The sequence below is a fragment of the Rhododendron vialii genome, chromosome 5a (genome assembly GCF_030253575.1).
Source record: "Rhododendron vialii isolate Sample 1 chromosome 5a, ASM3025357v1".
NCBI lineage: Eukaryota > Viridiplantae > Streptophyta > Magnoliopsida > Ericales > Ericaceae > Rhododendron > Rhododendron vialii.
Genome location: NC_080561.1, coordinates 14811296 through 14955474, shown reverse-complemented (window position 1 = coordinate 14955474; position 144179 = coordinate 14811296). Strand labels below are relative to the sequence as shown.

The window sequence follows — 144179 nt, the reverse complement described above, 5'->3', positions numbered from 1 at the left end:
GAGAGAGAGGAGAGCAGCAAGACAGAGAGAGGTGTAACCAGTGAGTCAGAGAGAGAGAGTGAGAGAGGTGAATGAATCGGTGAGAGAGGTGATTCAAGTGAATGAATCGATATATTGTTCAGAATCCGAACGTTGGGCTCGTCAGAGGACTAGAGGTGAGAGACTGAGAGGACAAAGAGACGTTGATAGAGAGAGAGAGTCTAAGACAGTGAGACTTCGAGAGAGATCGGAGAAATGGAGAATGAGATGACTGCTAGGGCAGCATCTCATTCATTTTATATGATCTGTGTAATCATGTGTATGCGAAACACCATAATCCATATGCACTAACTTATCGAAAATTCTCGTAGAGTCCTATAATGCATCACTCGAGGGCCGCCCGAGCTATTTTTTGAAAATCGGAACCGTCTATCTTTTATATCGGAGAGATTATATCATTCCTGTCAAAAATGAAGTAAATTGGTTATCGTTATATACTTGATTGTTTATAACGTTCATTTTTCTATTAATGAATCTACGTGTCGATGAAAGAGCTTTAAAAACCCGATAGACCCAAAATTGGTGAGAGTCATTAAAACACAGAGAATAACAAAATGAACTGTATGGATCATCATATTTGTTTTGTGATCGTGTGGCTAACGTATATTATACTATAGCAGAATACCTTGGTTCATAACCAACCAAGTTCAATGTATAGATTTGAAAGGTAGCTACAGCCTTTTTTTCCCGAATATTCGATCTAAACCGTTACGATTTAACGTCTTATCAAATTTATCTTTTTCACCTGAATAGGTGATAATCGAATGTCGGAAACCATGCCATCGGAACACATTCGGTGCTTCTAGAGGCATTAAAGTCCGATAATGCATTACTTGAGGGCCGCACAAGCTATTTTTTTAAATCAGAACCATCTAACTTTTATGTGAGAGAGATTAGATCATTCATGCCAAAAATCAAGTAAAATGCTTATCGCTACATACTTGATCGGACGTAAACAAAATTCAATTAAACAATGAATTAGCGTGCTGATGAAAGAACTTTCAAAATCCGACGCACGAAAAAATAGGATCCCATGATTAAAACACTAAGCACAACAAAATGAACTCATTGAATGGTATTGATCATCGTGATTGCGTTGCAATTGTGTGGCTACTGTTTGATGGCCTCGTTTTTATATAATAGAGCTACATATTATATACTAATTTTTCAAATTTAGTACACAAGTTAATTGGTGGCATAGTGGTTTGTTTGTGTATAAAAGAACCTAAGGATTTGGGTTCAAGTCCCAGTCCAGCCAACTTTTTTTTATTTATTTTTTCCCTTTATTTCTACTATGTAATTTTTTCTTTTTTGTTTAACACTTTTTTTTTATTTTTCGTTAGATTTGGGGCAGATAATATATTAATAAATGACTCTTGCACATTTTCTTTCGCATTAAATTACTCTTGCACAAAAAATATTTTGATAAGTTTTTTTTTTAATTTTACTTGTTATCTTTTGTAATGTTAAATTTACAAACCAAAAGTCCAAAGCCTATTTTACTAATAAAAACAAAATAAATATTTTTTAATGAATAAAAATTGATAATTTTTTAAACGTAAAAAAATGATTTTTTAAAAAAATGATTTTTTAAAGAAATTGTTTTTTTAAAATTAAATATCTTAGTTGTTTTATTGTTTACCTTAAAAAAAGGTAAAAAAATACTTTTTACCAAATAGAAATTGCTTAATTTTTTTTAAATTAAAAAAAAAAGCCATTTGGGTTTTTTTTTTTTTGTTTTTCTGTGCCTCGTGCCGTTCCTTTTCGTGCCCATGTCGTGCCGGGTTGTGCCCGTGCCTTGCTAGAATCGTGTCGTGCCGTGCCTTTTCTATCCACTTTCCGTGTCCGTGCCTGTGTCGTGCCCTTCTACGACCGTGCCGTGCCAGGCCAACTTTCGTGCTATGCCCGTGCTGTTTCGTCCACTTCCGTGCTTGTGCCCACTAAAACCGTGTCGTGTCGTGTCGTGCCGTGCCGTGCCTGTGACGTGCCGTGCCACCCCGTACCCGTGCCGGCACAGCCCATTTGACACCTCTACCATGACATTAGAATGTGAGAATAAGAGTTTTTACAAAAATCTGCAGTGGCTACGGGTAGGACCAAAAACGGACTACGGGTAGCGAATGGAAATTTTAGCACGATACACAGATTTCAAGGGCCAACAATACACTTCAAAACAACAATCAGACACGAGATTTAGGTATAAATTCAACTCATCAACGCATAGAACAAGTAAGAAATCCCAACCTCGAGGGTTTTGAGCAAAACCCGACCCTTTGACCAAGTCAACCGAACTCCCACGTGGTCCGATCATGAATTTTCTTGGATATTCGGAAAGCCCTTGCTCCGTAGAACAACTTTAATTCTCGGACTTTGTCCGAAATCTTGCTCTAAGAAGATGAAATTTAGGAGAGAAGTTGATAGAGAGGTGAAAGGCGAGAGAGAGCCGGATGAGAGAGAGAGAGAGAGAGAGAGAGAGAGAGAGAGAGAGAGAGAGAGAGAGAGATGATGATGATGTGTGTGTGTGTGTCGGCTGACATAGAGAAAAGAAAAGAGGACAAATTATTCCCTGCTACTAGGGCTGTAAATGAACTGAGCCATTCGCGAACTGTTCGAGGCTCGGTTCGGTAAGAGCTCGTTCGAGTTTGATTCGTCTGCTAAACGAACTGAATCTGAACCTCAATTCTAGACTCGTTCCGTAAATGCGCCGAACCTGAGCCTAACGGTATTCGGCTCAGTTAGGTTCGCGAACCTATACTTAAATTTAATTAATAATTCAATAGGGGTCTATTTGTAAATCTAAAAAATTTTAAGGTTGTATATATAATTCAATACTTATTTTCCTCCCAAATTCTATACGATCAATGAGAGAGTTTGGATTCGCTTGAGTTTAATGAGCTAAGCCGAATCAAACCAGAGTTTTGACGAGCTCAATTCGAGCTTAGATTCGGCTCGGCTCTATTCATTTGAGTTTAACGAGCCAAACTCGAGCCAAGATGTTCAAGTTCGAATCGAACCCAAGCCGAATCCGAGCCGAATTCGAGCCAAACTAGTATCTTAACGAACCTAATCGAGCCGAACCCGAGCTTTGAAAAATTTTAACGAGCCGAACTCGAGCCAAGTTGTTCAGGCTCGAATCGAACTCGAGCCAAACTCATACCTTAACGATCCCGAGCCGAACTTAACAGGGTTCGGCTCGATTCGGTTCGTTTACAGCCCTACTTGCTACTCACCCACACTTATATACATGCACACACACTAATAACACTTGTTTCCTTTCACAAATAATGATATCACATTAACCCCAATCAAGTAACCATGTCATTATTCGAATTTTCCCAATTTACGCTATTACTCGATAATTTTAATATTTCTAAAAAAAATACGGCGCTAAAATACGGGTCTCTACATTATTAATGCCCAAATAATTTTTTTTAAACTCTTTAAATTCCTAAGATGAAACTTTGTTAATATCAACATATTTTATTTATTAGATTATTTAGTATCTATTTATTTTACTTTTTGCAACTTTCGTTAATATTTTTTTTTAAATAATCCCTCGATCCTCCGAACCCAACTTTCGGCACGCGAACATGTTGTATAGGACCTTTAGGGCTCTTATCAAGTTCATGATAATTATTCTAATATTTTTACCTCATTAATGTATTTAATTAGTTTTTAATCAATCTAATTTCTTAGAAATTATTAATGAGAGCCTAGAAAAAAAAATTAAATTTAAAAAAAAAAAGTTCTTACTTTATTATTGACATCGTGGCCATATAAGACTAAGAGCAACGACCCATTTATAAAAAATTGTGTGATTGCATTGATTGTTATTTGTTTTAATTATTATTGGATTAATTGTATATTGCACCGATACTTGATTTGAATGCTAGATTGGACCCTAGAGATATGGGGTGGTATGCGAATAGAATTCATCTAGACGATGCTAGGTAATGGATGAATTGGAAAGTATTATTTTTAGATTGCCTGCAAGCGAGATTTTGAGATGTGATGAGTTGGATATGATAATTTGGAACTGGCAAAGTAAGCCCAGTGATAATTGATGAATTGAAATTGGCGGGAGTCCAGTGATGAATTGATACTGGCGGGAGTCCAGTGATGATTGTGAAATGGTGAATAAGAGAGGCGAACCCTAATTATGTAACGGCATGATAAGTTTACCCTTTGTTGTAGTTATTGGGATGCACACTCGGTACATAATTTAGGTGTATTTGCGACATCAAAAAGAAGTGATCTCGCGGATGAGATCTTAGATCACACGATAGGATGAATAGTAATAAATCAATTTATGTGTAAAATCTTTGTTTTACTTTTTCATACCATATTTATCCTGCTGCTTACTAGTTGTAAAGTAAGAGGGGTAGTTGGGTTGGATTATTCTACTGGGTGATTTATCACTCATAGATACGTCTGTATCTTGGCAAATCGTTTGCTTCGGCAATCAATTTGCCAAATGGCACAGGATTCAATGGAGGAGATTCAATGATGGTGCAGTTCGATACGGAAAGAAGATCAGGAATGGAGATCAAGTATGCTCAGGATTCGTGTCAAGCCTAGAGTCAGCTCTGAAGTTAATATATTTTGAATCAGTAAATTTATCTTGAGATTGTAATAGCTAAACTTTATTTTGAAATTTTTTATATATTTAGCAAAATTTTCTTAAGAAAGTATTTTTTTTTTGCTCCCAAAAAATCAAGGTTACAGATCCTCACATTTTGAGGGCTTTAGGCAAAGTTAGAAAAATGGATCCTTATTTATTCTTAGACTCATTCGGAGTACCAAGTATTCTTAAGCTTATATTTTGGTACTAAATATAATTTTTTTTTTTTGGAAAATGTACTAAATATAATTGAAACCCCAATTTTTACACTTTTTGGGAGGGCCTAAGGCACTTGTAAAGCTACTGGCTTCTTGGCCCAGGGTCGTCTTTGAGGTGGCTCCAATAGTTGATGCCAACGAGAGTTGAACCTAAATCTTTAAGAGGGAATAAACTTATAAGTCTCGAGTTTTGATCACTAGAAGGCTTTATGTCAGTTTGATATCTTTCATTCTCAATTTTCTTCTGAAACAAAAAAGATAGTAGCTTATTTATCTTACGATAATTTTATTGAAAACAACTTGTTTTCTATAAATTTCTATAGTAGATGTTTTTAGTTTTTTTTTTTCAAAATAATTCTGCTAAAAATATTTCTCAAAAATGCATTTGTTTGTCAAACCAAAGGCATATTTTCAAAAATCAAAACAAAATTTTTTTTTTTGAAACAGCAAAATATTATTAGGGAAACTTAAAAAGTGGGGGAGAGGAAATCAACCAAAAGTTGATAGAACACCAAAGGGACTAAGCCCAAACAACCAGGAAGGCCGAAGGTCAATCTCTAAAAATAGGTCAAGCCCAATCACCTAAGAGCTATAAACACTCAGATCTAAGGGGTTCTTACTGGCCGGCCCAGTTTTGTCTCAACATATACGTTCAGCCCCACCTCGCGTCTCGTCCTTTCCATCCAAGTCCTGTTTCAAGTGATGTACCAAAAATACCCCACCTTTATTACTGGCGTGCATCTCAACAACTCGCTGTGCCCGTCATCGTCGTGGTCCAGCCCTGAGGGACTTCGAAGTTGTCGTAGTTCTTGATCCCAATTTCAGCGGATATGGTGTTTGACTGAGCGATGTCGCGATATTCGCCGATGGCTGCCGCGAGTACGTCACTAGCTTCCGCTTCTACGTCGTTGTTGACAGCGAGCGATCTGGAGCGGTTGCTGGCCGGGACGGTGTTGCCTTCTTCTCAGGACGACTTGATCTCGAGTCCAATCTGGATCTCTATCTCTATCTATATATAGGAACAAAAAACACTAGACGACATCATCTCTCTGCTACCTTCGCTGATTTTGTGAGTTTAGGAATTGCTTTTTTTACCAATCTTCAGATCTTTCTCTCATCTGTTTTCCATCACTGTTTTTTTTTTCTTTTCAGAAAACAAAAACTTCAGAGGGTATATGTGTGTACGCATGTAAAGATTTGTTGGTTTAGAGAAGGTGCGATGATGAGGAATGTTTGTATCTCGTTAATCTGAAATTTGTCGAGCGGAATCTAGTAGAAATTTGTCGAGCGGAAGGTGGGCAGAAGGCGGGGCGGAAGGCCGGTTGGAAGGCGGGCAAAAGGTGTTCGGTGAAAAAGAATTCACACCCATGCTTTTGTTTTTTGTATTTTTTTGGTATAAATTCTTGAATTATTGGGAATGTAAATTTTTGCGGATGTGAATTTTTGAAGGTGTGAATTTTGCAAAACGATGTAAATTCTTAGGGGTGTGAATAATGCAGATGAGATGAGGTGTGAATTTTGCATTTAGGGGTGTTAATTCACACCAAGAATTCACCTCCCAAGGTGTGAATTCTTTATTTTGATGTGAATTTTGTCTTTTCCGAACATGTGAATTCTTTATTTGGGTGCGAATTGTATCTCTTTTCAAATATGTGAATTCTGAGGGTGTGAATAGTGCAGAAGGGTATGAATTCTGCAAAGTGGTGTGAATTCTTGCAAATTGGTGTAAATTCGATGGGTGTGAATTCTGGGGGTGTGAATACTGGAAAGGTGTGAATAGTGCAAAGGGGTGTGAATTCTTGCAAAGAAGTGTCAATTTAGGGGTGTGAATTCTACAAAGGGGAATGAATAGTAAAAAAGAGATGTGAATTCTGGAAGGTGTGAATTTTGTGAGGTGTGAATTTTTTGTGTGTGAATTCTGTGAGGTGTGAATTCTGTGGGGTGTGAATTCTTGAGATGTGAATTTTGTGGGGTGTGAATTCTGTGGATGTGAGGGGTGTGAATTCTTAGAGTGTTGAAAAGTGACAAGGGTAAAATAGCAAAAACACCTTTAAAAAAGGGCTGGATGGGATAGCTCTACAAAAAGGAGTTTGCATGGAACTCTACATAAAAAATGGGACCGGCCAGAAATTTCCCCAAAGCCCCTAACGCTAACCCCAAAATAGCTCGTCGCCTATGCAGTTACCCTACCGCAACCACCTCTACCCAGGTAGCACACCGCCGCCGCCAGAGTGAAACGTCAGTGGCCCGCATTGCCGCTAGCCCTACAAGTGAACACATCCTAGAGTTGACCGCAAAGAAACCGTGGAATTGTTGTGTTTATTTTTTTGGAGAGCATTCACGAGGTCAAACACTAGCGTTTGTGCTCGTTCGAAGCACGGGACTACCGTTACGTGGTATTTCAAATTTATTTTTCACCACACTTATCTTTCGGTGCATAGAGTGAAACCAATGCTAGCTTGCATTGAACACGGGACCGGGAAACTATTAAACTATATTTTTTTATCATCTAGCGTTATGTCTATTCGATGCAGGAGACAAAAAATATTTTGTGCGGGCTCGACACTTTGTAATGAGAACCACACACACGTGTGGTGGAGAGATAAGTTAGCCACCACATAAAAATGTCACTGGAATTATTTTTCCTCAATTCTCCTAAAATCTCTCCCCCTCCCCACATCCACTCTCTCTCTCTCTCTCTCTCTCTCTCTCTCTCTCTCTCAATTTAAACAAATTAAAAAGAAAATCAAAGCTCTAAAAAATTACTCCCTCCGTCCTTTATTTATAGTCAAGTATTCTATTTTGGGCTGTCCTTTAATAAATGTCCATTTTGTAAAATTAATGGGTAAAAGTTGGTGCATTATCTATTTTATCCCTAAAAGTATATTCCATTTTGAAAAGTTAGTAGGTAAAAGTATAATGATGATGAATAAGTAGGAAAAGTAAAGGAAAAAGTTGATATGAAAGGTATAATGATGATGTATTTTTAATAAGTTGGAATTTCAAAACAAGACACTTAAAAAAGAACGAATGAAATAGGAAATTAATGGGTTCAGAAAAAAAAAACATGCGGAGTAATTTAAGGAGAAAATAGATTCTGGTTTGTGGTCTTTCTTTTTAAATAAAAAAAACTGGAAACTGACACCCTTTTTACCAAATACATCTTGGGTTTTTTTTTTCTTGGAAATGATATGTGAATTTCCAAGAAGGCAACCAGTGACCTAATTCTGTCTATGGAGTAGTGACTTAGGGTACGTTTGGTAACCTTTTCAGTTTTTGTTTTTTTGTTTTTAAGAAACTAAAAGTAAAAGGTTTATATTTTTATAAAAACAAGAAACATGTTTGGTCCTCCATCTGTCCTTATTTAAATTTTCACTATGGTTTTACGTGCATTTTCAACAGCTTATATCTCTTGACATATATTACTAAAAATATGCAATATGGATCTTGTTTGATAAATCTCAATTTTTTCTATAAGATAATGATTTCAAAAACATAAAACATAATATACGTCGAGAGATATAAGTCATTAAAAATGCACATAAAACCATAATGAACAATTAAATAGGGATAAAAGGAGTAATATTGTAACGCCCCTAATTTTGGGTACGTTAAATAGATAATTTTATTGGAATTTCAAAATAGAGCATGACTCAATATTACATCATAACTCTCAAAAAGAGTATTTTTAATCAACAAAAGGAGGAAAAATTAGGGTTCATATCTACAACTTTGCCTGCTCCCAGCTCCTCGGCTTCGAAAGCCTCAAAAGTGTAGAGTTCTCCCTGTTTATTTACAAGGTCTGACACATTATACCGGCTTCACCACCAATATAATATATCAGGATCACCAAAGGTAACACCATGAGCTACAAGAGTTCAATAGAATAATCCATACCCACTAACCCATAACTTACAAATGATAGAACATAAATTAACGATTTCCAAATGGAATATGAATCTTTAATAAAACAGATAATAATGACACATTCACATTCACTATTCACTATTGTTGGTGTCCACAATTTCTGAATTTTTTCTACGCGACTTCTCGTAGACCGTGTCACCATTTTTATACCAAATCAACATTTTCAAAATCCGTCTTTAACACACCCAATCTCGGTTCTGCCGTTCCGGTTTTTCGAATATCCTCACAATGGTTCCGTCGCACCGGGTTCCCATTGGCACACAAAAATATTGAATTTGGCATTGGCTCCTCTCCACGGATAACAAATCCACAATTCTAAACCCTCGGTTCTGCCGCTCCGGGTTCCCAAGTATCCTCACAATGGTTCCGCCGCTCTGGGTTCCCATGTGGGTTTTCGAAAATCATTAAACTAATTGCGTTGGCTCCTCTCCACAGATAATCAAACCACAATTCATCCATTGGTTCCGCCGCTCCGGGTTCCCATTGATTTTTTGAAAATACTTTGCACACGCACTCCTCACAATGGGCTACCAAGTCCGGCCACATTGCAGTTTCCAAAATATTTCTCTTTTGTAAATCACATCATTCCATGAACCACACTCTAAGTGTCATATTTCTACTTTCTCAATTTTTGTGTCTCATTTTCATACAACGACTTCGCTATATGACTGTTCACATACTTAATCATAAATCATTCATTGTAATCTTGAAACTAAACTAGCAAGATCATTCCACTCTATATTACTACTCATGCTCAAATCACCACTTAAAGCATAACGCCACATGTACGGATGCCTTTGGAGTGAAGATCACTTATGCTTTACAACAAGACAAGTAATACAAGCAATTCAAGTATACATGCCCATAATCATCTTAAAGATCAAAATACGAATACTTCCAATCAAAAGATAAATTCCTATCCTTCAAAATCCGTTCTTTCCTCCTTTTAGGGAAGTTCAAAACAACATGGGTTTTTCCGAAAAATAAGGTCGAGTTATTCACATACTCCCCTTCCTTTTCAAAACTTTAGTAAAACATCTTTCAAGTTTTTATGCATTACAACATACAAACATCATAATATACCTAGAGTTTAATGGACAAGGTAAATACTACGTATACTTAGAGATAACGAGGACGGAAAAATCTACCGTTCTTCTTGGTGGTAGGTACGGCTATAGAAAAAGTAAGTACGTCGGACGGAGTAACTTCCTACAGTGAGCTTCCGGTAGCTTCGAAAGAGAAAGGTTTCTCTCGAAACTAGATCTTGACTAAACTACTTAAATTTTATGGATCGAAAGGGTGGTCGAGTGGCGGTTTGGTGGCGGTCTAGGATGAGTTTTTTGAAGAACTCAAGAACAAAGAAGAACAAGCAAGAACAAGGCAAGAATACAAGACTTTCTAGAGAGAAAAGTTAAAAGGTTTCAAGGTGTGTGTTGAATGGCAAGTGAGGGGTCCTATTTATAGCAAAACTAACTTCTATTACCCAATGAATAAAATTTTTCCTAGCAATTATTGTCCAATGGTTAAAAGGGCAATTATGATAGGTATAGTCTTGTCTTGTCCTAAGAAAGCTTTCTTGTAAGAAAGGATAAAATGATAGCTAGGCTAGAGAGTAGTCTTCCCATGTCTAGTCAATCTTAGGTCTAGGTTGGAAGCAAATCTAGGATTATTAAGGTTAGGATTGTGTGCTTGAAAAAGACTAGAAATGAGTTGTCACATTGTACTTAGACTTGAGTGTGAAAATGGTAAAAGAGGTAGCTTGCTTGAGTGACCAAATACATGCACACACTTCACTCTTTCTCTCACTCTCTCGGCCTCCCTCTCTCTCTCTCTCCTCACAGCTCTCTCTCTCTCTCTCTCTCTCTCTCTCTCTCTCTCTATGTATAAATACACACACACACACACACACACACAGACACACATATATATATATATATATATATATATATATATATATATATGACCATATATGTGTACTTAGAGAATCTATGAAAGTAACTTTGGTAGGTAATTTTAGGGTTAGGGCTATAAGTCTTAGGTTTGTATGGATGGCAAGGCTAAGGTTACTTATTTTAGAAGCAAAATAATGACTTCTTTTGGTATGACTTGTCTTGTCAAATGTATATACACTTTGGTAAGTCTAGTCTCCATTATCCAAGGGATAGAAATTTCCCTAACATTTGTTATCCAATGGTTAAAGAGGTAAGTAAGGTTGATATGACTAGGTTTACTTCTTTTAGAAGCAAAGTAATGGCTTCCTATGGTCCAAGATTCCTTTATGACTTGTCTTGTCAAATATATATACATAATGGCAAGTCTAGTTGCTATTATCCAAGGGATAATATTTTTTCTAGCATTTATTAACCAATGGATAATGATGATAGGTATGGCTTTGATATGTCTAATCAAATCTAGGTTCTCATTATGGCAAGTCCTTCTCCTATTATTCAAATGACAAAAATTACCCTAACAACTATTGTTCAATGGGCAAAGAGAGAAATGATGGGAAGAAATATATTCTTGGAAGGAATATTCTTTTGAAAGTGACCTTTCAATAGAGAGAATGGACAAAGCACTTTCTAGGAAAGTGATTTGACCAGCACTTTCTAGGAAAGTGATTTGACCAAGTAAGAATGATGATGACCTTCTTAGACCTAGAAGGTTCATAAGGGTTGGAGGGGTTCATAAGGCTCGAAGATGGTAAAAAAGGGTCCATCTAAGGTTAGGAGAATGTAACTAGGTTAAATGGTAACTAGGTTTCTCTAACCAATTGGTTGGAAACTAATTTTACTAGCCAAGTAAGATTTCTAGCCAAGAAATGTAATTTAAAGATTTTATTTAACTTGTTAGGAAAATATACAAGTGCTTTTATAAGCATACAAATGCTTCAGAAAATGACTAAATTGTTCGGTGGGAAAAGATAAAATTTTATAAGTCTCAAATCTCATTATAACGGATTATTAGAAATTAAAAAGGAATTTTAAAGTCAATCAAAGTAATTAAAATAAAATTTAAATATTTAACAAAAATTTATTTATATAAAATCAGGGTCGTTACAAATATTTTTTTGTAAACAGTTAAAAATGAAACTTTTTTTTTTTTTGTTGAAGAGGGAGAATAATCAGGGTAAAGGGAAAAAAGAGAAGGAGAAAGCTGTAAAGATAATATAAAAAATGAGTTATGACATTTATTGATTTGGTAAATGTGTATATTGAGCCATCAGATTCAAACAGAAAAGAATTGAGATGCTTGTTTTGGAAGGCGAAGTTTCAGAATCCTCTACCCATCTATGGGCTGAGTATATACATACAGTCATCTCCCATAACGACCGCCTATCTTCCCAAGCGCATAAAAAATCAGAGGAGAGAGAGAGAGAGAGAGAGAGAGAGAGAGAGAGAGAGAGAGAGGAGGAGGAGGAGGAGGAGGAGGAGGAGGAGGAGGAGCGTATCAGTACTAGAGAAGGAAATGATCGAAATCTCCTTGTTATGTTTGTGTTCCTCCAAAAAAAATTGGAGAAAACTCATTTTTGTTGTTTTCATAATTTACAAAAACTCTAAAAATGTTTATAGAAAACAAAAAAGTAGAAACATGTTACAAAGTTTTCTTTATTAGTTTTTAAAACTGTAAAAACAAAAATCAAAAGGAAATTGATTTTGACATTCCAATTTTAGCCACTGGTACTCCACATTGTGTCTTAAATCTTAATCATGCGAGATTGCAAAACAAAAAACGAAATACCACATTCCAATTTTAGCCACTGGTACTCCACATCACGATTCAAAGCACACAGAAAGTTATGATCAAAACGGTCTTTCTATTTACCAGCCCATACTCTTTTGATCATAACTTTCTGTGTGTTTTGAATTGTGATGCGATTTTGGTGTCATTATAATGCTGACTTCAAGACCTCGAAATTGATATATAATTTGCATGTTTTCAATTTCGGACGAAGAAGTTATGACTGTTTGATTTTCAGTTAGTTAGAGGGGGTTGAGTGCCAAAAAAAAAATTAGAGGGGGCAAAGTGCACGCGAGGCTTAGTTAGAGGGGGTTAACTATAGTTTACCCCTTTATTTATGTGCTTTTCTCAAACCAACTCTCATAATTGGTATGTGTACTACACCTTCCTTCAATTGGGAAGGAAAAGATAACGATTGCACTTTAGTCCGAAAATCACAAGAGATGAAATAGTCATTTTCAAATGTGAGGGAGGTAATGTGCCAAAACCCTAAATCACAGGAAGATAATCTATATTTTTGCCCAAGAAATAGTTTGCCAAAAGACAAAGGAGCCTCGTGGGAGGAGAACCTGAAATCTACAGAATTAACAGAAATCACCGGACCATCAGTGCTAGCGCTAAACATTTGCCAAATCATGAAACGTTTTATATATGTACTAAAAATTGCTAGGCACGGTGTAATACATGAATCACTATGCCAAATTTTAGCATTAGCGGCATGAGAAAACTGTCGTTAATAGTCCCAAAACCGCCGGTAATACTCAAAACCGCCCGTAAAAGTTCAAAAACCGCCAGAAATAAACTGCCAGGAAAACAATTGTCGAAAAAATAAAAGCGGCATTAGAAAACCGCCGGGAATACTAAAAACGGCGGCAAAAAACCGCCGACAATAAAATTGGTGGTTAATTTTTTTTGTTTTCCCAGGACTTGAACTCGGAACCTCCAGATCCTATAGCGCATGTGCTATCAAATGGGCTGACTCACATATTGCAACATGTAGGATAAATAATAATATTTATATTATACGGGTCGGTATTATTATAAGCGGCGGTTTATTACCGCCGGTATTAAAAAAAACCGTATATTCTATTTTTTCCGGCGGTATTTTAAAAAACCGCCGGTAAAAGTTTGTAAAAACGGCATTCCTAAAAAAACCGCCGTTCTAGGTAGTTATTCCCAGCGGTTTTACTAATGCCGGTAAAAATAGCTTTTAACGGCAGTTTTTTTACCGCCGGTAATAATACCGCCGGTTAGGGGTGTGCACGGGTCGGGTTCGGCCCCGACCCCGACCCGACTAGTCGGTTAACACTTTTTTGGCACCCGAACCCGAACCGAAGGAGGGGAGATACCCATCCGTGTAACCGATTTTTTTGGTCGGGTCGGGTCGGGTCCAACCAAAACCGAAGTAAAACTACATGAATTTGTTGCCTTTTTGGTCGGGTTGGGTAAGAAAAAACAGTACCCCGAGCCCCGAACCGAAAACTGATTTTTTTTGGAAAAGTGTACCCGTACCCGACCGAACCATATGTTCGGACCCGCCCGAAACCCCTCGGGTCGGGTTGGGTCCGTCGGGCTTCGGTTTTTTTGCACACCCCTACCGCCGGTAAAAACAATATTTGGCGTAGTGAATGCTCATAAACCACCTAATTTCACGAAAAATTATTGCACAAAAACAACAGACCAAAAAGATACATGAATACTCAAAAATCCATTGTAGAGTACCCACGTCAAGACTGCCATTTATAACTTAGTTGCAATTTCTCTGCCAGAAAAAACACGAAGGAGCAATCGTGATAAGCACGAATAAGAAGCATGGGCTTCAATATATTGATGACCAAAAGAATCAGAAAGTACTATATTTTCATGATACCGAGGGTTGCCTACCCTTTGTATTGATGACCAAATTTTTTCCAAGAAGAAAGAATATGCTATTACCTAGAGAAGATCCCACAATAATGGGCACAAAGGAAAAATCAAAGTGATTTTGCACACCTAAATCACAATATCTATCAGATACAAATAGTTAGAGTAACCAATATCATCCAGCCCTAATTTACGAACTTCTAAACCGTTTAAAAATACAAAATACAAAAAATCAATAACTTCATTTTGTTTCTCACATATCTGTAAAAAAAATCCCAATTAAATAGAATGTCAATGGAACAAATACAGCCAACGGGTAGAGTTACCCGTGTGCACATCGGGAAGTTGTTAAGATAGTTTCAAACTTTCAATTCACAATAGAAGAAAGATAAATAACTAACATGAAACACTTACAAATTTCAATATAGAGAATAACTAAAAATTTTGAAAGAATTTATCTCAATATGTAAAAAAAATAAACCAAGACCCATATGAATCTCACTGGTGAAGAAAGTAGAAGTTTCTTACTGGAGACATTGTCGCACCCTGTCAAAATGTGGGATGAAAGCAACAAATTAGAATTAGCAAGGTGGCCTTATTCATTAGATCAACTATTAGAAGAGAGAACTAACACAAGTATACTACTCAATGCAGCTCAAAGAACTAATTAAAAAGGATAATCAAGGCAGAACATTGCAGATACCACTTGCCAATAATCGCCCAAAGAAAATCCCTCAAAAAACTAAAAAGGATAAACAATTACTATAAGACACCAAATATCCACACTCCATAGTGATGTTACAGCAGTACCAAAGACCAACACTTCATCCAACAAACCAAATGGAATAATAATAAAAAAACTTACTGAGATACAGTTGTAAGTTGAAGCGATCTTTATCATCAAATTAAAGATGGAAGTAATTTAAGTCCTTGCAGAAGTTGTGAAGCCAGAGTATATGAATCAAAAACCCACATTCAACAAAGCTGTTGGATTACATCGTTACTTGTATGCAAGTCTAAATTTGATTCAACTCATATGCAGAAAATGGTATTCTACTGATCGACAAAGCCGCAAAAAACACAAAAAAAAATAAAATTTCAAGCATGCATAATACGACTGTTAACCTTACCCTACCTTTGCCTTGCTGTTGACATTATAGGTTCTAAACCTAGTTTTGTTTTTTCCCTTCACCCCCCTCTACTTAATGTATGAGCTAAATTGATTCTAGATGCAATCTATATGGTAATTGTCCTGCCATCCACCTGATATGTATAGCAAAAGGTAAGAAACGAGTTTGGATCCAACCGTTGAAGCAAAAAAGTCCAAATCACAAATCTTTGAACATTTAAGCCCAAAGATAAACCTTTCAAAGAAATCCAAATGGAAATCGCAATTGATTGAAGCAAAAAAGCCCAAATCCTCACAATAATAACCTAAGCAATATAATAAGATAATCAACATTTCAATTTCTGCAAACAAAGTTGAAGAAAATAAAGCAGAAACTACGCAGTTAGTAACTAAATTCTTCAAACCCTATAAGCAACGAAATTCTTCAAACTAAATTAGCAACTAAATTCTTCACCATGCCGAGTTATGAAAACATAGATTTGCAAGGCGGAAACGATTTCAATTCTGTAAAATTTTTGATCAATATCTCTGTTTCCCGTTTTGTTCACTTGGCCGAGTTATAAATTAATGGCTCAAACAGAATTCACAAAGGTGGCATTTGGACGAGGGCAATTTTGTTCACCTTCCTTAAAAGAGGGTGAACATTACCCTTGTCACACCCCATCCCGGAAAATACCACACTAAATTTATTTTTCCGAATGGGATGAACCCACACCTTGGCCCTGCTCAAACAGTAAATAAAAACACCAGCCAAGCGTCCAACTCATAATAATAATAAAAAAAAAACTTAACTTGCTTTTATACGGAAAACAACTGTCATACAAGACGTGCCCACGGGTATTTACAACATATACAAGTTCCAAAAATAGGCACATAATCAAAAGAGTCAAAAAGTTAGACCACTATATACACAACTCCTGTCTAGACTCTGCAATGGACCCGCGTGCTGTCACGCACCTGAAAAGAAAACACTGTGGGGGTGTGAGCTATCAACTTGCTCAGTGAATGTTCTTATAATAAGAGAAGCAATAAAGACAAGTGCTATCAACAATTTAAACAAGAATATTCAGCTCACAATAACGTTCCATTACGTAATATTCATAACGCCACTAAGGCAATTTCCATATCAACGCCACTAAGGCAATGCTCTTTACGCCACTAAGGCAATAGTCGTCACGCCACTAAGGCAATATTTATTCACGCCACTAAGGCAATTTTCAATAACGCCACTAAGGCCATATTATAACGCCACTAAGGCTACGATCATATTCTCGCTTAGGAGCTCAAGCCAAATATTAACCATTTCAATACGAAAAATAACTTTACACCGTGTCTCATCTTCCGCTATTAAAAATAAGAACACCCACCTCAAGGTTCAGCCAAAAAAAAGTACTGACACGAGCTCACTCCCTACGCGGAGTCACGGTGCTCGTTGCTGCTTCCGAACCTGGCGTGGAACACACAAATCCACACACGTGAATATGGAGTTCAAATCAAAAGGAAATAACAAACAATAACTCAAATACTCCTTCCCACAGTCAAGTGTCGCACATGATTTTCAGCTATAACAACCATAAATGAATATTTCAACACTTATAAGCTGTTTCAGCACTTTTACATTCCATCTCAAAGCTTGACAGTTTAACAAGAAATTCAGCAAGTGTCAATTATCTACAGCAGTTACAGAGGTAATTTCCAGCGTCAAGCACACAATTCCTGCTCCTAAATAGCCGTTTTCAGCATTCTAACACAGTTTCAGCAATCTGAAATTCATTTTTCAGCACAGGACATGAATTTCCAGCAACTAATACAAAATTCCAGCACCCAATTCTCACAGTTTTAGCACCCAAATTTCAATTTCTAGCAGCTATACACAATTTTAACACCAAAAGTACCCAATTTCTGCAGCGAGGTTCACATTGGCAGCATATAGAATCAAATTTCAGCACATAACAAATAATTCTTTTACTTAATATACACTTTTCAACTATAAAACCACAGGTTCGGAACTTGTTCCCTAGTTTCAGCACCTCAGAGATTCATTTTTTTTTCCAGCGAGACAACATTCTAAGCAACTGTAGAAATAGGTGCAAACCTTGTTAATCCACTCCAACCAAATAATCAAGTAACATACTTTAATTTCACCAAATAAATCTCAATTTAAGCATCTAAGAAATCTATTCCTAGCACCAAAAATCTGTGTTTGAGTTCTTAAAAGAATACATGTTTTTTTTTCTTTATTCAAATCCCACACAAACCCTAGAGTTAATTAGAGAGGAATGTAAACAAATCATAACACACCCAAATTAAGAAGAAAATTAAAGCACTTACCACAAACCTAATTCTTTTTTTTTCTTTCTATTCTTCTCTTTCCCCTCTTTCCGTTGCCTCTTCTTCTTCTGCGTTTTTGTTTCTAATCTCCCTTGTTTGTTTTTTTTTGTTTGATTAGTTCTCTCTCCTTACCCATGTATATCACCAAAAAAAACACTAACTCCTCATTGAGGACTCCACGTGCACACCAGCACAAAAAACTCTTTTTTTACAATTACATCCTTGTAGTTTAGGAAAATCAATTTATAAACCCACACACAAATAATAGGACAAAGAAAATACAAAAAAAAAACTCTTCTTTACGTTTTTTTTTTTAAAAGAGAGTTGGGTCTCACAACCCTCCATCATATTTGTTGAAATGATGTAGATCCTAATACAAAATGATGTCATGTTTACCATCCAATACACTTTTTGGTAAGCATGACATCACTTCGTGGTGGGATCCACACAATTTCGACCAATAGGAAGGAGGGTAATGTTCACCCTCTTAATGGAGGGTGAACAAAACACAATTCCATTTGGACTGCTTAAAAAAAAACATGTGAAAAACAAAAGGAATGGAGAATCCCATTGTGAAACACAGAAACTGGATGTGTGATCATCAACCTTACCAATCAAGCACGGCTTCTGCTTGGGCAATTCGTAAGAAAGCTTCAAGATTCAAACTTGAACACTAAGTAAATTCTTTTACACCCCCTTTGGCTACTTAGGTGAGAAAAGAAAAGAAAGGGGTGTGGTCTCCTTTATTAGTGAGAAAGAAAAGAAAAAAGTGTGGTTTTTCACCATCTCACTTGGATGGACAAAATATAGGTGAGAAAAAAAAAGAGAATTTGATATGTATTTTTACCAATGTATCATTTCCTTTTCAGCACTACGTGAAATTGCACCAGATTCGATCGTATTCTCTAACGCCACCACAACCATTATGGATTCTATAAAAATGATTTAAATTATAAGTTATTCTTAAAATAATTTTTATGGGTTCCTGAAAAAAAATTAGCTCAATTTGATATTGATTACGGCTTTTTCAGAATTTGTAGGAAGTTCCAGTATTCGTTAGGCCTCTAAGAATGCTGAAAAAGCTCTTACGGATATCGGATTGAGCTAATTTCTTACATGAACCCATAAAAAATGTATTTTAAGAATAACTTGCAGTTTGAATTATTTTTGCAAAACCCGAAATGGGCCCCACAAAATCATGCTCATTTAAGAATAAATTTTTTTCACATTGAAGGGGCTTTCCGTTAACAAGTTGCTAGTGCCGTTTAAGAGCAAAAATAAGACTGAGACGTGGCATAATAGGGAGCCTTGGATTTCTTGCAGTAAATCATAGCCATTAAATGGACCATAATGAACGGTACAAAACTGGATGAAATATGAACCCAGGTCCTACAACTGGAACCATAAATAGAGCAGATTCGGTAGTTTTCGGGCTCTTTATATATAGTACTTACCTTATGAGTTACCTAGACTTTAGGACAGTACAAAACTGGATGAAATCTGAACCCAGGTCCTACAAATGGAACCATAAATAGAGCAGATTCGGTAGTTTTCGGGGCATTTTATATATAGTACTTACCTTAGAGCATCCGCAATGTAATAATCAAAAGTTGTCACGTCAGCTTTTGATTATTCATTTAGAAAGTTGCTAAAGTTAGCAATGTGAAATTCCACATTGTTAATTTTGATTATTTAAATGCCCAAATTTGATTATTGGTTAAGAGATTGCTAACTTTGATTATTACAATGTGAGCACTTTTTTAAGCACACATTGTTAACTTTAACAATCTTTTGATTTTGATGATTGCATTGTTGATGCTCTTATGAGTTACCTAGACTTTAGGGCCTTTTTTGGGGCCCAATTTTCAGGACGTGATCCCTCAATATCTACACTAGATTCGCTCCTAGTTGTGCTGGGGAGGCGATCTTCGAAAAGGGCTTCCAATGGTGGTGGTGGTTGGCGCTGCCGGTGGTCGTTGGGTCCACCAAAAAAAGAGAGGAGGAACGATCACCGCCCAACGACTACCCCTCTCTGTGTACGTGGACGTGAGTTTTACAGCCCGTTTGACTATCTAGATGAGAAAAGAAAAGAAAAGAATCTGATTTCCTTATTACTAAGAAAAGTCTCATTTGGATGGACAAAATAAAGGAGAGAGAAGAAAAGAAAGGGTTGTATTTTTTTTACCAATATAGCCTTCCCTTTTATTCCAATTTCCAGCCTTCCGTTTATACGTACAAGTCTTCTTGAAAAAAAAAAACCCTCACAGTCCTCTCTCCGTCACCGCCCCACGATCACCACCATCCCTCCCACCGATCGTCTCCCTTAAACAAAAAATACTCACAGCCCTCGTCTTCCTCATAGTTGTCTCCCCCTGGCTCCTCTTCCTCCTCCTCTTCTTTCTTCAAAAAAAAAAAAAAACCTCACAGCCCTAGATCCACTGGATTGCAGCAGTGACGGTGGGCGAAGGACACGAGGTGGTGATGCGGGGGGGGCGGAGGAGGGGTAAAAAGGGGATCTTCTCTCTTTCTCACAGAATCTCGCCAATATTGGTGAGAAACGAAATGGGGGTTTGAAGAGGTTCTGCTCTCTCACCCTCTCCCACCTGTTTCTCAACTTCTTGTCCAGCCAAACGTGCAGAGAAAGCTCTCTCCCTCAATTTGTTTCTTCTCTCTCAAACTCCCTCCATCCAAACGAGCTGTTAGTATTTTTCTTCTTTTTAAAGTGTGCTGACTCAGCACATTTGTGTGGGTTGGTTGTGGCAAATCTTTGTGTAAGAGGGCAATACCGCAATATCGACTTGCACATAAAAAGGAAAACTATACCCTACCAAACAAGCCGGGCCGGGCACGTAGACGGCTGGGCAAATTCATCTGTCTGTTTAGGTATTCAATTCGCCTTTCTACTTTTTTCCACCATTTGTATCACAACTTGTTCACTCTTCTGATCCCATCACGTGCAGCTGACTACTAGCCCACCAACTGTTTGAAAAAATGCCAACTCTGTTTTAAGTGATTACTAGCTGTTGGAAAGCCACCACCAATTCCGTCATCGGGATGTGAGCTCCAAATTTCCCATCTTCTTCCTCAAAATGTTGACAATCATCGTGAAAGAGGCGGCACCAGTGTTTTAGTTTAAACAAAACGTGTAGGGAAAAAAAATTATGATACAAAATTCTACATGACTCTTTTTGGATGGTTAAAGATTTATTGGGCTGATTTTAATTTTGATTTTGCTAGACTCTCACAAATTTTAGCGGTTTTCGCTCGCTTCGGCTTTGTATGAATAATCGAAGACCATGTTGAAAAAGTAAATTTAGTGTATTTTTTGAACCCTTTCAATCCTAGGGCAGCCGGCTGTGTCTTCAGATTTACTGGGTAATTGTTGATTTTGAACAGCATTTCAATAGTGTTGTAGTTAGAATAAGCATATTGAAGGTTCATAAATTGAGAGTGTTTGGTTAAACCGTTGAGGGTACTTCCATGTTCTTATAAGGGTAGAAGTAGAAGGCTCCATTTGGATAGAGTAGATTTGAGATTTGAGATTTGGTGTATACTTTCTACAAGCAAAAGGTGGCTTGTGAAAGTGAATGAAGATAAATTAGGGTAGAACAGATGTGCTTATTGGGATCATTGTGCAAGCGTTGAAATCGCAATGGTTAAATTGTCACATCAAATCCATCATTACAAAGCTCGTACTCTCAATCTTGAAATTCAAACAATAAATGACAATGTCTGAATTTGAGCTATTCTCATTAATATTTATCACCAAATCCGCTCATTCCAAATCCACAAATACAAAGACAACCTAAAAGTCTGGATCTACAAATTATGTTTGAATATGATATTTGACTTTTCGGAAATTCCGTTTTAACTTTCAATTGTGGACTGCTGGTCGTTATTGTTCTTTTGATATTTGTGCAAAACTGCAGAGTTTCAGGTCGTTCTGATGGATGAGTTGTTGAAGAATCAGGTTTTTGCTACCCATGCAATTGCAGCAGCAGGATCAGTTGCATTTGGCACTGCCCTCACATACCCCCTAGATACTATCAAAGTTCTTATACAGGTTTCACTTTGAATCCAACCTTTTCGTCACATTTGTAAGCTTTGCATGGAACTACATTTTCTTTTACATTGATGGTTGAGCAAATGCCAGGTAGGGTCGGGTTCCAATAAGCAATTGACTGCAGCTCAGGTTCTTGATAGAGTTAAAAGTTTGTCAGGAAGTTCAGGTGACTCCATCAAATTATTCAGTCTTAATTTTTTGAGCTTCGATGGGTGCTATGAGTTGAACAAAATCCCTTAAAGTTCGATTATTAGCAATTATTCCTTATTTTGTTTAGCCAATTTTGGTTGACTTGGGAATTTATGGGTTATGAAAATCACTATATCAATATGCTTTATTGAAGAGTGACAAGTAACAAATACTCCCTCCATCCCACTTTAAATGTCCCCTACGGGACTCAGTGCAATTTCAAACCCCCAAAAAAAATATTTTTACATAATATTATTTTTATTTTCTTATGCCAAATTAAAGTACTCAATGAGCACTTTAATTTGGTTAAGAAAAATGAAAAAAAATAATATGTAGAATTTTTTTTTGAAAATGCACGGATTCCGGTAAGAGACATTTAAAGTGGGACGGAGGGAGTATTTTATATCTAAAAGCCATCCTTTTTTTTCTTTTGAAATTAATCTTGAATTCTGAAATAGGATAATGTCCTCAACAATGTGGTTTGTGGTTAATGTTTCGAAGATTTTTATTTGGAACTTTTTCCTTTTTTCTTTTTTGAAATCTTTTTTCGATAAGTGAAATTGTATGTAATTCATATCTTTGTGAAAAATGTGTAATGATATAGTTGACATGGTTAATATCTACAGCACATATGTATGATGTCTGATATTTTGGAATGAGATGGGTTTCATTCTTAAAGACTAGTCATCGCTCTATGGTTTTGGAATTAAAAACCAACTTGTATTTTAGTAAAAAAGTGGAATAATAAATTGTGTCCCCAGTTTATTTGCACAAGAGGGGCTATGCTTTACTCCTTGAATTGGCTTTTATTCATTAGTACTATGAAGAAAAGGTGAAAACCGAAGTATGGTGGTAGGTGAAATTCTCATAATCTATGTTCAACAAGATTGATTGTTTTCATGCATCCGACAATTTGGCATGAGCAGAGATAGAAAAGTGGGTAAAGGAAGGATATAATTTATGCTTATGAGGTGCTATGTTGTATTCTACCAGTTAAATGGACATTCTCATTGATGAAATCTTGTAGGTCTGTACAGTGGTTTTGGGTGGTTGACCTTGGGGAGGATTTTAGGTGTTGGCGGTCGCTTTGGTACTTGTGAAATTTTGACAGCTTTTTATAAAGGTACGTTCTTCATTTCAAGGGCCATTACAAGTTATTATTTTTTATTGATTGATTTCTTTTGTTGAGCAAATTTAGGGAAAGAGTAAAAGAGAACATGCGTGAATGTGATGAGAGACATGCTACATATCTTCATAAATAGTTTGAAAGCCACCGGCTTTTCTGCTTAATTTATAAGACTCTAATGAATGGGAAAGTACCACTTGTTTTGGTTCTCAATAATCAAAGTCACTGCTATAAATGGAGTCGAAACCTTCAGCATAACAATTATTGCTCTAATTCTCCAACCTGCATTCTCCAATTTATATTTCTTAGTGAATAGTGAATACGAATGTCAAAATTAATATATCCTCCAAATCTGACCCATTTTAAACAAATTTATCTTGCATTGTCCTGCGGCATTCCATGGTAAATGTGGCGTTGGTGTTGGTGCAATAATGTGAATTCGAAAGCGCGAAAGCATCACTTCTCAAAATTCATGAGAGTGAGAGCACCTTGAGAGCATGTGTAGTATATATTACTTTTAAAATGTCATACAATTAAATATCTTAGTACATAAAAAGTTTCCATGTTCACATAGTCTCAATTTTGCATTACTAAGTTTAGCTTATATGTTTTAGAATTATGAATTATGGTAGTGTATGATTTTCGTGGCAGTTCTGTATGCTATAGGAGGAAGCCATGGTACACTTAGTTGTACCATCGAAATGTTATGCAATTTTTCAATGTATGTTACGCATATATTAGGTGTATATTTCGCATGTTTTCAGTTAGTTACAGAAGGTTATTCCTTGAAACTTGGAAGTATATGGTAAGAATATTTTTTGGAGGATGGTACACATGTCTCTGGTGCTTAGTGCCTACACATGTTTTTGGTGTATGGTACTCATATTTGCTTATTAGTTATTAGTCAAGAAATTTATTTTTTGGGTGAACTTATGAATAGGGGTGTATGGTAAACCCCAAAGTATTTACGTTTTTTTTTTTTTGGTTAGTTGCGCTTATATTCTGTATTAGTTACTCATTTTTTTCGCTGTTATTTACGTATTTGTTTTCCCACCAAATTCTTTTTATCGGTATGTTTAATATAGGTAACCATATGAGTGTAGTATGTAAGCATATTAGAGCCGAAAAATGTATCCGCGGACTATCAAACACCAGTCCTCAAATTACGGACAGATTCGAGCTTAGTTTGAACACTCTTGCTCCAGTCCGCAGGGTAGCACCTTCACGAGGCGAACTATGTGAGACTAAGGTACAACCTATCTCTAACTTGGAAAAAAGCTAATGTCTAGTGTACCTTCACTGCCCCTGGAAGATCATATTGGGTGAATAAATCAAACATAGTATAGAGGTTTTAGAAAGTAAGGAAAGACTCTAATTGGTGGCAATTGGATTCATGCTCTCTTGCACCTGGTTACAAGTTGTATTTAGTTTTGATCCTTGGGCATAGAATCTAAAGCAGGCCAAGTTTGCACCAAGAACCAACATGTGGAAGCCAAATGCATCAGAATTGTGAGCATCTCCAACCCTATTCTTTACTTTACCTAGCAATAAGTACAAATTAAGGACGATCTCTATTTTACCTATCCACTTTTCTATCAATGTATTCCAACCCCACTCTCTATCTTTGCTATCTATTCAAACTAACTTAACCAATTTTGAGAATAAATTATTAAAATACCTCCAGCTACAAAACTTCGGTATTAATACCTAAGTACTATTCATTCGGAACCCCATTATTTTGATTATTTAATTCTCTCTCTATCTAATATTATAATAACAAAATTTTTTTAGATGGTTTATATATTAAAAAATATGGTTAAAAAAATAGGTGCTCCAATTTTCAATTCGTTTGAATGGGTGCGAAGAACTTATTTTTCTGATCATATTATTTTAAAGGGTCATCATTAATTTTTGGCTCTAGGGCTCTCATAATTATCTGCTCTTTATTTTTGTGACCTGTATAGCTGAAAAATACGATCTTCGCCAGGGATGGTCATCTTGGCCAATCCGTCCATATCCGATCTGTTATCGGTCTTGAACGGATCGGTTATTCGGAGATTTTTTCGGGGATCAGGGTGGATATAGTTTTTTTTGTTAAAAAAATTCGGGAATCGGATCGGATTTGGGGGTGAGTTTGTCCCCGATCCAATCTGCCCTGAATCTGTTCCCCGATCCGCCCCAAATCCCCAGACATAATATATAGGGGTTTTTAGATCCCAATCGTTTTAAAATAGTCCTGACCCATATTAATTCGGACAAAAATACCCTTGGCTATGGGAACTGTCTATGAGAACTGGACTATGTGAACTAAAAATACACAGTTCACACAGCCTCACCACACACTGAAATACACAATTCACATAGCCTCACCACACACTAACACATTTCACATAGCCCCAAAACACACAGTTCACATAGTCTATTACATAGTTCATATAATAAAAAATACATAGTTCATATAGGCTCATGACACACTAAAATACACAGTTCGCATAGCCCCAACGCACACAGTTCACATAGCCCCAACGCACTTCACATAGCCCAAATATACACTAAAATACATAACTCACATAATTTCACCACACACAGTTCACATAGCCTACCATACACAGTTCACATAAATCCAACACACTATTTTCCAACACTAATTCCCCACACTTATAAGAACCACAAATCAGAAATGGACAAAAACCAAATCCTACCTTATTATCGTAAGAATCTCACACCGAGGCTCCACTAATCCTTATCATCACATAATCAACACGTAATACTTAAGCCCCACCAACGATGAAACAATTGTCGTCGTCTAGGCTTCCCTGTGTGATCGAATTCAATAGGCATTCTTTTCTTCTTTTTTGAAAATGGCAAATCAATACTACTGCGCGTTGGGTTCCTTGCTGGCCTTCGTGTTGGCGATGGGTGCTGTACAATTTGCTTGCGAAGCAAAATGGCCGGGAAGAAAGCAATGCCGCCGTTGCCGCAGCACAACGATAGAGACTAGCGGAGAATGTAGATCATAAGGCTCTCTTGAATCATAATCAAGTTTTGCTCTACAGATTCCAAATAAAACATAATAATTAATACATCAAATAAATTGAAGAGAAAAAGAAATTGCAAAAAGTCCAGCTGTACCATTTGTTGAGTTGTACTTGGCTGGCTACAAGTGCCGTGCGGGAGTGGCATGAGGCATTTTGCTGCTTTGGTTGTCGTGTGGGTTGGAAACCCCAAATATGAGAACGGCTTCGTATCGTACTTATGCCAAAGGAAGGCTTTGTTGAGCCAGTTGGTGATACTCTAAGCAACCAAAATTTCCCTTTTTAGAGCATCCACAATAGACTAATCAAAATTGGATAATCAAAAGTTGCCAAATCACCTTTTGATTATCCATTTAAGGGGTTGCTAAGATTAGCAATGTAGATGTCCACAGTGACATAATCAATATTGAATAATCAAAACTTGCCACATTACATTTTCAACGTGTAAAAATTAAAAAATTGTCGCCATATGAAACAATTTTTTTAAAATAGTTTTCAAACTAATAAAAACAGGTTATTAGAAATAGAAAATAATTTTTTGAAAAAACACTTTTCCGAAAAACTTAAAAAAAAAAACTGTTTTTGAAAAAAAAAGACATTTTTTTTAAATAACAGTTTTTGAGAAACAGTTTAATTGTTTTTGCAAAAAAAAAAAAAAAATTCTTTTAAAAATGTTTTTCTTAGAAACATTGAGAGAGAGAGAGCGCGGGGGGGGGGGGGGGGGGGGGGTGGTTTGGTTATTAGCAAAAAGTTGCTAGTTTTGATTATCCAAGTGCCAAAATTTAATGGGGTTGTTTAGAGGTTCTAAAGTTTGGTTATGCCACTGTGAGCATTTTTTTAAGGAACATTACTAACTTTATCAACGTTATGGTTTTGGTTATTCCACTGTGGATGCTCTTATGTAGCTATTTAAGTTTTCCAATTAAACCCACACGAAAATAGATAAGAGTTTTCCGAAATTACTTCCATATATTACAACTAAGCAAGAAAGATGTATATTTATCTGGATGCACAAATTTTAGTAAATACGTACAAATGCTACTGTAGGCCCCCCTAATCTTAAACTAAGGCCCTTAGCTAGCACATGGAGAGGTTGACGCCAAACAAGAAAGAGGGAGAAGAGGAGAGAGACACACACAAGGGTCAAAACCCTAATTTTGATCAAATTCTCATTAATCAAGTCTAACGATTACATCGTTGAACGCCTTATTTATAGACTCATAACCCTAATGAAAATAAAAAGGAAACATTAAAAATAACCTAATTAAATATTTAAATGCCCCCTATTACTAATAATTAAAATAACAAAATTACCAAACACACTTATTGAACCAAAAAAGACTTAATTCTACTTGTCGGGCCCGTGGGCTTTACTTGAGGCTTCCAAAGTGGACAACTATGGTCCAACCAATCAACGGCTACCCCATCAATTCTCCTCCGCTGAAAAAAACTCAACTCCGGCGAGTTAGGCACGGGACCAAGGATATACAATTAGGAGGGACACACCTAATCAACGAAGAGGTCTTCTTCAACTTGACGGTGCGTGAATCGGTGGCACAAGTAAGGGTGTACTTCGTGATATGGTCAACGAAAGAATAAGTATTGGCACGCCCCACATGCTCAACATCGTGATCCCATATCCATGTGCAGCCCAAAAGAATGTGCCAAAGCGTAAGAGGAAGAACATCACACATCACTGTTTCCTTGACTTTGCCAATAGTGAATGTCATGGGACACTGCTTGTCAACCTTAAGCTTCATGTTAGTGATCCATGCTAGATGATAAGGCTCGGGATGCAGATCAACTGTTAAACCCAATTTCTTCACAGCTTCCTCGTATACGGCATTCGTACAACTCCCGGTATCAATCACTAATGAGCACACTTGGTCATTACACTTTACCCTTGTATGAAAAATCTGCCCACGCTGCAGCTTCTCAAGGTTTGGTTTATCTCCCTTAGTGGCAAGTAGAGGACGCATAATTCCAATCACTTCATTATCAGATTCCTCATCGGATTTGGGATCAAGAGGCTCAACAATTTGGTAATTAAACTTTGATTTCTCCAATTTTTGTTCCTCCACATTGTCCTCATTCTCAATCACAGCAACAGACTTAACATGCAAATTAAGTTTAGGAGAAGGCAATCTTTAGCATGATGTCCAAAACCATGACAATTAAAACAATTGGACTTAGTATTACCTCCATATGGATTTGGAGAAGGAAAAGAAGTAGCACGGGGAGGACGAGGAAGGAACTTGTTACGGATTGGATCCACAAAAGTCCTTTCACTCCTTGTAAGGGATTCCACCAAAGGGCGTACGGGAACCTTCTTCTTATCCTCCTTTTCCATCTGAAGGGCTACTTGGACTGCATTTGCCATGTTGTACAATCTACTAGAAGCCAATTCACAAGAGATTTGTGGATCGGGTGTACTCTTCCACAAACCTGCTTCCCTGTGTCAACTGGGTAAACTGCAAGTGAGCACGCTATGCTACTTGTAACTCTGGTGGAACAAAGTAGCGGCAATTTTCATGTCCTCCCATACATGAATAGCAACATAATTTTCCCTTTGAAATTTAGTCCACCAAATTCTAGCTGTACCCTTCAACTTGGCTTCGGCAAAAAGTAATTTTCTTTCCTCTGTCAGTTGATACAAACAAAAGAAACTCTCTATACTATGCACCCAATCAAAAAATACCTCCGGATTGTGGTCCCCATTAAAGTCTGCAACTTCTAGCTTTGCTTCTCTATCAACATCAGTTAACCGCGGATCTTCTACCGTGCGTTGTGGGCCATATCCTGGAATTTGTGGAGGAACATTGCCAGACCCACTAGCTTCAGCTATAGCTTTCAGTTTACTTTCCAAACCCGTGGCTGCTAAATTTTCTAAAAGAGCTTTCATCTGCGCAATGTCTTCACTCAATACTTGTTGTGCCTTGTTAATCTCTTCCACTGATTTCTTGACACCTTATTGTTCTTGATATAGACTATCAAATTTTGAGTTCAACTCAGCATTGGTTACCATGGTCATGACTGGGGATAAAGAGTGTTTTTTTTTGGCTGGCTGAAAAGTAATTTGGGCTGGGTTGAGTAGGGTTTGGCTGTAAGAGGTTTGGGCCTACGGTTTCTGTTTTTTTTTGTAAGGTGGGCTGGATCTGGATTTATAAAGGCTTATAATGGACCTATTTAATGATGGTGTTAATGTTTTAATTGGTGGGTTGAGAATCAGCAGAAATTCCTTAGGGTTAGGCTTAAACAAAGGATGGGCTGGTCAAAGAAGTAAATAGTGGGCTGGTCAAAAGCTTTATGGGTCTTAACCAGTGACCAATAATGCTCACATGAACAGATTCCTGACGACTCCAGTGAAGACAAGGGACAACAGAGTTGAGGACGATGACGGTGGCTTGTCAGATCCGTAAGTTGGACCACAAGTTGCAGACCGGATCTAGCAGAGATGAACGGTACCACGCGTGGGATCAAGAGAAGTCTGATACCACTTGACGCCGGACAAGAAAGAGGGAGAAGAGGAAAGAGAGGAGAGAGACACACACCAGGGTCAAAACCCTAATTCTCAAATTCTCATTAATCAAGTCTAACGATTACATCGTTGAATGTCTTTATTATAGACTCATAACCCTAATGAAAATAAAAAGGAAACATTAAAAATAACCTAATTAAAAATTTAAATGCCTCCTATTACTAATAATTAAAATAACAAAATTACCAAACACACTTATTGGACCAAAAAGACTTAATTCTATGCGTCGGGCCCATGGACTTTACTTGAGGCTTCCAAAGCGGACAACTACGGTCCGACCAATCAATGGCTACCCCATCAGAGGTAAACAATAGTTCCATTATTTTTTATGACAATTAAACAAGGTGCACTTTTTAGAGCAAATAAGGGAATCAATCGTCACTTACCACTACCGAAATAGAATGTCTTGCCCAAAACCTGCCAAAGCCTAGCTATGCTACCATGGTAAAGTATCAGGCTCAAAACCAATTTCTAATGATTGGAGAGTCTGCTAGGGTCATAAACTTATTTTGGAGGTGATTTAACCGATGTAAGACAAGGTCTGATGCTATGTCATTGGTACTCCTGAAATATCTTTTTTGTTTGTTTTGCTACATCCTCAACCACTTAGTGTGTGTGTGTGTGTGTGTGAGGGAGAAAGAGAGGGGAGGGGGGCAAGTGTGTGGAGTGCCACCTAAGATTACTGTTATATCAGAGGACACTAATAGTGAAAACTGAAAACAGAAGTGGCTGCCCTATCAGCTCTGTTTTCTTGGTTAATTCTATCTCTGAGTTTTTGCGTGAACTTGCACCCGTGTGCGTACTAACAGCCAAACTTAAATTATACGCCTATGCTGGTTGTATTTTTCCTTAACATTCTTTCAGAGACTGTATTTAAGAACTGATGTTTTCAACCTTCATACCTGATGCTCGGTTTTCTTTCTCCATTTTCTTGGCAGATGGTCGAGAAGACAATCATGTGCATGTCTCTGAGGCCCTTATGGCAGGAATTGCAGCTGGTGCCTTGGAATCACTCATAACCTCTCCATTTGAACTTATTAAACTTCGTGCGCAAGTGACTTCGGCTTCTCGAATTCCAACTTCCACCACTGTTACGGAAAGAATATCTTTTTCACCTTTGCTTGCAAGGTTACTACCGGGATACTTTCCGGATATGAAGGCTTTGAACCATTCTGTGGGCCTTTTGTCCACCCTGACAACCAAACATCCCAATATGGTTGGTGCCCTAAAAGAGTACCCATGGATGATGACCGGATCTGGGAGGCCACCATCTGTCTGTGATGTTAGAAGGCCATCAGACATAATCTCTTTGGAAGGATGGGGTGCTTTGTGGAGAGGTCTCCGGTCCGGGGTAGTTCGGGACTCCATTTTTGGTGGTATATTCTTTGCAAGTTGGCAATTTTTACATCAAGCGATGCTTGACTGGAAGGCTGTGAATATGGATCCTCCACCCAGGTTTTAGCTTCCACTATTGTAGACTGTTCTAAGAAAGTTTATTGCATGGTACTCGTGATTAGCCTTAGTTGTACTGTTGGTAACATATCATTACAAATTCTTTACCATCGTATTATTCCAATTTTACAAGAGCTTATCAGGGCTTTTATCTTCTTTCCACATAGGCCCTTTTCCTTTAGATTGTCTTTCTTCAACCAACAAAAGAAAAAGAAAAAGTTACTTACCCATGGTATTGGTTACAGGAAGTGAAATATGTGGGTCATTGTTATATCTTTCATTCCTTTATCCATGTGGTTTTATAATAGTGGTGTAGGTTGTGACTTGGAGATTGTCTTCTTGAAATTTACTATGTTTCACCATGCTCTTGCTTGAAAATGTCTTATGGAAACTTTTGATATTGCTATGCACTTGGTACAACTGTTGACCATTAAAATTTTGGGCACCTCTTTATGATAGTCTTTAGTCCCTCAGCCTGCTTTTATGTCGTTGGCTCACTTGGTTTCTCAGTGGGTTTATCCTGAGCAAGCCAATTTCTTATCGTTAGGAAAATAGAACACTAGACCAATGAGAAAAATATTGTTCCTGGTTAAAATCTGTCTATTTTTAAAGATTACTATAATAAGTTCATGCATGTTTCATCACTGTAGACACATGAAGCATTAAACCTCTTCCTACCCTCAAAAGGAAAAAAGAATGTCCAGGGAAAAATCTATGTGCTTCTTGCTTATTCGAATTGTTATCTATTATCTTTTGAATTCAGGTACGATGGGGAAATTGGTCCATTGTCTCCTCTAGCTGTTAGTCTTGCAGCAGGCTTTTCCGGATCAGTTGCTGCAGCTGCATCTCATTGTTTTGACACTGCAAGAAGTAGATCACAATGTATTGTGTTGCCCAAGGTATGTTACGAAAGACATGCATTACAATGTCTTTAAGTATCTAAGAGTTATGCCGTTGTAGCAGGACAGAGTGAAAGTTTGACCTCGGTAACTTTTTAACAGAATGATGTCTGATTCAGTTGTGGTCATTAACGGCTGTGTGGGCTGAGTACAAAACTCCAGTTCTTGCTAAAAAGTAGTAGTATTGGGTGTCTCAATCCTATTTTGGCAGTAGATCTAGCAGTACAAGGTTTTCCCCAACATTTTTCTGCACATGTGGGGAATTATGTGTATGTGCTATACCCTGAATGAAGTCATTTTTTGCGTCATGTACATTTGGATCAATATTCAAGTCTTATAAATCAGATATCTATATTTGGACAAGTCGGTATGTAGCTCAATGGATTGACTATTCTGGGGATCAGTCTCACCATCTATTATTGGGAGCCCAATTAGAGTTAGGGGACAACCCTGTATGGACTAGCCCAACATTGGAAATGATTGCATGCAGGTGGGTGTCGAATCCCCAAACAAAAGGCTAGCTGATGGCCAGATGACTATCACTTCGCCAACCCCTGGGGTTTAAAACTTGGCGCAAGAGAAAGACCTACAAATCATATTTCCTAGCCCAAAATAAAAGATGGATTGAACTTATAAACTGAAACACTGACAAAGGAATAAGTCCTATCAACAATGATATATACTCGTGTCAGGCATGAAAGCCAATTTGTGTAGCCATGTTATTTGCGATAGTGAGCGGATGCCACGACTAGGTCCCATCAACAAGTCCAAAACTGTGTAGGCTTTACAAGTTTATCCTATTTTGAGAGTGGAGTAACTGTGGTCCTTTGTAAAGATTTTTTTCCCCATTTTACTCTGCTTATAAGTAACATTATACTTTTTTTGACTTGAATGTTTCCCTTTGTTGTCCTGAATCATGGAATGAGATAGGTAAGTGATGCTCACAACCATGTATTCACAACCATGTATTTACATGTCTGTGAAGTTGCTTGATTGTTTCCTGCAGTATGTAGCCATGGAGAGGAAGCTTCTCAGATGGAATCGACTGGGGAAGAGGTTTGAGAGACTAACTGGAATCCATCCTGCGGATAGGAATATTTTATTCCGTGGCATTTGGCCGCGGATGGCTCGTAGTGGAATTGGATCATTTGTCATTGTAGGAAGTTACTTCTTGGGTATTGATCATCTGGCATCGAAATGAGTGATTTCATAGTGTACGGACACACACTCTCTCTCCCCCCCCCCCCCCCCCCCAGCTCCGCGGCTCGTAGTGGAATTGGATCATTTGTCATTGTAGGAAGTTACTTCTTGGGTATTGATCATCTGGCATCGAAATTGGTGATTTCATAGTGTACGGACACACTCTCTCTCGCCCCCCCCCCCCACAGCTCTTTTCAATACAAGGTCAAGAGTTCAAATCTTTTTTCCCAGTATGCAGGCTCTCTCTTTGTTTAGAGTGGTACTTGTGATTGTCGGGCTTGTTGAACTTTTTGTAGAAGGCAACACGGAATACGATGAATCCGCTGTCCCAACCAATCTAAGCTTTAAGTCTTAATTAGTTGGGGTTGGCTACATGAATCTATTTTTTCCTTTATGTCCTTATTTGTTGAAATGTCCTGTAATCCTATTTTATATACTCACTCCTGATGTATAAGTTCTCACTTTTTGAGGTTGGGGGGAAAATTGCCCTATTTTGGCCAAGCAGCTGAGGGTGGATTTATCATTTTGCTGTGCCTGCTTACTAAAATTCTCATTCAGACTAGGCAATGACAAAATAATTTACTCAGTAAAAATTTCTCTGCAAAATGAGAGGTCTTTTGTGGTCATTTTATTTGGAAATAATAATCCACCTTTGGCTCATTATACCAAAAATATCAATCACACATTAGTCTTGTAATTAGTTTAATAATTTCTTTTGCAAACAATTTTCTTGAAAATTAAGAATCTATTTTAGTTTTACCCTCGTACGGTCATCAACTTCATCGTAGTAGATTGCACCAAATAACTACTCCCTCCGTCCTTTTTTAAGTGTCATGTTTCGTAACTTCAACTTATTAAAAAAACATCACCATTACACATTTCACATCAATTTTTTCCTTTACTTTCTCTACTTACCCATTATCATTATACTTTCTCACTAATTTTTCAAAATGAAATCTACTTTTAGGGACAAAATAGATAATGTACCAATTTTTACCCCTCTAACTTTACAAAATGGACACTTATTAAGGGACAACTCAAAATAGAATACTGGACACAAAATAAGGGACGGAGGGAGTATCAAAAACCAAGTTGTACAAAATTCTCCCAAACAAATATAGAGAGAAGGGTTCAAAAAATTAACCCCTTGAGGTTCGTCAAATTGTGCCAAAAGTGGCATCTCCATTAGGGCACAAGTTCAATTATTTCTACTAATGAAATGAATACCTCCAATCCATCTTAAATGTCTCCCTTATAGTAACTATATATAGGAGTAATAACTTTTTTAAATCAAAAAACATACAAGTGGTGTTTCGACTCATTATTGGGCTTTTTAGCTTTGACTTTTGATGTTTGTTCATGGACTGGCATAATTAGCTTTGCTCAAAAGCTACATATATGTCGGCCCAACAATCGTTTTCTTTTTGTTAGGAGTAATTTCTCTCTACCAATAATATGTGAAATTAAAAATTATCATGACTTCGATGTTTAGAGGTACTTATATGCCCATTAATTCTAGTTGTCACTTATTAGAGTGTCCACATCAGCTAATTTTGGACCTTCTTAAGTGTTCAGCTTCGTATTCCAATTTATTAAGTAGACATCATCATTACACATTTCACATTAATTTTTACCTTCATTTTCGCTACTTACCTTATATGGAGACATCATTATTACACTTTTATTTACTAACTTTCCAAAATGGAATTTACTTTTAGTAGCAAAATGAAAAATGTTCCAACTTTTACCCACTAACTTTACAAATTAGACACTTATTAAGGGATAACCCAAAATAGAATACTAGAGAGAGAGAGAGAGAGAGAGAGAGAGAGAGAGAGAGAGAGTACTACCCCATTTGTCCTGCTTTGTTGTGCTTGTTTTCTTTTTTGGATGTCTCAAAAAATTATCTATATCTCTTAATTTATAATAGTTGATATATTCAATATGGATCTTATTTGATAGATTTTGAAATCATAAAAAATATTATAAATTATGGGATATAGACAATTTTTTGTGAAATATCAAAAAGGAAATAGGCACAACAAAGTGGAACAAATGGAGTACTTTTTTACTCAAGCAAATCACTTTTTCAAATGTGTAGACTCCTATTCAAACTCAGCTTCATTAAAGTATTATTTTCCTCCAATATTCCTTGTTTTATTTTTTCCGAAGTAGTGGTTGAGAGAATTGAATACTACTGGAGTAATAGATAGAAGTTAGAAGTGAAAAGTGCCTCCTTATTTTTGAGGAGGCAGTGCAGCAAAACTAATTTATTGAAGTGCTTTAAAGAGCACTACAAGAAAAATCACAATAGTTGACGAAAAAAATGGTGACGAAATTTAATTTTTACTATAGGTGACGAAACAACAAGATTTCGTCACCAAAAGTTACTATAGGTGACCAAAAGGGACTTTCCTCAACAACTTATAGGTGATAAGTTATCTCCGAAAGTCACTTTTTTGTCACCTATAATATGTTTTCGTTACCTATAGTAACTTTTGGTGATGATTTTTTTTTTCCTCGTTAGCTATTGTGATTTTTCTTGTAGTGGAGGCTAGTGGAGGGCTAGGTTTATGGTTTTCCTCCTCAATTTAGTTTAGAATTTTGTTTAGGGATTGAGATGTTTGGTGGGATAGGAGTGAAGCTATGACTCAAACCCGTTTCTGCCCTAATATCCGGTGAATGGAGGCTTCCTTTATGGCTTTCTTCCTCAATAATATCATTTTCTCTCCTAATTTTTGCCTAAAAATGGTTTTTTTTTTCTCCGACAGATTCATAATTCATATCAATACCTCTTTCTCTCTCCTTCGGTATATCTCTATCAAAGAAACTAGAGCTTCAGATAAAAAAAAATTTGAGCTTTTTGTATTTTTGAAAAGAAAGTAAATAACTAAAGCTTTGTGAACAAGTTACGAGGGATTGGGCCATGAGGGAGCATGTCTTGTGCAATCATAATGGCTTGCAGTTTGATTTGGCCATTCCAAGCAATGTCCAAAGCAAAACCCACAAAAATTTTACTATGTATGAGATCACTGACCGGAGTTGCCTTTGTTCACAATTAACTTGCTCAAAGTGTGCACTTACAACACAATGCACATGCCTCTCTCTCTCTCTCTCTCTCTCTCTCTCTCTCTCTGCACGTGCTGTTGTTTGTATATGTGCTCTGTATGGGTGAGATGATTAGTCTGCTCTGTGCTTACGAGCTAATCAAGCAATGAATTACTAGTAAATTAGTACCTCTTTTTTTTTTTTTTTTTTTATCGAGGAAAGTACATTTAGTACTAGTAATGTTACAGAATTACATGAAAAGATTCACTTTTTGATTATTTGCGTATCTTTTGTCAGCTGTCCTGATACCTAAACAACTCCCAAAAAGAAAGAGTTAATTTCACTCAAATCTTAGTATCTTACGAAACCACTTTTTCTGAATAATTTTTCTTTTTAATTTTTATTTTGTAATCAATGCGCGCAGTCCGCTTTGTTCGTTTCCAAAAAACACTTTAATTGCCTTTACATTTTCTTTTGTACCAAAAAAAAGAGAGAAAAAACACGACATTGAAAAACCTAGACAAATCCAACCCAGTTGACCAAAACAGGGTTTCACTTTTTACTGCACATAAAGTTATTATTATAGTTAGTGAAAGGAGATAAGATTTTATACACAAATTTTTGCGCCCGCGCACATACATACATATATATATATATATATATATATATATATATGAATATTTCATGGGAAACATGCATCCTTCAGTAGATCTCCCCGTTTCTTCCATTTCTGAATCAAATTTCGATGATTCGAGCCGCTCAATGTGATTAGAACGTGATTTTAAGGGAACAGGCAAGAAATCAGCAAAAAAAATGACCGGAAGGGCTTGATCCGAGTAGTTTTTTATTGAACGGTTCTAAAAAAATTGCTGAAATCAAGTCCTTCCCGGTCATTGTTTTGGCCGATTTCTCATGGGTACCCTTAAAATCACGTTCTGCACACATTGAGCGGCTCAGATCATTGAAATTTGATCAAGAAAGGAGGGTCCGTATTTTAAGAGGTCCTCATTTGAAACTTTCCCACAATATATATCTTTTCTTCTCCACTGTTTGGTCCATTTTTATGGCAACTTCTTAATCATTTCTTTTGTCAACATGTATACTTCATAACAAATTAGAGCAGTTTCGTTCCAATTTCATCAAAAATTGAACTGGAAAAAAAAACTATGTGATATCAACAGCTCTGTACTATAGGTTAAGAATAGATATTGAGTGAAATGGTGATACTATGGCATTGGGAGACAACTTGCTCAGTTAAATTAATAAAAGATGATGCTCCATCGTTCTACCTTGTACCATTTGAGTTTTCTTATGGATTGGTGATATACTAGGTATAATTATATGGTCGGTTTCATTAAATACTTACTTCTAGGGTATTCATAGAGGTCTAAGGGAAGACATGTCTCTATGTATTTTATCCTAGTGGACGGAGATATTTTCAGTTATGTCAAGAGAGGATTGTCATGTGCTAGTCCTCCTCTTTCTACTATTTTTGTAACGCCCCTGAATTTTGGTCAATAAAAATTTCGTTAAATATTTGAATTTTATTTAAATTACTTATTTTCTCTTGAGTGACTATATGATTTCTTGTTTATTTTTCGTCGTAGTTATATTTCGGTCATTGGTTAAACTCTCGACTAGAAACCCTACGTGACCAATTTAGTTAATTTTCAACCGACTACTTGGAGGAACCGAGCAACCAACTTACCTAGTTACTAGATGAACCTTTTGGACCTTTTGAACCTTTTGCCTTTACCCATTGGTCCATAATGGTTAGGGTAATTTTTGTCCATTGGACAATAATTTTTTTAAAAAGTACATGTAGTCTTTTCAAAATTTTATTTTAATAAAAGGTACTTGTACTCCTTTTATCCATTGGTTATTAACCGCAAGGAGAATTATTATCCATTGGGTAATAACCGTTAGGAAAGTTAGTGACCCTTGGATAATAGAGTCTTTTGACCAAATAAAGTACCGATGTGACTAGGAAACCTTCTAATAAAGTTGATTTGACTAGTCAACCTTTTCAACCCTAGAAATTTCTTATTTATTTTCTTTTATTATTTTGGATTTATTATTTGTCCTTTGGACAATAAATGTTAGGAGAACTATTATCCATTGGATAATAGAAATCCTAAATTTTATATTCTTTGCTAGAATATCAAGTACTCATAAATGGAATTTTATAATTTCCTAAAAGGACAATTTTGATTATTTTATTATAAAAAGTTCCTTAGTTACTATTGTCCATTGGATAATAAAAGTTAGGATATTTATTATCAATTGGGTAATAGCCTTATTCTTTCAACTAAGTACATGGGTTTAATAAACTAGTCTTTTTCAAAAACTCCATGGGATGAGGTACAAATATTTTATTATGCTAGTGCTTGGTAGTCTTTAAAACCTAAGATTTTCCTAAGTACTCCTATATTATTTTATATTGGAGTTTTGTACTCAATTGGATTAATTTATTGGGGAATTGATCTTCCTAGAGTACATTAGTACACTAGTTTATTTATTTAATGTGGCATGTGCCTAATTGGATTTCTTTATTGGGTATTTGATTTTGTAAATTTTGTAATTTGTACCCTTCTTATTCTTTCTTGCATTTATATATATATATATATATATATATATATATATATATGTATGTATGTAGTGTACTTTTGCTAGAGAGAGAGGGAGAGAGAGAGAGAGATTGCCGAGAGAGAGAGAGAGAGGCCGAGAGAGAGAGAGATAGGAGAGAGAGAGGGAGAGATTTTTGTAGTACCTTCCTTGATCTTTCTTCATCTTTTCAAACCCTCGGGTGAATCTTTTTCCTAGCCAAAACTAACTCTCCTTTGTACTTCTATGATTTGTTTAAAGCCAAATCTTGTACCATTGTCTCCAAATCTTTCAACAAATCTCCTATAGTCCAATCTAAGGACTAACCTAGCCTTGCAAGCTACCATAATAGGCCTAAGCCTATTTTGCCTAAATGACAACCTATGATGGGCCATTATCCTAGCCTTTATTAGCCTAAGATTTTGACTACAAGCTAGACCTAGGTTATAATTACCTAGATTCACCTAAAAAGCCTAATGATCTTATTTGATTTCATAGCCTTACACCTAAGATTTGGCCTAAGATTGAAGAAAAGGCTATGACTTGATTGAAAGGCTTGATTTGTCATCTTAATGGAGCAAATCCATGGAGGATTTGGAGAGAGAGAGGGCCGGCCATGAGAGGGAGGGAGAGCTCAAGATTTTGCCTATAAATAGCACCCCATGTTTGCCATTCAACTCACACCTTCTCATTGCTCCAACTTCTCTCTAGAAATCCTTTGTTCTTTCTTTGATCTTGTTAGTTCTTCCTTTGTTCTTGAGTTGTTCTTGAGTTCTTCAAAAAACTCATCCAAAGCCGCCACTAAACCGCCGCTCGACCACCCTCCGATCCAAAAAGCTTAAGTAGTTTAGTCAAAATTAAGTTTCGAGAGAAACCATTCTCTTTCGAAGCTACCGGAGACCACCGTAGGAAGTTACTCCGCCCGACCACCGACGTACTTTCCGTAGCCGACTAACCTTCCGTAAGCCGTTACTACTGCCTAGAAGAACGGTAAGGAAATCCTTACTTCCTATTTATTTACTTACCCAAGTATAAAGTAGGTTATCCTTATTTACTTACTTATCTCAAAGTATTTGTATTGTTGATATTTAAGATGGTTATGAGTATGCATATATGAGTTGCTTGTATTACTTGTGGTATGTGATTAAGCATAAGTGATTTCACTCCAAAGACGTCCGTACATGTGGCGTTGTGCTTTGAATAAAGCATAAGTGATACACTCCAAAGGCGTCCGTACATGTGGCGTTATGCTATAAGTAGTTATGAGTGTGATAAGTAATATAGAATTGAACGAACTTGTTAGAATGATTCATGCTTATTTTTGTCCTACCGCGGAGTCTATGCATGATAACGAGACACGAGAACCGAGAAAGTAGAAACATGACACCTAAGGTGTGGATAATGATGAGATGTGTTTTGAAACCGCAATGTGGCCGGACTTGGTAGCCCATTGTGTGTATGGAAACCCGCGATGAGGCCGAACGTGGTAGCCCATCGTGTGGATTGTGAAAACCGCAACGTGGCCGGACTTGGTAGCCCGTTGTGTGTATGAAAACTCGTAATGTGGCCGGACTTGGTAGCCCATTGCGTGGATTGTGAAAACCACAATGTGGTCGGACTTGGTAGCCCATTGTGAAGATTGCCAATGCGGCCGGACGTGGTAGCCTCATTGGTAATATGGCTTGGTTATCCGCGGAGAGGAGCCAATGCAAGTTTTGTGTGCCAATGGGAACCCGGCGTGGCGGAACCGAGGTTGGGTGTGTTAAATAAATGGATTTTGGGAAATGTTGATCTGTATATGAAAATGTTGACACGTTCTACGATGAGTCGCGTAGGAGAAACCCGGAAATCTTGGACACCAACGATAGATAATTAATGAATGTGGATGTGTCATTGTTAACTGTGTATATACGTATCATGTGGAAATCGATGTTTGCTTAACTTGTTGTTTGTAAGTTATGGGCTAGCGGGTATGGGATTTCTCTGCTGAGCTTTTGTGGCTCACGGTGTTGCCTTTTTGGTGACCCTGACATATTATATTGGTGGCGACGCCGGTATAATGTGTCAGATTTTGTAGATGATTAGGGTAAGCAGTTCATCGTGGAGGCTTTTGAAGCTGAGGAGCTGGCAAGAATGGAGAAGCAGGTGGAGCTGTTGTTAGGTACCCTAGAATTCCCTCCATTTGTGTAAATATTGAACTCGTGTGGAAATTTTGTTGTAATAAGAGCCAGACTCATTTGATTTATTCAATGAAATGAAAAATAGGGATCCATGTGTATTGGACTGCTACTTGTGGATAAACCTTGGTCTGGATTTGTCGAAAAAAGTATAAGCACACAAACTTTACCTACAACTAATGCATGGGATACTAATAAGTATAACTTCAACTTATATTTATATATGTGACCTAATAATAACTAATTGTGTGGTTGGATATATGTATTAATTGGACGCTAAAGTTCATTTTGTGACCAAACCCGGCCATGAGTACTGGTTCCAGTACTCCACACTGGCCTTATCAATTAAGTAGCTAGAGTAGTATTAATTAATCCATAATACAGTACTAATTGTGAGAGCCAGCTAGCTAGCTTGCATCAGACATGACCCAATGCTTCTCTAAGCACACACCCATTCCATACGAAATTGTGAGACAGTACAAGACAACTAACTACCAAATAAGTACACACCCCAACACCCATAAATGTACAAAAGCTTTAAAAAGAGAGGCTACTTTTTGTAGCTGAAGGAATGCACAAATGAACCAAGAAAAGCTCTCTTTCAGTACTGCTCACTGGAACCCACTTCAAATTCCTTCCTCTCTCATGCATGAATCTTGACAAAGAATCCCACGTGTGATGATCTCTAATGTGATTCTTCATGCCATGCAATTAAACTAAGATCCATCACAAAATCTTTGACGATCTGAGTCGTTTATTTTGTAAAACTTGACTCGTAAATCAACCTTGCATAAATTTAGGTATATCGAACATCGGTAAATACTTGGTTGAATTATTTGTTTAAGAGGAAATGTACGCCAGACTCTCACTATTCGCTACTCTTAAGACGAATATAGTTTGGTCAAATAGATAACGATGTATGATCAATCTATTTGTAGTACACCAAATCTAATGATCCAAGTCCATTGAGGAGCAGGCCGAGACCAAGCTCGGCTATTTGCAACGAGGATGGTTCAATCAAGCTCGGCGACCTTCCTGAAGAAGTAAGCTCTCAGCCGTTGTTCCCTTTAAAGTAGACTCTTCAGGTTCGGCCACCCCCAGTATGGCGGCTCCGTGTACTTCTCACCCTGTGTCGTCCACTAGGGTTGGCAAGACATGGGCTCGGCCACCTGTTGAGTCATGTGCCCTCTCATATGACGAAGCGGTTACGCCAAAAGATAACGATGGGAGCACATGGAGGCTGTCAGCTCACACCCAAAAACAATTACCAGATCTGCTCAGTGACGTCAGGGTGACGTCATCTGCCCCGTGCAAGGCACATGCCTGTGCTTGGGAAACAAGTCAAGGAGGCACTATAAATATCAAAGGAAGAAACCCTAAAAGGTACACACACTACGCTACCTAAAAACCCTATTCTCTTACTTGATTCTCTGCACATTCTCATCCTCTTGCCGGAGGGCCTTGCCGGGCAACCCCGGCCAGGTCTTAGTCGTGCGTTTACTGTGCAGGAATGAGCAAGAAGGCTAGGAAACCCATGAGCCAACGGAGGAGGACCCCAGATCAAAGGATCACGGGCCACACACTATTTGCTATTTGCATGAGTGGTATACTGTATACATAGCGAGACCTTGGAGTAAGACATTGGTAAATTTCATTTTGCATATCACATTGATCATCGATGAGATGATCTAAGTTGCAATTTGGGTTCCAACCAGTCCGGTCCAGTTTTATATTATTTGTGGGCCATTTTTGGGCTCACAACAATGATCGAAATCGTTTACTTTTGAGAGCTTGTGGGAAATATTAACCATGCCAAAAATCACGTTGATCAGATATCCTTTAATATGATATTGAAATGTATTTATCTTCGGATAATTGTGTCAAATGAGTTGCAATGGCCAGTGTTCCACCCTTGTTTTTTCCAAACCTAATGCATCTTGAAATCACATTAAACGATATCAATCAACGTGATTTTTGACGTAGTAAATATTCTTGACGAGCTCTTAAAAGTGAACGATTTCAATAATTGTTATGGGTCTGAAAATGACCCACAAATGGTCCAAATTGGACCGGACTGGTTGGAACCCAGGAGAGAACCCTTGCCCTTCGAATACACGGGCATCAACATGGGTCCCACTCGACTCAAGTGCACACAATTTCCGCCCAACGGTACAGCCACTTGGATAGCCACAAAACCATCAATTCGCTACAATATATTACATCACGAATCTTTTTTGTGGAGAATGAGTGGCTTGTCTTGAATTCATGAATTCTGTTTTTCTTGTTACTAAATTGGTTTTTAGGGAAATTTAATTCCGAAGTTAAAATGCCATTTTGAAGTTCCATATTAACTTTTTGGTACAACATTTTGCCAGCTAGTAACAACAGTAGGGCAATGGTTTACATGAATATTGAAGAGCTAGCATTGTAAGACCCTAGCAATTAACAGATCCTGTTTGATTGGATCTAATTATTTGGTAGACTAATTTCGTCGAGATCGTCCAACGACAAGAAAACTTCATCCAAGCACGAAAGCTCCGCACTGTCATCACCGTCATCGCAATTGCGCTCGTAAACTCGACACAATACCCATGTGCTGTAATCCTAAAAGACCGTTTCCAAAAGAAAGTCATAAGCAACGCATTTCATATCTCTTCATATGAACTAAATGACCAGTAATTTTATGCAATAATTTCTTTGTATAGTTTTTCATGCATCACAATATTATCTCTTTCCGGTCATTTTTTTTGTTGATTTCTCACGGAGACCCTTAAAATTACGTTCTGCACACATTGAACGATTCGGATTTTCAAAATTTGATCGGGAAATGAAAGTCCTTCATTTTAACAAAATAAGGGATCCCTCACTTGAAAATTCCTATATATATATATATATATATATATATATATATATATGGTTGGTCAATGTATATACTTACTACTTTTTGATTTCCTCTTCTCTTGGATGATCTACCACTACTAGTAGAACCACAATCTGAGAGCCTGAACTCCTGCATTATCCAATTTGTTTTGACCTCTGCTGTAGCTTCTTCCATTGTTTTGTAGAAAACATAATGCTTCTTCATACCCACTTTCTTGCTACCAGTACTAGTACTGAATACTGGTTCATCCACTCCCAATGGTTTCCAGAACCCACTTCCGGATATCCGGTTTTGCGTCTTCCGGCTAAAATAGTACCATTTGTTCCCCTCAGCCAAGGCTTTACCTATACACATAAAAACACAAAAGAATAAAAAAATGAATAAATTGCTATTATCCACAGTAAGTAGAGGTCGCTATAAATCACACATAATTAATGCGTTTTGTAATATGAGAATCCTAGCATGATTTTTTATTTTTTTTTAAAATTTAGATGAGATGAGAAACGATTGATTAAAGTCTAGAGAAGTCCTGGCTTTAAGTATAATAACTACTCAAGTTGTTGTGAAAGGTTGAAATAACAAAATCAGCTTCCTGGGATAATTTTGACGTAAAAGATGGAGTTTTGACTAACACTAACTAGAGATTGTGTGTGCTATGGATTTATCTGATAGAAAACTAATTAACCAATTGTTAGGAGATGGATAAGGGATGAAACTTAAAATTTTATATATATATAGTACAACGTACCAAATTAATTGAGAGAAAACTTGGCATTAAAAAAGTGAGGGTGACTTCTAATATAGGTCACATGAGGCAACTTCATTTAGAGGAGTAATACTATCTGTTACCTGATTTTTATCCCCATTATATTTCATAACTTAGTTTTTTTTTTTTAAATGGTCATTATTTATGTTTATGGATAAACATATATGTAAGTAGAAAATTATTAGATGATCAATCACATGGTGCCATGATTGGGTTGAAATATATATAATTTTAAAGTTCGTGATATACCGCTACCCTCGAATTCTATACATATAGAGCTAGATACCAACTATATATATATATATATATATATATATATATATTGTAATTCAAGCATATCGAGTACGTTTACCGTCTAACTCCCAGGGATCGTAAGGATAGAGATCGAGATCAGGGATGACATCGGGATGAAACGGTAAGAGAGCGGCCTTCCGGTGGAGGAAGTGGACGACAAGCTCCTCATCCGTGGGGAAAAATCGGAATCCTGGTGGAAGGTTGACATTGTTACCATCCATATATATATGTGCATGTGTATGCTTATGTATGAATATAAAGAAGGAAAACAAAAAGAATATATATAGTGCTAGCTAAGGATGCAAGAAATTAAAGTTTGAGAAGAAGAAGAAGAAGAATGGGCTGGAAATGGTGGTATTGATTTGAAGGTTTGGTTGTGGGAAGGTCCGTACTTATAGATCGAGAGTAAGGGAGGGAAGAGAGAGAAAGAAGACTGACGTGAGATAGAAGCTAGCTAGGTATGTTTGTTTGGATTTAAATGTGTTACTCCTATTATAGAGGGAAATCTGTACTACGTACGTATATGTTTTACATGAATGAGCCTGTATATTTGTGACTAGCTAGCTATACGTATAAATGTGTGCTATAATATGGATCGTTTCTGCTGTCAAATTTGGTGTAATCTCAGATCCTTGTATGCTAGCTCACTCAACATCTATACCTATGATTTGACTTGTTCATCCGGTAGCCTCAGATCATTTTTTCCAAAAATTAATTTGTTATCAAAAAGACATTCATATATAGATACACGAGCCAACTACGTACATTTATAGAAAATCAAGAAACGAAGAGTTTAAATGTCAAAAGGTATTTGATGTCTCGATGAACATATGATCCGGGCCGGCCCAAGGTATTTAGATACTCAAAGTCTGTTCTAAGAATGATTTTCTAAACTCTTGACAATTTTTATAAATAAAAAAAAATAGCCAAAGAAAGCCAAAACCATTGTATTAAATCCCCTCGACTAATTAATACACACACACACACACACACACACACACACACACACATATATATATATATATATATTTCAAAATTTGAAACTTCCCTTCAAAACAATTTTAATTTTAATTCTGATTTGCTGCCCACGTGTTGCTTTCACGTGCAACTACTCTGTGAGCAAGTGGAATAGGTGGAGTAGAGGGCTTTATAGGTGAACACTTTGCCAATTGAGCCTTTGCTCTGTTGATGTGGAGCAAACAAGTTGCAAAATAAAACCTCCCTCCTATAATCTCATATCGCTAGTTGAAGGGAACAATGAAGACAAAGAATCTTTTATAAGTAGAAAGGCAAAGAATCTTTTTATAAGTAGAAAGTCCTACTGTCTTAGTACCAATGCTCAAGAGACTGAGTCTTATTTATGAAACTTGGACTGATTTTTTTCTAAAAAGAGTCCTACCCAGCCCAAATACTAAAAAAAATTGAAGTGTCCCAAAAATTAGACTAAAGTGGACAAAAATTGAAGTGTCCCAAAAATTAAACTAATTTTGACACGATCGAATGGCCTCCTCGATGCATGAGAGCTATGGAATTTACGATATATATCAATGAATGATCAACATAGAATCAGGATTGAATCTATACAATCGATCTATATTAGACTAAAGTGGACAAATAAAAACTACTACTACTATGGTAGGGTGCTGGGTACGTACGTAGTCCATCTGTATGTATATATATATATATATATATATATATATATATATATATATAGAGTTCTTTTCAGGTCCGGACACCTTACGGTCCGGACCGTTCAGACCTCGCATTTTCTGATCAAATTTCGATGATCTGAGCCGCTCAAAGTGATCAGAACTTGATTTTAAAGGTTTTCGCGAGAAATCAGCAAAAAAAAGTATTGGGAAGGGCTTGATCTGAACAGTTTTTTATTGAACGGTTCAGTAAAAAACTGCTCGGATCAAGCCCTTCCCGATCATTTTTTTTGCTGATTTCTCACGAGTACCCTTAAAATCACGTTCTGAACACATTGAGCGGCTCGGATCATCGCAAATCGATCGGGAAAGGGAAAATCCGGACCATAAAAAAATCAGGACGAGTGGACCTTAAAATTACTGTGTATATATGTGTGTGTGTGACATGTATATATATCGATAATGTAATGTGGTGAGGGTCATGATCGTCACACTTCATGCTTATATCATGCACATGTTGGCAGCCACGTGTCATGGTTGTAAATGGGGTTTGGTTTTTTTTTTTTTTTTGAGTGGGCCATATGGCCTAAGGCCACCCACTTGTTGGAGTGCATGCCCAGAAAAACCATTATTACCATAATGAAATTACCTCATTATTGGATTCTTTTTTCTTTCCTTTTTTCCCCTTTCTGTCTTTCACTATGTATGTATCCATAATTACCGGTACGTACATTCTCGAGTTTTTGACTTAAAATTAGATATTTTTAAAAATATTTGGGTGAAAGTAATTTTTTTTTTTTTTACTTTTCAGATTCTTTTTGTCGAGATGAATCAACAATTCACAAAAATTTAGCGCAAAACTACTGAGTGCGATTTTTTTTAGAATAAGGACAACTTTTAAAAAGTGCTAAAAATTAAGAGGAACCGAGTGTAAGTAGTGAGGATTATAGCTACCTCTTAATTTCTTTTAGCTAATGATCAAATCCAGAAAGAGTAGAGTACTCCTGCTCCCTTTGATACTTCCAAAATCCAACTGCAAATAAATCAAACTCTTCTCTGTTTCTTCTGTTCTGGTTGTTTGTAACGGCACTTTAGCTTCGACTTGGCCCATTGGTACCCTCCCTCACAAACCATTGGGGACCCTGTATTGTAATGATGATAACCTAACTAACCTCTGTTGTAGACTTGTGTAGTTTCCAAAATTTCTAACGCAGTTAATTAGATCCTATTAGTCGGGTGATGCAGCAAGATATATTTTACTGGTCAAATGACACAGTGCTTCCTGATTTGTCAAACGACACGACGCTTACTGATTGGTCGGATGGCTCACTTCTTTGTCTAAATTTTTAGCTATATATAGGGACCTTAGCTCTCTGTTTCATTAGTTCATAAATAAGATTTCCAGAGATACAGAGATGTACGTACGTACGTACGTACTAGTGTAAATAGTGAAAGTGATCATGTTGTAAGAAATACGTACTTCACTAGTATATATGTTTTTTGGTCTTGAAGATCGAGTAAACTCTTTTCTTCCTAGTTAATTTCTTGCAAGAAGCTATCTTCACTCTGTATGTTGTGTTCTGTTGTGCACTTACTTTTGGACAGTACTCTTCCTTCACTTACCTCACTGGGGTTCCAAGTGCATGCATATATACTTAATACTTTCATACTTACTTACAGAATGCATGTATATATATCACCCCCATAGTGGAGATATATATATATATATATATATATATATATATATATATATATATATATATATATATAATGACATAAAGACTAGGAAGTTGAAACAAGGACAATGACCCTCGCTCGTAGGCCATAGCCGCATCACCTGAGTTTCTGCAGCCTGGCCTTCCTTTAACTTGAAAACCCTCCTTGGTGGACTGATTGCAGCACAAAGAAAGAACCTAAGAAGAAGAAGATCGAAGAAGCTTCTCTTCATTTCTGTCACTCCAAATCAACCATATCCATCAATTTCCTTCCACCAGTTTACTTTACTTTTTGAACAAAATGGCCCAACCCCATTGCAGTACTACTCATTTTGTGTACATGTGCAAGTTTCGGTGTCATGGCCAAACCAATTCCATTATAACTCAAAAAATGAAACCATTTTTTTTTTGAACGGCGATTTTTTTATATTAATCTTTGAAAGTTTACAAAGACTGACAGAAGTAAAGAGAAGGGCAACAAGTGCTCATCCGATCGAGAGCCAAACCCTTGATTGGCAAGGTGCCAACCAAAGGGAGACCCCAAGGAACAAAGCCAGCACCTAAGAGGATTTAAAGCCCAGATAAAACATTAAACGTAAATAGGATGCAGCCCAAATACTTAAAAAGGCCTCAAAGCCCAATTATACAAGGGGGTAAGCCGAACATTAAAGCCTTCCTGCCGCACTCTAACTACGTACCACCAATGAGAAGCTAAACACCACCGTCACACCACCGCGCCTCACGAAGCCGTTAGGCCAACCCCAATCAAAATTAATCCAAGAGAAAAAAACAGTGGAGACAAACCACCTCGCCACACCCCGGAGGAAAAACCAACCGATGAGCAAAACAAATTTCTCCAACGGATAACCGTCGTTCGACCACCGGGGTAGAGAACGAAGCCAAAAGCAGGGAGCGATCGAGAGGAGAGAAGAGCAACGATTGAGGAAGACGGTAAGGGAGACAGGGTGGAATAATAGATCCAACGGCGGAACTGCCGCAGCCACGAAACCCGAAGACCGCCATGAATAACCTGCCTTATTTTGCCAGTCCCAAAAACACCAATAGCAAGAGTGCCCCATTAGCCACGCCCACCACGCCGCACCTAAAAGGAAACAAAAAAAAGAAAAGAAAAAGCGAAAGGAGAAGCCCGGGGGAGGAGGGACAAGTCCCCCCCGATCTAAAAGGGAAGACGAAGAGTTTAGGATTTTAGAGAGAGGGGGTTAAATTCTTTTATATATATATTTTTTTGTCAATCGATAGAAGAGATCATTTTAGATCAGATACAAAGTACAGAGTACAAACCTGGAACACTATATTAATTGTGAGAGTCGACAAGACAACCAAGCCCAATAACTCAATCAATACAAGAAATAAGCCCATTATAAGATAGATACAATGAAAGAAAGGAAAAGTCCTCCAAGGGAATTAAGAATACCCACACGCAGGTGAGGAGTGAGATGCAAGAGTCCTGCCAACTAAGCTAACCCCTGTTGGTTCTTTTATATGTTGTCAAGGTATGAAAATGATGGTTAGATGTAACCACGTCAAAAAAAGCCTAGATTTACAAGAACGATTCGAAATTAAGTTCAATCATGAAATCAAATTAGAGGAACCAAACTACCAATTAGCCAAGTCAAATCAAGTTTATACGCACCAAATCCATAAGCAAGATCTTAATGAATAGTTTCAATCACACTCAAGAGCGTACGCGCGCCATGGCATCTCATCTCTAACAAACTCCTGATGATTTGCTGGGAAAAAGAAAAACAAGGGTTAGCACCAAACCTATGGAGAAGTACACCATAATATTCATGTTTTAGTAACTCAAAAGACAAGCATTTATGCAGTTAACAGGGCAAAGTAATAATTGCACTACATATTTTGTAGGTGGTGGGTCAACATTCAGAAACAAGGGAGACATGACATTTGCTAATTAATCGGATCCACCACAAATAACAATCACTAGCACAATGGTTTTACCATTAACCATATTGTGCACTTACAAGGACTTATTACAGGGTTGAAAGAGAGTGTGGATGTTGAAAGGGGGATTGTGCCTACTTTTCCCAATTTTATCTGCACTTCCCATAATTTTGGCTTTATACTGTTTTTTGCCTCCTAGAATGGAGTAGTAATTACTCCTTATATATGATTACGATATTTTATGATTCTCTTGATTTTATTTTGATTGTAATTGATTATAATTTTATTATAATTATGATGATTCCCTTCCATAGTTAGGCTCCTTCCCCTTGATAAATAGAGGCCTCATTGTATAGTTTATTATCGAAGGAGTCTTGCTATGGGGACTGACCGGTCCCCTACCGAAATCGTACAGACGACCGTGCCGGGCCGTCTCCGGCCACCGGACGGCCGGTGGGGGCCCCTGCGAGAAACAACGGCATCCGATGTGTATAGGGTACTTGTTCCAAACACCTTAATTTTCATGTGGGCCCCCTCGTGTGTTTGGATCAAGCATCCTAAACACATCTGATGCCGTTGATTCCCGTGAGGGCCACCTCATTTTTTTTTTTTATAGAATTTTTGGATGGCTCGGATCGGCCGTTCGGTGACCGGAGACGGCCCGGCGCGGTTGTAGGTACGATTTCGGTAGGGGACCGGTCGGTCCCTATAGCTTTATGGATTATCGAAGTTAATAAAATATCCCTTCTCTCATATTTATCATGGTATCATAGCTATAAGATTTGGGCCTTGTGGAATTTTCACTCTTGGTGGGCGGCCTAGACTTTGTTGCCGTCCGCCAGGCACTTGTAGTAACATATAACTGGCTTGCTCATTCGGATTCCACCTCAAATACGTACTCTCATGGCTTCTCTCACTCATGGTTGTTGTTTGGCTCTCCTAATTTTCTCTTGGCTTGGTTGCTCTTGATTTCTATTGGCTTGGCTTGATTGCTCTTGGTTTCTCTTGGCTTGGTTGCTCTTAGTTTCTCTTGGCTTGGCTGCTCATGCTTTTTCTTGGCCTTTTCAAACTCAAGTTGGTAAACCTACTTGAGTTTGAGAGGGGTTGTTATAATATAGTAATCATATAATATCATAATCATGTCCTGATACAATTACGATATTTTATGACTCCCTTGATTTTATTTTGATTGTAATTGATTACGATTTCATTATAATAAGGATGATTGCTTCGTCCGTCGATATATAAATATATGATCACTCCAAGCGTATGGCTAATACCTCAATTGAAGCATAATAATCCGGAAGACCGGATATCGTACCCAAGGGAATATTTAATAATGCTTGAATGGATTTGTAGATGTAAGTAAGGTTTTCGGTGTTTAGATGGCCAACTTTGTTTTACTTTAGATGGTGGAAAATAAATGGCTAATTTGAACGAAGATTTAACTAATATAAAAATGGAAGGCTAGGTCTAGGATATCCTAACACCCACAACTCAAGTCAATCCACTTTTCTCATATTGTTACTCGGTTTGAGATATGCAACTAAAGTTCTCAACCCGGAAGATTTTACAATGAAAACCATTTTAGACTAAAAACGGGGTTCAAATACCGAGCGAGTTCTAGAATTCATTTGGCAAATGCCTCGAGCGACATCGCTCCAAGCATCATGTGTGGCAAGTAGCACGCTCTTGCCTACGCATGATTAAAGAGGTTAACACCACAACAATTTGACAAACGAACCCGAACTAACTTGATTTTCGAACCAAAGATTGAAACTTTATGATGAGAAAAGCAAGATCAACCCGAGCCACGAGGTGCTAATCATCCCATGACCAAGCCTTATGAACTACTCACTTATATCTAGAGAAATAGAAGCAAGGCAAAAACTAAAAAACATATTTAACCAATGGAAATTGAAATAAACTTGAGATTACTATAGATCTAGAGCATAGCTACAACTTTAATAAAGACGGAAATAACCAACTAAGATTAACTAAGGTAGAAAATGCAGGATTAAGCTAGGAAAATGAAGAACAAACAAGAACAAAATAGCAAGAGTAAGCAAATCCTATTCTAGTTCTAAAAAGTTGTACTCTAGATATTTGTGACATAATGGGTTATTTATACCAGCCCTCATTCATCCACAAGATATCTCACAAAATGCCCTAAAAATTTGCTTTGAAGGTCCTCAGTACCGATACCTCCACAACCTTGGTAGCGGTACCGAGCTCATTAAGTTGCCTCTAAGCTCCTCGGTACCGATACCTCTTCTTCCTTGGTATTGGTACCCATGCACCTGGAATAGAATGGGTCACTTTGGTCCTCCTCTTGGCCTTCTATGCTTTCGGGTCACCTCCGGGGCTTCTTTCCTTAGCTCTCGGGACTCGGACTCCCTCGGGGGTCGTCCATGGCATCAAAAGTAGCCTTATTTGCATGGTTTTCCTAAAATATCTTCAAAACAACCTTACGTGCAAAAGCAAACGAAACAACTAAATTAAAGACATAATTAAGATAAAACTAAGGACTTAGAGCACCAATATTGGACATTATTGGGTGCTTATCAATGATTCCCTACAGTTTTTTCTTTTGATAGGCAACAAAGTTTTATTAAGAAACTTGATAAGGGTACATCAAGTTGGGGGAGGAGAAGGGGAATCCAACAAAAAGTTGAAAGAAACACCTATTGGGACAAAGCCCAAAACACTTTATGGACCTCAAAATGTCCAGATTAAACAATAAAGCTCGAAACCCTACAATTTTATTATAGAAGTCAATAAATTAAATATCTCTTCTCTCATATTTAACCGCCTAACTAGCTATTTGGTAACGGTAAACTTAATAAAGCAACTAATCTGTTACAGGTCTAATAATATACATGGAAAGTTCAAATTATCCAACAAGGAACATAAGCCAAAAAAGACTTTGAAATGACATGAAAGGAGTCTGCTTTGTACTATCAGACATAAAGGCATCCTCTCTTATGATGTTTAGGCACAACTAACCAATGTTTTGTTTAATGTGGATATATGAAGCAATGGTGTTTGTGGTGGTGTCACTGTCCCAGCTGTCACTGTCCCAGCATCAAAGATGGTTTTGCCAAACTTACAATTCAAAAGAAAGGATAACAACTAGCAACAACCAAAGGATTACAATGGACACTTTGAAGGAAAACGATCTTTGCACTCCACTTTCTTATAAATGCACTTTAAATTTGGGTTTTTAGTGCTTGTGTTGTGTGTAATTTAGACACTGAAAGACAAATTTTGGAGTGAATCTATAAAAAAAACCGTCAGTCTTTGTAAGCTTTCAAAGATTAATAAAAAAAAATTTGCCCTTCTCCTTGCTACCATCAGTCTTTGTAAACTTTCAAAGATTAATAAAAAAAAATCGCCGTTCAAAAAAAAAAAAATGGTTTCATTTTTTGAGCTGTAATGGAATTGGTTTGGCCATGACACTGAAACTTGCATGTTGCACATGTACACAAAAATGAGTTGTATTGCAATGGGGTTGGGCCATTTTGTTCAAAAAGTAAACTGGTGGAAGGAAATTGATGGATATGGTTGATTTAGAGTGACAGAAATGAAGAGAAGCTTCTTCTTCTTCTTAGGCTCTTTCTTTGTGCTGCAATCAGTCCACCAAGGAGGGTTTTCAAGTTAAAGGCCAGGCTGCAGAAACTTAGGTGATGCAGCTATGGCCAACGAGGGTCATTGTTCTTGTTGGCCATTGGATGCACCCTGTTGGGCGTGGGTTTTTCGGAAAGGTGTTGCTACAAGGTCATCCATCGGAGTCATGAAGGAGCTAAGGCCATCAAGCTGAGTTAGGAGAAAGCCCCAGAAGGCTTTCCCTTGGCCCAACTAGACGGGCCCTGAAACGCCTCAGCTAAGTTGGCAGGGGTTAATTGGTTTCTCTGTCGCCCTAACGCCTCGCCTAAGTCGGGTGAGAACGACATCCCTCTGCTCAGGCATCTGGCGTTTGATTTGATCAGAGATGGGGACGATCGTCTCCGTTGGTTGCTAGTTCCGGATGAGGTTATTGGCACCTTCTAAATATCGATGCATTGTTTGGAATACATGATGGTTTGTTTTAATTGATACTTGAAGAGGATGTGTCATGATTGTTGACTATTTGTCGCGCCCAGGATTTTGACTGTGGGGCTTTTTCGCCTCGAGGGATAGTGAGGGGCAATCAGGTCAAGTGATCGAAGTTCATTACGGTGTAATTTTGAGGAAGAGCTTTGTGTTATATGAAAGATGGATTTTACAGCTAAGAGCGCAGAATGTTTTAGAAAATAACTCGGAATCACCACCTGGCATGGACTTTAGTTATGGTGGGTTAGCACTTGAATTACCCTTTTCTTGATACCTGCACGTGAGGGCAATGGTCTTGCACATAGGATGGCCAATAAGTGAAACACTAAGACACCAGTTCCAGTATGTCTATACTTTTTTTTTAAGCACGGAAAATAGTATGTCTATACCGATAGTGCTCATTGCGACACACTTTGTTTGTTTGGTCTTGCCACTTGTTTTTAGGAACCAAGAAACCAAATTGAGATTCTATTCTCGGGAGGCACCTCTCTTCGCCTAACTAAAAGGTTGGCCTCTAATTGTTTGATATGAAGCGTTTCAATTTATTCATTGATTTTGCAAATAATTGATTTTGTCGTTGGATAGATAAGGGTGATAACAAGGAATAAAATCACATGCGGGGAAGGGAAGAAGGAAAACATACAGAAAACAAGAGAACAGAGGTTCTGTCAAACAGAATCTCTGGTGACTACTAAAAAGTCTAGCGGTCAACACAATCTAACTGGTGGTCGCTGCTTAAGATCTAGCAACCGCCATATGCATATTTACAATCTAACTGGCGATCGTTGTTGCTCGTTATGTCTATAGATCTTTCAATATGGATTTTGAAAAATATGCAATATATATGGATCTTATATGATAGAAAGAACTGGCAATCACCATTTATCATGGCGCTTTGGCGATCACCACTTCAACTCTAATCAACTAATTAAATTTCATGGGCTCACTTCAGACACTTCCGAACTTCGATTTGCATGTTCTTTGGAAGAAGAGAGCATTCAAAGAACTATAGCTGGTTTGATTGTAAGTTCTACACAAGATTTGAGTCCAAGTTCAACATCTTCAAGTTCTATTGAGCGATTTGAGTTCAAATCCTCTTTTTCCTCATGCTTCGATAAATGGATGCACTCTAGTGTGTTGAAGAAATTTTTGATTGCAAATAGGGTACCGCGCTAGCACACATATGGAAATTAACTTTCCGTTTATTGTTCCTCTCTCCTCACATGCTTCTATATCATGAATGCACTTTGACCCTGTTCCGCTAAATTTCTTATTTTTTAAGTACTTCTCTTAATACTGTGAAAACAAAATCAAATTTCCTAGTTCTATTTAGATATTTCATTCAAAATTAGGATCCCAAACACCCACTATGAACAACCAAGACACAGCAACTTTATTTGCTGCAAGGCCCCGTCGTTTTTGAACGCAAGCTCTCTTCTTCTCACCGGACACCTCTGTTTTCTGTACCATCCCTTTTTGTGCATCATAATAGTTGTATGTTCTTAAACCCACTTTCTATATTTTTATTTTTTAAAGTTTTGACTATGATTAAGGTTAGAGTGGATTAGCATAAAGCCGATAAGATGGTAAAAGCCAATAGAGTGAAGGGTATTGTTCATCCTCTTTCATTTTAGGTGAACAAATTCGGACTTTCACTATAACGGTGCCCACGCTACGTAAACTTTTTGAATCACCCACTTTGCACAATGGATGGGCAATAGACAAAACAACTTAAACATAGTAATTTACATACCGAGGTCTACAAAATAAGCAACTCCCAACATCAATAGGACTTTGATGAATCCCATTCACGTCACAGGAAGATAACATGAGAAATCGTAACATCATTATTACATCTCTCAGGTTTAAAATTTGTTTTTCCCCTAGTTTTGTTTTCAATTTTCCTTCCTTTGCTCTCAGCCCAATTTCAGATTTGAGTAACCATGGGCACATAACCATAAAAGGAATAACAGCCTTATGTGGTTAATCTAATGATAATCCTACAGTGAGGGGGACACAAGATTTGTTGTAAAGCTAGAAATCATACAATCTATATTTAGTTCTACGTAAAGAGAACCAAACACGTGTTTTTTAAATTGTTTTATGCACATAAGTCTCACACAAAGTATGTGTAACCCATATACATTTCACAGCTAGAGACATACGTACACCTAGCACACCAGAATGCGCTAGGCGATGAGTCCAGGTGGACTATTGGACCGAGCAGGGCCATGAGCCAATGGGTAGTTCTGACACCCCTAGGGAAGAAACCATGTACTAATTAATTACAAAACTGAACTATTACAGATTAAGATTACAAGAGATTATTTTTTTGAACTAAGATCAAAATGTAATCTAATCGATTACAAGATGAACTTTAGGGAGACCAGAAGCATCCCTCTTGTGATCTCTGCAACTACTGCTACCCTAAAGCGATCCTCTAGAAAAAATTGACTATCTACTTGCGGATTTACAGTGACATTTGGCTGGAGTAGTCCTGTCCGTCTTCTATCTTCAACAATCTGAGGGACATCATAGAAAAAAAAAAAGAATCGAAAACAGCCTTATTCCTGTAAAAATTGGAAGGCTGGATTTTCAAGAAGTTCAGCAGCAGGTTTTACGTCCGAGAAATCCTTCTCTTTGACTGAAATGCTAAGGTCATCATCGGAGAAGGGAATGCTGCATTTATGGAGCACAATTAGTTTCAAATATAATTTGCTTCATGTAAGGTTTTTTTCCCCTCCTCGTACCTAGAATTGTCATCCAACAAAAAAGAGTTTCTATCTTCATCATTCGAGTCTTCTGTCATTAGTACCTTCATGCTAGATATAACCTGATCAATGTGACAGTTGGAGCACAGAAGCGTGCCGCAATTAAAAATACCAAACAAGAAAGAATAAACAAATTGCAGTACAATACGATAATTCTTCTTTCGAAGAACCAAAGAATCTTGTCGCTTCTTTTAGCTTACATCTGCGGATACACTTTCAGTGTTATAGTCGTCATCCCGGTATAGCGTGCATACTCTATAGAGCTGCTGTACACTAAGAATCTGAAATAGAAAGCATCAATGTGAGAGACAAGAGAGTCACGAGAAGGTGGGTGGATCACAGGCTAACCAAATCTTTCCTACTATGCAATTCTTTCTCCACAACTATGTTTTCCTAATTCTTTCAAACAACTTTTCAGGACCACAGGTTATCCACCAGTTAACCAATAAAAATGAGCACACCGCAATAAAAACTTACAGGGCAGAGATCATTTGTAATTTCATCATAGGAAATTCGTGATTTCTGATGTATAACCTGCATATATAATTCATAGCGTGAATCGACCAATAAACATTGGAACAAAAATGTTCTTCACATATGAATAAGGTCAAAAAAATAACTACAGGATAATCCACTTAAACAACTCCATTACCAAAATGACGACTAAGAACCTGAAATCTTACCTAGTGGTTTAGGCTTCATTGTCTCAAGCAGTATTTCAAATTGTGGTATCGGGAAACGTAACGACATTGGTGATACGGCCATATATTAGCCGATACAAAGGTAAATAAGGGTGTCGGAGGTCCAAAATCCCGTTACGTAGCGGCCTTTATTTAAAACTCTGGTCTGAAGCATCAGGTTGCGTTCCGCATACATTTGAGCATAAAACTTCACTCAACAGAATTGAATTTTTCAGCGAGAAAAACAGTTGTGATCCTTTTTCTTTACTAACGAGTAGATCAATCTAAACAGATAGTTTGACTTGCATGCTTTTATTTGTAACATGACTAACACCAATGAATTGTCTAGTGAAATGAAACGGATATGAGCTTTTCCAGAAGCAAATGGAGGAGAGTGATAGAGAATGTGGAAAAAAAATTGATGGAGAAAGCAGGAGAAAACAAAGCTTTACAAAGGTATGTAATCGATGATGGTGTTATGATTATTGTTCCATGGGGTTAGCCCACATTTATAGGATGAGGTAACTATGCACCTGAGGATAGATGGCACCATGGCACACGTTCCTAGACCTCTGACAAGTGGTGTAAAAGAAGTGGAGATCGTGGTCGTACTATGCCACAACAGGCTCATGGGATTCTAGCAATGTCTCTGGTGTTCTGCGTGCTTGTGCATGCCACATCGTGGCGGGTGCACTATGTGGGCATTAAACAGGTCGACCAGAATTGATCTTGTCTAATGACAGGACAAGGTGATCTCCTCTTGTCATCTTGTGTCATGGTCCATCTATTTGAGATTGAGGTATTGCCATGCCTGGACGAGCCTCTAACTTTCGCCTCTAATGCAGATCTTCTTCAAAGGTCCCACTGGGCTGCTTCAGCTCTGCTCATAGCCCAATGCTTGTGAGGGTGCCTTCAAGATTGACAAGGACTAAACCTTCGGTCTTGTTAGGTTGAGGAGACATGGCCCAGACGCCTAGGTGAGGGAGAATATCCTTCAAAGCGAGGTGGATGTGCTTCAAGGAACACTTTCACATATTCGTCTACGTGTCGCGTGACTTGCTTGGGAGCAGTATACCTACAATAGGCCCTCAGTGCTTGTGCTAATACGACCAAGTAGGAGTGCACAAGTACTAGCCTTGCAATGTGTGTAATGCATTTGAAGTGAAATGCCACATGAAATGACTTTTGCCATGGGTGTAATATCACAATAGTGAGAAAGAGGTCCTGAAAGGGGTATAATATCATAATCATCCCTGTATAATGTTTATTCCCAATATTAGGTTAGGGCGTTTCAAGGTTGCTGCTTCGTTTCCTTTTGTTTCGAGACCATTGCAGATGGAAGCAAAGAGAGGAACGACTCACACCATGGTGGCATGGCTAGCAATATCATGTGAACATTGTGCCTTTTCTTGATCAGGGGATGAGTCAACTACAAAGCCATATATTCGTGTCTACCTATGCCACAGAGGGTTTGGTGGTGAATGTTGAAGATCTAATTGCTTCAGACAAGGTGATTCTGTGGCAATAACAATTTTCACTGGAGCAATACACTTGAGGTTTTTACGGTGTGTCAGATGTAACCCCATCTTGGACAGATTAGACCAAGGGGTGACGAGTCTCTGCCTTATAGGTTGAAGAGCTTGAAGGATGTGTTTGAGATATCGTAAATGGCAAGACTTTGGACGAGGAGATTAAGAGGCGTGGGGATTTCCTTCTGCAAGGGTGAGAGACTATGAAGCATGGATACTCCGAAACTAGTCACGTACAGGTATCGGATACTTCCCAGATATGGAGACGCGCCCGATATGTATCGGATACGGCAAATAAGTATCCTGTAATTAAATTGAATGTTTTTATTTTCGGATACATTTTGGATACGCGAGGGATATGTCAGGATACTTTTGGGATACAGCGGGGTCAAAAATGAAATTTTTTACATATATAAGTAGAAGCTGTACGGGGAAAACTGTAATAACACTATAAATTATGTATTTTTATGATACGAACCCTAATATTATACGACTTCTCATCTTGAGATTGGAGTCGATATCCTGTGAAGGCAGGACCAGTCGACTCCTCCAAAGTCCAAACCCTAGATTGCGACTGGTTCTCCAAGGCGCTCTCTCTCTCTCTCTCTCTCTTTCTCTCTCTCTCTCTCTCTCTCTCCATTGGTCTAGATACTCCCTGTTTTTTAGTCTCTGATTTTAGTTTTTACTTTATATTTGGCACACACACACTGACATATATTATATATACACGAAATTGTTGGTCCTGGTGGAGGATATAGAATATACTCCCTCCGTCCCATAAAGTTTGGCACTTTCACTATTCCAGCCCTATGAAAAAATTAATTATATCTTTTAATATATAATATTTTTTATAAGTAATATGGATCTTGTTTGATAGATTTTAATTTGTTCTAATAAACAAAGTTCAAAAAATCGCCTAAAACATTATGGATTGAAAGATATATGCAATTTAAAAATGGCACGCATTCCTGAAAATGCCAAATTTTATGGGAAGGAGGGAGTACTATATACTAGTATTTAGTATGGAGGATATGCCCCTTATTAATTTTACACTCTTTCAGTTTTAACTTTTAACTCTCTTTGTTTGGAATGACTTTTGTCTATTGTCATTGACATGTGCTTAATGCTTGGTATTGGCAATTTAACTACCCTCATGACTTCTTATGCCTAGTAGGAGACTCATAATTATAAAAATCTATAATTTGCACAGCCGTATCCCCAAAGTATCCGTATCCTAGTTTTTTAGGTTTTGCCGTATTGCAGTATTCGTATTGTATCGTATCCGTATCCCGTATCAGTATCCGTGCTTCATAGGTAAGACAGAGTTGTAAGGTGACAGGGAGGTCAAAAGATATATGTGGAGGAATTGGGAAAAATTTGTAAGTTTTTGTTCACAGCTCCGCTCTTGAGGCGATTATGTGACAAATGTCGGAAAGGATACTAGCTTGAGTCGTTTTGCCCCTTTACCAAGTCGACTTGTGCTGAATGAGGTATATCCTATTTTGTGTTGTTTTGTCAACTTCCCTTCATCTCCATTCCTAAAACTTGGACAGGTGAAGGATTCATCACAAGGTAGTACTGTCCTTGAGCTTGGTGTAAGGTCATGGCTTGCTGAGTTACTTTGTTTCTAGTCCGACTAGTACCTCTTCTAGTTTGACTAGTTCCAGATTGAGGAAGTCTTGAACGTTGAATGCCTGTAAGCGGTGCTTCCAAGTCCTGTAGAGTCGGCTCTTGCGTATCCAGCTTGGAAAGTACTGACCGAGGTTGTCTCGCTGAGAGCGGTACATCATTCCTCATCTATTTTAAGCTTTCTTAGTTGGGCCTGATCCAATAATTATTGCATAGGATGCAAGGCATAAACGGATGACTAATGGCGTTGATGTGGAGGCGAGAAGACTATATGAGAAACTGGCAAAGAACAAGAGGAAGATATTAGTGAGGAGTTTCAAGGCAAACTGAATTCGAGGCGTGCTAAATAGGAGTGTGCCCGAGGAGGCTGCTAGTGAGCAATTTGGGAATTTTGAGTTAGTTGCCAACAAGAAAGACCAGTGAGCATGAAAAACTAGTAAAATATGGAAGATAATCTTTTCTTGCTTAGTCCAAGAATCCTTCAATTAGAGCATTGATGGGTCTGACATGTAGATGTCCACCAACACTCAACAGTCGTACCTGTTGGAAATTGTAATCCATAATTTTCGAAGGAATTGGGGATGCATGTATCTTTAGTAAGATACATGATAATAGTAAGTATGGTTTTGTTAATGTGTGCACCTAAGGCACATGATAAAGCACTTAATAAGGTTAATTAAATGAGGTCAATTAAACCCCACTATTGTAGAAAGTTGTGAACGTAGTTGGAACATTGGATGAAGAGTAAAATTTGTTTTGGAGACTAAAATACCCCTTAATTTTTTCCTCCACTCCATTTTATTTGTGTTCTCTCCTTTTTATTTTGCCCTTTCATCTTCTTTTCATTTGGCATTTTGGCTTGACATTTGTCCTTCGTACGTGGCATTCTTCAGCAGGCGAGGGGTATTCCAACTCTTCTTTTTTTCATTTGTCTGTTATATATATATATATATATATATATATATATATACAGTCATTTTCAAATAAGGAGGTCCTTATCCATTCCACCCATTTCCCGTTCGAATTTTGATGATGCGAGCCGCTCAATGTGTTCAGAATGCGATTTTAAGAGTAACTGCGAGGAATCAGCAAAAAAAATGACTAGGAAGGGCTTCATCCGAGCAGTTTTTATTTGAACCGTTAGATAAAAAACAAACAAAAACTGCTCGGATGAAACCTTTCCGGTCTTTTTTTTTGCTGATTTTTCGCGGGCACCCTTAAAATCACGTTCTGAACACATCGAACGGCTTGGATCATCGAAATTCTATCGGGAAAGGGAGGTCCCTATTTTATTAATAAAATATGAGTCCCCTTCTCCTAAGGACCACCTTAACTTAATAAAATAAGGACCTCCCTTTCCCGATAGAATTTCGATGATCCAAGCCGCACAATGTGTTCAGAACGTGATTTTAAGGGTACCCGTGAGAAATCAGCAAAAAAAAATGACCGAAAAGTCTTCATCCGAGCAGTTTTTGTTTGTTTTTTATCTAATGGTTCAAATAAAAACTGCTCGGATGAAGCCCTTCCCGGTCATTTTTTTTGCTGATTTCTCGCGGATACTCTTAAAATCACGTTCTGAACACATTGAGCGGCTCGGATCATCGAAATTCGAACGGAAAATGGGAGAAATGAAGAGGTCCTTATTTTAACTAAAATAAGGACCTCCTCATTTGAAAATGACCGTGTGTGTGTGTGTGTGTGTGTGTATATATATATTTGTCCATTCATTTAAATGTTCAGCAAACTAAGGTGTACAATTTTTGTTCACTGACTTATAGCTATCATTTTATTGTAATGAGGTTAATTTGTTTATATACCAAAGTTAAAAAGAGAGGTTTTTGACTTTTTTTTTCTTTTAAAAAAAAAACCATGAGTTTTGATAGTAAAAAAAATTGTACTTTTTCAGCTCCTCTCGTCAAGACGAATCAATAAGTCACAAAAAATCGACACAAAACTAACAAATACAAAAAAAAAAGACAAAAAAAAAAGGTGACAATAAGGTGAAAGGGCAAAATAAAAAAATAAAAAAAAATCGCTGGTTACTTTTTAATCCAAACCCACCCACCCTTCATTAGCCATGTTGGTTCTCTTTACTTGTTGGTAATGGGGTATGGTGCCACTATGTATGACTAGTACTTGTAGGAAAAATGTTACTACCTTGATGCCAAAAGACAAGAAGGTGAAAGGGCAAAATAAAAAAGGAGGAAACACAAATAAAATGGAGTGGAGGAAAAAATTAAGGGGTATTTTGGTCTCCTAAACAAATTGTACTCTTCATCCAATATTGCAACTACTGGTGTACGAAGAAAGAGTGATGATCCAAGACAGGAGATACCTAAGAGTGATCATTTTAGATACTTAGGATCAATCATTAGTAGAGATGGAGAGATTGCCGATGATGTGACCCATAGGATTCAAGTGGGGTGGCTCAAGTGGAGAAGCGCTACTGGTGTACTGTGTGACAAGAGGGTACCCATAAAATTGAAGGGAAAATTCTATGGAACTGCCATTAGACCAGCGATGCTTTACGGGACATAATGTTGGTCTATTAAGAAACAACAGGTGAACAAGATGAGTGTAGCAGAAATGAGAATGTTGAGATGGATGTGTGGTAAGACTAGAAGAGACAAGATTAGAAATGAAACGGTTCGTGAGATGGTAGGTGTAGTACCCATAGAAGAGAAGTTGAGGGAAAATAGGCTAAAATGGTTTGGGCATGTCTATCGTAGACCAGGAGATGCAGTAGTTAAGAGAGCAAATATGATAGCTTTGGGTAGCAATGCTACGCGGAGGGGTAGACCTAAATTGACATTAGATGCTGTGGTACGCAACGATATGAGTATAGTAGGTTTGTGACCAAATGGCTCTTGACAGAGCTCAATGGAGGAAAATGATTCATGTAGCCGACCCCAAGTGATTGGGACTTAAGGCTTGGTTTGGTTTGGTTTGGTTATCCAATATTGCAACTACTTTCACTACTTTCTACAATAGTGGGGTTTAATTGACCTCATTTAACGAACATTATCAAGTACTTTATCATGTGCCTTAGGGGCACATATTAACAAAACCCTAGTAAGTATTATCATATTGGAATATGTGAAGTCCTCTAGGGACTTGTGATTCATTCTCTAGATTCATCTATATAGTCCTATAAAAGGACATGTTAAGTTATGGGTGTAGTGTGCTATTAGTTTATAATTAATCTCCTCTGTAAATAGATTAGTAGATAAGGGTGTAATGTGTAATTAATTCTTTACTCTTGTATAACTTAACATAATGAGAAAACAACCCTAATTTTTGGGGTCTCAATTCCACCGTATAATTTTACATGGTATCAGAGCTTAACGACAAACCTAGGATACTCTTGTAGACATCGTCGTGCTTCGTTGGCCTTCCACCAGCATCGTCATACTTTGCCGGCCTTCCACCAGCACCCATCTACCTTCTACCTCGTACGTGTTGCTCGTTGAACCCTCTCCAATCATGTCCTAAAGCTGTCGGCCCATCTCTAGAGGTTTCCTGACGACGTCAGCCCTTCACCAACCCTTTGCTGACATCGTTGACCTCCGGCGACTCCTCTCTACGCTTGCGACCACCACCGTGCATTTTCTGGCGTCCGACGACCTTTGACAGAGCTTGGAACTTATTGGGTGTGGCCTTCCAAGCTCGGAACAGTCCGGGTTTCCATTTTTGAAGTGTTTTTTTCGGATTTCCTTCTTGCTAATCGACACTTTTGCCTTCCACAATCACCGGGTTTGTTCTTCTTAGGTTCTTTGTGGCCTTATTGGTATTTTTCAATAGTTTAAGGTTGGTTTTCAGTTAGCTTGTTTTCTTGTCAATATGTCAGAGGAGAAACAAAAAGCTTCCACTAGTACAAAGGATGAGTTGAGTTGTGTAGGGACTCTTGATAACTCTCTTCTGGATATTGCCATATTAAGTTTGATGGTACCAACTATTTGATTTGGTCTTGAACCTTTACTTTGGCTATTGAAGCCAAATGGATGTTAGAATTCATTGACGGCCCTGTTACTCCACCTGATGAGGCTGCCGAACTTAAGAAATTTAAATCTCAGAAATCTTTAGTCATGACCTAGTTGTTTAACTCTATGAGAGCTGATATTCGCCATACTTTCCTGCTTCTCAATACTCCATCTCGATACTCCACATAAGATTTGGACTATTCCAGAGCAAACCTATTCTCAGCAAGATAATGATGCTTAGTATTTTGAGTTGAGGAAGAGACTCCGTAGGTTAGACCAACACAATCGATCTGTCGCTGTGTATTTTGCTAACTTGAATAGAGTGTGGCAGGAATTTGATTACTATCAGGGATTTCAGGCTGTTTATTGATGCTGCTAATTGGCTTAAGAGGTTGGAGAAAGAGCGTGTTTATGAATTTTTTGCTAGTGTTGATATAGAATATGATCAGATTAGAGTGCAAGTATTGGGTCGTGTTCCGTTTCTGTCTTTGGGAGAGGCCTATGCCATTGTTCAGTAGGAGGAGAGTAAAAGGGGTGTTATGTTGCATACTCATACTTCTGATCGTTCTGCCTTGATTGCTATTCCTCAGGGTCAGTTTGGTCCTCCTCCACAGAGTGGTAAGTCACAGTCAGGGGCTAGCAGCGGACCTATTGATCGTGAGTCACTCCGGTGTGATTATTGCCACAACACTGGCCATACTAGGAATTTTTGTTGGAAGTTACATGGCCGTTTCTCTCGCGGGCGAGGGGGGTGAACGCGGTGGTCGCGGTCGTGGTCCCGTGTGTTCTCAGGCCTGAGCCCATGTTTCGGAGTTTACAGTTGCTACCTTGTCTAATTCTGGGTTTAGTACTAGGTTTAGGCATCTTTTGTTCCCGTTGGTGGTTTTTCTCAAGGGGAGATGCAAGCTCTCAGGCGCCTAATGGCTCGGGTTGATTCTCCATCTACTATAGCTCCCACTTCCACAGCAGGTCCTACTTCGTCCTATTTTGCTCACACAAGTATTCCGGCTAATGCATTTACTGCCTCTTCTGCTATTCCTTAGATTGTAGATTCAGGTGCTTCAGATCATCTGACAGGTTGTTCCTCTGTGTTTGATTCTTACTCTACTTGTTCCGGTAAGGATAATGTCAGAATAACAGATGGATCATCCTCAGCTATTTCAGGGGAATGTTTCGTTCATTATTCTCCCTCCATTTCCCTCTCTTCAGTTCTACATATTCCAAACTTTGCCACTAACCTTTTGTCCGTTAGTAGTCTTACTCGTTCTGCAAATTGTTCAGTGACCTTTTTTCCTACTCAATTTTTTTTTTTTAGGAACTGGACACGGGAAAGGTGATTGGCAGTGGTAAAGCACAGGATGGCCACTGCACCTCGTTCACCCATGTCATGTAGTCTCGCTCTGCAAGCAGATACGAATTCAGCTCTTTCTATGTTACATCAGTGGCACCGTAAATTGGGTCATCCATCTTTTGGGATTTTAGAGAAATTTTTCCCCAGTTTAATTAAGCATTGTTCTAGGAGTCAATTTTTTTTGTGAAGCTTGTGAGCTTGGAAAACATAAACGTTCCTTTTATGGACCTATTAATAAATGGAGTTCTTCTCCTTTTATGGTTATTCATTTTGATGTTTGGGGTCCTTCCTCTGTTACCTCTCTTAAAGGTTTTCGGTGGTTTCACTTTTATTAACTGTTATTCTCGTGTTACTTGGGTATATTTACTTAAGTCAAAAAGTGAAGTCTTTTCTTGTTTTAAATCTTTTCATGAGAAGGTGCGCACTCAATTTGATATGAATATCAAAATTTTTCCATAGTGACAATGGCATTGAGTATATCGATAGGAATTTTAAAGCTTTTCTGGATGAAAATGGTCTTCTTTTTTAGACGATTTGTGTTGACACTCCACAACAAAATGGAGTTGCAGAATGCAAAAATCATCATCTTGGTGAGATTGCTCACTCTCTCTTGTTCACCATGAATGTTCCCAAATATTTATGGGGAGAAGCGATTTTGACTGCAACTTATCTTATCAACCGTATGCCATCTAGTGTTCTCCACTTCAATACTCCTATTTAGTGTTTCCCTAACAATTCTTGTGTCCTGACTCTTCCCCCGAGAGTTTTTGGTTATGTGCGTTTTGTTCATGCTCCTCACCCTTCTGGTGGCAAGTTGGGTCATAAAGCTCATAAATGTGTTTTTGTTGGGTATTCTACTACCCAGAAGGGCTATAAATGTTATGATCCTCACTCTAGGAAGTTTTTTGTCTTTATCGATGTCACCTTTTTGGAAACCGAGTCCTTTTACTGTCCCTCCACTCTATCTCTTCAGGGGGAGCAATCAGGAAGAGATGAGGGAGGAAGAGACATCTCAGAATCAAGGGTCATGGTCTTTATCACTTCCTTTTCGTAGTGAGGGGAGTGTCTGTTGATAGTGCAAAACAGAACATTAGTGGACGAGTGAATGGCCTACTACCTTGGTAACGTATCAAAAGAAAAAGAATGGCAAATCTTCATGTACTGCCACCTTGCCAATACCAACCCCTATTTCAGTTCCGGACTCCTCAGCTAACGCATCTGGTAATGAATCTTCTCCCATTGAACCTCTTATTATTGATTCTAATAATCTTCATGTTGCTCTTTAGAAAGATGTTAGGTCATGTACTCAACATCCCACTTCCCAGTATGTCTCTTATGATCGTTTATCTCCTTCATACCATGCCTTTGTTTCGTCTCTTTCTTGTATATCTATTCCACAGAATTGGCAGGATGCATTCAAGATATCTGAGTGGAAAGCAGCTATGGTAGAGGAGATGATGGCTTTGAAAAAGAATGGCACTTGGAAGCTGGTGTCATTCCTAGGGGGGAAGAAATCAGTGGGATGCAAGTGGGTTTTCACCGTCAAGCAAAATGCTGATGGTACAGTTGAGAGATACAAGGCAAGACTTGTTGCCAAGGGTTTTACTCAAACCTATGGTATTGACTACGAGGAGACGTTTGCTTCAGTAGCAAAGATGAACAGTGTGCGAGCTCTACTTTCTTGTGCTGCCAATTTGAATTGGCTTCTTCACCAGTTTAATGTGAAAAATGCATTCCTTCACAGGGAGTTAGAGGAGGAGGTGTATATGGATGTACCACCAGCTTTTTCTTCCTCTGAGACTGAGGGAAAGGTATGCAAATTGAAGAAGACTCTTTATGGGTTGAAGCAATCACCTAGAGCTTGGTTTGACAGATTTTCAAAGGCTATGTTGAGATTTGGTTACAAATAGAGCCATGCAGATCATACTATGTTCATCAATGGAGGTGCGGGTAAGATTGTTGTCTTTATTGTTTATGTTTATGTTGATATAATAATGACAGGCAATGATGTGGATGAGATTCTCAACCTAAGTCTAGTCTAGCTCAAGAATTTGGGACCACTAAGATACTTTCTTGGAATGGAAGTGGCAAGGTCTGATAGAGGTATTTTTATCTCCCAACGGAAGTATATACTTGATCTTTTGGTAGAAACAGGTATGTTGGGTTGTAGACCTACAAATTCTCCTATTGAGGTGAATCATCATCTTAGTGGAGATGTGGGGAGCGCACTAATAAGGAGAGGTATCAGTAACTTGTAGGTCGCCTAATATACTTAGCTCACACCCGACCGGATGTTACTTATGTAGTTGGTGTTGTTAGTCAGTTTATGCATGACTCTCGTACTTCACATTTGGATGCAGTTTATCGTATCTTAAGGTATCTCAAATCTGCTCCAGGGAAAGGAATTATGTTCTCCAATAATGGTCACTTGCGGTTGGAGGCATTTACTGATGCCGACTGGGCTAGTTTTGTGGATGATAGACGCTCTACTTCTGGCTACTGTACTTTCCTAGGGGGAAATTTGGTTACTTGGTGAAGTAAGAAGCAGTCAGTGTCGCTAGGTCCAGTGCAGAAGTTGCGTATAGAACTATGGCACATGGTGTTTGTGAGCTCTTGTGGCTCCAAACCTTATTACGTGATTTGAGACTTTCTGATAATGGTCCTATGAAACTTTACTGTGACAATAAAACTGCCATAAACATTGCTCATAATCCTGTTCAACATGATAGAACGAAACATATAAAGATTGATAGGCACTTCATCAAGGAGAAGCTAAGCGAGGGTTTGATATGTATGTCTTTTGTGAGATCTGAAGATCAATTAGCTGACATATTCACAAAAGAACTTGGTAGCAAGAGTTTCCACCCCATTTTGTTCAAGTTGGGCTTGATTGATATCTTTGCACCAACTTGAGGGGGAGTGTTAAGTTATGGGTGTAGAGTGCTATTAGTTTATAATTAATCTCTAATGTAAATAGATTAGTATATAAGGGTGTAATGTGTAATTAATTCTTTACTATTGTATAACTTAATGTAATGAGAAAATAACCCTAAATTTTGGGTTCTCAATTCCACCGTATAATTTTACAGGACATTATATGTTATTGTTCAATAACTAATAAGAAATAATCAAAAGTATCATCAAGTCATATCCTATTCTTTACTAGCAAGGTTCTTCGGTAAAATTCTAGTTATGTAGGAGCTTTGTAGGGCTTTGCCCTACATCTCCAAAAACATCTCTGTTTCTTTCTTTTATTATTTGCTTTTGCTGTCCCCAAAATTCCAACATGATATCAAAGTGGGTTCTGTTTATTATTTGGGCATAACAAAGTGGTTACATTTCTACCCCTTACTTTCTTGTGTTTAACCTCCCAAATGTTTTGCCTGAACCTTTTGTTTTTTGAAAATGATGGATTCTATAAAAAAAATAAAATATGTTCCCATGATCCAATGCAAAAAGGTTTTTTTACAAAATAAAAAATTCCACAGTAGCCAATTGCTATCAAAGTTTTTTAAACAAAACAAGAAAGGAATGCCCAAAAGGCAAATAGCATGTTGGGAAGCTTGTTTTTGCTTTTCCAAAATCAAAATTGGATTTGTCAAACAACACCCTAGAATTGGAGCAAATCTCCCACAAAAAATGGGCCAGAAAGGTAGCAAATCTTCAACACAAAATTGGCCGCAACCAAATTGAAATTTTTTTTGAGTATTCAGTTGTTTCGCAGGATCGTGGAGAATGAAAATATGACCATCGTCGTTGAAATATCGTTCAAGATTCTCATATATGAGATCGTGGACCACATGGCACCACCAATTTGCGAATCCTACCAAATTGTAGGCCAAAGGTTCAGGGCAAGTGTTGAAATTCACGACAATGTTGTTGAAGGAGGAAAAATTAAACTTTACAGTTCTGTGCACAAAAAGAAAATTGAGGCTGAGCAAGAAGCTACTAAAAATGCAATTGAACACTTGAAGAATTTTCTAGATTTTAAAGTTGAAGATTTCAACTATCGTGATAAGGAGCTATATTGTTATCATCTTGACCAAGCAAACTTCACATTGGCTAATGCACCGCAAGAGAATAAGGCTCTCATGGATAATATTGCAAAAATCACAGCAAAGGCAAAGGTTGAGAAAATTATGAATTAAGGGGGGCTGTTAAGAAATTGTAATCCTTAATTCTCCTAGAAATTGGAGATGCATGTAGCCATAGTAAGATACATGATAATAGTAAGTATTATCACATTGGAATATGTAATGTCTTCTAGGACTTGTGATTCATTCTTTAGATTTATATATGTAGTCCTGTAAAAGGTCTACATATTCTTTACTAGAAACAATCAAAAGTATCATAAAGTCATATCATATTCTTTACTAGCAAGGTTCTTTGGTCTAGTTCTGTAGGAGCTCTGTAGGGCTCTGGCCAACATCTCCAAAAACATCTTAGTTTCTTTCTTTTATTATTTGCTTCCGCCGCCCCCAAAATTCCAACAGTACCCAAGTCCACGCACATAGATCTCTATTACTTTTACCATAGCCAAGGAGTACCATTGAGGATGCAAAACTGGTTCAACAGCATAGATATAGCTAAGGCTAAAGCATACATATCTGAATTTCCGCATTTAGAACAAGAGAACGTACCAAGAATCCGACAGCCTGTCTTATGTGCTTTAGTTCATCCCATGATGAGCCTGCATACTGCATTGGCAAGAAATCAGACAAAATTATTCCCGGATCTAAAATGTGTGTGATTCAGTGGAACTGTACCTGACCAAAAATATACTACCAAGAACAAGGGTGCAGCCATACATAAAAGAAAAAATGAAAAGTGCTGACACAGGTGTTTAGTCTTATTGACTTTAAGCACGAGACCAATTCGAGTCTGAGGGCAGCCACATTGCTGAGTTAGGTTTCTAAATAGTCCATTATTGCAGCAATTTGTAATGACCTTTAAGGGATTTTCACGATTAAAACAAAGACAGTACCTCTTCTTTTACTTGGCCACACCATAATTCTAACTCAGCTAACCCAGCCTTTACGTATTCCCCGTTGTCAAACGTGCAACACTCTCGACGAAGGAGAAGGCTGCAGATGCAAATACCAAAATTAAAACACAACATAGTCTGATAACAGTGATAAGTATTCCAGCTACAAGGGAGCAGCAGCTACCTGTTAAATATCTGTACATTAATATAACAAAAAATCTGAGTAAACATCTTTTGACAGAGAATTGGAGGAACCTGAAACAACAATATAGTAATAGTCAAAGCGCAACACAAAGAAAATATAGTGATTTTGCTTTTTTTGTACAAAGTAAAAATCACGTACAAAATTTTCTTTCAATATGCTGAGAAGCCCATTTAGGCTCTGAACAATGCTCCGCCAGTGACTGGCCGGAGGACTATTGCTGAAGGACCGCCCAGAAGATCGCAGAGCATTTCCTCTTGAAGCTCTTGGTGCCTGGATTGCACGATTAAGTCAAGATTGGAGTAACACAACAAGTAACAAACACGAAGTCTAGTTAGATAACAATCTAAACTCAAACAATACTTAAAGCTTGCTTCTTGGTAACTTCTGATTTTGGAGGGTAAGTAATCAACTCTAGCACTTTGACTACTTCTAAACTTACTCTATGTACTCTATTTTACTCCTATGGATTCTAAATCCTTTTGACACCAATGCTTGAAATTTAGCATTAACACCTCCTGTAGTTTCATCTACTAACACAATAACATACACAAACAAATGACACCGTGGGATATCATTGAGAACTAGCGCATGCATTTGAAAATTTTGGTATTCAATATGGCTTTGCGTGTCCTAAGTGTTAGCGAACTGCCCATACCTTAAGGTTAGGCGCAACTTGATATTGAATTTGCAACAACCGATTATTCAAATCAATTACGTACCAATTAGAAGGCATTTGCGATCCTAACCATCAATCGTCCACAATAAACACAATTTTCAGCAATTAAACACCACGTTTAGGCATAGGATTTTTCATTGTCTGTCCGTACCTAAATGAATTGCCCTTCCTGCTATTGACCAGCCTCACAAATAAATTTCAATCACCCCAAAAGCTCTTCTTTTTTTTTCCCAATAAGTTTCACCCTCATGAATCCATGGTCTAAGACCTGATGGCTGTAGTATTCTTAATATTTTGTCCCTAATGAACAAATCATAATCGTAATTAAACCTAGTTAATATGACGATCTCAAGTTCACAATCAACACTTACCCATAGGAATTACTATGAGAACCTCATATTATCTAAGAAATTCCTGTTTTGGTATTTGATTTTTTAAAGAATGAGAGAGAGAGAGAGAGAGAGAGAGAGAGAGAGAGAGAGAGAGAGTTTTGAAATCGAATTTGGAATAAACATAAGAGAGAGAGAGAGAGAGGGATTGATTGGATCTTCCCAAAAATGGCAAGCCCTGGGATCTCCGCCGTTGGATTCAAGTGACCACTCTAGACCGTTAGATTTATGTTTATAAGATTCAAAAACTAAGCTTAGTTATTATATAGATATATATAGTCAGTCCATCCATAACTAAGGAAAAGAGAAAAGGACTCAAATCGAACCCCTTGTGTAATCCTAATTCCTAAGTCACAAAATAAACATCTAGGGAAATTTGAACTTTAGACCAACTTTCAAAAATGCACTTTAACCTCTTAATTAATTTCCAGAGCATCTCCAATGTGTACGACTAAAGAAAGATAACAAAAAACTGGACACACATTTTTAACGTTGTATTAGTGTCAAATGCATGTATGGCCAGTAGACGTGCTTCTTAGCTTCTTCATAACTAAGAGATGACCCATCAAAAAAAAAAAACCAACAACGAGGCACAAGTGACAATTTGTAACAAGTTAAATCTAACCCTTGAAATATGTTTTCCAAATTATAAAGTGACAACACACTGTGTCCCCATATGTTTCTTAAGTACATGCATATGCATGTCCCCAGCATAAATGCTATTGTCACTACATGGACATACCACTTGGCGTGTCCCATACCTATCCCCCCACGTGTTTGTCACAAGCATGTCTGACATGGCTATGATGACCACCTAGGGGTGTCGGTGCTTTAAAGGCGGCAAGCAATAGACAAGAAAAACCCACACAGGGTACACAACCTCTCTAAACTGTGACAAACTTGGAAAAATACATTTGGTTGATGAAAGAAGATAAGGTTTGAAAAAAATGTTCAACTGCAATGTAATGTTAATACTCTAGAGGAATGGTTCTTTACACCAGTTAACTTGGAAATAACTGTAAACAAAAAAATTTACTTCCAAAGTTTCTATCCAATCCATTTTCCTTGATAACAGAATCCGCACACAAGCCATTGAAAGAACCAACTCTGATAAGAGTGTACCTGGATACAGGAAGAAAGAAGCGGCGACAAGTCCTTCTTCATATTGTCTCGAACTATGCTATATATCTTTTCCACATAAGCAGTGAGCTGCTGCTTGAAAAGTAAAGCTGGATATTTGGCCTCGACCTGGTGCACTTCAAGCCCACGGAAGGAAAGGTTGGCAGAAGAAGGGGATGATCGAAACCCCTGAGATTTTTATTCATAAATTATTCATTTTCAATCAAGTATCATGGAAATACCTTACATAACCAGAAGTGAACAGTCAGTCAAACATCCATTTCAATTAAAAAGGAAAATGACTAGAAATGAATCATCAACAAGAATTTCTTTACTTGGGTCATCCTCCCAAAGAATGATGTTGGAGCAGGTGGTTTCCCTGGAGTTGCACTAGTAGCTTTCAGAGTCCTTTGAAGCAAGAACAACAGCATGGATGTATTTGATAGCCAGTACACCAAGTAATCATCCCTATCCTGATTCTGCGACATAAACATAAATACTAAACGGGTAAGATTCGGCCCATCAGATTTCTGTTTCCTGGCTCAACGTTTAAGTTGAGAATAACATATGCATAATGTGTCCAAGTAACAAGACTCTCTTTTTTCTGTGTGTACATATGTATGGAAGTGCTTCTTCTCATATTCCTCAATTTGCAAAAATAAAAAATTTGAGGGACAACAGTCAAAGTTTACAGCTGTTGCAGCTATTGTTAGCCAATAGGTACCGTACTACAAAGAGGTGCAAGGTCACCAACATATAAAGACTACAATAATTGCGGTAAAACAAAGGTGGAAGACAAACGAATTCCCATCCAACTATGTCTTTGAAAAAGAAAACCAGAAAAGTATACGGAAAAAAAAAGCAGAACAAAAACAACAGTAATGGCAGTGATGAATGTCCACTTTACCCTGCTTCCCTGCACTTCTTTAAACTCTTTTTCCATCTAGCATTTTTTTTCATTGCCTCAGAAAAAGAGAAAAAATGAAGAAGGAAAAGTCTCTCCAAAAAAAAAAAATTTCTTCCGGAATAATTTCCACAGACATGATTCTCTCATCGTATGTACACTAACTTGCGGTCTTATATTAGGCCCTTCTACACAGTTCATATAGTTAAATAACTCTTAGATTCTCAGATAGCCAAAAAAATCTGCTCAGTGTAATGTAACTCCAACTACCTCTATTGCACAACCAATCATCTGGATAAGACGATCAAATACACTGGTTCTTTCTGCTTCAAAAGATCTCCAATGGAGAAGGCATTTGTATATGGTAAAAGCCGCAATTGGTTTTCCATGACTGAACCCAAGATCTTGCCTCACACATTTGATAAGAGAGTCAACATTCTCCTGAACCAACAAGGCACAAGGCATGAGATTGCAAAAATTATTTTTTCATCAGCAACCCAATTTGTTTTACAGGAGAACCAAGGAAAGAAACAAACACCATTCAGTTTTTTCATAGGTCATCTCCAGTAAGCTGAAAGCATTAGGTCAGTTGGACATTATTTCTTTTCATTTATCTTTGTTTACTGCATTAATTAAACTCTATAACACAGGTCAGAGATACAATTATGGTGTAATTTCATCGAACTGCTAAATCCTATGGCATGACGAAATGGCTGATACCATTGTGAGACATACTCAAGCAAAGCCCAAGAAATTAATAGCTCCCATGCTACAAAATAGAATGAGATTCAGAAAGAATCCAATGAATTTGAAAAAACTAGAACATTTTGTTTCCATCTTCCGTTGATGGTTCCTCCAGTCACCCAAACTGTAAGAAAATAGAGGCAATAGCCATAGACGATATATCCCATATTCATACCCATGACGTGTCATGTCTAATGCAGACATTCTGTACATTTAGTCTCCCAAATAACTAAAATCTTGAGATTTACCATTTCTCAACAACCTAAGGAGCCAAAGAGTAACAAGAAGAGTTAACTTGACCGATTTCAAAAGAAAAGTCCTGTTTTTTTCAGAATGTTCGTACATGCTGCCTTTCAATCTGGGATCTCCTCAACGATGCTGTACCAAACTTTTTAGCAGGTGATGCACTCTGCTTTTCCTGCATGAAAGAGCTCTTCCTTGTGATCAAGGGGAAAGTAATGTCTCTATAACAATTGATTACACAGAAACAATGTATTTCAAAAGTAACAGTATGTTTTGATTACTCACGTGATAACCATTTTCGACCGGCTGCAAGTAAATAAATAAGATTAAGGTAAGAATAAACCACAAAAGAGCCAAAAAAAAAAAAACAAACATTAAGGCTCTGGCATTTGCATAGTATGTTAACCTGAGTTCTTTCACTATCTAAATGATCTGATATTTTGGTAGCAGGTGAGTTCATCAAAGCTTGATGCCGCAGAATTTGGTCCGTCGCTTCCATGTCAGATAGCTTTTCTTCCAGCCTGACATAACATGGCAACAGTTCAAACAAAATAACCAATCACAAGTTAGCCATGGATATCTATAGAAGTCCTTCTGTTCCAGCCCCCATTGTAACCTCACCAAATATAACAAAATTGCATCTCAACCGTAGTAAATAAGTGGCTGTAACCTCTGCATATCAGTCTTCAACTGAATTATCTTTGTTTCTGCCTCCAAAGCCTGCTTCAATCGTTCTTCGCTAAGCTTATTTGTTTCTTCATATTTGTTTTCTGTTTCATCAATTTTCTTTTCTAGAGAACTAACCAAGGCCTGCAAAACGTTAAATTGAGAGATATATCAACTAAATCACTAATTGAAAACATCAAAGAAGATACCAGAGTAATGCTTTGTGAGAACAACAGAGCGCAGAAAAGACATCCATTACTAATTGAAAACATCAAAATGTAAAATTACTAAAATATCAACAAACCAATGCAAAAAAAAAGCTTCCAGAAATTCAAACAAGAAATGCCGTGATAAAATGACTTCATCAAAGAAGAGGGAGGAAGGGTGGATACTTTGCTCCTAAAGCCCTTACCTTCAGCTTTTCATTCTCAGCAGTAAGGTTATTGATCATTTCTTGATCCATGACTGGGACTTCCTTTATCACATGGATTGGCTCAACATCTTTCTTTGCAGCCTCATGTTCCTTAATAAGCACCTTCAGCTTTTCATTCTCAGCAGTAAGGTTAATGATCATTTCTTGATACATAACTGGGACTTCCTTTATCACATGGATTGGCTCAACATCTTTCTTTGCAGCCTCATGTTCCTTAATAAGCACCTTCGGCTTTTCATTCTCAGCAGTAAGGTTAATGATCATTTCTTGATCCATAACTGGGACTTCCTTTATCACATGGATTGGCTCAACATCTTTCTTTGCAGCCTCATGTTCCTTAATAAGCAACTCTTTAGTTTCTTGAAATTGTAGTTGCATCTCTTGTAAAGAAGACTGCAGCTTTGCATTTTCCTTTGCTTTGGTTTTTTCAATGTCAACCTACAATGTATAAAAAGATACTACACTTAGAAAACAACCAATTCCATAAGTGCAGCTAAACTTGTGGAGAGTAATAACAAAAGAATCTGTATCTGTGGTGTGAGAGAAGAGAGGGGGAGAGGAACAGCAGGGCAAGAGCAACTTAGTTTACTTTGCACTAAATAATCAAGCAACAAAATAATAGCAAATCATTTCACATTTCTACGACACCAAGGCACTTGTTACATAAACTATCATTTCAGCTGGTTCAAAAACCAAAAACATCAAGTAGAACACAACATATCAATGAACAGCACCATATATAGCACCAAAATTCTTCATGAAACTTCATAAAGAGTTAAACAGAAATCATATATGCATTGCTGATAATAGATGTGCAAATGTTCACAATGGAGTTTACGTTTAACAATAACAAACAACCAGAACACAATAGGAATGGCAGATGTAATCACCCCATCTCACCAACCAAGAAAATTTTATTAATGCTAGAAAATAGAAATACATAGAAAATCAAGGAGGACAAGCGATATACGAAGAAACAAAATTATACATCATATATAATTCCCTTATCCCTACGAATAAAAAAGAAAGGATCTCCTCGAAAGGGGATGAGACAAAAGCCCAAGAACAAGGATATACAACACCCGAATCTCATAACTCTCAAATATCAAACCTTGGTAGCACGAAGCCGGTGCAGGGGAGTGGAGCCACCTAGAAGCTCCTAAGGTTTGGAGCGTCTAAGGAGCGTATATATGTGTGTGTGTGTGTGTATCTATATATATATATATATTATATATATATATATACAGAGTCATTTTCAAATGAAGAGGTCCTTATTTTAACTAAAATAAGGACCTCTCCATTTCTCCCATTTTCAGTTCGAATTTCAATGATCCGAGCCGCTCAATGTGTTTAGAACGTGATTTTAAGAGTACCCGTGTGAAATTAGCAAAAAAAATGACCGGGAAGGGCTTCATCTGAGCAGTTTTTATTTGAACCGTTTGATAAAATATAAACAAAAACTGCTCGGATGAAGCCTTTTCGGTCATTTTTTTTTGCTGATTTCTCGCGGGTACCCTTAAAATCATGTTCTGAACATGTTGAGCGGCTTGGATTATCGAAATTCTATCGGGAAAGGGAGGTCCTTATTTTATTAAGTTAAGGTGGTCCTTAGGAGAAGGGGACTCTATATATATATATATATATATATATATACATATATACACACACACACACACAAATGCGTATATAAATATGTTTAAAAACTTGGCCATTGAAGGAAAAGTGATACTCATAGAGAATTTTCTCAATCTTAAAGGGTAATTATTTGTAGTTAGATATTTTCATTGTGCAAAACTTATTTCCACATGGCATAACACCCTTAAAGGTAAGAGAATAACTATCTTAATGGCTTGATAAGCTCCTATCTTAGTTAGGAGCGAGCTCCTGTCATGCTCTCATCTTGGGAGCGACGATTCGAGCTCCTGTCTCGGGAGCGCACCCATTTTAGAAGGATCTTGCTACTAAGTATCAAACATCTTCAGAAATTCTTGCAACTGTTTTCTAACCACATTACCCACAGAATTGCTGAAATAGAAGAACCCCACAGAACTTTGTTTGAGCATATGAATCTGGAACTCCTCGTCTTTCTCTGCCGAACCTATAATGTATCACTATGGAAGTAATAGAAATTGACCTCCTTTTTTGAGACCTGTCATTAGTATTAAGCTTCAAAAATCTGTGGACCATGAAAAAATCTGAATTTGAAATTGGGTTTTGCGAATGGGGGGAGAGGTGGGTTGGTTAACTCTCCTTATCTTTTCTTCTATCTATCCTGCATACAAACTATTCTTAGTCAATTGTCTCCTTTCTATATTATCATCTGAACATTCTTGAAATACTTTTAGAATATCTATTTTCTACTTTTTGTGCATATCTCTGTTACTTTCCTCCAGTCTGTTACTTCTTTAGTATAGTTTTCCCTGTTAGAATTAGTCCTTCAAGGGCTCCCTAAAGCCATTTTATTTTCAACTATGACTATCCTTCGTTCCTATCTAGGTCAGAAGCATCATAGACGGAGCTATATTCATATAGCTTTGTTGTAGGTGCAAATTTTTGCAGGCTTTTGAAACATCTATGAAGTAAATTTGAAAACAATCACTATCAAAAATAATAAGACAACCAAGTGGCCAACTTATAATCTAACATTTCAACATAGCTTTTCACGTAATTCTCTTGTGCTTTACAAAATATTCGCAACGCTAATAGTTGATAGCCGTGATTAAATTTAGGTACATGGTTGAATGGCTGATCCTCTAAGTATAATGTTCCCCACCATATCGTCAGTGTTTGATAAAAAATAAATCCCTGTATATACTCTTATGAAGTTAAGGTTAACGCCTATAACCCACTTCTTGAAGAAAAGTCAAAAAGAACCCAAAAAATGCTCTAAGCTTATTAAAATAGGGCCTCATGTGCATGCTCACATGTGATTTGATAAGCAAAAAATACACGGACAATTGCAATGAGATTACCCTCATGCGTTTCTCCTGCTGCAGCTGCCATATCAGTTCTTCAACTTGCTTTTCAAGCTTAGTTTTGGCAGCTTGGAGAGCCCCAGTTTCTTTAGCAGCCTAGAACAAGATAACAGAAGCAAAACACACATCTAACTATCTTAGGTAAGTTGAGCATAGGAAGGAGATCCCCACAAATTGAGCAGGTAAAGGAAGTTTTTCTTCAGAAATAGAATTAAAAAGAAATGATTGCTATAAGTGTTGTGATTGTTTGAGTACAGAGACAGGGAACAAGACCATTTTTCCTTTCTGTTCAATGTGTTCATTAGGCCAGCTCAAAGCAAGAGAGCTAAGGGTCACAGTCCATAATCCATCACCCCCACGCAAACATTAATGAGAATTTAATGCGAAGTCTTAGAAACCATATGACCAGATCTTTCAATAAGGTTTAGGTTCTATGGAGGAGTTCAATATGTGCAGTTCTTTGGGTAATTAGGTTAAAAATAAATGCAAGAATTGTTCAAGAAAAACTTGAGGAGATTTAAGGTATCTCAAATAGGTTTTTAACTTACTTTTGGGTGTATGTATTACAGGCTTTTAAGGGGGTTTCTGCTTTTTGATCAGTAGGATTCCAGGGCAACATGTGACATGTGATCTTGTTATTTTACCCTTTCCTTTCCTTAAGTATTTGTTACTCCTGTTGTTTACATTATGCTATCATTTTCTTCTCTTAATCTATTCCCTTCTGGAGTTCACGGAGAAACAAATTACGAAAGACAAAGGCCACAAAAGATTGAAAACCTCACCATTTTAAGCTTCTGTAGCTCTCTTCGAGCTACTCTTCCCCTCCAGGCACATTGACAAACAATTGCTGCTTTTTTTATCCTCGAGTAACAAAGACAGGCTAAGTATGATCGACATTGAGTCTGTAGAGATATAAGTTCCAAAGGTGTAAACTGGAGAAAGAATAACTCAACCTCATGGAAACAGTGATGACCAATTTTCCTGCGTTTTTCTTCTAAGGAAAGTGCATTGTGCATATGATGTTAAACAAAACCAATAGTGGAAGAAGCAACGTCCCGTGTATAATGATGTTTATGGTGTTAAATTGGTGAAGTTTTATGACATTGCAGACAAAACTATACAACCAAAAGACAACAGGATATCATTTTCCCAGCTATCTTGCTCCACAGTTCTTCCACACATTACATTGACTGTACCCTTACTTTGAACAAATAATCAGGTCTGCATTGGGTTTATATTTACTAGGAACATGAAACAGGCAACAATTGATCAATGCTTCCCCAGATAAAATTTCAGCTGTTGGCCACTTGTTGACACAGTCCCTACATCCAAGACTTACCTGGGCTATTATGGTAGAGTCCAGGTTGATCGACTTAAAATCAATGTTCAGTACATCAAAATTACAAATGTGCATGCATCCAACTGTGTCTGATTTGAATTTTGGATGGTTTAAAGTATCCACAGCTCATGACCCTATCAACAAAACAGTTCCACTACTCAAACCCTAAGTCAAATAATTTGTGATCTCAGGGTCATGAACTGGTTCGCTGATTGTGGAGCAAGTTTGCATAAAATCCATTCATTTTTCTTTTATCTCTGCTCATGAATTCTTTATGGAGCAGACAAATTTTTAGCAGTGAACCAATGATTCAGTGACAAGTGTTATGTACGGACCATAGTGTAATCCACTCTCCTGTCAATCAGTCCAAGTCCAATCAACTTATGATTGGATGAAGCAAGTACATCCCACTATGCCACTCTAAATTTTATGATTTTCCTCTTCTTAAAATAGGGTAGAAAGACAAATTCAAAGGCCATACAAATACTTGGCCCAATAAAAAAAGAACAAAAAAAGAAAAAGAAAGAACCATTATGCAATTGAAGACTGTGACAAAACATAGATATGGGACATAATAATACAACCCCCAAACTGAAGTACAGTAATAATAAGCATAAAATGTTAGATCAATTGGGTACAGGAAAGAACCAAATCTAAGAAAATTTTCTTGCAATTTCATTTCCACAACTTATGCATAAGACATAGTGCTCAATCCAAGGATTTCTAAAAAATTGACGCTCTCACGCTCGGGCACCCACACTTTCACCCAATTGGTGAACTTATTACTTAGCTCACATGATGATTTAAAGAAAACGAGTTTAATGCAGTTTGCTGCAGAAACTATAATGTATGATTTTAAGGGAAGAAAGAACAGCAGCATAGTGTCATACTGCCATCTTATGTGGGCACAGTACTTGCTTTTTGTTCTACTACTTAGCAACTGTAAGTTGGAAGGCAAAATAAAAAGGAAAAAAAGATAGAGAAAACTGAACAATGACGGAACTCCCACCACCAGTTTGAGAACTCTATCCACCCACTCAGGATGTAATCCTCTATTCATTTATGCTACTGTACAATTTATCAGAGTTGCTCAGTATCTGACTCTCGCCTTGGTCACAAGAAGAAGAAATGTCACCTTGCTCAATCTCCCCTCCACCTTGACGAGTTTCGGACAACGAATTGACAGCACCCGTAATTGCCTTTCATCGACTGACCCACCAGATGAGAAACCCCGGTAGAACCAAGGTCACATCTTTGAGCTTCGAAAGGATGATCCATGAATACCTGCAACCATTAAGCACCCCATTACAGCTTCAAACTCAACTGGGGTTCCTTAGTTGAGGTTCTAACCATTCGACCTTGACCCATACCAGAAGCATTCCTCCTCCAAATCAGATTCCTATGGCCCCCACCATGCAGCCTCACCATGTCATGTCGAAAGATACCGGTTGTATGCCATTGCATTTTAATCTTTGTATCAGTCTCCAGGGCTTTCCAAATGTCTTGCCACAAAAATCAACCCCCAAGCTCCATCAGCATCTGAATCTCACATGCCACTGTCATTTTAGAACTGCACTGCAACCTCAGCTCTAAGCCCAAACAACCACACTCAAAGAGACCACCCTTTCCAAGTTCCATGTCACCCACGTCAACCATATGTTCATATACTCCCACACCAAGCTCCTTCAATACCACATATCAACCACAAATCAAAGAACTTGAGACCTGTACCATCAGACGAACAGACCCCCTTGATTTTTCTAGCATAATGTCAATCGACTTCTTTCTGACTTTATGATCCTTCAACAATTATTTGAAGACCAATGTCTTGTCACATGCAATCTCACCCTGCTGACCAACACATGCATGACACTATAGCAATTTAATTGCCACTTCTGACCACCACCATCAGACTCTGACTTGGGGGAAAAACCCTTTCCTTTTCACAAGCCATGCCATAGCCACCACAAACCTCCCCAACCTTTTCAGAACCATATTGCTACTGCCTACTCTAAACCTCCTCAAAGCATGCCTCCCTTCGGTCCTTGAGAAGCTTACTTTAGTTTCCTCCCAACAGAACTACTTCAGAATGTAGGAGTGAGGGATGTTTGGACGTCCCACCGGGGTTCCACTACCACAATAGAGTGCCCACCCTCATCTCCGATAATCTCATATACGACTTCTACATTTACATCAGTATCCTCTTCATTCTTGCAACATGCCTTTTTCTCTGAACATTTTCTTAAGGGAATACCACCGTAGTGGGTTTTAAGTTGTATTTTGTGTAAGAGCTTTTCCAACATTGGTTAAATTTCAACTCCAAAACTTTTCTAAACAAGTTTGGGTGTCCTCACCACCCATTGCACAAATGGTTTTGAGTTGGATGCTTCGACCGTTTAACATGGTATTAGAGCTAGGTTTTGGAAGGCTTTTTGGGCAAGACTCTATTCCTTTAGCGATTGACTCTCCTTTATTTGTGCCAAAACTGTACCTCTTTTAGTTTTGATCCCGATGAGATGGATCCGTTTTCACCACTCTGAATGAAAGATAGGAGCTGGCCGCTCATTGCTAATTGGTTTGGAGTGGGATGCTTTAACATTATATATAGTCCCATCAACTAAAAATAATGTGAACATGAAGAATAAGACTGACAACTCGACCACCTAAACGTTAACTCATCTTCCAATAACCAAAACCTTCAATATTACCTGGATAAGGATTGCAGCCACGTTCTTCTTTCTGAAGTGAAGCTCATTGCGAGCAGCCCTGCCACGGATACCTGCTTGAATACTTACAGAAGAATAGCACAACATTTTGTATGCCCTCCTCGAAAGATACATGCGTGTGTCTTTCTGGATCCTCAAACTAGCAGCATTCCTCCTCATGCTATCATAGCAACATCGTGAAATTTGTCCTAAAATTAACTCAGGAAACCAACAACAAAAGGTCAGAGTATAATTTAATTTACCAGCAATACTATGTCAATCTGAGATTCTGCAGTCATCAGCAAGATGCAGATATGATACATCAAAAAACAATTGATACCTCTACAAAGAGCTTGAATTTGGACAGCAGACAACCGCAATGCAAAAAAGCTTTTGCGTGCGAAGCACGAACGTACTTTTCTCTGGATAATGCACGCAGATCTTCCTAAAACTTCACTCCGTCGAGCATCTAGTTCTGCCATCTGACCAGCTCTAAGAAACACTTTGGTTTTACCAATCTGTTACAAGAGGACCAACTAGAATCTTATTGCCTCAGTAGAACTGGTTCAGTGCATGTAACTTCAGATATTCTAGTGGCTCAGCAGTCCAATGAGTTGCATATAAAGTTTATTTCCCTCTTATCTAGGGAAAAAAGTAACACAAAATATATTATACACTTAATATATCAAAACTCATTAATCTTGCTGGTGGGCTTAGAATAAAGAGTTATGATGGTACAACTAAAACATCCAAGCTACAAGTGCTCATGTCGAAGACACAACAAAGACACATCACGTTTTATTTGTGGGAGAGAAGAAGACAATCAACAAGAACAATATCCAATTGAAAATTGAAAGGAGCAGATGAATCTAACACCATACTTATACACGCACACCTAACATGCATGACAAGGAATGCTTGAGTGCTCAATGTCACCGCATTGTCATTAATATTTATGTTTCTGTTATTTATCTTGTTCCGCAGAGGTATTTTAGACTTAATGTTTCTTGGGTTACTTAGGTAATGGACATATGGTTGACTTTGTATTATGGATTATCACTTCCATTCCAATGGACCGTACTTTGGTTCTCTTTTTACATTCTAACCTGGTAATAGAGCAGGTTTGAGAATAGTATGTGTTTCTATCACCCACTGCTACTGCAAGGGTTTGCAGGGTTCTCTCTCCCTCTTGGTGTGACCCATCTGCATCTGCATCTGCAATCATCTCTCTTTCTCTCTCTTGTGCATCTGCAACCCACAACACTCATGTTAGCCATTGCGCAGTTCAGCACATTTCCGGCAGAACTTGATAACCTTCAGCAATCCTCTACCTCAACAGTTTTACCCCGAATCTTGTTCTTTTGAAGCTTGTCTCTTGATCTACAATAACCACAGATTTACACTGGACTCTTTCAACCTCCTGTGACGTCGTCAGGGCTCCATAAATCTTCGAGCAAATTTTTTGCCGCGGATTTGCTCTGTCTGCAACATAAAGCAAGTGATGAGCTTGCCGAAACCTTGCCCAACATCCTGCAACCTCAACATAACCTATTCTAACTTATGGCAACATCTGTTTGACCCCTGGTAATCGAAGCTTTTGGCACCCAATCTGCAACACAGAACCAGTTGCAAAACATTGTTGGAAAATTGTTGAAACTTCAACGACTTCTCCATAACCTTTTCTGACCTCCAGCGACAACGGTTGGACCTCTGCAGACATCGGGTCATATCATTGTGATCTCTGTTTGTCCCCAACAACCTTCAGATAGCTTTTGCTCATAGTCAACAGCCACCAACAACCACCCTCCAGATCAGATTTTTCTGCTAGCTACCTCAGATAGACTTATTTTGGATCAGATTTTCTGGCCACCATTCTCATCTCGACTTTTTTGCCACTTGGAATCATGTTAGAAGATCAAATACAAGTCATTTCTCTTTGTTTGTGCATGATCGAACGTCTAAGAAGCAAATTGGAACAAGACGTTGAGCTGGTGATTTTTATACTCTGGAAAGCTTGCATATTCCTATCGAGTTGTCTTCCATTTATCCAACTCGTTATCATAATCCACCGGTTAGACTTGATTTCACTAATATTCGTTTCTCTCCTTCGTATCATTTGTTTTTGTTCCGCACATACTTTAAATCAAAATCCTATAACTGCTCTTTCTAAAACTCATACTTTTAGTTGGTTCCTTTACCAGACGGTAACAATCTTATTGGCTACAAACGGGCTTACAAAGTGAAGACCCATTCTAATGATTCTTTGGAGAGGTATAAAGCCCGCATAGATGTTAACGGGTTTTCCCGAGAATATGGGATTGATTACAAGGAAACCGTAGCCATAGTTGCAAAGATGACCACCATTCACACTTTGATTTATGTGGCTACCGTGCAACAATGGCCTCTTTTTCATTCGATGTTAAAAATACATTCCTCAATGGGTATTCCCTGGAGATGTTCATATGCACCATCCTTCGGGCTTTTCTCATGTTTCTGGACTTGCTTTTTGCTTACAACGTGCTCCCTACACCCTTAAACAATCTCCTCTTGCTTGGTATGACTTATGAGGTCTTTCAGGAGTTAGCCACATCTCTCATGGTCTGGTTCTTCTACTGCTCTATATGGATAATATGATCATTACTAGTTCAGATTGTGCCAGTGTTCTAAATGGTGCTCGGCGCTAGTCGGGCGGCAACCCGCCGCCAAGCGATTCGGCGTTTTTGTTTTAAATATATATTAATTTTTTTTAAATATATATTTAATTTTTTTTAAGGCAATCAAGCTCCGCCAAGCCCGCCAAGACGGCCGCCTAGCTCCACCAAGTTCCGCCAAGTTATGCCAAGACAGCTGCCAAGCTCCGCCAAACCTCCCTATTTGCCGAACGAGCCACCGAGGGTGAAAACATGGTGCTGACCTACCACTAAGGCCTCCATTTAGAACACTGGATTGTGCAGCTATAAATGAGTTGAAGATTCATCTCTTTTGGAGTTTGAAATGAACGATTTGAGCCCTTTATGGTTTTCTTTTTTTTCGCATTGAGGTTGCCTCCTCGCCCAAAGGTTATCTCTCTTCGTAGTCTAAGTATGTAAAGGGCATTCTTTATCATGCCCTACTCAGACTAACGGCAAGACCGTTCATACCCTTAATAAATTACATGCTAAGTTTTTAGCCTCACATGGCGTTCCACATGATCTTACGGAGTATCATGAGCTGGTCAGGTGCCTATGTCATCTCTTATCACTTGGCTTGTATTGTCTATGATGTTCATATTGCTATTCAATTGCTTTATGCCCCACGATCTACTCATTGGAGTATTGGACTGCTTTGTTGAATATTCTGTGATATGATTCGTGGTACTGTTGTTCAGTGTTTACTACAACTACGTTAAGCTAGACTCTTCCAGCTTGTGCTATTTCTGATTGGGCATGCCATTTATCTTATCGCCCGTCCACCTTTGGCTTTTGCATTTTTCTGGTAAAGCAAGAAGCATTATTTTATTGTTTGCTCTATTGCTGAAGCTGAACATTGTACTATGGCTAATGCTACCTCTGAAATACTTTGGCTTCGATGGCTTTTAAGTTTTATCCGATATGGGTGTCACCCTTCCTTAATGCTTCTTTGTTGTAGTGATAAAAGTACTATTCAAATTGTTCACAATTCTGATCTTTTGTTTTCACATGTGCAAAATGTTATTAGTATTTATGTTCATGTTATTTGTCTTGTTCCACAAGCGTAGACTTGAAATTTCTTATGGTTACTAATGTTTGGATATATAAGCTAGTAGTTATTTCTGTTCGTGTTATTTACCTTGTCCCATAAGGGTAGTTTAGACTTTAAGTTTCTTAGGGTTACTTAGGGTTTGGATTAACCTAGTGGTTAAATTCATATTATTGATTACCACTCTCATTTCCAATAGACTATACTTTGGTTCTCTTTTGCATTCTTCTCTCACATCGAAGACTCAACAAAGACACGCCATTTTTTAGGACATGGCCCATCGAAGATTTTAAGGTTAGATGAATTTAATAGCCATCAATGCACCTATTATGCACGACAAGGAATGCTTGTGGATTTCATGCCTTTATACCCTGATGACAACAGCTCTTTATACAAAGCAAACCTTTAAGATAATCTTATATTTCATCCATTTTTCTACACACACAAAAGCAATAATGGATAAACATCAATTACATAAGAGCTACAAAGAAAAGATAGATCGATGGTTCAGTAACAAGTTTGAATCAATCTGAGATACTAGGAAATGTACCTGATAACCTTCAAGGCCCACCTTCTCCAACAGCCTCTTGGAAGCAGTGATCTTGTCGTAGCTATCAATTTTTAAAAAATGGACAAGAAGTTAATACAGTTTGAAAAGTTAAGGCTTATCTACTTGTTTGGTCTCAATAAAAGAGTCCCCGTTTCATTTTCATCCTTACAAATTTTTTGGTCTCAATTTTACCCTTATGATTTATAACGAAATTCAATGTTACCATTTCCGTCAAGAAATGGACTGAAATAGAATATGTTGATAATGGGAGGCTGATGTGGAACGTATTTGTACACGGTGGAAAGTGAGTGGCTCCCCACCCCCTTCACTTACGAGGTGACTATGGACGAACCACAAATGTATCCACCAGAATAACCTTAATTCCAAAACCGTCCCTCTCCACCTTGCTCTGCCATGCACGACGGTGGCGATAGGTACATGTTCACTGAAATCATCGAAAAACCAAAAGGCTGAGATCCAACAGTTGAACTCGAAGCCATATGGCCCATGTTGTTTTGTTGGCGGTGGAGGTGGTCGATTCGTCGTCATTTTTCTTGGCGAAAATGCCGCAGAGAATCGCGAACACTACAAGCAAGATGGTCAGTAAGTCCCAGCCTCTCTTGATCGAATTGGGTCGGAGGATTTGAGAGGGGGCCTCCTAAGTCAGCCCCTCTCTCTCTCTCTCTCTCTCTCTCTCATCCACAACACCAGAAATCACACAAAATCAAGAAACAGAGCATTTTGGGGGTTTTAAGGTCTCTTTAAAAATTAAAAAAAATACGAGTACAATTTAGGGATTTGAACATTTCTGGACCATTTTTGAGTTATACAGTAAAATGTTAGGGTTCTGGGTTCTTTAAAAATTCTAATCGTAGCAAGCGCGAAAGAAAGAAAGGCACATTTAAAGCAATTTCTCCACAAATCATAGAATCAGATCTTATTTCCCGTATAACGTAAATTGTTTGGTGGGTAGAAATCACATTTTGGTTAAAAGGCTTCGTGAATTGAATTTGGGAGGGGGGGAGAGAGAGAGAGGTGGGAGGTAATAGGGTTGGGGAATGAAATGACTAGGTCAAAAAGCAGTGGCGAGGGTGGAGGAAGGCGGTGGTGAGTTAGGGCCAGATGGGTGGTGACTGGTGAGTCCATGGATGATTTCGCCAAGAACATGAGGGGATTCTAGGTGGAAAAATCTTGGGGAAGGAAAGGGGGTGCGGGGCCACTGTCCACCATGTACAAAAATATGTTCCACGTCAGCCTCCTGTTATCCACATAGTCCATTTCCGTCCATTTCTTGACGGAAAGGGTAACATTGAATATCGTTCTAAATTATATGGGTGAAATTGAAACCAAAAAATTTGTAAGGACAGAAATGAAATGGGGACTATTTTGTAAGGACCAAACAAGTATATAAGCCAAAAGTTAAATGGCAGCAGATAAATGAAGGGCGCTGCTATTCGGAGCCCTTTATTTTCTCCCATAGCCCGTTAAAAATTACCAATTATACTCGACAGTTAGTTACCGAAATTGAGATATATTTTCAGCATCCAATTACCGAAATATAATATTTTTTTCAACAGCTATTTACCGAAAATGTATGTTCGGCAGTTCTTTACCGAAAGTTGAACATATTTTCGACATGTAGTTACCAAAATATAATCTTGTTTTCAACAGCTATTTACCGAAATGTTATGTATGATTTTCAACAACCATTTACCGAAATGTAGTGGGCTATGAGAGAAAATAAAGGGCTGCGAATAGCAGCGCCCAATGAAGGAACTACCGTCCATCCAAAACATCAGGAGCAATGACGCGAAAACGACTTATGAATTCATCAAATGTTCTCCTAGTGGGGAATCCAGCACAACTGATCCTAATTGCCTCCATGACTCCCTGGAGTAAAACACATATCAAGTGCACGTCCAATTCTAAGTGCATACAGAAGCATGCATATTAACAAAGCTTAGTAAATGATCAAAGAAATCAACTCACCCCACACCGGAGTTGTTGGAGTACATTTGAATTCTCGAAGACCGATGGCTTCAGAAGATTATTTGGCTTTACACATCGAATATAATGTGGCTCAGTTGTACCAAGCGTTTCAAGTAACAATTGCAATTGTTGCTGCATGCAATTATATGACAGATGCACAACTTAAGAAAAAACAAAACATAGTTTGAATCAACTTACTAGAATATCATACCTTAAACCGAGAACCTATTGATGAGAACTTTGATGATTTTGAAGATTCCTCAGGTAACGGAGGGAACAAGCCTGACACAAAGGAGCAAGTTGAAGCACTCAAGAGTGCCTGATGCTCCGCAACAACGTAATCTTTGTTTTTGTCCAGAAAAAACTCAGTTTGATAAGTGACCTGAAATCAATTACTTCTTTCGTTAAGGTCAAGTACAATTTTTGCTACCAATCTAAAGTTAAGTCCTACCGCAGCGATTTAAGTAAATGAAAGCTACGTACATCACCGGCATAGTGACAAATGGTGAAGTCCGTACGTGACAATTTTGGCTTGCTGAACCGTTTATGATCTTTGAATGTCTGGTATAGTTTTTCTGCAAATGTTTCATGTGTTGATCTCGGAAACATACTACAATCAATAAGCAAGTCAGCATCTTATAAATGCAAACCAAATAGTGAACAAGACTACAATATGAACAATGATATAAAGGGTATAAACTTTACAAATAAAACTACACAAAAGGGAATTAACATTAAGAGCATTTCTGTTCCTGTTCTACTTACCAAGCCTCATCCAAAAGAGCAATGACACCGCCAGGTTTCTGAAATAATAGAGATATGAAAGAAATACATCAAAAGTAGGTCACTGGAAACAAATGTAAAACCAAGTCTCATCAGAACTATAACGAAGCAGAAACTGCAGATTCCGAAGAGGACAATAGAAGCTTTGACAACCTTAGGTTTAACAATGCCGAGTTAGAAAATAATTCAGGCACCAAAACACATCACATATAATTGAAGGCCATCATGCGAGAACTTATGTCTAAAATGGACAGTAATACAAATTTCAGTTTGTCTTACCAAGATTTTTAACGTACATCAAACAAGGTTATGCTTAAAAACCAGAACACACACCGGTTGAACGAGGCAGATCACTGACTGGTACCTTCTGTTCACATAATGAGTGAAACAGTTTTCGAATGGCTTATTCAATCCAGAGAATCCAACAATTGCCAAGTGCACTCATCATTTCAAAGGTAAATAAAAAGCCTTTTCTTTCAGGTTCCTTTCACTCGTATGGAAATATTTAGGTTCTGCAACATCCGTTTGTATGTATCTGAGCATGTTTTGCATCATCTTTGATGTGATCTGTTGCTTATTACCAACAGATTTTGTGTTTTAACTTTCTCAATCACCCATGGGAATCATAAGCAGTGCTGGTACCAGGAGTTTGTAGTGGTCTTGCTTGTCTTCACTCAAGAGTCAAGAGATATCACAGGCACCTTAACTCCCAAGATACCACATCCCCGTTGGAGCATAAAGTGACTGTCACACGATCACAGGGATGGATCACTAGGGCTAAGCCCAGGGCCTAACCTTTTTTTCGCTCGGTGAAAGTAAGGAGTGTTAGTTGTAGTTAGTGAGTTTTGAAGCCTAGTCAAATGCAAGGGAGTACATGGTGCCTACCACTTGGCTACCACTCCACTTGCAGGGCCTAACCTTAGTGGCACCCATCTGTATGTTTTGCATTCAAACAAAAGGGCAACGTTAGAGGAAGCACCGGTCTTCCAAAAAGGCGAAAACCCTCAGTTGCCCTTTCCATCCTATTTCATCCTCCCCCTCTGCGTGGCTCTGGACTTATACAAATGATGCATAAAGGTCTCAACCTCCTGAAGTATCCAATCCTGAAAGAAAGCATAACAACAATAGGCTCCCATATCATAAGCCTCTCTGCAAATCGATGACAATCACAGAAACCAAGACTTCTTTGTTGGCGCCAAAATGAAATATCTCTGCCAATGGCGAGGTTAATTCATCCTCACCCACCACTTATCAGTTCCCTCTTCTTCTGTTCTCTACCATGCAGCGAGGATGTCAAGTGAGACCCACCCACTTCTGATGTCCATAAGCTCAACCCACGAGAATCCCTAACAACTTTAAAGGTCCATCCCCAGAAATCAACTCTGTACTCGCGGTTCACCACTCAAATCCACCATCTAGCCACCTACAAAGTTCATTTTCATATACACCTAGGCATACCCAGCATGCGGCGGACAATGGCCCAGCCCTTTTTCCAAGATGATAAGCAGTTCAGGTCCCAAAACTATTGATAACAGGTTTGCATGGTGTGAATTTTTATGAGAAGAATAGTGAAAAGTAAAGACCTTCAACAATCAATTAGGGATCAATTTCGAGTTTATTATAGCTACCAATTTCAAAAAGCTGTTAACTGAAAAAAGTCCCCTGAGATTTGAGTACAAGTACATCAAGTACATGAAAACACCAATGAAACTAGTTTCACTATCATGGGCCATCACCAAATAGGTGAACAGTGCCATACAGGATACATTTATTCCCTAAATGGTTTCAGAATGCAAAAAGTTTCATAGATTCATTATTGAATTCGGTATCAAGCAGTTACATGTTGAAGTTTAAAGAACCCATGGTTTGGTTTTGTAGGTGCATGTGTACAGCTTGACATAATCTACTAGCTGGTTTTTCCGTGGAAGCTGGTGCAACATGCCAGCCTCAACAGATGACATTAGGCAAGTTGCTTTCCATCCAAGTGTGCTGCCTCCCATACTTATCGCTTTAGAAGTCACTGAGCCCACACATGGTGCTGGCTCTGCTACTTAATTCACCTAGATAGCCCCACTGAGCAGTGCCCTACTCTCCAAGATCTCTTGAAAGCACTCTAACCCAGCAATTGCGAGAACCAGGGCCAAGGAACCTCACTTGTAATCACCTGACGATACATGGCCTGGAGACTAGCATCTAAGGGTCCATGAAGGTGCCTTTCCATCCCCAGCCTCAAGGGTGATTTGCACCTTGACCTGTCTTAAAGAAGAAAGATACCAATAGAGACAGTGACAACCCCTCTGACATCCCACGACATATCATATCTACAGGCTACCTTGCAGCCTGTGGTACAACACTCGAGGGCTAATCATGGGATACAGAGATACCTCCACAATGAACCAACAATTAACAAGTTAGAGGTGTGCTGGTCTGCCACTCCATACTCTCTCTCTCTCTCTCTCTCTCTCTCTCTCTCTCTCTCTCTCTCTCTCTCTCATGTCATCAATGGCGAACTCACCCAACTCACAATTCTTTCGAACTGACTGTTTCAATGATAACACCACCAATAATGTTTTACCAAGAATCAAGTTCATTGACTAAGTATTCCAACCAAATTGGAATTTGGAGAGAAGATAATACTAAAAGAGGTAACAATTGAGGCAACAGAAAGATCACGGGGCTGAGATAAGAAGTAAAAAAAATTGGAATAAATGATCTAAAGAAACTTCACCCACCTTACATCCTCCCAAAGCAAATTTCTTCCCAATGTTTGCCAATAAGATTTCAAAGAAAAGAGGAAACTGAAAATGACCTTCAAATTGTTTACTTGGACACCCAGGTTCCCTCATATGAGTGCATGAGAATCCCATTCCCTTTATTTACATTGTTCCCGAAAGCAAGACTGGCCCTCCCCCTCCTTTTAGTAAGAGAAAGCCCACCCCAACACATGATATGATCTTTTTAACCTTTATCATACTACCTTACCACAAAAGTCTCCAAATATCTTCTCAATCTTACTTATCACTCTCACTGGAACTCTCACTAGGGATAGTACTATAGAAAGTATATATGTATCCTTCATAAGATCGATCAAGCCAAAATAAACCTCTCGTTGCCTGTTTTCGCGCTTCAATCCCTTACTGTAGTCCCAATCAATAGAACCAGATTATATTCCAAAGGAAGACCTACGTACATCGAGGACAAAGATTCAAGGGAACATCCCAACAACCCAACCATCTTTTCAAATGTTCCAATGTAAAATTAACTTGGACTATCATGATTCTTCCTTATATTTTCCTATAACCCAAAACAAATTGAAAGCTAATTAACCTTTGACCCCTCACCTGGAGAATCATCATCGAATGATATATGAGATACTTGGATTATCTCACTACCTATCACAAACCAATCTACTAAACCCTATCCAACAATATAACCAACACATCAACCACTAATGTGAACAAAAAAGGAGATAAAAGATCTCGACCCCAAGTAGCTTTAAAACTCTAACCCGGTTTACCTTTGGCTATCACCATGAAAGTATAAGAAGACAACTTGTGACAGTAATTTAATTTAAAGACAGAACCAAACCTTTTCAAGGAGATCAAGAATATCTCGATTATCAATGAACTCTATATAGCTCCAGTCAATTTCTTCTTTTGTATATTCTTCTTGCTCCATCTTGAAGACATGCTGCCAAATTTTGAGAGATATTATGTTTTATGAATTTACGAAGTAATTTCAAGGAATGCTTGCATACATATAGAAAATATTTAATGCACAAACCTGATTGAAATGTTGCTGCAGTTTCTCATTGGTTAGATTGATGCAGAACTGCTCAAAACTGAATAGAATCAAATAACATCAATTAACGAAATAAGAGAAAACATTAAGTGTAAAACTCTTGAATTTCACAATATAATATACACATAAAAAACGCTATACAATGACATTCACCCAACATAGAATCTAAAATCTTTTACGGATTCGACTCTCTGTGCACAATGGTAACACAATAGCAGAGTCAAAAGTTTTCCAATTGCCAATATCGGAGAGTGTTTGCATGCACTTACAACCAATGGATTGAAGGGGAAAGTCAAAACACCAATAACATGAAAAGTCATCAAACCAAGTCAAAGTGCACCATAGGCTCGAGTATTTTACTATCAGATAATAGCATATTCCCGAATGAATAAGAAACATGGTTTTCATGCAATACTCTGCAAGAAATAAACCACCATAAATGATGAAAACAAAAGCATACCGCTTAAGCACCTGTTTGTCGTGAAACTCTCGAACCCGTAAATATCCAGAACGCCAATCAAGAATTTGGAATCCCGATCTTGACCGATGGAGTTATTTATCTTGTTCACAAGCCTGTATCAAAAGTTGACAGAAACCTTAAGTAATAGCACAAACAAGATACAAGAAGTTAACAACAAACAACGAATGCAAAATCTATCCTTCTCACTGAAGTTTACCAATCGAATAATCTGGAGTAAAGAATTTTGGCCAAAGCATCTCGACTGACAGCTGCAGCATTTGGATCGAGGCATTTTGTTATGGTCTCATCACGAGTCACAATAACACGTTTACACAAGGAATCTTCAAGAGACTTCTCATCACACCTAAACAAGACTTGCCGATTCAAATTTCTTTTACCCTTCTGGCCATTAAAACACAAAATGTGGTTTCCTTCAACAACATAAAAAATGCAAAAGGTAGCTTACATTAAAAGCTCAGACGCAGTTCTTAAATGGAACCGAGATTTATCGTCCTCAGGTTCAGACGAATCTGTATCTATGCCCTTGACAAATTCAATGTTTCCCAAGTGAAGAGTTGCAGCCACAACTCGGAAAATTGCGTCCTGCAGAAGGAGTTATTATCAATATTTTTGTAAGGTAACAAGATACCCCCTATTAAACAAAGATAGATGTTATAACAAGATACCAGTACCTGTTCTTCAGAACTGATCCCAACAATCTCCATAGCCCTCCTTGTTGCAAGGTATTCAATTGAATCATCCAATCCATCCAGCTCATAACAGTTTGATTGATTCAGGTAGTGGAACATCCTTGGATTTCCCAGTTTGTACCTCTCAATGTCCTACAGGCAGTACAAGAAAATTAATCCAAACATCAAATTTAAGAAAGAAATAAACACTATGACAATAGGAAATGGAATTGTTTTACAAATGAGTTAAGACAAACGAGGCTACATGAACACAAATCTTAATAACTTCCCCTTCCCCCCTCCTCCTGGCAGGAAATGACAGAGAACTCATGCCAGTGGCAAATCATGAGACCACTGGTATTGGAGTTTGCAGCAAAAACCTAGTCACAACATCACAAAATACAAGATTTTCTAACCAGCAATGCCATGAGACCGTCCACTGGAAAAAGAGACCGTCCACGGGAAAAAAAACATTTGTACCACACAAGATTTTGTCACCAGCTGCACCAATAGCTAATTAGTAATCAGCTTATTACCAACTGCATGCCATGATTCATCCTTTTATGACAATAAATTAGTTTGCAGTGTAGTTGGGATTAACATTCAGGCCTTTTTATGTTAACTAGCTTGCTATTCCACAACATAGCATACCATAAAAGATCATTTTAGTAAGAACATTAAAGTGAAAAAGCAGGTGCTAAAGGTTATATGCACAGACAATATAATTCATTATCTTGGATCAAGGACTCCGCCATGAGAAAATTCCATGAGCATGGAAAAGTTCAGTTACCTCCTTTGGTGCGGCACACAGCATATAGAAGCAATGATAATTTCTCTCAGGATCAGATACTTGACAAACACGTGATCGTTCAAGTAGATAAGTCCTAATGGCAGCTCCTGAAATCTTCCCCGATTGGTCAAACTGGATCTCCACAAACTTACCGAAACGACTGAAACACACATAATAAGCGAAAAATGATTAGATAAACAGATAATAGAAACCTCTGTATGTGGGAAGAGAAGGAAATGTCGAACAAAATGCTTTCCACCTTGAATTGTTGTTCCTCACAGTCTTAGCATTCCCAAATGCTTCTAGAACGGGATTAGACTGCCAACCAAACAAAAAGCAAGGATAAAACTAGAAAGAATCCAACAAATAATGGTGCGAGCTATGTATCTAAGCAGAAGTCATAGAATTACAGTATCCAATAGTAAAACCGTTTTTTTTTTTTAACAGCAAAGAAAGTTTCATTAACCAGAGGTTAAAAGGATAGAAAGCACAAAGCATCATAATGAATGAAATGCCAATAGTAAAACCGTTACCCAGTGACAAATGTACCTCTAGGACTTGCTGCTCTACAGTCCTTCCCTCAGCAGCATATCTCCCTCCCATATAGGCAAGATAGCGCATAAGCATTTTTGTGCTCTCTGTTTTACCCGCTCCACTTTCTCCACTAACCAAAATTGACTGACTAATTCCCTCGCTAATCATCTGCCTGCATTCAACATGATCATTTTTATTTGTGAAACTTTTAACTTTTTGAGCTAAAATTTTGAGACAGAACAATAAGTACCTGTATGCAGCATCTGCAATGGCAAAAGGGTGAGGGCTCAGCTCGCCAAGCGAAGCCCCTTTATATTGTTCCATCATATGACGGTCATATAAATGAGGTAGCCTTTGAAAAGGGTTCACAGCTATTAATATGCTACCGGTGTAAGTCTGAAACCAAAACAGACCAGTTAGCTTCAAAACACAGAAATGCTAAGCATTCCAAGCTCACATGCACAGCAGGCCTGATAAGTGCCTAAGTAAGGTTTGGTTCAACCATTTATCTTATTACTTGGTTGGCTTGGCATATTTCATGTTTTTTAGGTTTTGACAATTATTGAACGTGAAAAGTGACTAATAATAAGCCTTTGGATGGTTGCCGCGATGATGGGAGGCCTTGGAGGTGAGTGAAACGAACAGTGAGAAGCCTTGAATACTTGGACCCTTTGAGGAAATCTAAAGCAATCCAATTTGGAAGGTAAGTAAAATCAAGCGATTGATTCACTCCCAAATTGGAAGTGACTCAACACAGCCTTCAGTATTTTGACCATATCTTTTTGCTTGGTCGTCCATGATTCAAGAAGGGTTGCAAAGCCAATTCAGAAAGCCACAACTTTGAATGAAATAGGCATTTCCCAACTCGAACGTTTGCGGGGTCAAAAGAGGCTGACAAGTGGAGCGAACAATGCTGAGTAAGCAAAATCCGTGTGGAAGCCCGTCAATCAAATTTAAAGACCAAGCCTTCTGGAAAATCCCTCCAGATGGTGGTCATGTACGTCCAGATGGTGGACACCAGTTTTTGATGCAAAATTGCCATTCTTGTGCGTTTTGAAAGCCCCTACATACAAATAGCCTCCCGTAATTCGTTTTAAGGGTTCTAAACATTCCAAGGGCTACAGAAGAGTTGAGTTTTGTTCACCCTCCACTTAAGAGGGTGAACATTACCCTCCTTCCTATTGGTTGAAATGGTGTGGACCCCACCACAAAGTGATGTCATGCTTACCAAAAAGTGTATTGCATGGTAAGCATGACATCACTTTGTGGTGGGGTCCATACCATTTCAACCAATAAGAGAAAGGGTAATGTTCACCCTCTTTTAAGGAGGGGTGAACAAAATTGCACTCGCTACAGAATAGGAAAGAGAGAGATCCTAAAGCTCCCACTGAAGACTTGAATATCCAATCCTCCATGAGCTACTAAACTACCATCCAAGCAAACAAAGTTTTACGACAAGGATACTTTCAATTTAATTGAATGGGTTTCAATATTTTCCATTTATCTTCATGTTTATATTTGCGATATTAAATACGGTCAAGCAATGGTTCTTATTGTTTTGCGATTTGGATGATTGAAATAGATTCTTCTAAGACAAATAAGTCGTGCTATTAGATGTTTTGTACAGCAACATGGATCTTGCTAGGGCAAGATAGTCTATGCTGATTGACAAATGGTAGTAATCTCCTTAGTGATTATTGGTAGGGATTGTAAACCCTAGCATAATCATAATTTATTTGAATTGGTAACTGGGTCTATACTAGGTGATGTTAATGGATTTGAAACCCTAGAACTTCTCACCCATAGTTCTTCATCGGTTTAATTACTGCTTAGACTAATCATAGATTTCTTCTAACCAAACCCAAATCATTTTCCTTGAATTAATGTAGAAATTAATTTCAATTGTCGTAACTCAACCATTCATTCCCTGAAAACCAATACTCGATCTCAACTGCTATTCTACGGAGTAGTAGCTAATTACAGTTTTATAAGTGTATTTCAATATGGAAACAACATAATCAAGGCCCATCCATAAATTGCGTGTATTGATTTAGCATGCAGCTTATGCACACTAGTTTTAGAGTTTCAACTGATTATTCAACTTTGAGAGGCAGCCCAAGCACCAAATACAACCCAATATCAATAGCATAGGTCAGCCAAATTTTTGAAAATGAATAAATGGTTCGAAAGCAAGATGCCTACATGTCATACGAGAAATACTCACGTATATTTCATTCATGTCATATCGACATCTCAAGTTCTGAAGAACCCCTGGTTCATGCAGGTAAGCCAGTTTTGTCATATCATCCACACCGCATGGAGGAGCTTCAATGTCTTTTGGATACACCTTATGTGCATTAGTGACAACCTACATTATAAACAAAATAGTCATACCCAAAATGATCTCCAACTAAAATTCTGAGTCATTGAGGAAACACTCATCCTAACAATGCCAAAGACTCAATTCTTATCAGGTAATGGAGTTGGATAAACTGTGCATATTACAGTTGTCTATCAAATTATCACTAGTTGCATGAAATAGAACAAGTGAGGAATGTGCAAATCAATGCATATGACACAATCTCCGAAAGATTGGTAAAGAGTTGTTGGGGAACGAAACCTATTGTTATGCCTACTTTACCAAAATGGCAGTAGATGAATTCGGAAAACTAATTTACTGCCCAATTAATTAGAGAGAACCAAAGAAGGTAACAAACATGTCACAAATACAACCAATAGGCAACGTTGGCAAACCTCTCTATCAATCGCGTAATACATCTTCTTGATTAGGTCATAAAATTAAAATTCAATATATAAGCACCAAGATGAGATGCCAAGCATTGATTATGGTGCCACTCATAAACATCTACATGAAAGAAAAACTCAACAACAGCAATTTATGAGAAAGTGGGTGGGGTGGGGGGACTGAGAAAAACTCACTATTCATGCAACTAAAAACTCAAAAGCATTCCTTCGAGGTTAAATTATCCAATCAAGGACATGCTACGTATAGGGTCTTCCGCACTTGAATTGATCTTAAGTTCAAATCTCTCTTGATCTATTCTTTTGAAAACTATATCAAGGGGTTCACTACATCAATTCTGCCAGACCAATCAGTTATAGTTGATGTTTTTTCACATAAACTTAAGTTAGTGACTACCAATAAATACATAATGACAAGACTAATTTTGAAAGAAACAAAAATATGTAGCATGGGACGAGGGGATCAAACGAGCCAACCCGAGTTTTAGGATGTTTGTGCTCGGATCATTTGAAATTCAGTGAGCTCAAGCTCAGCTCGTTTAAAATGCAGTGCAAATATTTGAGCTACAGCTCAATTAGTATTTGAGAACTCGAGCTCAGTTTGAGTATTAAACAAGCCTCTATAAACAACCAAGCCTGCACATAGGAGCTAAACTTATCTAAGCTGAGCTACAGCTAACTCGAGAAACGAGCTAAAAATTATGTTCGAGCTCAACTCATTAACTAAATGAACCGAGCCGATCCCTTAATGAGCCGAACCTCGAGCTGCTCACGAATAGCTTGGTTTTGTATGAAACTCTAAACATGATGCTTACCAGACATATAGGTTAGAAACTAGAAAGTGCTCACAAATAGCTTGGTTTTGTATAAAACCCTAAACATGATGCTTACCAGACATATAGGTTAGAAACTAGAAAGTCAAGGTAACAGCTTGCTCAAGAGCTGTAATTCATGTGAATAAATCCCCTCAAATTCTTGAATCCAAGTTATCTGATAATACTATGCTTGCCCAATCTTTTAGCACCCATGTATCAATTCTTCCAACCTCTTAGTCTACGTTATCAATCTATATTATCATCCTCAGTACAGGATGGGCTACAGAATTTGGCAAGGTATCCCAGGCACACTCCTTTGTGAGAGCAGCAAGGTTCTGGTCCCAATAAGAATAAGGAAGAAGGATTGAGAGGTTTGGGATGCTCGCCAGGCAATCAAAGATGAAAAAGGCGCCAAAATCCATAATGAAAAAGGCAACAAAAGCAGAATCATCGTGATCCTAGCTCTTAGGTACTTGCCATCAAGGGGAATGATAGCAGGAAGCTGTCACTTGCTTAATTTCTATTGGAGGTTTCATGTTGAATGTGAATACATGCGAACAATGACAAAAAGACTTGAATCATAATTCATAAGTACATCGTCCAATCCATAACCAACAACATGTCAAGAAGAAAGAAAAGAGTCAACACCCTTCATCGAAAAGGGCAACCAAAGTTAAACGTAAAATACGAAAGCCACAAAAATGGGACCTTCCAAGCAATGACAAATTTTCCCAAAAAAAAATCAACTCCAACAACTTCCTTGCAAGCATTCAATGTGGGATAACTAAGGGGAAGCACTTACCGTCTTTCCCAATGAGTTGTTAATTTTGATCTCTTCACCATTAACTTCCACAACCTCACCATCTATCCAGACTACCTCAGGATCCTCCACCCAAACATGTGACCCAACAACTATATTGACAGGTAAACTCTACATAGAGAAGCGGAGGATTAGTAAGCTTACTTATCAACAAGCATTTTATAAAAAATATGAGAGTGGATGCAATGCCCTAAACAGCACTTGCAAACTTAATGCAATTGAAGTCACCAAAATTCTGGACAAAAAGGAAATCCAAACACATTAATGGCAAAGCATGGAGGATGTAGGTAGGGTCAAGCGGCATCATTATCGTGGGGCCCTTTTCCCAGAACAAAGAAGGGCTCCGTGTTCTATTTTGACCAAAGCATAGTCCTAGTTACGTTTAGTTAATTTATGTTCTGAAATTGGATTGAGGCTCAAAAACTGGATAAGCCGTTCAACAGGGTGCTTAGTTGCGTGAGCAACTGGCCTCTGCAGATGTCAAAAAAACCCATCTACAATCGCTCAATAGCAGCCCAAAACCCAATCAGCATTGAGGCAGTTCTGTCGATTTCATAAAAATGCATGTCCCACATAAGGTAGTTGTTATACAAATGCAGATCTCATAGCCTCCACTTACACTGAGGTATTGAACAGAATTTGAGGTTGGCTGACGTGGTACCATACCACTTCGTTTTGAATCTGTAGAACTCGTGCAATTAGTGGAATGATTTACAGGCTAACTGCCTGGAGATTTCTTTGAGAATAGTTTTTGTCAAGGTTTCCCTGTCAACTGCTATCATTATTAGTCGCAACGTAGTAATACTGTGATATATAATGTGGCTGACATGCATGATTGGATGGATTAGTTACTTGGTTGACATATTTAGTTGGACTGGTAATTGTAGAAACTGTGATTGCACTAGTCACCCACTGTTAGGCACAATCGAGGTTGACTCACTTTAGGGAGAAGTAAAGCATCAAGTTCTAATACCTTAATTTCTAATTTGGATGGGGACTTGTCTTTGATGTTCAACTTTGTTTCCAAATGCCCTTCTAGTCCTGTGCAACCATACAGAAAATTAAATAAGATCTCCTCACTTAGATAACCGCAGGTGGAAAAGAAATCAAGAAATGGCAGTTGAAAAATATGCTTAACAAAAGGATTAAACCAAGGGAAAAGTGTTCAGAGAACTCAGAAGAATTATATATCACACATGAAACTGTCGGAATTATTGTCATACTATAAAACCAAAAACACCTAACAAGTCTTTTCTTTTCTTTCTGTAGAAAAGTGAAACATACCTGTTTCTTTTCTTTCTGTAGGCTTTGGTTCATGAGTTGACATTGCTTCAGAAGGTTTCAGAAGCCATAAGTTCCATGACTAAACCATTTGTAAATCAATTCTAATCAATTCCAACAAACGTGAAGCATAACCCTTTCAGTTCATTTAGGCTGTGTATGTGGCCTTCAATTTGCTGCCAAAATCAAATTCATTTGTGTTCAAAAGTACAGAACTGCCTCAAAGTATGTTTACATGCGCGCGTGTACGGTCAAATGTAAGAAAATTTATAGCAGGTAAAATCAGTAAAATCGTCACCACCACATATAAACACAACTAAATGACTTGTCTTAAATCGCGCAAAACAATTGACTTGACAAACAAGAAACAGAAAACTATGCCAGAAGAGATTCTGAGAACGTATAATTACCAATTCGATGGGCAAATACTCATGCAAAGCACAAGACAAAATAAATGAAAATCCAAAAGCAATTTTGGTCTAATATCAAATCGCAAGCAGATATAAAAGCAACCAAAGAAAGTTTTCAACCTATAAATATCTCATTCTCTGGAACCGTAACGTTTTGAGTTTTGAGCAGTAATTGAACAGACTTTATGAGAACCTATGAAGCACGTGTACACCAGAAAAGTCGCCATATATCTACACAGGGGTGGACACGGGGTGCCCGAACCCTTGCACGACTCCAAATACTCCCACTAATTATACTAGTTTTTGGGTTAATGTAGAATAGTCACTATAGGATTCCCTGCAAGTCTCGCGATGGAATAAAATTTCATAGAGTTTCTATACATGGGTCAAAAACCTCCTAAAATTTTAAGTTATCAACCTTTATTGGGTCATAGGTACAATATTGAATAGCGGTTAGTCGGTTACCTATATACACACTGTCCCATTCTCAGAACTATATAGTTTCAAATGAATTTGGATTATATTTTTTGTGTTACTAACGTAGAAATACATATGATTCGAGCCCCTGCTAAGTACAAATCCTGCATCCGTCACTGTGTGTATGGTGTACGGGAATGTGTGTATGGGGTACCGGAATGTGTACGGGTACGGCCCAGTTCGGAAAAGTACGTACCTGGTATGTTGCAGTATTTGGGGATGGCGTCGGGAAACCATGGGTACGGGGGAATCAAGATTCTGTTCATGTGTTTACCTGAATCGATTAGTCTGCGAAAATGGTGATTAGGTTGACGATGATAGATGGAGATGCTGAATCGAGGCTTGAAGGTTTGATCGATAGACGAATGAATCACCTGTCTTCTTCGCAGATCTTTGTTTCTCTCTCTCTCTCTCCCCCTACGAATCACCGTTCCTCTTCGTCGATACACATGCATGCAGCTAGGATTTTACTTCGTTGTGTTCGTTGTATAGAAGGGTTTGCTCCCTAACAAAACTAAAAGTGGAAATTTTCAAAAGCATCGGCTACAAAAAAACAATATCAAATACATGGGCTGATTAAAAATAACATATGGACTGTTTAGAAAAATAAATATAAACTACATGAATTTTTTTGAAAAAAAAATATTACATGCATTAACTTTCTTATGGATAAAATAGATTTGTTCATTTTATATGCGTTTAAATAAATTTTAAAATAAACATTAAAAATAGCTATTGCTACTGCTTACATATAGAAGTTAAAATTGTTATTGTTTGCATAAATTTCAAAGTGCCTTTCTAGGAATTTTATCCGCATTTCATTAGAATATGTTATAAATGTTTTCGCTTTAATTTCATCACGAAGAAAATTCTCGAAGACATTGGCAGTACTATCTTGACATAACCCTTCAATTTCTTCCAAAGTTTTTAAGTAGTGAAGAGGCATCTACTCGCTCATCAAGTTTGGCCATCGTAGCTTTGATTTTCGATTTTCGCTCTATTGCTTTAGCCATTTGTTAAATACTTGAAGTCACTACGCTCATAGTTTCAATATGCACTGCACTATTTTTGGCGCATTTTTCATATTGCCTAGGAGTTGGATGTGCAGATGATTTACCTCGACTACTCTTTAGGAGTTGGCTTCCAGTTTTGTTAATCTAAGTGATATTAATACCACTTTCATCCTCATAGTCTTCATTTTCATTGTTATCTATAGATACATTAAATTGAGTGTATTATCCACCGCTCGTCTACCATTTATATTAGATCCTCCACGACACCATTTACTAATGGCTGCATTCTTGCCACAAATAATTGCCAATTCTTCTAATATTTCTATCTTTTTTATTTCTCAAGTTCTTCGCTTTCGAATGTGCCAGTGACATTAATATTTTTTATCACAAATATATAGGACACATAGTGTATGTACAACATTATTTCAATAAGAAAAAATGTATCTTAACATATATTTTCTAAACTTGGTTGCTGCATTCCACTTTCTTAGTCGTATAGTTGAAGGCAAAACCACTTTGTGCCACCATCTATTCTATATCTCTGTAACCTCTTTTGATTATCTTCATTTGATTAATCAAGTTGAAAGTTGCATTCAATTCATTAGCGACAGCTGTATAGGCAACCTCTTTGAATTCTTTATCAATTTTATTTTCCTCATTGCATTGGAAGACAAATATCTCAATTAGACATTTATCCATTTCTTGAGTCCACATCGTATTATTTTTCTTTTTACTTCCATTTTGACTTGGATCCTCGAATTGCTCCATGTTACTACAAACGATAGAATGTGAAAAACAATTCGAAAAATTCTAAACTCGAGATTAATAAAAAAGACATCAAATCCCTATTTATACACTTAGAAAGAAAACAAAACAACAATCAAAGTTTTGAAACTGAAATATAACCACATAACTTCAAATAAAATGAATAGTCATACATTAATTTGGCACATTGAAATTGTGCCACATATAATTCATGATAGAAGTCCTAATTATTTTTCCTGCTCTACCTTCATCATTTCTATCAAAGGTCTTTGGCCCTAATACATCTTCAGGATCGGGTTCTTGTTCTCATAGTTCTCTGTTAACTTCATCTAAAAGAGGATCATTGAACATTACACCTCTTATGTGGTTATGAATGATACAACATGCAATCACCATATCTGCTTCTGTTGTCCATGGATAATTAGGTTCTTCTTTAAGGTTTTAAAACCGTTTCTTTAGTACTCCAAAGACACGTTCTATGCAATTTCCAAGGGAAGAGTGTTTGTGATTGAATAACTTCTTAGGATTAGCTGGTATCGTCCTCTAAATTCATTTAAATGATATTTTGTGTGCTGCGAAATGGTGTAATGAATCATCTTAAAAGTGGGTATCCCACATTAGCAAGATAGTACTTTCCCACAAAAAGATATATATAAATAATTTTGATTGGAAAAATATATACTTCTCATTGTATGTATAACTAACCCAGAAAAAACAAAAAACCAATACATTGAGGACATTTAATCTTATGATTTCTTGTGGGAATATACTCTAATATCCTAGAATCGGATGCTAAACCCTCTCAGCCAGAGATAACATGTGTGAATTTCAAATCAAATGAACATACTACCATGATATTTTGTGATGGCCAACCTTTTTGACCGCGAAATCGAGCTATGACATCACTTGATAGCTTAGCAGGTACATGGGTGGCATCAATTGCTCCCATGTAATTCTAATTTTTGATGATTGGGGATAATATTCAAATTTTATATTAAAAATTGTTAGTAGAACTTCATATACTCCAACATAAGCTTACCTTAAAATAGGGCTAGAATCTTGAATTGTCTCTTATCTCTTGTGGTGTTTCAGCCTCAGGTGGTTTGATAAATTTATCATGCAAAGAAATTATTGCGTACATGACCTCATTAAAGTAATAACTTATCGTTGTCTTGAAAGCCTAAAGTAACACTTTAAAGTTTGATTTTTCTCGTTGTGAGCGATCGTATGTAAGAATATAGTTAGCTATTCAGCGACATTGCAATGGATGGTATCATGTAGCCTGCCTGTTCCTTTGAGAATATAAACTAACCTATCAAAAGCTTCTATATTCATCATTAACAAATTATATGACAATCCTCGTCTTACTTAACCAGATCTTGTATAAATTGTCTAACTGTTAAATACTGATCACTGGGTGGATCTTTTTCTGTGCACTCCAAATAAACTTTCGATGTCACTAACGTAACAGCATTTACAATAATCGCACAAGCAAAATCCATTTCGTCATCACAATCATTTACAAGAGTCATCTATAATACAAAATCAACAAAATGAAATCTAGATTAAAGACTCATAAAATAAGATTAAACTACTAGGAACAAGGTAAAAAAATAAGTAAAAACTATCAAGCCTAATCACGCTTAGCATCTTTATAAATTTACGTTAATCACATTTTATTTTTGTAATATCCATGTCCCTTTAATTTGTTCAACTCAATAAGGCATTAATCATGTCCCTTTTATTCAACCCATCAACCAGTATTTATAGAAATATATGGGAAGTGTTACTAATTAGATTAGTTAAAATATATATGTATTATTTATTTATGCAAAGTAGCCTATATAACCTTTATATGGTTGCTATAAGGAATAAAATATGGAATCACAATCGCCTATGTAACCTTGCTAAATAACTTCTCACATAGGGGTCAGTGGAAATGATTTAGAAATGATTTATCAATGATATCTCAATCAGATAAAGCCCAGCCTAACATTTTGTGTGAGGTAAGAAGTAAGACAATTATAGCCCATAACTTGGAAGCTCACAATCAATCCAAAAGCATTTGAAATAATCCAATGAAAGATGAGTTACTTTGTCACGACCCAATATTTTAAAAACTAATGATGTGATTTTAGATGTATATATATATAATTACCTTTGATCAATGTGAAATCAAATTTATAAGCATTTCAATAGAAACATTGTTTCTTAATCGCAAAAAGAAAAATTTTAGCAACAACTTTCTTTTTACCACCTAAACCGCTTAAGACCAGATATCAACAAAAGTTAAAATCTAAAAGTCGAAGAGTGCAACCTGTCCTTTCACCAAAAATTCTTCACTTTGGTACCGAATTAAGAAAAAAAGAGATTAAACTTGAGAAATTTAAAATCCATTTATAAACTTTTCAAAGGAATTCAAATTAGCTACCAAAGGCACCAATACATTACATAAATTTATACCAAAGTACAAATTTCTTTGTTCATTTGCCAAAAACAATGCAATTTCTAAGGGTTTTATTACATGGCCAAGTTAAATTATACATGTATTCAGAAAAATAGCTCTAAGAGAAAAAATCAATACTTAGATCATGTCCGCTAAATACAAAAGTTAGTTTCTACATCAAGTCCATCAAAACTTGTCCTTGCCCTTTAAATCTATAAGGTAGGGATGAACATGACCTCTTATACATAATCTACTAGAAACTAAAATATGCAAGTAACCATTACTATAAATATGAATGCTTGTACCTTTATACCCGATTCTACTAAACTCGAATTTATACTTTCTCAACACAATTCGTAATAAATATAACAAAGTCCAAAAGATGAAACCAAAATTCTTCAAATACAAAACACATCGAAATATTAAACTCAAGTAGGAGAAAATAAGAGCACATAAAATCGAGGGTCCAAATTATTATAGTTGTGTACCAATCCTAGGTGACTGATCAGATCCCTATATCATCCAAATTTATGGACTACTAACCCAAAGGCTTATGGGGCACATTATCCTGTGCGGGTATATGGACTATACACCGACAGAAAACTCATTATACATATGTTTCCGTCTACACAACAAGAATAAAATGGCCAAGACAACCTCTAATACATGGCTCTTTAGTCCAATAACTAGTATCAAATCAAAATTAATCCAAATCCAACATATAACTGGTATCACTATCAAATTCTAAACCTTTACCATAGAAATCAAGAAAACCCAAATATCAAAAATCAATACTGGACCCCCATACATTGTGTTCCATTTGCAACTAGCTGGTTGCATATGGTAGTCGCCGCTGCCACCACCTCCATCTACCACCACCTTGGTTATTACGTATGAACAAGAGCGTGAGTACCAATAAAGAAGTGGATGAGGTGTGTGGGCGGTGGGAATGGCTGAATATGGGGGTGCTAGTGTTGATATTTATAAACAAGCTAGTTTGACGGAAATCGAAAAAATTACAATTGAAAAGAATAATGGATTTGTGGACTCCAAATTCTTTTGTGCAACAACAAGGGAAAGAGGAATTGCTCACAATTTAATATTTCGTTCTAACCTTTTGCCTTCGCTCCCTATACTACTCCCAGCTATCAACGAGTAGTGTGTACTATATATCATCTCGTTTTCATTCTCTCTCTCTCTCTCTCTCTCTCTCTCTCTCTCTCAGCGTTAATAATGGCGGTAATAAAAGAACAACAAACTCTGATCCACAAGTAGGGACAGGGTTGAGGAAGGGAATTCCAGCCACCAAGGGATGGAACTCGAGTCGCCTATGTTGGACACTCCTAAACATCCCCAAAAGCTTGGGAAATGCTGTCACTGGTGAATTCCCAGGGCCAAGAAGGCATGTCATAGGAACCTTTGCGGAGACGTTGTAAACTCCTGCGACATGGCAATCCAAAAGTCAATAATTTAGTCATTGACTCTACTAGTGACTGTTGAGACATGCCGCAGTCAAAGTCCACAGGTCCAATGTAGAGACCCGTCCTAAATATTAATTTATTTTATTTAATGTGGCTATGTGTAATTAATTATATTTAGTAATTAAGTAAGGCATGGATTTTTTTTATATAGATGTGCATATATGTGTGTATGTGTGTTTGGTTGATCGGGCTTGAGTTGTGTGCTATGGACCAAGTGCGTGGGGGGCCCATATGTGATGGAGTTTCTTTTAATATAAGCCTTTAGGGTTAACTATTATTAATTGTTAGCTTTATGGGTGTTAGTGTAATGACTCAAAGCATTATAGAAGATGGAACAATAGTTTAATTCTTGAAGGGGCCATAGTGCAATTTTGCACTTTAAAAGGCTGAAGTCAGCCGAGAACTCTCTGGAGTTCTGTTTTTCTTTTTTCTTTTTTCTTTTTTCCCTTTTTCCCGTTCTCTCTCTCTCTCTCTCTCTCTCTCTCTCTCTCTCAACTCTACCCAAACCCTAGACTTCAATCCCAAAATTGGATGTCAAGATTCGAGAATATCGCAAAAAGGGAAGAAAAGGACGTGATCTACGGACAAAGGGCTACGCATCTATCCCAACAATGTCGCATTCGGCCAACTTTGGTGTTCCTAGCATTTCGGGATTCAGCTCTTTTGAGGTAGGAATCTTGCTAAATGCTTTGATATGGGAAAGTATAGTGAGATACACCTAAAAATCTGTGATTATAGTGTTTTTCTTTTCAATTTTAAGTTAACCCTAATATGTTCCAAGTAGAGGTGATTTATGCGTAGTATGTCTTGTTTAAAGTATTTGTGGACTATGTGTAGCATGTGTTATACATGAGTTTTGAATTTTCACGATTGATTAAAGACCTTGATGATTATTTACTAGATTATGTAAATTTTAGTATGTTGGACCGGTTTGAGGATCGTGTGGTTTGAGTAAAGGATGATCTAATATGTGATGATTTGATACATACAGAGAGAAAAGTTAAACCAATTCTTGTAATTGGACACCACAATTGATAATGACTCTACTTATATATTGATTTGATGATAATTTTACTAACGTAAATCGGGATTCTAGATTATGACTTTGTTGAGACTATGACTAGATTGTACGATCTTTCTCGTAGTTTTGAATGATTTGGAATTGGTACTTGTTATTTGGGCTAGTGAGCCACATATTGGAGGTTGACTTGACCATTTTGTACTTGTTGTGTAGCCGGAAGCATATGGATAATGAGTTTATCAGTCGGTGTATAGTCCGTAAACCCGCGCGGGATAAGGTGTTCCATCGGCCTTTGGGTTAGTAGCCCATAAATTTGGATGAGTAGGGACCTGATCAGTCGCCTAGGATTAGTACACAACTTGTTAATTTGGACTATCGATCTTATGTGCTCTTATTTTCTCCTATTGACTTATAATTTGATGTGTTTTATGTTTGAAGGATTTTGGATATATGAGATGAGATGAGCTTACGTGGTTTGGTTATAACTTGGTATTTGGAGATTTGGATTATTATCTAAACGGATTATTTTTATCATTATTTCTGTTGGATACTTGAGAAGTAAAAGTTATTATGTATTCATTTGTTCTAAGTTACGATATATCCAATGGTTATCTTTTGAGGTTTAATAAAATGCAAGTTTTCTTACAATATTGTATATACTCACGAATTGATGTATTCAAAAAGAAGTAGACATGAACAAATTATTTTATGTATTGTGAATTTTGCTTGCGTTCTCTTATCTTTGCCTTTAGCACGTTTCCTATTGAGTGTTGACTCATGTTGTATAATCCAACCTTTTTCAGGTAAGGCGGTGGATCCGAAGACATGATAGTTTTTGATTTGTTATATTTTTTTTTTGGGAGCTTAGTTGATATACTTGTATTCCACTAATTTGATGGTAAGATTTTGGAAGTCCTGTGACTTGGTATTCTTTTGAGTTTGTAATAAATTTAATCACATATTTTGACTCTCTCAAAAACTTGAACGTGAATACGCTTATAGGTAATTTTTCTATTGTTGGAGAGGTGGGAAGCCTCATTAGTCTTTATGGTAAAACTCCTAGGTTTTCTTTTTATTGGTGTTGACCATTTTGAGAAAGCCCTTGAAACAAACACTCTCTTCCATTTTTATTTATTTTTTTGAACTCACGTGCTCGGGTCGTGTGAGATCGGGGCGTGACATCTAACAACGGAGCAGGCACTCCGATCCTCTATTCCAACCCAATAAGTGCCGTATTAGATTCTGCTTGTAATCCAACGGAAGAACTGCGGCTCTTCATCAACATGGGGGGAAACTACTGTCGAAGACAAACCGTTAGGCGAGTCTTCATTGAAGAGAGAGAGAGAGTTGACCATTAGGCTATCATGTCTTTTTGGTTGTATTTATGGTGTCCAGAATCTTGTTTCTTGTTGTACCTCCATATCACCCGATATTGGCTGAATTTTTCAGTACTTGCTGATATTAGAGCCAAAACAGTAATAGAGATGCAAGGTATCGGTTTCACACAAATCTGATTTGAGAAAACAATGCGAAAATCAAATAATGAAATATATTATTTCTGGAAATAACAAGTTTCGGAATTACAACAAGAACACAAATTACAAAAATATGAAATCTAAAACATAAACTGTAAGGAACAAGAAATTGCAAACCGAGACCCGTGTTATTCCACGGTGCCCTTAAGACAAATTCGTCGCCTCACCAGTGCTGGAGGTTATGTCGGTGTTTGTCTTTCAAAGTTGACTCAGTTACCACTCAGCCGCTAGAGCACCACTATAGATTGCCCGTCAAACCAACTTGTGTCTCTACTCACTCACTCACTCACTCTCTCTCTCTCTCTCTCTCTCTCTCTCTCTCTCTCTCTCTCTCTCTCTCTCAAAAAGAACAATATTGCAAAATAAGTAAAAGAGCTTGTGTTGTTGTTGGTGTTGGTGTCTTGAAACAAATGAGCAGAACTCATTTATATAGATGTAGGAGGATGAGCCAATTCAATCAATACATAATATGGGGAGCCTCTAACTTCATTACAGAATTTAATACGGAATATTCAATATGGGAAATTGAATTTGGGGTTATTCAATTCTGGAGAAAGAACTGATTCAACTATTAACTCTATGATCAGCTGCGCACAACTGATTCCATAACAGGACCATCCACACGTGAACTGTTCAGACCCAATAAAGCACAATCAATTCCACACCAACCTAGACCAGACTACAGACCTCGAACCACAGGTCGCGGGCCCACGAATCCAAAGTCTTAGCTGCAACCTAGGTCAAGTTTAGGTGTTCGGTGACAGCACGCACGCGCGTCCCTTGGCTTTTTCAATTTCCATAATGAGATAATTTTCATTCACACTTAAAATGGATTTGGTTCATATTGAGGCACACCAAAAAATTTGAACAAATCTACCATTTTTTCAACATCCGGTACATACCAGCCGGTAAGATACGAGATTAACAATCTCGGTGTGGAGGTGTTACATAGTCAAAGAAAATTACAAAAATTATGATATGTTTGAACCGTTTCGGGTTTCATTGGGTAACGCCTTTATTGGGGGATAAAGATACACCGCAATTATTTAGAAAGTAAGACAATATAGTGTCATCTCCAAGCATGTTACATACTATGAAGGTCAATTTTTTTTGGTTCTACATGTAATGCATGAATCGATTTCCATGTACTCACTCCCTCTATCCTAATTTGTTTGCTCATTACGAGAATTCTCCCAATTTATTGACTTAAAGGCTTTGGATGAAAAATATTATCCTTTAGAACAATACAATTATTTTAGTAGTTGTGTTAGAATCTTAACTAAAAAGAGTATAATTGGAACATTATCCTTTTGGTTGTTTCTAATTATGAAAATTGCAAACAGTTTTGGACAGTCTAATAAGGAAATGCGAGTAAACAAAATGGGACGGATGGAGTATTTTTTTTACCGTTTCTAGTTTTCGATGGCCTAATGTTCGATATTGGTAATGGGAGAAGGTTTAGGGTTACTCATGATCCGTTGATTCTAAGGGCTGTGGACACCTCCCTGAATGGAAATCACCACACAGATATCCTCGTTACTCGTTTTATCTTCATAAACCAAAATTGTGGATATTCCCATTGTAACAACTCCGATTTTTCATTCAATAAAAATCTCGTTGTTATTCGAAATTTCGTAATTTCTCTTAACTGCTCGATGGTTTTCATATTAATTATTAGCGATTGGTCTTTAAGCGATTGGTCGCCTTATCATCTTACTCCTCGACTAGAAACCCTAATTACACTTTAGCCCTCAAGAATCGTTTCTTGACTTTCAAGCCCTACTTGGCAAGCCTAGTTAGCTTCTAACCGGCTTGATGGAGTAACCAAACTAGAAAGTCACCTAGTTACTTTTCCCTAACCATAGATGGACCGTTTTGCCCATCTTGAACCTTTTGAACCCTTTCAAACCCTAGACTAGTAATTGTTTAATTATTTTTCTTTTATTGTTTTGGTTATATTCTTTACCATTTGGACGATAAATGTTAGGGGAACTATTATCCATTGGATAATAGAAACCCATTTCTTTATATTAAAAGGATTTTGAAAGATTTAAACAAAGTACTATGATAGACATTTATAATTATTTTGAAAAGTACTTTTAATTATTTTTTCTAATAAAAGTACCATAGTAAATTTGGTCCATTGGACAATAACCGTTAGGGTAATCTTTACCCATTGGACAAAAGCTTTCCCTTTATTATATTTGGCTAAGTACATATATATAAACACATGTGTAAATTTCAAAAGGACATGTAGTCTTTTAAAAGACTTAGTTTAGTATTTAAAGTACTCGTACCTTATTATCCTTTGGTTATTAACCGTTAGGGATTTTATTATCCATTGGGTAATAAGCTCATCTTTCAACTAAGTACTTAACCCATTAAACTAATATTTTGTTAAGATTCCCAAGAGTACAAAAGTACATTATTATATTAATTAAAATACTCGTACCTTTATATTAGTTTAAAGGGTAAATCTTGACCTTAAATCCTTTTAGATTTTAAAGTACCAAAGTACCCTTTTATTTATTTGTGTTCTTACATATTAGTACATACATATATATATGTATATAGCTAGTACATGAGAGAGAGAGAGGAGAGAGGAGAGAGAGAGAGAGAGAGAGAGAGAGAGAGCCGTGAGGGAGAGAGAGAGGAGAGAGGCCGAGAGAGAGAAGGAAGGAAGAAGGAAGGAGAAGAAAGATGGGACTTATACTTTGATATTCTTCATCTTTTCAAACTTGGAAGATGAATATCTTCCATATCTACCACCATTGTCCTCCTTTGTACCACTTTCAATTGTTTAAACCAAGAATCTTGTACCAATGTCTCCTCCTTTCCAACATATCTTCCAAAAATCCCATCCAAGGTATTAAGACTAGCCATGCAAGCCTAGATAGCCCCATGGCCTAACCCATCAAGCTTTCAATCAAGCTTGACAAGTGAAAGAAATCAAAGATGTAGAGAGAGAGAGAGATTCGGTTGAGAGAGGGAGAGGAGGAGCCTTGGCCTATAAATAGCAAGCCATTCCAAGCTTAAACTCACACCTTCAACCATTGCTCTCACTTCTCTCTAGAAATTTCAAGAGTTCTTGCTTCCAAAGTTCTTGTTTTCTTATGTTCTTGAGTGTTCTTGAGAGAAACCACTAAACCACCTTCCAAAACCACTTTTAGATCTTTTAAAGTAGCTTAGTTAAGTTAGAAAGTTGTTTCTAGGAAAAGAAAGTACATCCCTTTTCCTTTCGAAGCAAACCGACGCCGTTACGCCGCCGAAATCCAAAACCAACGACCAAATCTTCGTAGCCGACCACCGCCAAGAAGAACGGTAGTTATCCTTACCTACTATCCCAAATATAAAGTAGTTTTGTATCATAACTCTAAAATAAGTTCAATAGAAAGTAACTTTGATCATTATGTTTAAAGTAGATAAGGTTATCTTTTGTTGAGAGCATATGAAATGCATGATGTTCGTTGTTGTGATTCAAGCATGTTATGTAGTCTAAAGTTGGATAATCTTGTTGGATTCATTTTGAGATTTATAAATGTTTGTTATGTGGAAAAGTCCTACACCACGGAGTCTATGCATGATAACGTGACACGAGAATCAAGAAAGTAGAGACATGGCACCTAGGGCGTGTTAACGAAGATGAAAATGTGTGTATCCGAGGGAGGAAATATTTTTGAAACTACATAATGACCGGTTTTGGGTGCATTATGTGAGTTATGTGTGTGTATGCCAATGGGAACCCGGCGCGGCGGAACCATTGTGAGGATACTCGGGAGATCGGCACGGCGGAACCGAGGTTGGGTGTGTGCTTGGTGATCCGTGGTACGGAGCCAATGCGGTTGTATGCCAATGGGAACCCGGCGCGGCGGAACCATTGTGAGGATACTCGGGAGACCGGCGCGGCGGAACCGAGGTTGGGTGAGTTAAAAAGGAGTTTTTGGTAAAAAGGAAAGTGAAGTAAAAAAAAAACATGGTCTACGATGAGTCTAAATAATGAACAAAACGTTAGTTGAGTAAGGAATGTGATTTACTTGTTGAGATTATATACATGATCTTAGTAGAATTGTTATTATTATGATCTTTCGTCTATAAGTTAAGGGTTAGAGGGTTTGGATTACTCTATTGAGCGTTTAAGCTCACGGTGTTGCCTTTTTGGTGACCCTGGCCTATTATATTGGTGGCGACACCGGTATAATATGTCAGACTTCATAGATGAACAGGGTGAACTTTACACCTTGGAGGCCTTCGAAGCCGAGGAGCTAGCTGTGATGGAAGAACAAGTGGAGCTATAGTTAGGAACCTTAGTTCCCTTCCGTTTGTAATAAAAGTACTTCTTTTTTAAGCTTGTTTGTAATAAAGAGCCTGACTCAGTTTATTTTTCAATAAAAATGTTTTATTTAACGTATCCAAAATCCGGGCGTTACACCCATGGTTAGGAGTATCGCCACACGATAATGATTACCGCTAAATAGAGCTGTCACTTAGTTTATTAAAATTAAGAAAACAAGTAGAGATTCTGGGAACGGGAGCCAAAAATACAATGAGGGGAAGGTGTTAGGCACCTCTCTTCGCCCGGCCGTGAGACCGGTCCATAATCATTCAAAACAAAAACCAATATTTGGAAAAGAAAACATGGCTAAGGCTTCCAATTTCATGAGTCTCTCGACTTTCTCTCTAGACAAAATGTCTCTAAGCCACTAATCCTAACCCTGAGAAATCTCCCTCTAGGCAGTGGCAGCTCATCATCACATGCCATCTTAACTCCCTCATGTTTCCTTTTTTGATTCCTTAATCAAGGCGATGCTTTGTGCCTCATTGAGATTGTGAAATGTTTCTTTTTCTCGAGATTCAACGGCCGTTTTCGTACGCCAGACTCAAACCCTACTTTGAAACCCTAATTATATGCCTTACTCTATACTTTTTCTATCAATCTCCTACCATGCCTCACTATTCCTACTTCTTCTCTTTCTTATCTGGTACCACAAACCCAAACCGCCCCACTCCCTTCATGGCTGATGCTGGAATGAATTTTCCTCCTCATGCCCATGTTCCTCCGCAACACCCAACCCACACACGAGTGGGATCCGAGGTCTTTGAACTCCACCTCCCCTCCATCCACCACGAAGGTGAACGTTGGTTCGGCTGCTTCATTGGCCATTTCGTGGACTACCGTCAACTCTCCACAGATGACATCCAAGCGGCTATCACAGCTAACTAGCATCTCGAAGGTCCAGTTACTGTCCTCCAAAAAGTTAGTAAGTTTTATGTCTTCCAGGTTGAATCCATGGCTGATCATGATGATCTTATACATTCTAGCCCATGGAACATCAATGGCGTCTCCTCACGGATCCCACACTTTGATGATCTTATACACCCTAGCCTATGGAACATCAATGGCGTCTCCTCACGGATCCCACATTTCTTATATCCCAAATTCTCTTACCAAAATACTGCTCCCACTCGAGCATTCTTCATGTCTGACCTAGCCCTTCTTCATCTTGGGCCTGGAAGAGCCCTCCACAGCCGAGATCTAATCACAAGCCAAATTTCCATCGATCTCTACTCTGACAAATGTATCCCCAATTTTTGGACTCCTCTCAACCGTCTCATACCCTTCACAGGTGCTCCTAACCAAACTGTTTCCAGTCTCTTATCGGTTACCCATCGACAAACTTCTTGGAACATGGCCAAAATTCGTCAACTTATCACACAAGCTATCATTCCACGCATTTTGTCCATTCAATTACCTACCACACCTTGTGCTGATGTTATGGTTTGGCCTCACGCGACCTCTGGGCGTTACTCCACCAAATTGGGCTACCACTGCTTCTATGATTTCCACTGTCACTATCCTCCGAAACAAGGTTCGCCCCCACATCTTCACAAAGGAATTTATGTTTGGAAATCTGTATGGAACCTGGACCTTTCGAAGCGCACAAAAGTCTTCATATGGAAGTGCGCCTGTGGCATCTTAGCAGTGAAGAAATGGGTCTCTGTTCGCATTTACCACATCCCCCTACCTATCCCACTGTGCTCATCCTCGATTTCTTGTTTTAGCACGACCCCTCTTCAAACAGAACTTATGGCCATACTGCATGCAGACAACTTTTTGTTGTGCAACCTTCGTCAAGAAATATGCAAGTTAATTTTTTGCAGGATAACCAAAGTTGATTGCAAGGATGTCCATCTGACCTAGTCTCTAGCCAGGCGGGCGAGTTGTCTCCCTTCACCTGTGCCACTGCTGCATGGACTCCATTTTTGACCGGGGCTACTTCGAATCTTCAAGCTTTACTTACATAGCTTCTATTTTGTATTTATTATTGTATTTCCCATTGTAATATGTTAATTTGCACTCTGTTCTCCTATATTATATGCATTTCTTGCTTTTCCTAAAAAAAATCCCAATATTTGCTTTATTTAGTTCTACACATAAACCGTTTATTAGCCGTTAAATAGTTAATAAATGATTTAGAACAATAAGTAAACCGCATGTAGTAAAAATCAACAAAAACAAGATTTGTTCCAGCAGATGGATTCCTCGGCTAGCGAATGGATTACATGGCCGAGGAATTCCACTGTTTTATATATCGCCCAGCTAAATGAAGTCCCGACCGGTGTTCTTCCTCAAACCAAAATACAAATGACTATGCAGAAATTAAAGACAATGTTACTGAATCAAAACGCATAAATTAAGCAAACTATAGGCCCATGAGCCTCACTACCATGATCCCTCGGTAGCTTGATTATTTTGGATTAAGGGTGATTGGTTAATTCCTTTTTGAAACCCTAAGAACTAGGATGGGTACTTCGGGGTTTGATCACTCAGGTTACGACTACTCATGGGGAGTTTGGGCTTTTGTAGAGAAGGTATGAGAGATGATTTTTGCAGAGTTTCGTGGTAGGAGAGAGTGCATTGAACCTTAATTTCGAAACCCAAAGGCTTTCTTTATATAGGCATTGGGTGGCATCACTTCAACCAATCACAATGCTCGAATAAAATAGGAAGTTTAGGGCTTTGAGATCTCTTATTCGGAAGTATTTTTGTAGCCCCGAAGCAACGTTTCATGGCTGCTAGGGTTCGAGTTCGGATCAAACGAAGGGAGAACATTTCAGAATTCTGGGCAAAACGATCTGGCGGCTGCCAAGGAAATGATCTCACAGAGATTTCAAATACATTGATTCCACGGGTGAATGAAAGAAGTAGAGGCCGTGAGGTTGATCTAGCGGCTAGCAGATGTATTTTACTTGGAAACTATATTTCTGTTTAAAAAGGCTCTTTGGCTTTAGATTAGGTCCTTTAAGTGGCTAAAAGTACTCACAGGGTCCCTTAGGTTCACGAGAAGTCAATCACAACAATCACTTATTATCCTATTCATCATGGGGATGGCTCCCAAGGTGGGATCCGAAATACTTGTTTAGCCAAATTGGGGCATCTATAAGGCCCAATGGTTTTCGCCCTATTAATGTTACGGAATGAGAGCTTGTGATCATATTGATACAGGGACACATAAGCAGAAATTTGAGTTGCTTCATACAATGTTACATCCCGAGAATGCAGCTTTGGTTCAGGCTATTCCACTCTCGAATTCTAATATGGAGGATCGCTGGGCTTGGCACTTTTCTTTGCAAGGGATGTACACGGTTAGTTCAGGCTATGAGACTGCTCTCACACTCAACGGAGAGGGTGGGAATCAGGAAAGGGAGGTGGTGGATCAAACACGAGGGAGGCTGACAAAAAAGCGTAGAACAAGATATGGTCTCTCCCTACTCTGAATTAAATTAAACATTTTATCTAGAAGTGTATTAATGGTATTCTTCCAATTAGAGATAATTTATTTAGAAGGAGAGTGACTAAGGAGATGTCATGTTTGAATTGTAAGGTGGATTGTGAGATGTTTCCGCATTTTTTTTGGAATGTCAATTTGCACATATAATGTGGAAGTCATCGCAATTGGGCTACATACAGAGTATGAATGGGGTTAGTTCCATTCTTGCTTGGATGCATCGGGTGATGACTATATGTTAACATTAGCTACGATGATTAGGTGGCATATATGGAAAAGTAGGAATGCAACATTGTTTAATGGGGATGTTCTAGACCTGAGACAAGTAGTGGTTATGGCAGCCAAAGACATTACAGAATATGTTCAGGTGATGGGGATTGATGGTGATTGTAAACAACAGAATGGATCGAGGAGTTGGGAAGTGGTTACAAGCTGGAAATGGTCAATGAGAGGCATTTTGAAAGTAAATGTGGATGGGACGTGGGAAAATAATTCTAATGGTGAGCCAAGGGCAGGAGCAGGTACGGTTGTAAAAGATTCTGAAGGGAATTTTGTGGCGGCACGATCCATAAACTTGGGGCATGTGGGATTAGCTTTGTGTGCAGAAGGTTGGCATGGCGAGCACTCTTTGAGTTCTTAATATCACTGGGTTATGGTCCGATCATAATGGAAGGGGACTCGCAGCAACTAGTTCGAATTTTATGAAATGAGATGGTGTGCTAGCAGAAATTGAGGTGGTGATTGTAGATATTATAAGGGTTATGCAACAGGTAGGGAGCCGTGAAATTGTGTTAGTTCGTCGGTCAGTTAATGGAGTGGCAGATTCTTTGGCGAAAGATGGATTGCGAGGCTTTGGTACACGGACTTGGGAAGCTAGGCCTCCCGATTGGTTGTTTTCTCTTCTTGAAAAAGATAACTATCTAGCATTTTGTATTCTTTTGATGGAGTTTTATATTTTAATCTTCTACAGTTCTACCATTTTAAAAATCTCTGGCCACATCGGCTGATATAAATCATACCTCAATTAAAAAACTATTTTCTTATTGGGCTATATTTCTTTCTTCTTGTTGTTTTCTATATTGTTCTCTTTTTTGCTCAAAGAGATGGAAGCAATAAATGAAAAAAAATTATCATGATCATCTATCTATAATTGTAGAAACGATGTATTCATTAGTAATTTTGGTTGTCTCTTTATCACAAACCCGGGAGAGGTGCTGTGCACACCCGAATCATTGATCAACTGTTCAGCAATCCAGACCATTGATTTTCGAGATCAACGGTCCGACTGTGCACAACATGACCTACACAACATCCCCCAGCTCCTTTATCACTTAATGGGAGAAGATGCCCTTATAAGGAATACCATAATACTTCCTATCAAGTTTGTTCATAGCTATTATTTCATGCCCAACTTGCATGTAATGGGTTGAAAGTCTGTACGACCCAGCCCTTCAGTGAATACATGAGCCAATTGATCTTCATACAAATCAAATCCTTGTTCAATACTTCCATGATAAATTGCCTGTCAATCTCAATATACTTGGATCTGTCACGTTGAACCGGATTGCAGGTGATAACTGTAACGACCCTGATTTTTTGGTAAATAAAAATTTTGTTAAAAATTTGAATTTTATTTTTATTACCTGGATTTGCTTTTAAACTTACTTTTTTATTTCTAATAATCCATCATAATTAGACTTGAGACTTATAAAATTATATCTTTTCGCACCAAACAATCTAGTCATTTTCTAAAGATAATTATGCTTATAGAAGCACTTATATATTTTCCTAAGGAGTAAAATAAAATCTTTAAAATTATATTTCTTGGCTAGAAATCCTACTTGGCAAATAGGATTAGCTTCCAACCGAATAGTTGAAGAAACCGAACTACCAATTCACCTAGTTATAACCCTAGATGGACATTTTTTACCATTTTTGAGCATTGTGAACCTTTCCAACCCTAGACTATGATCACCTAGATTTACCTAGAAAGCCTAAGATCCTACTTGATTTTATAGCCTTATGCCTAAAGATTGGATTTGACAAGTCATGGAAGGCTTTCAATCATGATTTTCCCTTTTAACCATTGGACAATATTTGCTAGGGAAAATTTTATTCATTGGGTAATAGAAGTTAGTTTGGCTATAAATAGCACCCCCCATTCACCATTCAACTCACACCTTCAAATCCTCCAACTTCTCTCTAGAAAATCTTTGTGTTCTTACTTTGTTCTTCCTTATTCTCGAGTGTTCTTGAGTTCTTCCTAAGATCCTCAAGAAACTCATCCTAAACCACCCTTTCGATCCATAAAGTTTAGAAGTTCTAGTCACGAAGTAGTTTCGAGAGAAACCTTTCTCTTCCGAAACTACCGGAAGCTTACCGTAGGAAGTCACTCCGCCCGATCGTCAACTTACTTTTCCGTAGCCGCCCTACCGCCAAGAAAAATGGTAGAATACGTCGAACCGCTTACTCTACGTAGAATATGTGTGGCCCATGATTCGTTGATCTGCAACCCTCCTCCGTTGGCTCGTGGATTTCCTCTCTTCCCTCCGAGTCCTGCACAGTGAACGCGCGACTAAGACCTGGCCGGGGTTGCCCGGCAAGGCCCTCCGGCGAAAGGATGAGAATATGCCGAGAGTCAAGTGAGAAGCTAGGGTTTTTAGGTAGTGTAAAGTGTGTACCTTCCAAAGTAATCATCCTCCAGTATTTATAGAGTCTCCCCGACTTGCTCTCCAAGCATCGTCATGTGCCTTGCACGAGCCAGATGACGTCATCATGACCTCACAGAATAGATTTGATAACCGTTTTGGCGCGAGCTGGCACCTTTCATGTGCGCTCATCATTATCCCCTAGCATAACCGCTTCTGTCATGTGAAGGGCCACGTGGCACGGCGGGTGGCCGAGCCTTGCATGTAACCGAACCTCGTTCCTGGCCGAACCTGGTATACGGGCGAGCCCGATGGGCGGCATGTGCGCGGAACACGTTGACAAGTGCGCCACCAATGGTGGCCGAGCTTGAATTACGTACGGTGCAAGAGTTCCCTGAAGAATCTTCTCCACAGATGAGTCTCGGACAGTAGCCGACCCTAGTTCAGACAAGATAGTGGCGGCCAGCTGCTGGTGGTTACGTTCGGTCCGCTACAATAGCCCCTCAATCTCCGCCGTCGCCGAGCGCGTGGTGGAGAATGATGTTTGATCTTACGGCCGAACCTGCCTTTTACTGAATGGGATCAATAGCAGATTAGGTTTTTGGCCGAGCTTCATTGATTCTTCAACAACTGTCACAGATGAGCCCCAATGGGTGCGCGCCAGGTGTCTCCCTCTGGTTGGGTACGGCTGACGCGAGGACAAGTGGCACGTGTGAAGCTCTGCAAGGCCGTCCCATCATTGCCACGCATCCAGAATTGATTGGCCCTAGGTTCGGCGGTGCAGAAACGGGCGGGAATTTCGAATCCCAAACCCTACGCCTATATAAGGATGAGGAGAGGAGAGAGACAGGCTACGAACCCTCTCTCTCTCTAGAACGCCATTGCCAGAGCTTCTTCTCGCGCCCGTTCACCTTCTGATCTCGATTTCATCCTTGAACCATCATCCTATCACCCAGAAAACTTCAGGTATGCTTCGATTTTTGTTACTCCTTTGTTTTCTTCAGTTTTTATGCATTTCCTTTTTGCTTTTGGGAGTTCTTTGGGGCTTTCTGTTTTACATGAATAACGCGTTCCTGGAGATGAACAATATATTCATCTCCATCTTCAACCTGTTCTTCCGAGCCCCAGTCAAGGCCAAAGTTGGCCTTTGCCCGACGCTGAGTCCACTAGCCATGCCTGCCAACCAAGACGCCAGTACTCGCCGAGCTTGAGTCTATAGGGTACAATATAGGTGGGCCAGTAGGGTAGCCGAACGTAGTAGAATCCTTGTCTTTTACAGACGACAAGATTTCTCACTTCTTTTCTTTATGTGCTAATAGGTCTGGCTCACCCGGTTATAGATATTTCTTCCGACTCCGAAAGCTCAGGGGACGACTCAGGAGATTTGATAATCTGAGAGTACTTGGAAAGGCATAGGAGCCGACGGCAAACTTCCTCCATAGCCTCCAATATGTCTGACGATTCTCAGGATTCAAATGCCGAGCGTAATTACGTGTATGCCGATGATGAATTTCTTACCGAACCCAAGATTTCTTTGTCCAAATCAACACATTCCGAGCCCGAGCCCCATCTTGGGCTCGAGGCCGAATCCAGATTTCGTTCTCAAGCCGAGACCTCAACTTCGGCCCGATCGAATCCTAGTGGGGATATTTCCGAGGATAGGGAGGTTGCCGACCTCTACGAGAGGGGTCAGGTTTGTCCCTACGCCCACTTCTTTTGTGGGGAGCAAGGTGAATACGAGAAGTTTTGCCGAGACTACAATGTCCTTGATGACGTTGTTATCTGCCAGGTAGGTAGCAACCGTATTAGGGACAAAAGAGAGCACCACCCCGAGCACATTACGGTTCCATTGACGGCGATTTGCGAAGCCGGGCTTAGGTTCCCACTCCACCCATTTTTAAGGGAACTGTTGGCTCGGTTTAGCATTGTCCCTCATTATTTTGCAATCAACAGCTACAGGATTGTAATGTCCGTGATTGCTTTGAAAGAGCTGCACGGCCTTCAGTTCACCGTCGCCGACCTCTTTCATACTTATATTATGTCAAGGCATGGTCAAACCGAACGTAGGTACTTGTCTACGCGCCGAGATAAGGAGCCCTTAATAGATGGGTTGCCCGATACTGACAAATGGGCAAACTTCTACGTCGAGGTTAGTGGTAACTTCGAGTTCGATGATCAGATTAACTGTAGGCACAGCGTTCCAAAGGTTAAAGATTTCAAAGGTAGCACGATCTCTTCGACCTTGCCGAACGTGAAGTATCGTATTGTTTTTCTAATAAATCATTTATTTGTTTTTATTTCTACAGATCGCCGAGCTATAACAAAGACCTAGCAGTCGTTGTCCGTTGAGAAGCATGTAGAGATCCTCCTATCACAGCTTTGCAGGGACGCGCCGACGCTGCTCGGTTACGTTCCTTCTTACAAGGGGAAACTCAAGACGAGGGAGAGAGGAGCCGTTCTGAGCAAGAAAGCTATTGGACAGAAGAGGGGCACGAAGGAAACCATAGTTGGCAAGCGTTTAAAGCCGAGCGTGGTAGAAAAGGAACCGAGGGTAAAATTCCCCACGTTTAGGAAGCCAGCCGAATTCTGGTTTCGTGAGAGCCAGCCATCTGAGTGTCCAGGTATTAGTGTTCCCCTTCAAACACTTGTTCCCGAGTTTGGAGAGGAGATGGGAAGAAGGAACGTTGTTCGAGTTAACATCAGGGACGGCGCAGTGGTTCGGCAAAAGGAGTCTGATGCGTCCGAGCCCGTTGAAAAGAGACAGAAAATTACACACGACTTCTTTCCGACTAAGCCGCCGACTCCACGCCCGACTGACAAGGGGAGGACTGAATCGTCGGCTGCTAGTGGTTCGAGGGCGGCTCAGAAGTCTGCTTATTTGGCTGGACCATTTGCTGTTCAGGAGTTTGCCCCCTTGCTCACCACAGCCGAAGGCAGAGTGATTTCCATATAGGACAGTGTCAAGCTGGAGCATGGTTTGGCCGTTGCGATGCTTCAAGGTCAGGCTTTACCGAACGATATGCAGAAGATACCAGAAGACCTTCAGCCGAGCCTGATGCACGCGAGTGCGTACCTTGTTCAGGTACATTTGATCCTGATTTCTTAGCAACTTTGTTTGGGTTTGTTTCCAAGCTTGATTGTTTTTTTTTATTTTTTATCTAACTTTGTTTTACAGGCCGGCCAAGCTTTGCTTCGAGCTTCTAACAAAGCCGAGCTTGTCTCTGCCAAGCGCTCTCGATATCGTGATGATCTCAAGACTGAGCGTGAGAAGATGAAGTCGTTGAAGAACGGTCTGAAGGTGGCTAAGGCTCGGGTGGCCGATCTTGAGAAAGAGAGAGATGAGGCTGCTGAAAAAACCAAGAAGGTTGAGCGTGAACTTGCCAACATTCTGAGAAGGGAGAAAAGGAAGATGAAGGAAGTTGATGAGAAGGCATATTAGGTCGGCTTTGATCGAGCCAGGGCTGAATATATGCGAGATGCTCGAAAGATGGTTAATGAGGCTGTGGAGTCGAGGGCGCCCGTGGCTTATAGGAAGGGTTACAAAGATGGCGTGGCTGCTGCTGCCAACGCTCTTCAGTTGGAGCCTGACTCCAATTTGTACAAGTCGATTCCAGCACCTGTTGTTCCCGAGCTTGTTCTCCCATACACTGAAGAGGAGTGCGCACCACTTCCACCTGAGGAATTCCCTGAGAGTGATGACGATGTTGAGAATGTTTCTGGGGATGATGCCGATGGTGGAGACGGGGTTGCTGCACAGGAGACTGGTGAGGTTGGGACTGAGAATGTGGCCGAGGACGCTGAGCAGGAGCCAACGAATGTTGACAAAAATACCGAGGCCGATGCTGATGTTGCAAAAGAGGATACTGCTCAAGCATGAGTAGGAGATTACCATTTTTCTTTCTTTTATGTTGTCTTTGTTGTTTTTCAACTTGAACTTGAAATTTTTGTTGGGCTGGGCGGATCCGAGCTTGGATTTTATCGTGCCAGATGTAATAGTTTATGGGGGGTTGACACCGAACGATATACTTGGCAGTATCTCCCAGCTTAGAATTTTTCTGCAATACTTGTTTTTCTTTTGAATGAATGACTTTGACTTCTGTGTTTGCAATGTATCATCTTTGCCGAACTTTGATTGATATTCTGTATGACCTCTGATTGAATAGGCTTGCTTGGTTTAAATGGTAGATAGAGTAGTGGTTTTCCTGTAGCCACTTCTTTGGTTTGGGGTCGGCTGAGTTAGGTTGTCATGGAGCGAGGTAAAAGCTGCTTCATCAAGTTGTTGGGTTTTTGCCGAGCCTTAAACAACGCATAGTGATATGAGAGCCGAGCCTAGGCTGTAGAAGAGATGCTGATGTGATAGGTTGCCGAGCCCTGGTTATTGGAATAGTAGTTATCCTGTAGCCCCCACTTTGGTCTGGATTCGGTTGAGGAATCGAATGTTGGCCAAAGTAGGATTAGCTTTTGATAAGGGGTTGGTGCTGAGCTGTTGTCATAGATTTGTATTTGAGACTTAGTTTTTAGGGAACATGAGAGTTGAATAGGTGCCTGCTAACCGTGGTATGGGCTCGGTGGGATGGTGTTAGTTCCTCGCCAAGTTTTTAGAAAGTTGGTGCTGTTAAATGTTGGTGGGAGGTTCTTACTGAACTGTTTGTATAACCGCGTATTGGCCAACCTTGTGTCTTGCCAAACCGTACCGAAGCCTAAATTTCAGTTTATGTATTCTAGGCTTGGTGGACCGTATGTCCAGTTTATGCTTTTTTGGGCAGACATAGTGGTCGAAGCAGGGGCGTAACAGTCGTTTATGGGTGTGACCGAAGTCAACGTTTGGAGTTGGTAGGGTGATGCCGAGTATGGTTTTATAGTAAGAAAGATAAATAACAGTTAGAAGAAGACATTGATTGTCAAACAAGATACGTCTTTTACTTTGTGAAACGTGAAATACAAGTTGAAAAAAGATGTTGGCTGAAGCCAATGATAAAGAAATTGACGTTGTTTTGGCCGAAGCCAATTCTGAAATAACTAAGCTTAACGATAAAAAAGCAGAATAGCTGGTGGCCAAACATGAAGCACACTGTTGGGGTTTTTCATTACATGTTGGCTTTCTTTAGATTCTGCGCATTCCAGGGGTTGGTAAGGATTTTGCCAGTCATGTCTTCCAGTATATAAGCACCTTCACCAGCAATCTTGACAACACAAAAGGGGCCCTCCCAGTTTGGTTTGAATTTCTGCTTTTTGCTAGCTTACACCACCTTTCTCCAGACCAAGTCGTCTGGTTTGAAGGTTTTGGTTCGAACACTTCGGTTGTAGCCTCTTGCTACTTGTTGTTGGTACTCGGTGAGTTTTATTTGAGCGTCGTCACGTTTTTCCTCTGCCAAGATCAATTCTTGTTCTACGGCCGCTTCATTAGTTTTTGGATCGAAGTTCTCGGTTCTCAGAGTGGGGAACTTGGATTCGAGTGGTATTACCGCCTCCATGCTGAATGCCATTGAAAAGGGGGTTTGGCCGGTTGAGCGCCGGGGTGTAGAGCGGTAAGCCCATAGAACACGTGGTAGTTCCTCAGCCCATTTTCCTCTCTTGGAGTTTAACTGACGCTTGATCCCGGCGCAAACGGTCTTGTTTGTATCCTCGGCTTGTCCATTCCCTTGGGGGTATGCTGGGGTAGAGTTGAAGAAGTGTATCCCAAATTCCACACAGAGGCTTGTGAGGTCTTTACCGACGAATTGGCTTCCGTTGTCTGATACGATTGCGTATGGGACTCCAAATCTGGTAACAATGTTTCACCAGACAAATCTACGAACGTCAACCTCTGTGATTGTCACAAGGGGTTTGGCCTCTACCCATTTGGAGAAGTAGTCTGTTGCGGTGATCAAGAACTTGAATCCTCCTGGAGCTGTCGGCAATTTTTCGACGATATCAAGCCCCCATTGTGTAAAGGGCCAAGGACTGGTGATGGGGGAGAGGTTCTGGGCGGGTTGCTTTGGAATGGGAGAAAAAGTTGGCATGGTCGGCATTTGCGAACTGTGTCTTCGCAGTCTTTCTTCATATTTTTTCAAATGTATCCCTGACTCAATGCTCTTTGGCAAAGTGAACGGCCACCGGAGTGGCAGCCACAACTCCCTGAGTAAAGTTCAGCGAGGATCTCGGGTACTTGGGTTGGGTGGATCACGAAGAGATATGGGCCGGAGATAGATTTCCTGTAGAGTTGGCCGCTTTCAGAGAGCCAGTAATAAGCGGCTTTGTTCCTGATATGATAAGCTTCCTTCTTGTCTGCCGGCAGAGTATCATGTTTGAGAAACGCAATGATCTTGTCCATCAAGCTTTCGCCGAGTTCGATGTTGAGAGCTTTTGGAGTGGCATTAAAGCTTGGTTGGTCGATGTTGCCGAAACTGATTGTCTGGAATTTGGAGGCTTTAGAAGCTGAGGCAAGGCCAGCGAGTGCGTCGGCATGCGCGTTGTGTTCGCGGTTGATCTGTTCGATCTTGAAATTGGGGAAGTGGGTGATTAGTTCGGCCACGGTTGCATGGTATTTTGACATCCGCGGATCCCGGGCCTCATAGTCCCCCAGTACTTGGTTAACTATGAGTTGAGAGTCACAGTAAACGACAAGGTTGGAAATTTCCATCGCAACCGCAGAGCGTAAGCCAGCTTGGAGCGCTTCATATTCAGCTTCGTTATTGGTGGCGGGGAAGTCGATGCTGATAGCACTTTCGTGTAGTGTTCCACCGGGGGGAGGCTAGGACGACCCCGGCCCCGGCTCCGTTGCTGTTGGATGCTCCGTCAACATGTAGACGCCAGATGTCACCTTGAAAAAGGTGCCAAGGTTTCGGCATCAATTGATGCTCTTCAATGGTGTGGGTTGGGATGGATGTGTTAAGAAGTTCAGTGTCTTGTGGAGTAAGCTCAGCAATGAAGTCAGCAAGTACTTGTCCTTTGATTGCCGTTCGTGGTTCGAAACGGATATCAAAGTTTGCTAGCTCAACTGCCCACTTGGAGACCCTGTTAGACAGATCAGCTTTTCGAAAGAGGCTTTTGAGGGGATGTTCTGTTAAGACGATGATAGGGTGTGATTGGAAGTAGGGCAGGAGTTTCCTAGCCGCTGAAACGAGAGCAAGGGCTAACTTTTCAAGTGGAAGGTAACGAGTTTGAGCTAAAAGGAGTGTTTTGCTTGTGAAGTAGATGGGCTTGTCATCGGCACCTTCCCGCCGTACAAGTGCAGAACTGGTTGCGTGAGCGGACATGGTGAGATAGAGATATAAAGTTTCGAATTCCTTAGGTTTTACCAGCAGCGGGGCCGAATTTAAGTAGTCTTTTAGTTCGGCCAAAGCGGAGTCACAATCCGGGGTCCATTCAAAGCTGCGTCGACTTTTTCCCTTCAAGGCATGGAAGAATACATGGCACTTGTCTGAGGATTTGCTGATGAATCGGTTTAGAGCCGCTGCCATCCCGGTGAGCCTTTGTACTTCCTTGATTGTCCTTGGTGGGCGCAAATCTTTAACAGCCTTGATTTGGTTAGGGTCGGCCTCAATACCTCTTCGAGTGACAAGGTGTCCGAGGAATTTCCCAGCGCTTACCCCGAACGCGCATTTTTCAGGATTTAGTCGAAGCTTGTGGAGCTTGAGGATTTCGAAGACTTCCGCCAAGTCTCGCAGGTGGTTGGATTCCTTCTTGCTTTTGATGACCAGGTCATCGATGTAAGCCTCCACGGTGTGGCCGATTTGTTCTTGCAACATCTTGAATATTACTTTGTTGAACGTTGCACCTGAATTCTTGAGTCCAAAGGGCATGACGCAGTAGCAGAAGATGCCATAAGGCGTGATGAAAGCAGTTTTCTCCATGTCGTCGGGGTTCATGGCAATTTGGTGGTAGCCACGGTAGGTGTCCAGAAAGCTTAGCCGAGCATGTCCTGCCGTTGCGTCCATAAGTTGATCAATCTTCGGGAGTGGAAGCCAATCCTTTGGACAAGCGTCGTCGTTGAGATTGGTATAATCCACGCAGACTCGCCATTTGCCGTTTTTCTTTTTAACGACCACAGTGTTGGACAGCCATGTTGGGTATTGTACTTCTTGGATGGCATTGGCTTCCAGCAGGCGCTTGACCTCTTCGACGACGGCGTCGGCGTGCTCGGCTGCAGAACGTCGTGCCTTCTGGATGACAGGCTTGGCGTCTTTCTTGATGTTGAGTGAGTGACTGATGAAATCGGGATCGACCCCCGGCATTTCGTTGGGGGTCCAGGCAAAAACTTCTACGTTCTTCTTGAGGTATTGGAACATTTCTTCGCGATCAGTCTCGCTGATGGAAGAGCTGATCAAGAAGAATCGGGAGCCATCCTCGTTGATGGGCATTTGGACGAGGTCTTCTTCTGCTTTGTCTTCGGCTTGCTGGCCGACGTCGTCGATCATGGTGATGTCTGGAATTTCGACCCATTGCACTTGCTTGGCTTTGGTTGAATTGTGGACAGCTGAGACGTAGCATTTTTTGGAGGCTATTTGATCACCTCGTAGATCTTCCTGTCTCCCATTGATGCCGATGAAGCGAACGACCTAATGGTAGGTTGAGGCGATTGCTTGCATGCCGTGTAGCCAGGTTCGGCCAAGAATTGCGTTGTATGGGCTAGGGACATTGACGACGATGAATTCGACGCTCAATGTTTTCGAGCCAACGACGACGGGCAGGAAGATTCAACCTAGTGGCCAAACGGGTGCTCCGTTAAATCCAATGAGGGGTACTTCGGCTGGTTGCAAGGCTGATTCTGGGAGATCAAGCTTTTTGAACAAGTCATAGTACATGACCTCTGCCGAGCTTCCCTGATCGATAAGAACGCGTTTGACATCATGAACTCCAATTTGGACAGTTACGACGAGGGCGTCGGAGTGTGGTATTTGCACACGTTCTAGATCGCGCTCGGTAAAAGTAATTGTCCATTTGGGTAACTCTTCTGTTCGTGGACGTTTGGATCCAGGTCCTACCGCGAGTACCTGTTTGGAAGTTGATGTGCGACTAAGGTTGGCCTGAAGAGTTGATTCAAATTCCTTTGTCACGGGGCCGTGGATAACGTGTATCGTCGGCCGTGGTTCATTTGGGTTGGGATTGCAAGCAGGTTGATGGGTGGGCGTCTTCGTTTGATCGATGTACTGATCGAGATGGCCTTATGCTGCCAGGCGCTCCAGTAGGGCTTTGTAAGGTGCGCATGCGGTTGTGTAATGACCGAGCTCGTTGTGGTACGAGCACTTTTTCCGTGGGTTCTGATCTGCTTGACCAGTGTCTGTGCCCAGCTTGCCGTTTGGCCATTCGAACCAAGGTTGCCTCATGATCTCCTTCAAAAACGACCAAATAGGTTCTTTGAAGTGTGTGGTTTCGGCCACATAGTCATGCGCTTTCGGCTGGCGCTTTTTTCCTTCCTTGATGTTGTGGACAAGTTTCTTTGGCTGAGGTTGCTGCGTTGTGACTGGTGCTGGCAGCTGAGATGTGACCACTGGAAAGCTTGTAGTTGAATTCATCAGCCCTTGAGCAGCACGGTCCGCGTAAAATTCTTCGAGAGCGCAGAATCGTTCTACGATGCGCATTAACTCACCCATCCCATGAGGTGGTCGAATAGCAAGTTCATCTAGAATTTTACTGTTGATTTCCAGGCCATTTTTAAAGGTTCTTATGGCCCAGTACTCGTCGATTCCAGGAATTTCGTTGAACAGTTGCCAGTATCGTTCGGCGTACTGACGGAGAGTTTCAGATGGGAGTTTCCGCATTTAGGACAAGGACTCAGGCTCCTTTGCCGTCCTATTGCTTGTGATGAAACGGGTGTTGAAAGCGCGTTCAAGGTCGGCTAGGTTCCATATGGACCCGACGGGCAATTTGTTGAACCACTGGAGTCCAAGGGAACCTAGGCTGGATGGGAATGCTTTGCATTTGCTCTCGTCCTTTGTGGTGCATAGCTCAATGGTTTGACGGAAGTGGATTAGGTGGGTGTTTGCTTCGCATGTGGTGGGGTCAAACTTTGTAAACTTTGGTAGGTGGAAGTTGGGTTCGGCCATCGTGTTGATTATGTGGGGTGTGAAGGGCGAAACGCCGAGATCCTTAAGTTGCCGCTCAAAACTAGGGCGCGGTGGCTTGCCGTGCTCGTCCGTCTTTGTTCTCTTGGTGTCTCTGTCGGGAGACTTTTCACGGTTTCGGTGCTGGAGTTTGTCTCGCAGGTCTGCTGTCACCCGGCGATGTTCATCAACCGTTTCTCCTCTGTGCTTTCAGGATTTGGTTTCGTTGTTCGACTCGTCAATACGCACACCCTTTCCGTTCCGTCGAGCCAGGTTGCTATTGTCGAACTTTTCTGCAGGGATTTCCCCGAGTCGTTCAGATACATGGCGTCTGGTCTCTACGGAATCTCGGCTACGGTGGGAAACCGTTGTGCGAGAGAACTCCGCGCGACCAGTCGAGTATGTGCTTGTAAATGATTCGGTGTCCCTAGTGTTGGTTCGATCGTGGCGGCCCTTTGAGCGGTGTGTTCCAGATGTCGTGTTCCGCTCGTAAAGTATGATTTCCCTTGCATCATCTGGATCTGGTGGGATACCAAGGCGGTCCTTGACGGAGCTGCGGTGGCCGGTTTCGTGAGGACGTTCTTGTGGCGGTGGTGGGGGTGGTGTTTGCTCTCGTCGCTTCCTGCTTCTGCCTCCCGCTGATCTAGATGTAGCGGGAGCGGCGTCTCGCTGCATCTATTGTTTCATTTGGGCAACTTCCGCTCTTAGAGCTGCCAGCTCGTTGTCTCTGTCTTTGTCGCGACGTTGTAACAGGCGGATGTAGGCCGTTGTTACGTCGTCCGCCACTGGGGAGAGGCCTGAACTTGGACGAAGTGAAATGGACATGTGCCTCTCTGAAAACGGTGTAAGGATTGTGTTTCCATTGGCGTATTTGGCCCCTGAGACGGTGACGTCTGCCAGATCTCCGCCCATGGTAGTCGAAGCTGTAGTGGTTGTTTAAAGGAAGAGGATGGGTTTTAAGGTGGTTCGAGCCGTTTGGGTCAGAAGTTTTGTATTTCACGTTAGGTTCACCAATTGTGTGGCCCGTGATTCGTTGATCTGCAACCCTCCTCCGTTGGCTCGTGGATTTCCTCTCTTCCCCCAGAGTCCTGCACAGTGAACGCATGACTAAGACCTAGCCGGGGTTGCCCGGCAAGGCCCTTCGGCAAGAGGATGAGAATATGCCGAGAGTCAAGTGAGAAGCTAGGGTTTTTAGGTAGTGTAAAGTGTGTACCTTCCAAAGTAATCATCCTCCAGTATTTATAGAGTCTCCCCGACTTGCTCTCCAAGCATCGTCATGTGCCTTGCACGAGCCAGATGACGTCATCATGACCTCACAGAATAGATCTGATAACCGTTTTGGCGTGAGCTGGCACCTTTCATGTGTGCTCATCATTATCCCCTAGCATAACCGCTTCTGTCATGTGAAGGGCTACGTGACACGGCGGGTGGCCGAGCCTTGCATGTAACCGAACCCCGTTCCCGGCCGAACCTGGTATACGGGCGAGCCCGACGGGCGGCATGTGCGCGGAACACGTTGACAAGTGCGCCACCGATGGTGGCCGAGCTTGAATTACGTACGGTGCAAGAGTTCCCTGAAGAATCTTCTCCATGGATGAGTCTTGGACAATAGCCGACCCTAGTTCAAACAAGATAGTGGCGGCCGGCTGCAGGTGGTTACGTTCGGTCCGCTACAGAATACCTCTACTTACTTACTCTAGGTATATTGTATGTTGTTTGTATATCGAAATGTACGGAAGTATTCGTATTTTGATCTTTAGGATGGTTATGAGCATGTATACATGAATTGCTTGTATTACTTGTCTTGTTGTAAAACATAAGTGATTTTCACTCCAAAGGCGTCCGTACATGTGGCGTTATGCTTTAAGTGGTGTTTTGAGCATGATTTAGTTGGATGATCTTGCTAGTTTAGTTTCAAGATTACAATGAATGATTTATAATTACGTATGTGAAAAGTCCTACCGCGGAGTTGTTGCATGAAAACGAGACACAGAAATCGAGAAAGTAGAAACATGACACCTAGGGTGTGGTTAATGGAATGATGTGATTTGCAAAAGAGAAATGTTTTGGAAACTGCAATGTGGCCGGACTTGGTAGCCCATTGTGAGGAGTGCGTGTGTAAAGTATTTTCGAAAAACCAATGGGAACCCGGAACGGCGGAACCGAGGGATGAATTATGGTTTGGTTATCCGTGGAGAGGAGCCAACACAATTGGTTTAATGATTTTTCAAAAACCCACATGGGAACCCGGAGCGACGGAACTATCGTGAGGATACTTGGGAACCCAGAGCGGCAGAACCGAGGGTTTTGAATTGTGGATTGGTTATCCGTGGAGAGGAGCTAATGCCAAATTCAATGTTTTTGTTTGCCAATGGGAACCCGGCGCGGCGGAACCGAGGTTAGGTGTGTAAAATGACGATTTTGGAAATATTGATTTGGTAAATGAAAGGAGAAACCAGTGACACGGTCTACGAAATGTCGCGTAGGAGAAACTCAAAAAAATCATAGACACCAACAATAGTGAATAGTGAATGTAGATGTGTCATTGTTAGCCGTTTTGGTCAATTATGCATGTTCTATTTGAAAATCGTTAATTTATGATATATTGTTTGTGAGTTAAGGGTTAGTGGGTTTGGATTATTCTATTGAGCTCCTGTAGCTCACGGTGTTACCTTTTGGTGACCCTGACATATTATATTGGTAGTGACACTGGTATAATGTGTCAGATCTTATAGACGAACAAGGTGAACTCTACACCTTGGAAGCTTATGGAGCCGAGAAGCTGGCCAGAATCGAAGAAGAGACGGAACAGTAAATAGGAACCCTAGTTTACCCCTCCTTTTGTTGAATAAAAGTACTCTTTTGAGAATTATGCTGTAATATTGAGTCAAACTCCATTAAATTTTCAATGAAATTATCTCTTTAACGTTCCCAAAATTCGGGACGTTACAGTATCCCTATTAGTCGACTAGCCGACCTATTGCAACTGTTGGTCATGGGTCCACCATCGTATGCACTCCCAAATCTCAGTGAAACATGGAACTACATAAGGCATCTTTGGCTATTTTTGAAGGTCATGGTTGAAGTGTTTCAAAGCCAAACCACAAGGGGTAAAGTGGATTGCACTTATTTTTTATCCTTCACCCTACTGAAACTTTAAAAAAAAAAAATTAAACAAACACTAACAGAGTAACATAAAGAGATATTGGATCTAATGATATTTTACCTAGTTAAGTTCACGGAATAAAGAAGTCAAGAAGAAGAAAGAATGGAAAAAACAGAACAAATGGAATACATTAGTCTCTCTCTCTCTCACTACCGTTTCACCTCTCTCCCTCCCCCGGCGATATTTTCTCTCCTTTTTCCCCCAAGCCCTATACTCATTCGGTTCTCTCACCGCCCTTATTGTCGTCATTTTTTCCTCTTCCCTACTTCGTCTCCCCTTGGCCCGACGTCCATTTCCGCCGGTTACCACATCTGGGGCTAACCAGGTCCTAACGACTTGGATCGGTGTCAGCTATTGGTGTCGAGGTGGTAAGGATCCCGCCGTCTTTTGTTCCTGTACATTAGTGGATCTGGCCTAACGGCAAGGAGGTATTCTTACGATCGGAGGTTAGTCGTGGAAGATCATGTGGCGGCGGCAATGTCGGTGGCTCTTTGTCGACGTATGGAAGTGCCCAACTTCTGGTTTCCCATACCGTTTGTGAGGACCAATTGGCAGCTCCTCGGCAAGCTTTCTTGGGATCTAAGTAGCTCGAGGGGTTCGCGGCGGCGTGGGCCGCCCACTCATCACCTGGTGGTGGTGGTTTTTGAGGTGGTGGCATCCTCGATGGGTGGTGGATCTAGTTGTGGAGGGTTGCGGTTGCTGGTGGATGTGGCTGTGGAGGGTTACGGTTGCTGGCTGGTGGAGGTTTGAGGCTGCTAGTGCTGGTGTCGGTGCCGGCGATGTGCTGATGGTGGTGGTGTTTGTGCCATAAGGTTAGGGTTAGGTTTGGGCTCTATTTTGGGCTAGGCCCATGTGATTTAGGACCGTATGTTTTGGGGCCTGGCCCTTAAGGTGTGGTTGGGCTTTGACCCAACAGGCTTTTTTTTTCATCCAACCTTTGTTTAGATTCTCTTTTCCTACCCTCAACTTGATGTACGTTTGTCAAGTTTTCTTAATAAAACTTTTACTGCCTATCAAAAAGAAGAAGAATGGATTAGTAGTACACTGATAAAAGAATCTGGCAAACAAATGCTTGCAATACGAAACTCATATCGGAAGCTGCGGTCCCAAGTGAATGAAATTATAACCAAGTAAACCGAAAATTAATCTGATTTTGAACTCAGGCACGCATCTGCCGCCAAAAGATACAAAGTACCTAACATTTCTATGACAATTCTCTTTCTCAAAAATTGAAACAAAGAATTCAAGTGAAAGAAGAAATAAGTTCAGAATCACATATCACACATATTTTTTGTTATACATGTTTGGGATGAAAAATGTACAGTTCACATCAAAATGCTCTCAGCCAGATTCAGAAGCCAGCTACGGCCTCAACAAGACCTGATGCAAATTAAGCTGCTCATGAATCTGTCTGAATTTTCCTTTAAGCCTTTGTATCTGCAAAAAACAGCATCTTAATACAAGTACAAATTGAAAGAAAGAAAATGCCAAATTGAACAGTTCTATATGGGTGAGGAGGGCAACATAGATACAACACCTGTTTCAGTTCGATTTCGGTATCTCTCTTCTGTTGCCCCAACGAATGCCGCAGATTAGTAATATCAAAAACGCTATCCATATCATCTTCAAATGCCGATTCTAAGTCCTCCCGGAGTAGTGCTGGCAACTTGTCCACAACGGGCATCAGGAGAAAGCAGTTGAACTGCAAAAAAAATAGATGTTCATCAAAAAGAAAGAGCAACAGGGACTCGAGGATAAACAGAACTTTTAAGAAATAAAAATACATGCCCTAGTTTTGGATAAAATATTTGACAAATTCTCTCTATAGTCACTGGTTGAGTAGCAATTTTGCAATACACGCATCTCTGACGGTGACTTGCTAAATTGGCTAGCTAAACCCAAAGTTTGATAATGAACAGTGTCAATAAGCACCCATATTTTTAGCCAGTTTAATTTAACAAAAGGAGCCCCACTTTGATTTGACCAACACTTCAAGTAATACTAACACCACCTCCATTAAATAAAAAATACCACATTGTCATAGAACTCTGTATATGATACAAACCTGGTTTGTACAATGGAAGTCGCCTACCCCAACGGTATGAGTATTCTCTAACTGAATGCTTAATGGAGATCCTATAAGTAGGTCCCATCATGAGAGATGTTTAGTCATAGCGGCTGGCGATTTTTGTGGTAATTGCTAACCCTTCTGCCAGATTTGGTCCAATGTCTATCAAGAAAACTAAGGATTTGCCAATAGCAGGGATTTTAGCTGGCCATTGGAGAACCTCTCCATGCACTAATTCTTTGATCTTGAGCTAAAAAAACTCACCCACATAACCATATCAGGGTGAACGAAATCCAACCATACACACTACCTCCAAAATGGCCTTCTGTGCACTCATGTACATGGACAAGAAAAAAATAATTTCCCAAAATCCAGAAAAAGGGAACACAAAACCCAGAAAGCAAAGGAAAGATGGTATGGTATTTTGTGTACTCAGTAATTGGTCAAGGATAAAGTGAACTGCTGCAATTCGGAAAGGATCCGTGGATGCATACCTTTAATTCTGCAGAAGCCAGGAAGTACTCTCTGATTCCATGGAATATCTGTTGTACCAAAGCATAAACAATCCTTTCAGATGAAGGGGCAAGCCTCCTGTTCCATAGCGTGCTATCTAAAAGGTCTGCAAGCCTCATCTCTGTTGACTGCATACTGGTGCTCGAGTCAATGCCAGAGGCCAGTTGACTGAGTTTTACATCTGGCCTTGCCTTAGGGTCCTGTTTTTCGTTAGCCACTGATCCAAACGATGACTCCTGAGAAACAACAGCGGATGCTGAATTACCACTGCTAACAGACTGTTCGGTTCCACCAAATGAGTCCAAGAAATGACGTAATCCAGCCCGATTCTGCAAAATTTCAAGTAAAATCAGAGAAGATGGAAAAATCCACAGCACCCAACTTTAAAATCATTGGTAAAGCACAGTAACTCACTTAAACTGCTCAAGCAACAGACAAAACCATATAATTTTGAACCCCTTTAAGTAGAGCATAATAACCTTATTGTGCAGAGACCAGCTCACATAACGGGTGGTGCTCACTAAATCCTCCATACACCTGGCAGCAAAATTATGGAGAATAAAGAGAGTAAGCTATCAAGTATTATTGCAAGAAGTTCTGTGATTCATCTAGAACAGAACTATTGTCAGCTCCAAAGTAGGACGTGCAAAAAAGTTTCTGGCCTATGTTACCAAGAAACTCTTTTACCCTAAAAATTTATGCTTTGGTAACTCATTTCCAAAACATGGTCCATCTACAATAATTTTATAGATTGGAAGCAATCAGACATAGTTTATCCAGAAAATCATTTGCTAAAAGTGCATTCTACATAAATAACTTGAAGAATAATATATAGATTTGTTTGATGTTTTCCGCGCGAGAAAAGTACAGTCTAACATTCGTTCCGTAAAACCCTATCGCTATTGCATCAGATTTTAGACCATGTAACGTATAACATTCCCTTTTTCGGTCCTTGTACCGGAACAATCGGCATTCCGGGTAACTCAGCCTCTCTGTGGTGTAGTTAGATTTATGGGCTGTTCAACTGAGCATAATTTTCAGATCAAAAATTATGTAACTTCTGTGCATAGTTTTTAAATTTTTCCGCACCAAATTAAAGATCTCAATCAGTTATTTACATTGGTGCAAAGACATTCAAAAAATTGTACACGGAAATACTTAAATTTTTTTTCCAAAAACTGCACATCTTTCCCTAGTAGACTAAAATTTTGTGACTAATGGTGTAATTAAAATAACGGACTGAATAAAGATGAGCTATGTGATAACTAACTTGTCACGGCATGCTCTTTCAGTGGATTCTGCAAATCTGTTGAAGGCAGAGGCAACACGCCTTAGAAATACCTCATGGCCACTAAGGAATTCACCTTCTTTCTGTAGGAAACCGGTAATAAGCACGGGTAGAGTTGTCAGCATCTAAGTAAGCCAATCAAACTGGCTGAACTCTCCGATTACAATACAGAGATTAGCCTAGCAATCCACTAATGATGATAACACTTACCTGAAGAAGATGGACAGAGATGGGGAGCAATCTCTTCAAAATGTGCAAGAGTCTAACACCCAACTGTTTGAAGAAAAGGGTGATACAAAGAACAATTAAAACAATAGAAAAAGAACTGGCGAAAGCATTTCTAAAAATAGAAAAACAATATAAAAAGAGAGACCAAACTGCGATCACACAAACACAAAAACTACAGTTTGAAAGGATGCCCCATAATCTTGATGTATTACTTGATGGAAATGTATGACAAAGGTTGATGGAAGCGCGATAAACAGTTAGAGAATGGCCTGCTGAGTCACCAAGAATTAACTTACCAACAAGTTTTTAAGCTCCAAAGAGTTCAAACTATCAGGAGATTGAACTCCTCATGTTTTAGAGACTCGTGCATGAGCATAGGAACCACTGCTCGGTATCATTCTGAAAGCTTTGGCTACCAAACAAGGGACTCAAAGTCGGATTGAAGCCACTCAGGCAAATAGAAGAGGCAGGGTAAGTTAGTGCCCAAGCTACCTTCAGGCCCCTCAATTTGTCCATTCTACTTTAGGACGATGGCTGTGGGTGTAATTATGGAAATATAGATTACATGTATTTAGCACATGCTTCCAATCTTCCATGAAAATAACAATATACCATCACAACTGCACAATAGCCAGAAGGAAAGCTTTCTCGGCCACCAAGGTGTTATAGGGCTTCCATCTATACAATTGTGCTCTTAAAAAAATTAATTAGTCAACTAGTCTAAAGAACTTGATAGAACACATCGCCAAAATATTTTTTTTGTATAAAATAACTTGTTCATTCTCAATTAATGGCCCACAATAATTTTTTTTCTGCCCAGAATCAAAGATTGGTCTATAATGTTCAAAGCTTCAAAGATTTTTTTTTTCTGTATAAAATAACATGTTCGTTCAATTAATGGCCATTTAGTTTTGCCGATTGATAATGACTAGAATGCCACGGAATGTCACAATTAATTTCAATGAACTTAACATCATCAATCGTGAAGGAAAACCAGATTCACAGAGCATAGTCTAAAAATGCGAATCTAACAAACGATAATAGAATGGGCGATTCTTCTCTAGTACGACCTTGTGCCTTTCATGAGAATCTAGTTTATGCATAGGGGTTCTAGTCCCTTGGAATACTTATTAAGGTATCAAAATTTTAGCAACTCTCAGGGATACAAAATTTTCAAACTCATTCCTATTTGTTGAATGAGGTGTTGGTAAAGACTACTAAAGAACATGTTGAAGAAAGTACCAAAAATAGGTATGGTGGCTCAACTTTAGCAGAATCTAAAGAATAGGTGTTTTCTAGAAACACAAAAAGTGGACCCTCATATAATTAGCCCAACATTACCATATATGATGCCAAAATGTTACATAATTTGTAGTTCCAAAGGAGCAAGAACTCTATTTGAACCTTATCAGGAGGTAGATTACTACGATTTCAAGCTACCTGGCTTTAAGGTTTAAGGTATCTAGTTCATTAATAATTGCCTAAAGCTACCTACTGGTGGTACGGATCAAGTTATTGCTGTAATATGATCGAGAAAATGGGGATTTGGAAAGGTACTGGAAGATCAAAACAGTCCAAAAATTTACATCTGGGAACTCAAAAGAATACAATAGTCGGAAAAAAAAAAAAAAATTTGATGCGAACCTGTAAGGGCATATAAGCTCCAAAGGCAGATATTTTTTACCGCTTTAATTAAGTCCACCTACTTTCAATGGTTCAAATACTAAACTATCAGCGAAGGACAGTTCTTAAGCTGAATTTGCAAGAATTTGGAAAAAATGTGGTAAGATTTTTTGCCACTACCTCCAAAGGACTAATATTAAGGCAAGGATTTTAAGCCACATTGAAAATCGATATCTTGAGCACATTAGCCTTCATGAAAATGAAACAAGAGGCTCAAATTAATGGGCCCAATTTAAAACTTCTAATACATTCCAGACTAATGGGACTAGAGGCTCAAATTATCAATACCAACTCCCCTAATAACAAAGAGTTCTCATAATTGATCGCAGGCTCTGGAAAATGAAAGACCAGACCCTACCTTACTGTAATCATCAAGGTTTTGAATACCGTATCGGCTACGGTACCGGTTTTTCAATTGTTACGGTACGTACCAGTACTGGACAAATACCGGATACTATTTCGGATTTATTGCTACTAATAATATTATATATATATATATATATATATATATGTATGTATTATAACTTGAAAATACCCCATTACACTACAAAAAAAATAACACCCCGACCAGTTTATGGTAGTTTTACTCAATAAACAATTATACTTAATACAGATCTCGTTCACGTGTTTTTTTATTTTTTGAAGTGATCTCTTTTATTCACGTGTTGGCCCTTGGGCTGGGGACATATCCTATTCAAGGTTCAAACCCTAATTCCAAACAAGTCCTTCTCTTACTTTCCTTTGGCCGTTGCTGCCCCAATACTCTCTCTCTCTCTCTCTCTCTCTCTCTCTCTCTCTCTCTCTCTCTCTCATCGCGATATGGCCAGATTTGCCGGACTGGAAACCCAGTTACAGCCACAATCGGTCCAAAAATAGTACCGGCCGGAATTGCCGGTACTTTCCGGTAAGACCCGAAATCAGAGCCGGGACAGTATTGAAGGTGTAAAGTACCGGTTCTCCTCCAATCCGATACGTACCAGCCAGTACGGTACGGGAATAACAACCTTGGTAATCATCCTCTGATTCTCCGCAAACATGAAAGGCAGAAATATAGGGCTCCAACCGTCATATGAACAGAATGAAAGAAAAGCTGCTCCAAACTCACCACCTTAGCTTCAATATGGATGGACAAGAAAGACTATATACTGGGTTTTGCAATTTTGATCGCACTCGTAAATAGAAACCCTAAGGAACACCTATAGCTTATACAACAGGATCCAAAAAATGTCAAGAATGTAAACTACGGATAAGAATAACTTCCGTGAGTGTAGAAGGCTATCTAGATCGTTTATATTTGTATATCTTATGCAAATAGGTAGTATGGTTGATATGTTCAAAATTTTACATTAGGAACTGGAATACAAAGTGCTGAGCAAAAAAAAACTGCAATGGAAGGTGCTAACATTTTTCCCACATATATGATTCAGGATGCATACTACTTTTCCCTCTTTAGATTCTGGTTACAGTAATACCCTTCTACTAGATTATAAAGTCTTTAAAAACTATATATACCTAGCTTCTAATTGCGAGAATTGTACCTAATCTTTGAAGGGTTAATGTATCCACAAACAACTCATTAGTTAGCATCTCCTAAAAAGCGGTCTACCCTCCATTGGAATCAAACATTAGTACCGAAGTCCATGCAGTTATATAAATCAAGACTACAAAAAGCAGAAGAGGCAAAGGAAAACAAAAGTACTTTCAACCCTAAATGAAAATTATCACCTGATGAAGAAAGGGCTCAAATGTTTCACGGGCCTTTGCAACAGCAATCACACAAGCTGTCCTAATTTCAGAGAAACAGAGAGAAGGAAAAGAAAATTAGAGCAAGGACAAATAATTTGATAGAAATCAATTTTCCTGAGCAACTCAGAAAACCAGGGATACCTAGAATAATTTGTTCCATCATGAATATCTTCGACTCCACATGCATTTACTATTTCTTCACGTGTGATTGGAGGGCATTTGATTCCTCCGACAACAAAACGGAATTCAGCCATTGCACGGTGATATTGAGCACCCCCATAAAGACGCATTCCTGAATTCTGCACTCAATAGAACACAAGTTTCTCTACTTGCATTGAAAAAAAAAAACAGAAGGGACAGAATATCATTATCCATAATAGCCTAATAGAGTCACTAAGATTCAGGGCTCTAACCCAAATTGGAAAAAAGAAGACACAAAAAAGTCAAAAGGATAAATGTGAACCAATATCCTAACTACTAGTCTGACCACATGGAAGATGAATAACTGAGTTAGCTAAGAGGAATAATATATCCAAAAAAGTCTACAATTGCAATCCCCCATTATATTAATCTCTTGAATTACAAGCGTGGGATAGTTTGATAGACTTTGTTGGGCCCACTCGTAACTGCTACAGCTTTTGGCTAAAATTGAACATCTAACATGCTATCAGAGCTCATGTTGCAGGAGGTGTTGGGTTCAAGTATATTTGCTTGTATTTATTCCCATATGCATTAGCTCTCTGCATGCATGGATGTTTGCATCTTGACACGCAAGAAGCATTGCACATGAGAGGGAGTAACAAAAAGATTCTTCAATGAGTACAAAGAATACAAAAAACTTTGTGTGGAGGTGCTTATATTCTTTAACCAAAAATATTCTGAGGAGAATTTTGTGAAATATGGATGCAAAGCAAGATAAAAAAAACCTTTTGTATCTCTAATTTATCTGTATACGAGTTGGCCAGATCAGTGACACTGATTTCAATAAGAAATAAAAATATCAAGCAAAGTCATGGGCCCATGGGAGAACCTAACAGGTATGTGTTTA

The 144179-nt window shown here is 38.9% G+C and overlaps 4 protein-coding genes and 2 long non-coding RNA genes across 16 annotated transcripts in view; 2 read left to right on the top strand and 4 right to left on the bottom strand.

Moving 5' to 3' along the window:
- The window catches only part of LOC131327165 (uncharacterized), a 9704-nt gene extending 7187 nt beyond the window's left edge, over positions 1-2517 (bottom strand). Inside the window, exon 1 of the long non-coding RNA XR_009200213.1 lies at positions 2284-2517. This is a non-coding gene — a long non-coding RNA (uncharacterized LOC131327165). The remainder of the gene's footprint in view (positions 1-2283) is intronic.
- A 17482-nt stretch (positions 2518-19999) lies between these two features.
- On the top strand, positions 20000-33891 carry LOC131327164 (mitochondrial aspartate-glutamate transporter AGC1-like). Of its 5 annotated transcripts, none has more exons than XM_058360185.1 (8): positions 20000-20749; positions 21796-21929; positions 22020-22095; positions 23146-23241; positions 30756-31272; positions 32033-32168; positions 33154-33382; positions 33607-33891. In XM_058360185.1, the coding sequence occupies exons 2-7, from the start codon at positions 21813-21815 to the stop codon at positions 33367-33369; spliced, it is 1158 nt and encodes a 385-aa protein (XP_058216168.1). In that variant the 5' UTR covers positions 20000-20749; positions 21796-21812; the 3' UTR covers positions 33370-33382; positions 33607-33891. The 5 variants fall into 5 exon arrangements, with proteins under 5 accessions (XP_058216168.1, XP_058216171.1, XP_058216169.1 ...); XM_058360188.1 differs by adding an exon at positions 20827-20922 and having other exon boundaries at positions 33175-33891; XM_058360186.1 differs by lacking the exon at positions 33607-33891 and adding an exon at positions 20827-20922 and having other exon boundaries at positions 33154-33588.
- Positions 33892-43510: 9619 nt separating this feature from the next.
- LOC131327163 (NAC domain-containing protein 104-like) lies at positions 43511-45588 on the bottom strand. Its single transcript, XM_058360182.1, has 3 exons — positions 45197-45588; positions 44136-44422; positions 43511-43801 (listed from the first exon to the last, which is right to left on the bottom strand). Exons 1-3 carry the CDS (start codon positions 45357-45359, stop codon positions 43664-43666), a joined length of 588 nt encoding a protein of 195 aa, XP_058216165.1. The 5' UTR covers positions 45360-45588; the 3' UTR covers positions 43511-43663.
- An 11192-nt stretch (positions 45589-56780) lies between these two features.
- Positions 56781-104183, bottom strand: LOC131327162 (myosin-6-like). The gene is made up of 41 exons (XM_058360181.1): positions 103915-104183; positions 102835-103007; positions 102524-102591; positions 101533-101661; positions 99377-99520; positions 97403-97548; positions 97168-97324; positions 96878-96936; positions 96619-96778; positions 95832-95981; positions 95606-95742; positions 95357-95503; positions 95151-95252; positions 94662-94719; positions 94467-94568; positions 90861-90898; positions 90579-90705; positions 90307-90477; positions 90096-90227; positions 89887-89996; positions 88107-88167; positions 84180-84357; positions 83843-84048; positions 80578-80697; positions 79793-79891; positions 76800-77258; positions 76392-76531; positions 76128-76242; positions 76007-76027; positions 75822-75896; positions 75005-75175; positions 74166-74309; positions 73834-74019; positions 71785-71916; positions 71626-71696; positions 71442-71541; positions 71098-71154; positions 57766-57822; positions 57489-57569; positions 57268-57350; positions 56781-57196 (listed from the first exon to the last, which is right to left on the bottom strand). Exons 2-41 carry the CDS (start codon positions 102875-102877, stop codon positions 57082-57084), a joined length of 4851 nt encoding a protein of 1616 aa, XP_058216164.1. The 5' UTR covers positions 102878-103007; positions 103915-104183; the 3' UTR covers positions 56781-57081.
- A 5304-nt stretch (positions 104184-109487) lies between these two features.
- On the top strand, positions 109488-111446 carry LOC131326717 (uncharacterized). The gene is made up of 2 exons (XR_009200086.1): positions 109488-110091; positions 111248-111446. It is a non-coding gene; the product is annotated as an uncharacterized LOC131326717 (long non-coding RNA).
- Positions 111447-136736: 25290 nt separating this feature from the next.
- LOC131325822 (dynamin-like protein ARC5) overlaps positions 136737-144179 on the bottom strand; it is a 14719-nt gene continuing 7276 nt past the window's right edge. For 2 of the 7 annotated variants that reach the window (XM_058358281.1, XM_058358282.1), the window contains 8 exons: positions 143273-143430; positions 143111-143171; positions 139685-139747; positions 139457-139557; positions 138666-138723; positions 138168-138515; positions 137143-137307; positions 136737-137042 (listed from right to left, as the gene is read on the bottom strand). In XM_058358281.1, coding sequence (XP_058214264.1) covers positions 136968-137042; positions 137143-137307; positions 138168-138515; positions 138666-138723; positions 139457-139557; positions 139685-139747; positions 143111-143171; positions 143273-143430 — 1029 coding nt within the window. In that variant the 3' untranslated portion in view covers positions 136737-136967. Of the gene's footprint in view, positions 137043-137142; positions 137308-137670; positions 137999-138167; positions 138516-138600; positions 138724-139456; positions 139558-139684; positions 139748-143110; positions 143172-143272; positions 143431-144179 lie in introns of those variants that run through there. The other 5 variants (XR_009199821.1, XR_009199822.1, XR_009199819.1 and 2 more) reach the window with 5 other exon arrangements.

Coding starts and splice junctions, on each gene's coding strand:
- LOC131327163 (XM_058360182.1), bottom strand. CDS start 45,359: ATGGATGGTAACAATGTCAACCTTCCACCAGGATTCCGATTTTTCCCC. Junction 44,423..45,196: donor CGATCCCTGGGAGTTAGACG/GTAAACGTACTC, acceptor TTATGTGTATAG/GTAAAGCCTTGGCTGAGGGG. Junction 43,802..44,135: donor GAAGAGGAAATCAAAAAGTA/GTAAGTATATAC, acceptor ACGGTCTTTTAG/GATTACAGCACATGGGTATT.
- LOC131327162 (XM_058360181.1), bottom strand. CDS start 102,877: ATGTCAACTCATGAACCAAAGCCTACAGAAAGAAAAGAAACAG. Junction 96,937..97,167: donor TAGAGCAGCAAGTCCTAGAG/GTACATTTGTCA, acceptor TTTGGTTGGCAG/TCTAATCCCGTTCTAGAAGC. Junction 74,310..75,004: donor TGATTGGTTGTGCAATAGAG/GTAGTTGGAGTT, acceptor TTTATGTCGCAG/AATCAGGATAGGGATGATTA.
- LOC131327164 (XM_058360185.1), top strand. CDS start 21,813: ATGGATGAGTTGTTGAAGAATCAGGTTTTTGCTACCCATGCAATTGCA. Junction 21,930..22,019: donor CTATCAAAGTTCTTATACAG/GTTTCACTTTGA, acceptor AGCAAATGCCAG/GTAGGGTCGGGTTCCAATAA. Junction 22,096..23,145: donor AAGTTTGTCAGGAAGTTCAG/GTGACTCCATCA, acceptor GAAATCTTGTAG/GTCTGTACAGTGGTTTTGGG.